Source organism: Manihot esculenta, chromosome 12 (assembly GCF_001659605.2).
Source record: "Manihot esculenta cultivar AM560-2 chromosome 12, M.esculenta_v8, whole genome shotgun sequence".
Taxonomy (NCBI): Eukaryota; Viridiplantae; Streptophyta; class Magnoliopsida; order Malpighiales; family Euphorbiaceae; genus Manihot; species Manihot esculenta.
This window is the reverse complement of record NC_035172.2, coordinates 823061-963002: the sequence shown is the minus strand read 5'-3', so window position 1 is coordinate 963002 and position 139942 is coordinate 823061. Positions and strand designations below refer to the sequence as shown.

Below are 139942 nucleotides of genomic sequence, written 5' to 3'. Positions count from 1 at the left end.
CGGGACTTTCTGTTTGTAGGCTTTGGACAGTTTGTTTGAGTCTTGTCTTCTTTTAGATCAAATGTTTTTAGGCTCTAAAGCCTTTCTCCATCACTAAACCTTTATCTCTTAAAAAGAAAATTTTTATTGATACTCAGTCATCTCAGGACAGAAACCGAAGGTCGCTTATTTGCTATCCATCTTTGTTTGCGTGCCTTTATTCTTCTATTCGTCCGCCTTAAACCTAAAGCCGCCTTGAACACCCATATTATCATCATTGAAACAGTTGAGTTCAAACTGATCCAAATAACTTTGAACTCACTTTTCACCTGATTCAAAATGGTTAACCCAAATTATTTAATAGTTTTGTGCTGGCTATTATATACAATTCAATTTCCTTTTAAATTTTTGGATGTGGGACGGATTTGCGGCGCAAATCCGCAAACAAGCAGCTAAAGCGGCTGATTATCATACTCGATCTGCTAAATTTTTGCGACGTCTCATCGCAACTGAATCCATTATAATTGCTAATTAGAATCGAACTCTCGGGTATTGTGATTCGCTAGTACCTCGGGCGGCTCCACCTCGTCTCTCACGTAACCCTTTCCTCGCAGGCCCACTAGCTCTGCACAATTTATCTGACCAAGCCTGACTCTGATACCAATTAAAACAGCCGAGTCCAAACTGGCCCAAATAACTTTTGAACCCACTTTCCACTCCGATGTGAGATGGATTTGCGGCGCAAATCCACAAGCAAGCAGCTGAAGCGGCCGACTATCACAATCATCCTTATTAACATTGTATTTCAAATTTTTAATAAAACACATGTTGTTTAAATTTGTTATAGTAACGGGTAAAAATAGATATGAATTAACAACGTAATTAAATGGTCGAAATTATGAAAGTTGATAATTATTGTCAAACAGAGCCTGCAACTGCTGAAGCAGTGCAGTAGTTGGACACATTACATACACACATTACAGAATTACTTTCGATGTTTCTAAGGTACAGAACTAAAAACATCAATGCAGATCCAAATTACAACTGATTGTTTCATCAAAATACCATACAAAACATAAAATTTTGCTGATTCTTATAGAAAGAAATGCATACCAATGTCTGATGAAGAGTACTAAGTAGTCTTCTAATTATCAGGGTAACCATCCTGGCATGTAATTATTCACACTTGGGCCAGCAGTCACTACTGTTATTGGATCAGGCTGGTATCTGCACCCATGTCAGCACAATTAGTAAATTATCGAAAAATGTCTATCATAAATAAAATAATTTTAAACTCACTTATTACTTTACCCAAAATTATTAATTAGTTTCATTCTAATTATTATATTCAATTCAAAATTACCGTATTTCACCCATATCCTAACACCAACTAAACTTAAAAAATAAATATACAACTTAATATATTTTACTGTACACTCATCAATTACAATATTAAAAAAATCTAAAAAATATATATATATATAAAAATTTAACATCATTGGACTGTAAAGTTTATATTTACGATAAAGTAGACATATAATACAATCTCTCAGAATGGTCAAACCTTAACCCCAATGCATTTCTTTGAAAATCTTGCTCTACACTCCCAACAAGATTTCTAATTTTTCTTAAATTTGGATGGCAGCATGGAAATATTAGCTCGGATCACAATAGAGTCCATAGAAAAATGTATTCAAAATTCACATAATTAACAAATTTTCTCATTTAATTCATGAAAATTAAAAAGGAGAGGCTAGCTAGACATACCCAATTTGTAAAGTGGGTTCACACTCCAGTGGATGAAAGAAGACATCACCATGATGTTGAGGTGCTTGGCGGCCAAAGGCTTCCACTTCTTCTGCACTTGGATTCAACTGCATAGTATTTATTTGATATCCTTCCACCAGCTGAGAAAGGCACCACCACATTAACTTGGATTAAGATGACTGCTCTTTATTTTTATTGTAAGAAGAAGAAAAGGAATTTATAGTTGGAAATTTAACCTACCCTTTGTTTCAGGGTCTTATTTGCTTCGTTCAGCATTTGTTCCTGCATGCAAGAATCCAACAATGGATAATTGAAGCAAAAAAACTAAGTAAGAAGAGCAAAAGCTTCAGAGCTTTTACGTACCTTGCGTTGTAGGTCAGTGAGCTGATCTAGCATGTATTGGGTCTGCAAAAGGTGAATGGTAGATGAACACTAATCTATAAAAACGACTTAATCTTCCACCCAAAGGACTAGCCAACTTACTCGCGTTGATCTGATCTGCTTCAATGACATATCAAGCTGCCTTTCAAGTGACTCAAGCTCCTTGCTGCTTAAAGGGCCAAGATCTTCTCCCAGAAGATTTCTAGTGCAACAGCAAGAACACAAGTTCAGTTTTCAAAACAAGGGAATTTTCAACAAAATATCACATGCTTAAGGCAAGGTAATGGTCACCTCTGGGATCGTTGCAAGGCTTCGTAGCGAGCTTTAAGCTTCAGATATTCTTGCTGACTACTTAGCTCCTACAAACACAGCAACAAAATTCCATTTGCACCAAGAATGATTCAGAATGATATATTTTTTTACTTTTATTTTTCCCTATGCGCATATTTTTTATATTAACCTCTCCAATGTTTTTTTTTTTTTTTTAAATCAGCAAAATAAGTTCCAAATTTGATTTGAAATATCACAGAAATTTGTGGCCTGAAACTGAAATAAGTTCCAAGTAGGAGGTTTCTAGCAAGCTCCAACCTTTAGAATGGGAAGAAGGAAGATTACTGATTTTATTTATATTGTTCTATGTTTTGGCTGTAAAATCTTTTCGTTAGTAGTATTTGAATATGATACGGTTTAAGAATATTCATTGGGTTTTTCAGAAAAACATTATTTAAAATGTTGAAAAAATGGTTTCGTTATTTTAAAGTTTTTATGATTGAATCAAAATTTAACTTTAAATTAATTTTTAATGAATGAGGCTAAGCAAAGCCTTGTGTCTAACTTTACAACCATTATGCAAAGGGATGGATTTATTTGAAAAACACAAAGAGAAACTATTATAAATACATTTATCTGCATGCATAATTAATGACGTGAAAATCAGTGCTTTTCTCAACCTCATCCATTTTTAATATCTTCGAAAATAATACATTAAATAAATAGTTTCAACAAAAACACGAAAGAGAAATTCAACCTGGAGTTAGCAAATAGTAAAAACATGGCCAAATTAAAGGTTGATGTAGATGGCATCAAGATTTTAAATCAAGTACAAGCCTAGACAATAACTATTTGCATTACAGTTTTAGCAATTGAAAGAGGGGAACAAAGGTTTTGTAGATGTCATTAAGGTTGCAAAAAGAACACACTTCAAATAATTTAAGCTCTATCTTATGTAAAAGGACAGGAGAGATAAGAAGATAAAAAACCAATGAAGTGTAAGTGATAAGAATGTGATAATGATGACTCATGCAGCACTGGTGGATTAACTTCAAACTCTTCTTGATAGTCGTTTGTTGTATTATCTGTACGTAACAAACTCTATCTGCTGTAAACTATAATAACCTTGTTGTGCTGAATACAATCAAGCAAGTTTCTCTCTAATATAAACCTTTTAGTAACAAAGATCCCAAGTGATCACAAATTACAGCTATTAGTTAAAAAGGGAAAAATTCCAATTTCAAACAACTACAATAGAACAACTATTTTTTTTAATAAATAATTCTGATTGGGTTCAAACTCAAATTCTCTTAATAACAAGTTATAATCTATTGGTACAATAAAAAATCTATAATAAAACCATTATATGTACAGAGGTTATATGGTAAACTTTCTTTGTATAACAAGGAGTGTTTAGCAAAAAGAGGGCAGTTGAAAGAATAAAAGAAAAGGAAAGACATTACCAGAGCCTCCCTGGCAGATACATTTGTTTCTGGAGCTCCATAGTTGCATTTCTGGTACCTCTCAAGTGTTTTGAGCATGCTAAATTCCAACAATAAACCAGTTAAAAAAATGTCTTAATTTCTACATGAATTGATGCAAAAATCAGAACAAATATACAGAAACTTGAGGCTATTATTACACCTTATCTGAGTTTTGAATAGATCAATAACGATATCCAAAGTAATATATCAAGAAACACATGCATCATAGGGAAACATGCCTATTGCCTAGTCAGAATCTTGAGCAAAAATGTTTATGAAAATCATGATGAAAAAAGCAAGCACTTAAAAGAAAAAAAAAATTTCAGGTTTACTCTGCACATACGCCATTACAAGGAAACAAAGAATGGAGAAATATAACATTCAAAAGACAATTAACTTTTCTAATTTATAAATTTAAGCACCAATATCTCACATGCAAAAACACAAATGGGGTCAACCATCATTTCTTAACTCTTGTTAGAAATCAAGAAATTTACAAAAATTTAATTCAGTTTATCTTTTTCTTTTTTGTTAATTTGAAAAAATAAAATTCATTTTAATTTTAAAGCAATTCATTTTTAAAACAAATAATTTATTACAAACAAGGGCAACAGATTCTTTTTCCTCTGATTTCCATGTAGCTGTAATGCTAGTCCAAGAGGATTGTTTTTACTGATCTAGTTCTAATTCAAAAAAAAAAAAAAAAAAGTCTTTCAAAGAATTTTCTAAAAAAAAAAATTATATGCAAATAGGAAGCAAGTTTGCATTCATCAGATAGTGGATAAATTTTAAGAGACAAAATCTGAACAATAATGTTGCGGATTGATGATAGGAAGAATGATAGCAATTACAAGAAGAGGAATTCAAAAAATTAGCAGGATTTTCTAATCTATATTTCCTTTTTTTGATAGCTTTTTCTATTTTTCTTGTCCTGAACTTTTAAAAACAAAAATCTAATATTAGATAGTTACAAATTTTCTTTTGTGTAATGTCAACTGAGAAGGGCAAACTCTAAAGATAAAGAGGGGTTTAAAGTTTGAAAATTCTTTTTCATGCAGTTTCTGTGAAACACATGCATTGGTTTATTATATGAACAGATAAAAAAGAGACCATCTCCATGGTCATAGCAATTGAAATTAATTATGCAATTTAAATGAATAAAAAGAAAAAAAAATCTGAAATTTGAACTTGAAACCCCCTTCTAATTTCATAAAAAAGAATATATTTATAAATAATATTAGGGGAATTCTATAAATGAGCACATAAAATATAAAATATTAAACATGGATGCAATGAGGTGCTTAATAAGAGGAATATGAGCATCCTGTGGACATTAGATTGATCACTATAAAACACTTGAACTAAATTACAGACTTCAACACATATCATAATCAACATAAATTCACATCTGAAAGAAAGAAAGAAGAAAGAAAGAGAAATCTTGCAGAAAATTTTGAGAGAGAACTGATCTGAAGAAAGGAAACCCTAAATTCATAGTAGCCTTGAGAAGCTCAACGCCCTAAATGTCTCCATCAGCTTTAGTGATTGAAAAACTTAAAACTGATTGAGAACATGGAGAGAGAGAAAGAGACGGTAGAAGTTTATGATCCAATGGAAAAATAGAAGCTCCAACAAGAAAGGACTAATCTGAAAGAGCAGGGAAAAAAATGACCAGCCAAAATGTCTCATTCTGCTTGCTTGATTGATCCAAAATCATCTGAAACAAGAAGTTCATGGGGAAGAGAGAAACAAAACTATTTGTCGTTGCATGGATTTTGCTTTACCCTTGTACATGATGCAGCTGACAAAAAACCCAACAAAAAATTCTTTAAATTTTAAAAAATATAAACAAAAGCAAAATTGCCATTAACATAGACTTTGAGGGTGAAACAAAACCCTAAAATCAGATTTTGCAGAAGAGAGAAAGAGAGAGATTCATTTGATTGTAAATTTTATTGAAACAAAAGTTAAATAACTAAACAAATCAAAGTAATTAAAGCTCTATAAAGGAAAATTTTTTAAGCCAAAAACCTCAAAACTGGCAGATTCAACTGTAAAAGGTTAAACCAAGAACAGACACAACATCCTTTGAATCCTGAAGAAACCTTGAAGAAAAGAAACAAAAAGAAAGTAAACAAATTCCATAAACAACTTGTTGCTTCTAAAGAATTAAGAAGCAAAAATTTCTGAGCTTTGTTTAATTAAGAGAAAACTCCAAATCAGCTATGATCAGGCTTTCAGGAGGGTTTGAATAGGAACAGATCGATCGAACAAACTTTATTCTTTTTCAAACACAGAGAAATTCAAGAAACAAAAATAGAAAATTCAGAGATTCAACAAAAGAGGAAAAAAAAGATGGAAACTGGAAAGGAAAGGCAGAGACTTGAAAAAAATAATTTAAATAGTCAATATAACAGTGATTTTCTCTCGTCCTCCTCCTTCTTCTTCACTCTCTTTCATTGGTTTTTCAAGTTGCAGATCTAACACCATAAGCTCAACCTACTATAAACGCCGAGACATTCACGGAAACGGAAAACTTCGACAGAGATAAAAAGAAAAACTTTTATTTCTCTGTGTGTCTTTGTTTTCTCTTTTCTTTTCTTTACTTCCAAAACAAAAGCTCAAAGAAACCAACACTGAAAACAGCAAAAATCACCACACAAAGCTCTCAAGATCTAAAGTCAGATTTCGAAACAAGAAAAAAGAATCAAAGAAATGAGAGAATCTAGGTAGCTGTGAGGTGGGTTAAGAGAGATATAAGGAAAAAAGAGAAGCTTTTTTTAGTGTATTGTTTGGGTACAAAGTTTGGTTGTTTTGGTGATATACCTTGAACTACTGCAAAACTCGTACAGCTTTCCTCTATTAGAGAAGATGATGAGAGCAACCTCGGCATCACAAAGAACAGAAAGCTCATAGGCTTTCTTCAAAAGCCCATTTCTTCTCTTTGCAAAGGTCACTTGCCTGTTAATCTTGTTCTCAATCCTCTTCAATTCAACCCTACCTCTCCCCATTTCTTCAAAAATTCTTCACCACCCAACAATTCTTCTCTGATCAGCTCAGCTCTCTCTTCCTTTTTCTCTCTGACCCCTTTATTTATATACTCTCTCGCTCACCACCACCCACTTAGAGTAAGACTGTAAGCTACCTAGCTAGCTATGCCCTTCACAAGAATCTAAAACCCAATAAAATATATATATAAAGCCTTTCTCTTTCTTCCTACAACCTCTGTTTAAGGCATATGATATGACCCTGTAAGCAAAGGCAACAAGGGAAAATCACAAAAACCTAGTCTTGTATTAAAATCAAAGGTGTTCGTGGACGTGTGCGATGGGAAATGGGAATGAATCGGACGGTGGACAAGTGGCGATCTCAAGGGGAAAGCAGAGAATGGTTATGAAAATGGGGAAATGGGTATTGGTGGCAATAAATGCAGAAGGGATCCAGGATGTTGCTACGTGTCAAAATATGAAGTGAAGTGTGAAGACGTCCGATAATCCACCTGATCATTTTCGGGTTCGGGCAATCATGTGACCTAACCTTAAACAAGCTCAAGTCCTTCGCATGTTCCCTCTCATCTATTTACGCTAACACCCCTACGCCCCTTCTTTATGCCCTTCTTCAGATTTATTATTGTCCCCAAACGTAGCCTTGCTTTCTTCCATTTTACCTTTATGCCCTTCTCTAATTCTACTCAGTTATCTTTTTGGATTAAGAAAAGTTGTTTTTATATTTAATAAAAATCATATACTTTAAGCTTAGACTTCACTTAAAATTTTTTCTTAATTAGAATAATTTTTACAAAAAGTAATCCCCTAATTGCTTATGTAGAAAGTAGAAAATACAAATGCTATATCAAATGCTTAACGTGAAAACTTTGAAACCCAGATGCATGCTAGGCAATAGCCAATAGGCATGCATATATCCTCTTAGAGTTATATTTCTTAAATTTGAGAAACAGTACCAAAGCTCCAACACCCAACTTACAAATAAGAGATTGAAATTATTTCCTTAAATTAAAAGGCAAAATACACTCTTATTAAATGTAACATGTTTTACTTATATTGCTGAGACATTAGTATTAGTATATATATATAGGTTAAATTTCTAATTACAATAATTGGGTATGTGTTATATTTAGTTAATTATTATGTCCAAGGCAAAATTTACTCTAATCTATGTATACTCCTACAGTTAAAAAGTAATTTACATTTATGCAGTGGCGGAGTCAGGAGCTTCCTTTTGGTAGGGCACCGACTGCGCCGCTGCGGCATTTTTATCCTCCTTCAAAGCATTTTCCGATCGCCGGTACGGCACGTGTCCTCTTGCCGTACCTTCCCTCCGCCCCTGCATCCATGCACCTTGATCGTTAGGTATATAAGTTATAATATAAAACACCATTAAAACATATGTAATTTTATTTCAAAAAATAATTAAAAATTGGTCGGAATTCTTTGATAATTAATGCCCAGATGACGATATCTCTACTTTTATACCAATGAATAGAATTATTGAAATAAAAAAGGAAAAAAAACTTTGAAAAAGATGACGAATTGAAGTCGTATGCGTGTTTCATAGAATTAACTAGTAAAAAAGACTCTTTTTTTTTCCAAAGTAAAAGTTTCACACGATTAATGTGTTAGGAAAACGAAATTTCCAATGAAATATTACCAAAACAAAATTTCCCTTGTCGTCAACAACTTTGCTTCGTAACTTCACATGCAGCTGGCATATTTTACTTAAATTGGATCTATCATAAATTCAAGATATAAATATATAAATTTATGTAATTTTTATTATAGAAAATCCACACATTTATATATTGAGTTTATTGTGAACCGAGTCTAGAAAATAATTATTTAGCATACTCAATTAATTTTAGCATGACTAGTTGACACTTTTAACCTATGAAAAGTGTGGACAAAATAAACAATGATGATCACACTAATAAATCAAAGACAAAATTAGCATTTTCTAATGATAACCACCGTCATCCAGACCGTAGTTGAGTTTTTATACGAGAACCAGATCCAAAATCCATCAGAGCCTGCTATGCAAGTTGATCTATTAGCGCGCAATCCAATCCATAATCGAGCAGGCCGAGCTGACTGAGACCCGACCTCATTAAAGAGGGACCCAACTCATCTGACATGACAAGAGAATAGGGGAACATGTCCAACTATGCCACGATCCTATCAACACGAGCACCTGAGGAGAATTATATGACCGTCTGACGATGGTGAGAAGGCATGTACGTCCGTACATATGGCTCTATATGATAGCAATAGGTGGTACTATAAAAGGGTGACGGTTATGCATTACTAAAGAATAAAGAAAAAAGAAATAAAAGAGAAAGGCGTGAACCATTTAGATTAAACTTACACACACTCAAAAACCCTATTTTCTCTGAATCTCAAAACATCATCTAGTTTTCTTTTTCTTGGGTGAAGGGAGACTTTTTATGGTTTCTTTATCAAACTAGTCGAGTTTTTTTTGCCGCCCATCAAAAGGGACAATAAAACCTTTAGTTTCTCTTGTTTGGCTATAGATTTTCCTTTCCCATCCTAAATAGGACTACGAATATTTATTTCTCTTTTTTCTTTTTATAGGCCTAAGTCTTGAAAGGATCAAGGATATACTTTCAATTAGAGATGTGGAATTGTGGAATTGTGGATTTATGATGTGCTGTGTGAGGAGATTTATTGGTTTTGCATGAAGAGAAGGGTGGTTCCAAGGTGTTTAACTAGCCTGTGAATATTTCACCTCCAAACAAATATAGTGTTAATTCGAAACATCATGCTTACCTTCGGCCTTGAAATTGGTCCACTAAGTGATTCATTAGTGTACTCCTCAAGGCTTTAATTTGCTTCCTCTAAAAGTTTTGGCTTTTGCATTTGGTTCCTCTACAACTAAGATGGGCTTAGGTATATATATAGGGGCGGAGGGAAAGTACGGCAAGGGGCACGTGCCGTATCGGCGATCGGAAAATGTTTTGAAGGGAATAAATGTGCCGCAGCGGCGCAGCCGGTGCCCTACCAAAGGGAACTTCTGACTCCGCCACTGTATATATATATATATATTTAATGATAAAAAAAAACTCAATTTAAATGAGCATTCAAAGAAAAAAAAATGATAATGTTATGTGAATGGTAATTAGATTTTAGTAAATATGGTATAAATCTGAGGTTAACAAAGAGGCTAATGCAATTGAGTAAAGTGAAGGGGAGAGATTGAAGTTTGAATGTTTTGTTGCCATTTCAAGCTATGTGTATTTATTATGAAATTTTATTTTATAATGATATATAAAATTACTTTATAAACCCAAATAATGCGTTTTCTTAAATATAAATTTATGATTTTAAAGCATCATAAAATCTGCTTTAAAAAGAAAAATAGTAACTTTTTTCTTTTTTAACCAATCACATTCAATTATTGTAGGCTTCTATTATATAATTTAATTATGGGGCACTGAATTATCGTTGTCTTCTCTTCTATGGAAAAAAGAATTTCTCTCACAATTATATTCCAATAAAAGTCAAAAACATTCTTCATATATAATAGTACTTGTTTCTTTGAGATAAAGATTATTATATATTGGGCAAGAAAATTGCAAATGCAAAATGCAATACTTTATTTAATTAACCTAGATGTATATAAAATTTGTAGTATAAAATTCATATCGATTGACTTTTTAATAAATTTTTTATTTATATATATATATATGGTAGCTAGTTGCCATGGTGGGGACCAATGATGTATAGTAGAGCACATCAAGTGCATTGTGACAAAATCAAGCCCACATGGGTTCAACAAGAAAGCTAAACTTCAAGCACTCAAATGTGGTCCAACAATTAATACACTAGTACTTTGGTTGGTGCACCTTTGATTGATGCCTATGTTGGCCCTTTGATTTTAATATATAAATCTTATTTTTCATTCAATACTTAATATTATAAATGCTTTTTACATATAAAATAAACGAGATTCACATGTTTTTTCAAATTATTCTTTCTTATAAATAAATATTAAATTTTAAATTTAAATTTATTAAATACACATAAATTTAATCTGATGATAAGTGTATCAGAATAAATTTAAGAGATTTCATATTGTATTCCCTTAATTCTGATTTTCATTTAAAAAAAAAATTATTAAACTAAGTAATATACTACTAAAATAAATTAAAACCATTAGACAGTGACTCCTAAGCCTTTGATTTCAACCTCTTCAATAATCAATCACAGTTTGGCCACTACACAAATCATCTTCACACTGCTAAATTACAATATGTGGATTAATAGGCTGCTGCCTTTTCCTTTTATACAACATAGAAGCATAGGCTACATGGGATTAATGCTAAAATTTCTCAAATTTTAAAGCTTGGTTTCTGAATTTTAATCAAAGTTGACGGTCAGCTTGCTGGTTTGCTCAAAACAAGGAATATATACACACAAACAAAATGGCTAAAAGATTAAATTTCCCCTCGCAATGTCAAAGCATCAATTTTTTTTTTTTTAAATTTATCATTAAACTAACAAATAAATCACCATTTATCTGAATTTTAAAATGTGAGTGACTTCTCTTCAATTTATTTAGATTTATTTAATATTTTAATAATAATTTAATTATAAATTAAAATATAAAATTTAATATTTTTTAGCATGCAGTATAATTTAGAAATAAATTTGACATTTTTGGCTGGACGAAACCGAAGTCAATTTCATGGGAATAGAAGGAAGTAACTGTGTCACTACTATCATGTGAAAGTTTTTCCAATTCCTATTAAGATGATGATCACACAGAGAGACATACTCTTTATTTGTTCCATTTGTGAAGATTTTGAGATAGAATCTGTCAAGCTAAGGCCAAACAAGCAAAAGGATACCCATTTGGACAGGTACCCATTTCTCTTTAACCTTCATAGACATGGTTAAATTTGGCTGAAAGACTGCCTTTAAGTCAGCCAAACAAAGCAGATTACACTTTTACAAGACTTGGCTGTTTCTTTTTGGTGAATGGTTGATGACCCTTTTCTTGAATTTCAAACAAAATTAAAATTGACAGATCATTACTGCCCAAATTAGAAACCATTTCACTTGTCTTTAATTAGTAGATTAGGAAAGCAAAGTCATGCTTTGAATGCAAGTTTTAGCTTGTATTATCAGAATTTTCATTTTTTTTTTTTTTTCGGTGAAGGAATTATTAGGTGGGCAAAGGTGGAGGGGACCATATCATAGGGTCTAGTGAAAATCCAATGGCTAGAAGGGCTCCATCAATTACTTTGGCAATGTCAGATTTGTTTCCATTTTGAGACAGACAATATCAACGTCAATCATAATGACACGTGGACCTTATACCGTAGTTGGATAATTTTCTTTAAGTCACGTCTTGTGGGGTTCTCTGTTAGCCCCAGTCTTATCCCTTGGAACTGGCCCCGTTCCGTGCCTAGCTGTCTTTCGTCTCTTGTCTTAGTGCGCAATTGTTTCAAATTTTTTAATATGTCTTATCAATTAATCTAAGAATTAATTGGCAGATTTAGATTCAAGGGAATTTCTATTTATGATAGTGATTTTTTTTTAAACAAAAATGGAAGATTTAAATATATTTATTATTAAATTAAGTCTGTAAGTGTTATTTATAATAATATTATATTGTGAAATAAATGATATTAATCAATTTTATTAGATAATCAGTTTAATTATATATTGTGTAATTTTTATTTAAATTAAATATGTACATTAATTTATAGTATAAATTTTAAGTGAAATTTGTAGCTCTCAGAAAAAGATATTTTCTTTTTTACTTCATGTACGAGAAAGAGAAGATCTCTAAAGCGAAAGATATTTTCTTTTTTTATTTAAATTATATGAAAGACAATGAATTAATAAAAATAAAAAATATTCAAAGTTGTATTCCGAACCTTAGACTGATGGAAAGTGCATCCTTGTAACTTTGTGAAATCAATAATTGACTAAGCAAACTTGAAATATATATTATAATAGTAGAGATATTTTTGGAGAATCGCACATGGGAAAAACAGTTCATAAACAGCGACATGCATATATACGTAACTCTATTATCGAGACAGTCACAATACTGTTAGCCTAGAAATCATATGTACTTAATTTCATCACAGAATACTTTTTTATTATTATTGAAAACAGTTCAAAAAGAAAAAAAAAAGGTTAAAAATTCTCAACCACAATCCTAAACAGAGACATAAAAGAGTCCACACAATAAGAATTGCCAAACCCACAAGTTATATTTATTAAAAGAAGTTGTCTGCTATTTAATTAGCATAGCATGGCCCAATCACAGACACAAACACAACTATGGTAAGAGCTAGGTACATTTGTTTTCTTCTTAGAAAACTTGTTTTATTTTTTGTAAAACTTGTTTAGCTTCAAAATTTTGGTTCATTATCCTGTTTAGCAAAAAAAAAAAAAAGCAAATTATATATAATAATTAATCCTTTAATGTAGTTAAAAATCATAAGGCCTGCCCCAGTTATGGACAGTTATTATTTTGGGATCATCTCTTTTAAGGTTCAACCAGTCGATTTTATTTTGATCATATGACTTGATAAACAATGTGAAATGTTTTATTCACCTGTCTGAATCTTGCATGTGAGTGTCTTGTACTAGCATGGAAGACAGTATCCTCTCTAAGGCCTTGCTACTTCATGACTAGTTTATTTTTTCAGAAAGTAATTTATGCTCTCATATGGACAAATAATTTATTTTTTTATTTAAAGTTCATAGAGCAATTTCCACACATTTATGAAAAATTATAATAAAATATGAATCAAATAAGTTGAAAAATATTAATTTTTTGAAAATTTTAAATTAATTTATTCCAATTAAATAAAGTTTAAGACTGTTTGGAGCTGAGATTGAAAGGTATATATATAATTTCAGAAACTCCAGTACAACTATGGATTAAAAGAGCCTGAAGAAGAAGCTACTGAGAACAAGGTCCAATATGGAAGCCTGCCTGGATTTCCAAAGCCCAATATACAGATATCGTTTTTTCACGTGAAACTCTTATAGTTTATTAGATAATATAAAAATTCTTTATTTGGCATTTTTGGACTGAAATTATCAAACTTTCAAACCCATGTATATATTGCTGTTATAGCTGCTAGTGAGAAAATAACTAAATTAGTTTCAAATTATACTTAATTTAAAATGATAAAGCAATTTTTTTTTGTCTAAAGTAAAATAATGCCTTTTCTCAAATTTCAAAAAAAAAAAAAAAAAAAAAGCCTTTTCCATCCACAATTCAAACAAAGCCTAGAACAAAAATCATTGTGCCTAAAATATGGCAAGATTAGGCCTAAATTGTAGCCATGCCCAGATTTGCCCTGCTATATATGGATTTAGACTCAACCAGAATTAAAATATGAAAAATTATTATTTCATCATTATATTATAAAAAATTTATTAATTGGTGTTTGAATTTTAAAAAATATAATAAAATATTTTTGATATTTTAAAAAATTTAATAATTAATTTTTTTATTAAATTTTTATATTTAAATTTTATAATTTAAAAAAAATTATTAATTAATCTATAAATATATAAAAAGTCTATTAATTAATATTTTTATAGATATTTTTTTATAATATTTAACTGTTAAAATTAATAAAATAATCAATTAGTAAATTTTTAAAGGTAGAAATATTTTAGAATTAATTAATGAATTTTTTAATATTATAAAAATTAAATAGTAATTTTTTAAAAGAATAAAATAAAATTAATTTTTTAACTAATTTAATCTAATTGAAAATGAGACAAGATTTTTCACTTAAAAAAGAAAATTAAAAATTTGATAAGTCCTTTGATTCAATTCAATTCTAACTTGTATAACCATCAAGCTTAAATATTTTTATTATACTATCCATTGAATGGTTTGGTTTGATAAGAGATATTTGGTCAAATATTTATTAGAAAAAAAAAAAAGGAAAAAAAGTAGAATCTCTCTAGGCCTATGTCTAGCCATGTGCCAACCCTACACAGAGTGCACTCTCACTGTCACAAGTGAAATTAAATGTCTCAAATAAAAGAAAGCTGCACCAACATTACCAAGCCCTCTTCTTTCACTTTATTCTATAGAGTTCTGATTTTTTTACAATAAAAATGATTAGCTAACCATTAGATGAGAATATGTTCTAAGGCCCCACTTTTAATAATTTTATTTTATTTTATTTTATAATATTCTTGGAGTAGCTTGGTTAGGCACTAGTTCACTCTATAATATTATAGATATTAGCCAAATTCAGCCAGACTGTTACATAATTAATTACATAAAGCAATCTAGCTGATCAGTATTTATTTCGCAGCAGTTGGTGCAAAATCATACTACATTAGTTTTTACTAGATTAAACTCAACATGATCCTCTATATATTATATAAATATGACAGAATCTGAATCCTTTTACCATGCCTCAGAATCAACTTTCTCGACCTTGAAACCCTCACGAACATAAGAAATGTAGCTTGCAGTCTTCACATCCACATTTTCATCACCACCATAATCATGGAAGCTTCTCTGCTGAGCAGTGGATCGCTTCTGGACTGTTTGGGTGCTGAGGAAATCCAAGGAACTATAGCATGGGGTGTATGGACTCGGACTAACCTTGCTACTATATTGCAGTGGCAGGGAACTCGGTTGACCACTAGACACCCTTCTGGTTGACGGAGGCGTTGCATGGCTTGGGCGACTGGGGAAATCCCCCGAATCACTTTGGCTACTATATTGACCTGGCAATGGCGTATAAGGCTTGGAATTCCCTCTAAGAAAAGTCTTGGCTTTGGCTAGCTTGCCTCTAAATAGCCCACCTCTTCCCTTTTGGCTTGACTCCATTTCTTGGATATTCACTACTGAAGAATGAAGATATGCAACTGATAAACTCAATCAAGTGCTTGCGTCCATTACAAGAGACATCAATGGTATTTATAGAAGTTGTTTCTCTCCTTTTAGGGTGAGGTGGTGGCTTTTGATTGGGGTGTGAATTGGCATGAAGATAGACATGAAACTTCTACTTGGCCCACCGCTCTTTCAATCCCCTATTAGGCTGTATGTTGTGTGGTTTTTTGGGATATATTCCAATTCATTTGCTGGGCTTATAATTTTTTTTTTTGAAAAAAAAAAAGAAAAAAAAGATTTGGATTATGAAGAACTTGAGGTTTGATACTTTGATGGCAACCCCAGATTAGATACGGCTTCTCTTTTTCTTTTACAAAACTAAAAAATATTTGTTGACAGCACAAAAGATTTCAAAGTCTTTTGTGAAACCAAATAAACAACACGTTCTTAAATGTATCAATGATACCTATATCTCACACCATAGATTAATTCATTAGTGTCAACTCTAGAATTAAAAAAATTTAGAGCTCGAAAAACCAACTTATTTTTCTATTAATTAATTTTAATTTGAAAAATAAAATATATTAATATATATATAGATAGATATTAATAATATATTCAAAGTAAAATAAATTATTTTTTTATTAACTAAATTTTCTGAATAGTCCAAACACTAAAAAAAATATAAAAAATATTTTTAATGAAACAAATATAGAATTTAGACTCTATTATAATCATCCAGGGATAGTGAATAAAATGTAATCCCTAACCGTATTGGAAAATCCAAAATGCACTTGAAAGGGAAGAAACGGTATCTAATTTGATGGGTATTTTTAGGGAGGTAAACAGGTAGGGTATCCGCGAAAATTAAACTATTCGAACTCGAACTCGATTTATATTAGTAATATCCGAATTTATTTCGAATCCGATTAAAAATTAATTTAAATTATCCGAATCCGTACCAAACCCGATTATTATTATCCGAATAAAATCCGAACCCGTTTAATCTTATATATTTTAATTAATAATTTATATAAAAGATATTTTTCATTAATAATTTTCATTTAAAAAATTTAATATTTCTAAAGAATATTTAAATTAAAATTTTTAAATATAAATATATAAAAAAAATTTATAAATATTATTGTAAAATATATTTTTTATATTAAATTAATTATTTATATAAACGGATTCGGGCAGTGGGTACCCATACATAAAACTCGAATCTGATCCGAACCCGCAATGGGTATTATTTTTAAAATCCGAATTCCTCCCAAACCCGATTATAACTACCCAAATCCGTTTTATTAAGGTTCGGTCGAATCGAATACCCGAAAATACCCGATCCGTTGCCATCCTAAGTATTTTTAAGAATTTAGGGAGAATTCTGATCCATAGTCATTTAACCTGGTGTAGCTTCCAAGATAAAATTAAGGTGAAGGACCCAAAGAAATTATGCATGGTAAGCTTATAAAGAATAGGCAACCATCAACCGTTGCTCAAACCAAAAGAGAAAGAGACAGCCTTTTTATGCAGACATAGAGAAGAGAACTAGCTACTTATTGTTTTGGCATCTTAAAATACTTTTATCACCATTGCATGTGTGATGTGAAAGAATATGCTTATCTGAGATCACCCTACCAGTTATGGATTTTGGCTTATTTGGGTGTCCCTGTCCTACAAAAATTGGGATGTAATGGAAATAATTCATGTAATTAAGTCAAATTGTTTCATGGGAAACCCAAATTTTTTTTTCTTTTTTTTTGAAAAGTTGACCTTGCTGAACTTTGAAAATAAAATAAATACATTTGTGTCTGTGTTTTAAAACTCAGTGGTGTCAAAATCGTCTCCAAGATTATCAGTTTGGAGCCAATATTAACAAAAAAAAAATAAATCAATATTTGGGATACCTCTTTCTAATAATTCCCTAGTAAGAGCATCTCCTTCGATGCATAAACTTATCTTAGTAAGCGTTGTCTTTGCTGTAAGATATATTCTTAATTCTTGTTTTGATTGATTGAAAACTTGTATTGATTTGGACATATAATATGGGCATCATCAGTCAACCTTTGGAATATGTCCTATACATATGAATAACCAAGCCTCTCAGTTCTATTCTCCACGTCTTTGCATGTGATATAATTTTCTCTTGCCTTTCATTTCATGGTGGAGTTGTTATCAGTTTCGAGTGGAAGAAAACAAGAGATATAATTGAGATTAAATGGTGTAACAACTTAAAATCTTAGCAGCTATTATATAATAAATCAAATTAATTTACAACTTCGTCTCCAATATTTGATTTATTCTCTTATAACCATTTAGCATATTTTTTACAGCAAATAAAATATGCATATTCTAATGGGAGTTTATTCATATACTTGGAAGCAAAACTGAAAGTTAAATTTTTCATGCATTTTATCCAAGAACTCTATGTTAGACAGATCATTCAAGTATAGATGCCATTGCTAACTATTCAAGTCTGAGTTTAGGGAAACAAGAAATGATTCCCAAGTAGAAATAGTTGCAGATTTTCTTTTTAATGAATAAATATTTTGAAGTGAAAAGTTTATATTGATCTTTGAAAATCATGAAATGTTCTATTTAATCTGCCTTTTGGTCGTTTTTTCTGTCCTTCCTTTGGGTTTGTTGTCACGTAGGGTGCTTGAAGTGTTTGTAACTACATGCACCGGAAGAATGAGGTTTGCTCACCCTCGCCACTTGTTAAGCTCCAGTATGTAGCACATCTATTTTGATTGTGGAAGGATCTCCTTTTAGCTCGAATATGTAGGACCTTGGGTTTCATTGTCGTCTCTTCTGTATGAGCGGTTGACCTTTGGCATGAGTATTGCCGGCAAGCTCTCCTTTTACATCTTCTTCCTCAGCTGAGGCGACATTTGGACTAAGATCTTTGTGGCTTCTACAGTCCTTAAGGAGTCTGGTTTGGGTTGGTTGCTGCTTGAGTGTCTAAAGGCCCGATGCTTCTTGTGTTTTCAGCTTTCCGGTGACTTCTCAACCTCACCTGAGGTGACCAAATGTGACTTTCTACCATCTTGCAAGCTAGGGTTTCTATATTTTGAGCTGGACTTGAGTTTTTTTATGTGTTTGGGCCTTTGTCTTATTTGGTTTTATATAACTTGCTTGTTTTATGTATACCGTAGGCTTCAAGCCTTTTTATCAATATATTACAGCATTCGACATATTAATTTGAAATTGGCTGATATATAGACTCTCCTCTTTTTTTTTTTTTTTTTTTTTTTTTTTCTAATCAGTTTTTAAGTGAGTTAAATCTGATTTATTTTCGATAGATATCTATAAATCAATCATTAGGTTTAACTATTTTCAAGGGATATCTATAGATATTACCCTAATGCTTAGCATTTTCTTAGAAAATTATTACAATAATACAATTAAGACTTGTTAAAAAGAAACAATGAAGTGATATGATGATGAAATGAAGAAGGACAACTAAAATTGTACGAATTTGGAGCAATTATTAGTATGACGAGCAGCTTACCAATGGGCAGGATGCAAGAAACAAACAACTGCAATTGCATGTGGAGGAATTAAATGAGAAAAAGACAATTGCTATTCAATGAAGCTGCAAGTGCCTATCATGCTTAATTGAAAGCAAAGCTCCACAGGCAACTCCTTGACCCACTGATGTTGAAACTAGACAACTCTCATTGTTGCCCCACAGGCCATAGCTTGTGTCAATAATCAAAGTTTCACATTCTCAAAGATGGAGGATGCAAATGAATGAGAACTTTGATCGTTATATTTCTCTTGTTAAAAGATGTTATGCTATTAACTCAATCCAGAAACTTAAGGATGGATATGGACAAGAGAATTCACAATTTAGCACATGAGTTAAAACAATGGAATATTTCAGAGGTTCTCAGCTTCATCCCTTTGACCACACCTCCATTGGCCTGTCCATTTGCAAAGAACTCTATTTTTGTTTTTCCTGTTCTTTAACTATTTGCTGGTATGGCTTGAATCTGTCATCTTTATTCAGGTCCTATAGCCTTAAACTTGCAAGTTTGCCCACCAAAAAAAATCCCATTATAAGTTTAGAAGAAACTATTAGCACTGGATGGCAATGATTCACTTATTTTCTTCAGAAGATGCATTCGTCTTACAACATTTGAAGTTCAATATTTGAAGAACAGCAAAAAGAACAGGGAAAATATAGGAGAAAACACATGCACAGAATACAGTTGTCTGAGTAGGATCTGCACATTCGGAATCATCATAGAAATCTCAAAACTCCAACGGTTTAGGACATCTAAGTCCTTTTATTTTTCTATTTTAAAGTATCTGATCACAAGAGTAGAGAATGGTGCCATCACTCCCAAGAGAAGGAAAGTGTCTGAAGAGATCCGCTTGTAGATGACTCATCCGGTCCAATTTGAAACATAGCCTGGCCATGGAGATTGGCATTGCTACTTCCATCAGATACCAAAACAGAATCAACAGACCCATTTTCCATTCCAGAAAAGCTAAAGTTCAGGCTTGGAATCAGGGACTGAGCTGGGGGTTTCAAGTCAGGCTGCACCATGTGGCTCAAGCCAATCTCCTGAGTCTCAGCTGATGGAGATGACAGAAGAGAGAGAGCACGGTTCGAGTCAACGACTCGATTAGATCCACCAGAGAACATTTTTTGGCTACTGTCTAATATGGAATCAGTGTCAATAATATTCTGACAGACAGATTCTCCAGGCAGTGTAGAACTAGTGCATTGTAAGAATGGGAACTGCTTTGCACTTCTGTAGCCCTGAGATAAGGAGCCAGGAAACAGGTTTCTTCCGCTGCTGTGGCTCACTGAGAATTGACTTGCGTAAAGCATTGGACCATTATCGGGTTTGGCTGCCTCAGTCCATGCAGAGCTTTCAGAACCAGCAGAAAACATTTGGAAGCCACCAAACTGCAAATATCTAGTACCTGTGATGTAGTTTTGCTTACTTCAGCAACGCTCAACACCTCTTTCTCTTATTTATAAAAATAATTAGAGGAAAAAAAAACCTTCTTCTCAATTAGATGGTTAAAGAGGAGAAATCACTGAACAGGAAAGAAAAGGATGACCAAACAACAGAAATTTCTTAAAGTCAGAAAATCGAACCTTGGTGATTGGAAAACAACGTTGCAGAATTTACAGACAGAGAATCAGGCGGAGGCTTCCTTCGACGCCGATTATGTCCATCAAGGCGTTTCCTGCAGCTTCGCTTTCCCTCATCAAACTCCCCCAAGGAATGGAACCTATTGTTATAGAGGCATTCAGAGCAATCGAAATTTTAGAACTGCTGAAGAAATATTTTGCAGGCAAAAGATCATCTTTGGGGGATGAGTAGTAATATGTCATGCCCCAGCCAAAGGCACATTAAGAGGGTCTGATTAAGAAACATTCAGATAAGGAAAATTAAGATTCTTCTTCCATTACTTGCTCCTGTGCATTTTAACCAAGCAGCATACAATCAATTATCTGAAATTTTGACGACAAAGTTTTGTTTTTGCGCTTTAGACCAACTATTATTATCATACTATTCACAGATTACAATTATATTTGTGCTATTAAACCTAGGTAAATGCCAAAAAAAAAAATGCATGAAAAGAGCAGGAATCAAACTGAAACTACTCGAGGAAATGCACCTCTTTGAAGACCATGATCGTGAGCTTCTGGTCTTCTCTTTAATGGCAAAGTATTCATTTGCAGCATCATTTTTCATAATCATATCAAAGTCAATCAGTTGCAGAGGCTCAGAAAAGTTGCACAAGTAGTGCTAAGAATGCCTGAACTACAATTAGAAGCTAATAGAGCTAATACAAGTTTGTTCACATAGTGTGAATCTAATGGAATATGTCAAGACTCAGCAATTTAAGATCTTAGAGAACTCTTATAATCTAAACAAGGGTAATGAAGCTAAAACTGCAGCTGAGAAACAATTAAAATCAAAGAATTCTGACTTCAAAGAGTTTAAGTTGAGTTTAAGTTCTTACCTGCTGCACTGCTGGCAAAATCGCTGCTCTTGACCTTTAATGAAAACCTTGGGGGTCTTGGAGTGGATCTCACAAACTTTATGCCGTCGATGATAGTCCCTGCATTTGCTAAGATCTGAAGTGCACCCATCAACCAAGCACAAAGGAACTTGGGTTCCATTGACAGGTGTCCGAACTCTTTTTGATGTTCCTGATGATGATGATTCCATTAAAGACTCCCCTGGACCTGCAAATTTCTCCATCAACTTGTCCTCTAAATCACCTGAATTCCCTAATTTCAAGTCCACTGAGCAATGCCCTGGAGCCTGATGCAGCCCTGAGCTACAGGTTGTCCCTAATTTCTGAGCAATGTGAGGAATGTTTTGGTTTTCCAATTCAGCTAATCTCCAAGTTGTCTTAAGATTGTAGCCCATAGAACATCCTTGTCTTGTAAGAATTTTTTTTTCTCTCTCTCTCCCTGCGAACCAAATTCTTCTCCAGGTGATCCACCTAGCAAACCATTACACTAACAAAACCAAGAAACAAGAGTAAATTTTCATAAGGGGAAGAAGAATATGCATGGGAAAAGAATTCATGTGCAAAATAAAATGGTTTCTTAGGAGATCAATTTGAAGAGATACTCTTCACTTTATCTTCTAAGTTACATGACAAAATATCCATCCTAATGGACTCGGTGTGTCAGAGAAGAAATTTCCAATAAACAATTTGAGGGAAACGCAGGAAAAATGGCCATATTTGACATTGCACTTAAACAATAAAGTGCAATTTTAATGCTATTCATAGAATGGATACTTGTCACATCATGCTAGTTAGCACACTCGTCCCAGTCAGAAGCAGCCTTGAATATTTTTCTTTTTGTTGAAGAAATAATTCACAAATCTTTTTTGCTTCCTAAAAATATTAGTTCATTTATGGACAAAATATACCATTACACCGTTAAACAAGCTGATTATAGGCCAAGCATGACTGGCTTACGGCATCTAAGAACTGAAAGTTATCTCAGACATGATTATTTTCTAATATGTGTAAAGGTTCTTTAATAATTCGAGGAGATTTTTCTTGACAAAAAGTTGGCAACACAACTTTATTCTAGTAGCAAGGACTAAGGAGAACCACATGTGTAGCTGATTGTTACTGTTTGAGATAGCTTTAATAGTGTGCTTTTCTTTTACAAAAACAGTTTTTTATTGCAAGATCAAGAAGCTTAAAATAACCCATAAAATTTACACAAATTTTTTGCAAGTCACGAGTTCTTTTTTTTTTTTTTTTGAAAGAAAAAAGCTGCAAAAAGAGCACAAATTTAATGATGGGTACCTGAGAGAAGCAAGAAATCAAGCACAGAAGAGGCAAAAGTCCAGTCTTTTGGTAACCTCCAGGCTTTCAAGTAGCTGGAAAAAGATAATAAAAAAGAAGCGGGAAGGAAACGGCCGCAGGTTGAAGTATAAACAAAGGCAAGAATTGGAAATCAAAACAGTTTACACAAAAATTGCTGAGGATAGAGAAGGACAAGAAACAGAAACAGAAACAGAAGCAGCAGCAGCAGAAGAAGAAGAAGGGGAAGCCATTAGATTCCTGACAACAATTTGATCAATAGTCTTGAAAGAGAAAGATAAAGAGTATAGCTTTTGTCTTCAAAGGCTTGAACAGGACAGAGAGCAAAAAACAAGTTGAAAAAAAAAGGGTAAGAAAAGCGTATAATGTGTTCGACTTTAGAACCAAGAGAAAGAAAGATATAGGCATAGATGACCATGAAGAGTAAAGAGTTGATCTTTCAAAGTCTCTTCCCCCCTTCCTTTTTTAGGCTTATCGACCTGTGGCTTGTGCTAAAGCTAAGAGAGAAAAGAAGAAAAAATAATTAAGAATGTAGAAAAGATTGAAAAGAAAACAAAACCCAAGAAAACGAGTGGCAGAGAAAGCGACAGGGTGTAGTAGCTTTCAAGAGAGAGGTGTGAGTTTCTTGTGTTCCACATTCCATGATGTGGCTTGTTTGGGAGATTGACTCATTTTCTCTTTTAAAGCATTGAGCTTTGTTATTATGGGAACTCTCCACCACAAGTCTTTGTTGGTGTCTTCTCTTACCCGTTGGATTTCGACTCTTTTTAACAGTTTTGGAGAGTTAGGGTTTCAAGTCAACTCAAACATATTTACTGTATTTTCTTTGTTTTGTTGTTTAATGTTTCTTGTTTTAGTTTTCTTGTAATCAAAGCTTTTTCTGCTTCGTTTTGCTTTCTTTGTTAAATGAATTTTTTGTTGATTTGAGGTGGGAATTGTAGACCGAATATGATATTTTTATCCACCAAAACATGTATAAATGATAATTATTTAATTAAAATTAAATAATTATGATTATTTAAAATAAAAACATTTATTTTATATAATTCATTTAAATTATATATAATTTATACCGCCTAACTTAATAACAAGAATAGTAAAAATTCATTTCTCCTTAACCTGTGCCAGCAATCACACTCCTTAATCAGAAGTTGTCCTTTTGGACAGACTCGTAATTTGATTTACAACTTTTTGCTATTTGTCGTCTTACAATGCTTTAATTTTAGCGAGCTTTTCTAAGTCCATTAACTCACTTTTCTTTATCGCCCTTGATATTACTAAAAAATAATAATAATAATTTTAAATTGAATATTTTCATTTTACATGTTTATTGCATAATTTAATTTTTTAATATATAAATTTGTAATGTAATATTTTAATATATAAATTCATTTATTAATTCTCTAATCATTAACTTTGATGCACTACAGTGTAAACATTAATAGTTTACCGTTCATAAAATTTGTGTGCTGCTGAAGACGAGGTCATCGTCTAGTTCTTTTAAATTATCAGAGTCTTGAAGTTATTCATACAATTGGTTTTGGTAATTTTTTTTTTCTATGAAGGTAATAATTTTTATTATTTATTGGGTTTTACTATAATGAGCTACCAACTTGTAGTGCTCATCACTGCAACAACTAAATTAATCCTTTAATTTTAAAAATTTAACTATTTAATTATTTGTTAATTTTAATTCCAATAAAAATACATGTTGCTTCAATTGGCTAACTGGGAGATCAAATTTTTGTCCATCAAATTACTTTTAATTTTAATTATATTAAGACTATCATCACTATCCACTTAGCCATTCTTTTATACTATAATGAAAGTTTATAAATTGATTTGTCACTTATAATTTTAACGGTACTTTATTGATCAAATGATCAAATCTAAAGAAATAAAAAGAGTGACCCTTCAAATCAGTAAATAATCGAGAATTAAAGCAAATGAGAGCTCTTTGAAGAATTTAAAGTGTAAAATTGCATATCTGACTCCTCAATATTTAATATTTATATGTGAAAATGGTTATTTCTATGAAACTTGAATTAGAAAGTCAATAATGACTAGAAATGCCATTGTCTGAATTTGTCAAATAATAATTCTATCCAACTATCATGGATCAATTATTACTATGTTGGCAGAACAAATGTTAAATCGCTTATTGGTGAAGGAGTCAATCCATAGAATAAAAATACACTTGTACAAAACCCCCCCATCTCAACTCAACTTTTTTGTTGCCATATTTCTCTTCTCGACGAATGCTTCTTCACATGACACTCCGCATTCGCCTCAATAGCGGTGTCTAAATTTATATGCATCTCCTCCTTTTGTAGCAATATTTGAAAGTGGAAGGGCTGCCTACTTGCAGTGAACAAGATGTGCAGGGATGTCACCATGTGAGATGCTCGATCCCACATAAAAAATGAAACTACTTATAACTTGAATTAACTATTTTTTATTAAACAAAAAATAAATCACTTACAAGATGAGCATAAAATGGAATATTAGCCATATTTGTACTCATATGAGAGTGATGTATATAAAAAATATTACAAAGTTATTGACAAACTGCACAAGAAATTTTGGATTATGTTCATTAGGTATGCCTGAGGAACCTCTAGCATGAAAAAGCTTTACTATTCATTGGGTATGCATTGGTGAAGTAGTTTTTCCAATACATGTTTAGAGATTATACTAGTTTTGACAATGATAACATTTTTAGAGCTTCTTAAGGAGATCGAATGTCTAAAGGTAATAGTTAAGCAACTATAGCTGGCAACAGGCGAAGTGGTGGACTTAATTGACATAATTTTCAATTGATACTTACTTATGTATATGTAAAAATTTAAAATTTTAAATCGATAGCAATTCAAATGAGCCGTTTCTATATTTTTTTAATTATGTTAGTTGAGAGTTCTACTTTTATAGATGATCAATTACTTGAGAGTACTTTACCGTTTATTGAATAAATTCAATATCTATCAATATATCAAAAGGAACTTCAAAATTTTCTACTGTTTTCTGTTCTTACAATTTTACCAATGGTTATTTGTTTAGTATCAATCAAATTTTACTAGGTGCTTCTGTTGTCATATAATATTAGATGTAATGATTACTTTTGGTCCAGCACAAATAAGATGAATGAGTTTTTTTATATGTATAATTATTAACTCTAATAAAAACAAAGGGTAATTTACTTAACAAAATTTTAATTTTCAATGGGCAAAAGAATTTATAATTTTGATGGAACTACAACTAATTAAAATGCTTAATAGTTTTAAACTTTTTCAATTAAAAAATTTATTTATTGTTATTTTAAAGTTTGATTTCAGATCCTACTCTTAATTTCTATTGAACGAAGACAAAAAAAAAAAAAAACTGAAGATTGAAAAATCTAATTGACTCGCTGCTAATGTTGGGACACGTTCACTCATGACTTGCCTTTTTTTTACATTTTTCTTTTGTCGTTTTTCACCTCTGTGTGTATTAAAAAAAAATTTCTTAGATTTTTTTTAAAAAGAAAAAGTTTGTACATTATAACACGAAGTAGGTGGCCACTCGGGAAGAAAAGTAAATAATTTCGTTTTCCTAATCAAGAAAGTAGAAGAAAAGGAATGATGAATTGATCGCTGTGCAGCAACCTACAAATACACGAACCTGGTTTCTGAGTAAAGTCTCCACGAAAGACTTCAGTGACAGTGAGAACCAATGCAAAGTTAAAAAATAAATCCAAAATTTCGAGACCGAACATATTAAAATTTATTTTTAAAAATAATTATCTGATTCGTCTATAATTTTATTTCAAAAAATAATTAACATATTAATCGATATAATCATTAAACTAAATTTGAAAAACTTAATATATATATATACTTGAAAGAAGCATGAATCCCAAAATTAAAATAAAGTCACTAACAAAAGTTGACGTCTCAGATTAGAAAGCTATTTAAATAATAGCGCCGCAGCCAGTTGTCCAGTTGTTCCACTTTACAACTCTATTCTATTTGTCAAGGAATATTCCATTTCATTCCTTTCATCATGCAAAAGGATCACCACCATATTCTAGACAGGATAAGCGCCCCCCACAGCGCCAAACTATATACAATTATATATATATGTCCTTTCATTATGATAGACTATTAATAAATTAAACTTTAAGTTCTTTAACTTTTTTAAAATTTAATTATTTTCGTCCTATCTGCTTTCAATATTTTAATCATTAATCAAAAGGCTGGGACAATTGTCCCAATCTACCCAAAAATAGAAATGCTCCAACATCCCGCTCTTCCAGTAGAACTAAAATCTCAGACTTCAAACCAGAATACTCATTTGTGTTAATGTTCTATCAAACAATAATTAACAAACATAAATGCATTGCATATTAATTAAACAATGAAGTAGATTCTTCTCCACCAAGTACATGTGCACATGAATGGGTACATAGCTTCACCATTTTCACCTGAACATCAGAATCTAAATGTAAATCAATAGAATTGGCAAGTTACCATCACTTTAAATTTTTAATCAACTATGAATTCAGAGGGAGCTATTAAGTGTAAAATATCCTAGAAAGTATTCATTTACATGAGGTTATTCAGTGCACACGCACCTTCACTAATATATGTGAGGTCCATCCCCCCCTTTTTTTAATGAAAAGTTCTCTTGTTATCAAGTAAACTAATGACCTGTTTAGAATCGTTATTGAGAAAAAAAAATTATAATAGTCAGGAAATATTAAAAATTATTTTTAACATAATTATAAATATTAAAATAACAAAACTGTTTTTACTAAGAGCATCTAAATGCTGGAAAGCGCTTTTCTGAGAGCTAACCTGAATGTCAAACAGACTCCAAGTGTGTTATTAAATTTCATTTGGAGTTGTGGTTCTAACCTAAAAGCAAATTGGATCATTCATCTTCTACAAGACACAAGAAACTCTTCCTTTCTTCCCCAGTCCACACATTATTTCCACAACAGTTAAATTCATCATCCACAAGACACAAGAAACTCTTTTTTTTTTTCCTTCCACAAAACTTTTAAATATGACGTAAACGTCAGCTCCAAGCATTTGGGACATCATATGTGGATTCACCAATATACAACAAACCACATATTAGCCCAACTAATCTAGCCAATTAATCCAGATAACCCCAGCAGAACAGCCAGCCATATTTTAGCCATACCACAATTTTTTTGGCTCAAACAATTCTGACTGCATGCCGAAGGTTGTCAAGTGGGCATATTCCTGCCAATTAACGAAATTTATTGGACAACTACAGGGCAACAACTAATGCGTTGTCGATATCAAACTGATAGGCTCTTCAGCATAAGGAGACAAGCTAACTGTGATTCCAATACGTCCACAAACAAGCTAATCAATCTCAGTGCAGTCGTCGAATGAGAAAAGCGGTTTTGTCACTCACACTAATGGACAAATTTCCATCTTTTACCTAATTGGGACGGCATAAGCCTAGGATTGCTTCTTGTGAGTGGAAAATCCGTATACGTAATATTAAATGGTTTAAATTGACTAATAGCTCAATTAATTGGGTATTGTGGGCCAGTTATATGACTGACAGAACTACATTACACGTGATACAACAGTTTTACGAAGAAGCCGTTGCGGGTAGCTTATGCTCCATAAAATGACAAACCTGAACAAGGGAGCAGCATGATCAGTCAACAGTAGATTCTCGTTGCTCCGACGAATGGCTCTGCATTGAATAAAACATATTAAGCATATTGTCTCCTCCTTTCAGATATTCGTAATGCGAGAAAGGCTTCTTAGGATTTCCTAGCTAGAAGCGCAATCCCTCTCGTACGATGATACTGAATCTCGTATCACGAGGATTGGAACTAAAATTCATTAAAGGTACAAGACAAAGCGCTAAACGTACAATGATACTAAATCTCGTATCACTAGAACATAAAGATTCAGGAATTTGATTTTGTAGATATTATGAAACACAATTGAAGTAATAAAATGAATTTCTAATTAGTTTTTCTTTAATCTAAACTAATCCACTACAATATTTAAAACATCACGTTTGTTGGTTGACAACGCAATAAGTGTAGTAAAGCAGGACCACGAATATCATCCTATTGGATGAGAATGATGGCACTATACGCAACTTTTGATTCATGACCATCCAAGAGAAGCTACTATAGCTAAATTCATAGGCCACATTATGCTTTAGGTCTATAACATATCACAATGATAATGATGATGACTTGCCTCCTCAACTACAGGGCTATACATCATCCTATTCATTCCAACATACACTCGGAGGATTCAATTAAATGTCTGGATTCTAGTTACAGAGGGAATGAAAATTTCCAACAAATACCAGAGGCAGACAGACTTTCTCACCAAAAGTAATCCTTCACGGAGATTAAGACTTCATATTAAGGTTAATCAAAGTTAAAACATCATAGCATGTACCTTGACTTTCAGGGTCTTTTGGCTGTCACTGAAGTATTGGTTAGGATGGTTAATCCCAGCATCACATGATAACCCATGAATAGCCTCAAATGTCAAAGTGCACGCCAACTGCATGTTACCAAACCAATAACATAATCCACATATTATAATGACCAAAACAACTCAACAAAGAAAGAAAAAAAAACAAGAAGATGCACAGTTGAAGGCAAAATCAGAGTCAACTGGAAACCTCACAACCTGATAATGTCTGTTTCGCACTTTGTCCATTACATCTTCCACTGCGCTACCATTCACTCCCATTCTACAGAGTGCAGCCCTCAAGTTTTCCTCACTGTCAAGCCAAAAACATGACGTGAACATTTAGTTCAATTAACAGTATATGTGTGGCCAATATATATAAATATATATAGATATAGGTAGATAGATAGATAAACATCAAAAAAGTAATATGCATTTTTTTTAATTTACCATAAGAGAATAATATCAATGTAACGGAATAACTAATATATTCCAGGAATCAAATCATAAATGCCAGCATCCATGGATGGATTGGATTCTAAAAAGCATCATAACAAGATGAACTTAAGCAGAGTGTCATCAGGCACTTTCTACTTGAAGTCAGATTATTCAACAGAATTCTCTTGCATTTACTCTCTGATTAAGAGGCCCAAGCGCCACGACTTTTTGTGTAAACCAGAAGTTGATTGTAACAACAAATTTAAGGAACAAGCTACTTGCAGATAAAGAAGTTGGAAGCAAGGAACAATACTTTTCTAAATATACTGTTTTGCAAAGGTCATTTCTTCAAAAAAGAAAATATAACCCTCATTAAGTTGCCACCAAACTCTGTGATGAAATACCAAATGGTTGGTTAGCCATAGTCTGGATGTTCCTCAGTCCATATGAAGGACGAGAACTGCAGGCAGAGGCAGATAGTAAACATCGGAAAATCAGCACGAGGAAAAAGCTGAGGATTGTTGATTATTAAAACGACTAGTTACAAACACTTGTCGAGTTGAGTTATTTCTGCTGTGCCTAATCACATGTCCCAAACGACCAAGTTGGTAAGGGAAATGACCTGAAATGCCGATAAGGACAGCCATGATGATCTCCAACACCAGGAGTTAAAGAGATTATCTTTTGACAAGAATAAGGTGTATAATCCTGCAACAACAGGAACGCACAAGAAATTTAATCAAAATCATGATATACAGTCACACATACAAATGGATATACCTGGATGCAGAGGGAATGCTTGTTAAGATTTAAGGAGCTTTACGAAAGCAAAAGAACTAAATTACCAAGGATATTTTAGTTGAGAGAAAAAAAAAATCTCAATCTACTAATGTTTCCAACAAATTAATTTCACAGCCATTGTTTTTGATATCATAATATCATTATTAGATCTAAATCATGTCATCGTCCAAAACATAGTCCACTGTGACAATGACAAAATATTCAATATCTCAACAAGAAACTAATGCAGACAGGTTAAAAATCTTACTGTTCTCTTTCCTTCTCTTCCATAATTATGGCGTATGCTGTAAGCATATTCTTTGTCAAACCTCTCTGCACCAACCTACAGCAAGTTAAAGAAAAAGCCATTAATAGTTGTTATGTGATTTTTCATTCCCAAAAATATAGTACCCCTAAATAACACGGCATGCACATGCTGATCGTGGAAAGAGGTATTCCGATGTAAAATATACTTTAACCATATTAATCACAGATGGGCAAAAATTATTACGGAACTTGGAGGTCAGAACATATTTATCTCAATATTTTGCAAGCTATAGCAACACGTAACAAATATGATTAAAATTAAAACATGATAATGCTGTTTCTGGAGACAATTTATAGCAATAAAGCAGTAAAATCCACGAGGAATTGGCATTTTGAAAGAAAAACAATATTACCATTAATTTGACAACAAATTTACCTTTTGTGAGAACTCTGCTTTCCAGAATGCAAGAGCATCATCCAACTTCAAACCAACGCCCTATAAAATGTAAATAAGGAAATACTTAACAAAATCAGCAAGTATTAATTCAAATAAAAAACTGGCTTGGGAACTTATATAAGTAACTGCCATATTGGAGCTCTTAGGCTGATGTATGTACAGATCAAGTCATTATAGAATTATAGAGAACAACTGTATAGACTCAAGTACACATGTGAAAGCACGTTAAGCATTAAACAGTAAAAAGTGTGTGATCAATGCAGATGACTAAAATTAAAGGGAGAGGAGAGATGTGAAGAATAATGGATGATTCTGAAGCATCAAATATACATATACTCATCAAGGCAGAGCAATAATTTAATACACAAAAGAGAACCTTGAGAAAAAGACCTAATTGCATCCTCCCTCCATGCTTTAAATGATGATCTTCTCTGAGCTGCAAAATGTGGCAAAGAACAATAAGTAAACTAGAAAAGAAAAAAAAATAGAAAAAGAATAAAGAAAAGCATGATCATTAACTTTAAAGAGCCAGAGGAGAAGAAAATTAGTAAGAAAATTTGAAATAACAGAACTTACTTTTTCAAACAGGTGACGCATGCACAAAGGGAATGAGCTCTTAGCTACCAAGTCAATGTCTTTAATTGATATCTCGGCAAATTCTTTAGGCTGTAAAAGCAGTCAACAAAATGTCTAAATTATCTTGAAACTGTGGCATATAATACTGAAAGTGAGCACATAGAGAGGAACCAAAGTACCTGAGAATAATCAGGACCCAAATAGCTTGAGCATAGGGCTTCCACAATCTAAAAAAGGTACCCAAACATTACACCAAATATGATATTTAAAATGTAACCAGACTAATTTATATCAAGTATTCATGATTTCATGCTCACAGGAGTTAAGCGATCCTTTTCCTGTTCTCTGATCGCTGATGTCCATTTCCTGCGAATGAAAATCCCTCAATTGCAAAACTTTGTGTAAAAGAGACCAAATAGCTAGACTTATGCAGCCATGTAAAGATTTAATTACATGCAGCAACACAACCTCAGGCCTAATATGGTTCTGCATATAAAACCTTCCCTTCATAATCATACGTCATTTTCTTACATATATTCATTGAATTTTAAAGACTGCTGCAGATATTTGCATTAAAAAAATTGCAAGCATGGAATATTTTGAACCATCAAAACAATAATAGTAACCTGTTTGTTAGAATGAGTGCCTTTGATAGAAGACTTCGAAATTGTGTAACAACAAGTGAAACAACCTAGAAGATAAAGACAAACATTTATCACATCCTTGATAGCCGCTACTTTTATGGTTTAAACACGAAAGTTAAATAGAAAAGTAGAATTTACCTGATTCATGGCAACATAAGCATGCCCTTTACAAATAAAAACCTTGCGACCAGCTACAAGTTCTGGAACTTCTTCAAATGGTACCTTCAATGGACCAGGTAAAATAAACAAGGATAAGTTTCATAAAGTATACCAATATGGGACTCCATCAAGGATTCAGAAATGGGGAAGTTCCTTCTCCTAAGACACACTGCCTCCTTGCTTTTGAAATACTATAGAACCATCAAAAATATTTTAAAATCATAAAACCAAAATTAGTATGGATTGAAGTAACACATCTTCCATCTATCCACAAAGCAACAAAGTGGTTGATATTTAATATGACTGATAATTTGGGAAACGAATTACATCAACCAGGATGATGGTAACATAAACACCTGACTATATTTGCATATAGCTACCGTAAAGATCTTTTATGCTCTTATCATATTCCATAAGCCCATGACATTCCCCTGTTCATAGATAACAATACTAATAATGGAAAAAAAATACAATACTTGTTAAGATGCAATGAAGTAATCAAGCAAAATTAAACAAACCTTGTAGAATATGGCATCAGCTGCAAAAAGGAAAAAGAACAAATAAGAATTCATATTATAGTTGGAATGTTCAAAAACATCATTTATTTGGCTTATAAAACAACCATACATATTTCAAATTTCATATACAACTAGTAGATTCAAATTTTAAGGCTGTTCCATGATCAAATAAAAATGGTTTAACAGTCGGACATAGAACCTTGAATACAGATAAATTAGGGTCTGTTAAAGAAAAACTAAAATTGGCTTGGGACTGTTCAGCTGCTGCATAAACAGAATCCACAGAGCATCAAGGGGATGGTTTAGCTGTAGCAAGGAAGAAAAGTAAACATGCATATTTTAACTCCCAAACAGGATATGAAGTTCTTGCTTTTTCCACTTCTCTAATAAAATTTGAAATATAAGGGAAGGAAGTAGCAAGAGTGCACACATAGAACTACTAATTCAGAAAGTTTGGACCTTTGTGAAAACTTTCGTAATTGGTTCCGAGAAATTAAAAGAAGAAATTTTGCCATCTTTAAATTCTCCCAATTGAATTCCATTAAAAAAAAAAAGAACTAACCCAAAAATTACTACAAGCCACAAAATTTTCAGCACTGTGGTAGCATAATCAAATGTTCATGTTGTCAATGATGATGTTTCAAAAAAAGCTATCATTTGACAACTTAATATACAATATTTGTTATACTAGATGAATTCAACATGCAAGGAATCAATAAAACGAGCTATAAACAGAATTAAAATTGAGAACAGAAAAGAAAGAAAATGTGATTATTCACACAATTGAAAATAAAAGGCCAACAAAGAGAACAAGTGATATGCTCTTACAAGATAGCATGGGCTGACCAATCGAGCGTGCAACTTGAACCAATTTTTCCTTTATGCCCTGCAGTAATATAGGAACCATGGACATAAAATCTAACTCTAATTCAAATACTTAAAGAGTAAACAGGCTATATATGTTTAGAAGGAAGCAGAAAATGTATATTCGCAATTTCATGAAATTACCAAAGCCAATAAACTGATGTGTGAGATGTGTTAGGAAACAAAGAACAAGTGGTTGCAGAATAATAACCTCAAATTCAGCCCTGGCAACCATCCGGTATGGTAGTCCAAACTCTGTCAATAGAGCCCTCTAGTGAAATCAAGATCAAAGTGAAATTAATCAGCTTGTACCTTCAATAGGAAAAAGAAAATGCAAAATAAATAATCAATGAAACTACCTACCTGAGCATCAGCAGCCAAAAGGCGAAATCTATAGCGAAAAAGGGCAGTCTCCATGGAAAGAAACCATTTCCTGAGGTCCTCTCTATAGAAAATGTAATAAACAAACATGACAATAAGTATAAAATTCTAAGGAGTTATAGCTATGGCATAATTAAAAATAGCAAGTCACCAAGCGTACGTTCTACAATACACTAGACGCAGAACAAAGTGAGATATAACATCCTTGTCTAGGACTTCTACTGCCTTTGGATGCTTCATGTTTACTTTCCAAAGGTCATTTACCTGTACAGAAAGACAAGCAATCAACTGACAAGATTTGGCCCAAAGGGGGGGATTTGACTTCAACATTCTTGGTTAAACAACGATTTACCAATTTTTCCATTTCTTCTGCTTTCTTCCCGCGAGACAATCCATCGGATATCCCTTTAAGAACTGCAATTTCAAGCAACAAATTGGAATCAAATAGATACAATGTGTGGGACTATCCATCAGACTCAACCCTAGAATAGTGAAAAGAAGCAGGAAGCATAAATGGTAGTGAAGGGAGGGAAAAGTGACCTCGAAGGCGATCCATGGCGTAGAGCTCGAAGTCTTCGAGTCTGACTTCAAGAGCAGGGGCAGAGCGATAGAGAGGGAGTGTTGAAACGACGTCATTGGATGGAGGCTTCCACTGAGGTCGAACGATCTCCATTTTTCGAGCTTTCTCTGAGATGTCACAGAGTAGCAGAAGCAGGGGAGAAAGCAGATGGGGAGGTTAAATAGACATCCGATTCTTCGTGAATCTGCGCGCCAATCGAGGTAGTAAATTGGCGGGAAATGATATAGTCAAGTTCTTGCTCAGCGCAACTGGGTTAACAAAATTTGATTGACGTTCTCAAGCAATTTTTTTAATAATTCAATTTATTTTTTATTATAACAAAATTCGGTTTATCCAAAATTTTAGCTTAGCCAAAATACTGTAGCTGGCTCATGAATCACTGGCTGAAACCGGAAGACATAGAAATAGAGAAATGGAGAAAACTGGAGTGATAAGGGATCCAATGAGGCGATGTTCATGCATAACATAAATAGAACTGTGAACGGACTGAACTGAGAGCTCGAATTAATTTTGTTGAGCTCCGTCCTAATTCTGATCAAATTGATTTTGAATTATTAAACTCAAATCTAATTTGAAACTAATATTAAATTTCGCATCGAAATTAATTGATTTATGTTATTTTTCGTTATATTTCAATTTTATTTATTCAATATAATTTATAGTGTTTTATTAAATATTTTATTCACAATATATTAATTTCAAACTTTAAACTAATTTTCTTATTATATAAAAAATATATGCAAAAAATAAATGGATTTAAAATTTCTTAAAAATATTGCTATATTCCAAATCATATCAGCTCTGGCTCATAAATTTTTTGGCGAAACAATTCAGAGTTTACAGTCCTAAACATAAATTTAAAACAAATAATTGAGATATATTTTATTTTAAAAAAATAATGTTATCTTTATTAAATCTTATTAGCTGCTAGCCAACAAAATTTCTTCATTATTTGTATCACATATAGCGTACTTTAATTAATTATATAACATACTAAAAGACTAAATAACAGAACTATTTCAATATTAATTAAAAATATACATTCCTAAAATTTTTACATGATAAATTACAAATACATCGTTTTATCACAAATACATCGTCAACACAATCCAATCATCGTTTTCATGAATTATAAAATCACAATCCAATCAATCAACTGGCTTAATCTACTTTCTAATATTAATTTTATCTAGTCTTCCAGCTATATTTTCTCAATCCTAATGACACTCAACTAAGCATAAAAGTATGATGATACCCTTGTCAACACCCAAAACACAACAATCGGACATCACGCTCGTGTTTTCAATTAACATCTATTGCTAATATAAATTACAAATTTAACGTACTATAATAACTTTTACTTTAATTCAAGTTCGACTCCCACAAATAACAAATAAATAAATAAATTTTAAATTATTTCTTTAAAATAAAGGAGGGGGCGAGAGAGAGAGAAAGAGAGAGAGGGGCAAATAAAGCAGAAGACATGAATACTCGACAGGCAGTGAGTTTCTTCTATTTGTGGAGATTATACTATTAGTCGACCCATTTTGGCATATGATAATAAAAATTAATATGCAACTGGTTTTCCTTTATCTTTCCCCCTTCCAAGACCCAAAAGGCACCAAATTTATACATGTACCAAGAATGATATCTACCAACCTCTCCATAAACACCTCTACAAAATTCAGTACCAGTCTGGTGTCTTATATTCATGGGAAGGTACTGAAAACCAGAAACAACTAGCCTGGAAGACCTCCCAATCTACAACTAATTACCGCATATAAATTTAAGTTATAAGATCTCATCAAGATTTCTGTCTGCCTGAGCTTGTTACTGCATTTGTTGCGCCCCATGCTCTCTGAAATAATATTGGTTTAAACCAACTAGAAGATCCATTATTTGTTTCTTCTAAATCACGTATACCATTTGAAATCCCAGGATTGCTTGAAACCTCGACTGCTGCTGAAATCCCATTACTCACCTGATACACAATTTAATCCATTGTGATGCCATATAAGAAAGCATGAAACAAGTACGTTTACTCGACAATAAAATTCAAGTTCAACCTGCTGGGGGGTGACTGAGGCAGCCCTGTGGAGGGTTCTTTGAACCTAAAAAAGATCAAGTCCAAGAAAGGAATAAGAGTTAAATATAATAGTTTTTTTAAAAAAAAAAAAACACTGTAGATAACAATTTCAGGTAAAAGAGCTATCTTCTAGTGTACAAATAATGTTCCAGCATGAAAGAAGCCCTTGTCATGAATTATATTGCTTGCATATGATCCCAAGTAAAAGATCCAGATTAAACTTTCAGGAAGTCAACAAACCTCCAGAGATCCACTGGAAACAGATGGAGAAGTTGGTTCACTTGATGGAAGGGGCAAAGAGCACGTCTGTGGAAGTACAAACACACACTAATGTGAGACTAATTGTGATTAGCAAACTCCATTAACAGAGCAAGCGCTGTAGTCGTGACATTTTAAGCCTAATAGTCAATGAAATGCTATAACCTTGTGTGTTTGGGTGGAAGAATTTGAAATATGATATTTGAATATGATAAAAATATATACTTGCTTAATTGATTAATGATTAGAGTAATGATCATATTCGCTTACAACCATGAGGAGCATCTTATTTGAAATTTTGAAAATAGATTTGAAATGATTTATAAGATACTGTTATTTCAAATCCAATCTAAATTGCTCTTAATTAGTAAAATATTGCAATTTTCCATAATTCATTAATAACTTATACTAAAGCTAAATCCAATTTCTCAATTTCAATGTCGCTATCCATACATATCATAACAGAATACATTAATTGGGCTAGCCACGCCAAGTGATAACTGCATTCAGTTTCACAATCTGAATTACCAGTTCTGAACAGATCTGGTGACCAAATAAAAGAGCAAAAGAATAATTTAAAAAATTAAAGTTTTACAAATATAGATATTTCATGCATCCACCTCAAACTAACTGCAGTTATTACATATTTTGGAAATAAAATATTACCTTTGACGAGAATGTAATTCGTGAACCGGATGATGAGGCCTACAGAATTTAGGAACACAATTAATGGAAGAATCTCATGGCTATAAGCAAAAAAGAGAATCTATTCATAGAAGTTGTAAGTTGTAACCACGGTTAACAAAGAGATGAGAATATATTTTCTAAATTTACTTTGCATCGCTCATACAAAGCAATGGAAGTGAAGATAAACTAAAAATTCAGTCTCACAACAGACATGAAAAACAAATCAAATCAGGTTCATCGCATATGTTAAAGAACGAAAAGCTGGGTACATGCCTGTGTATTCTCTTCAAGTAAGTTATTTTCCAAATTGTAGGCATAGTCAACCAACTTCTTTACTCCAATGTTTGTCATTTCCTAAAAAGATAATAGACAGCGACCATCAGATAAACAACTTATCCTGGATAAGACAGCACATGACATTGATAATTAGTTAATAACAATTACCTGCTTCCCTTCTATTCTACTGATTTTTAGTTCCTACAAGTTAGGAAAAGAAAAAAAATCAAATGAGTCCTTTATTCTTGTACACAAAAGAATTCATGAAATTAAATGAAGAAAATCTCATCTTCAAGATAGTTTACCAGTGTTTCAACAGCATCACGAACAAATCGAACATCATGACCAATCCTTCCAGAATCTTCTAACAGTTCAGTAACCTAAATAGGTTGACATACCTTGCTAAGTCTGAAGTATGAACAATCCAATATATCAAAATAGTTTTGTAGACTATCTAAACTGGACCCACCTTTTCTTGTGTATTAGCAGTGAGTGCAGCAACCTCATTCAAATTAGAATCCACGCGATCAATATTTGAAGATAATAGCCTCCTGGTACTCTATATATAAAAGATTTTTTTTTTCAAAAAAAAAAAATATATAGCTAATAAACCTCTTTATTTTTAAATGTCAGAAGCAACCAATCATATATTTAAAAAGTCAACATTTGTAAAATCCCAGATAGCAAGCAAAATTGAAAATACAAGTGAAAGGAATAGAAGCTCAAATATAGTGGGTAGGTATCTTCCAACAAAAGAAAGATAAAAGAAAGAATTGAAAAAAGAGATGAAGGTGATGTAGGTCACAGCTGTGCGTTGCTAGAAGCATGATTCAGGTTTAAGCTCTTCCTTAAATAAATTGAAGAAAAAATACTCAAAACTCAAAACACATATATATATATAAAAAAAAAAAAAGCTCACCCTGATTGATGCATAAACATTTTCAAGCTGTTGGGCTATAGAAGTGCAAGCATCAGATAAACTCCGTCTTGTAGCAAACATCATGTCGGGAAGTTTCCAACCCTGAAAATATAAAAGAATTCAAAACATCAAACAACATTATGCATCTGAAACACACCACTAAAGAATACATGCATGTTTCACACCCAATACACATTCACATAAAATATGAGGGTTTCACAGTCAATATGCACTCAATCGCTGAATTTGTTCATACAACAGTACAAACCTCCCACAAACATTTTCATGATATTGACGATATTGTCACTGCAACTCTTATCAGGTAAGGATTATTTGACATGGAGAGTTCAAATTAGGAGCAACATCTATGGAACTTTTGGAAAATAGGCAAGTCTAACCATAAATACATACACAAGCAGTCATGCTTCGGATGCTCATAACAAACCATCAAAAAGGTTGGGGATTAATGACCAAGAAAAAAACTCTAAGACATTTAAGTTTATTGTACTTCGTTCCAGAAAAATAGAGTTGTCAAACAATAAAACAAGCCACCTTGCCACAACCTTCAAGAGAGAAAACAAATCAAAAAACGACCGTTATGGTTTATTAAATGATGCATGCTATGGCCAGAGCAACATAAATCTATAGGTTGCACAACATCAAACAGGTAAAAAAATTTCTTGCAAATTGCCAAAGATAAGACGGTATGAAAGAGGGTAGGGGGAAGTTTTGTAGCCAGTTCCCAAATTAGCAACCAAACTATCAAAAGACTAAGGATTAATGGAGTTCAGTAAGATGCCTTGTGTTGCATGAAATAAAAACATCACCTTCCACCAAACATAGCCATATCCAACTACACCGATGACAACAATTACACTGTATTTACTTGCACCTGCACATTATGAACACATCCAATAACACGTCCAAGAAAGTGCAAAGTCAAAGGTCAATATATCATAAGAACTTCAAGAAAGGTAAACAGAAATATGTTCTGTAGTTAATAGAATTTAAGAACAGTAATACAAAGACATGGTCTAGGTCCTCTAGGACTTCTCAAGAAATGGAATGTCAGGGAATTTTGCTTTTTCTTTTTTTCAGATCTTTCTTCAAAGTATTAAAAACTCAAACCTGTCCCACTTGCAGTTACAATTGTAACTGATCTGTTTGATGCTAACATTTGCAGCTCCTGCCGAAGACTGTTAACCTATAAAGTCAAAAACAGGATCCATATTCATATTTTCTAGCAGAAATTTCCAAGCAAATGATAATTTTATTTCATAAACATGAGCATATTTGACAAGAAAATAAGCAATATTGATTCTTAACAACCACACTTAATGAAATTCTGCTCCCATTCAATGCTAAGTGCATGTGCATGAGCACATGTGCAAACATAAATGAACACTTAAAATTTCACATAAAAAAGATTAAACTTGGTAAACATGATGGCAACAGACAATAATCCGCTTTGAAGGAAGTGCATATTTCTCTGTGCGCTCAAACAGCTGCCAACTTTTTTCTACATTCATTACGATTAAACCTTAATCTGAATTTAGATTAAAATGGAAATGCAAGAGAAAAGGTTAACATGCAAACCTGAGCCATCAAAGCATCATTGTGTGGCTTGCCAATTGATGAGGTAGAATCATCTCGTTTAATTTGTTTAAAGGCAATCTGCAATAAAACACAAATTGATTAGTATTCAACATTCTAAATCTATGTGAAAAACCACTCGGGAGAATAAAATTTTCGACAAACAAAATATTATGTTCTCTAGTTGTAACACAAAATCAACCACAAGAACTTAGTGGTTCTTCCATATGAATTTGTAGAAGTCAAATAATGACTTAATTCATGCTTCCACTAGGAAAAAACTTTTTCCACCATCAACTTTCCTATAGAACACAAACACCAAAAAATGCTCTCCAGGAAAATATTTTACACAGACCAAACAAAGCCTATAAGTGAATGAAATCATAATGTTTAAGAAGATAAAGATGATAATGGAATAATCATCAAACAGAACTTATAGGCTACATATTTTATGCAATATGTCCATCAAATATCAGTTTTTATCTATCCTACGTAAACCACAAACTATGAAACCTAAATGCACAAAGGGTTGAAAGGATCATGTCATCATGGAAAAGGATATAAGATTATAACATACAGAAAAACTAAATGAATGCTATAGAATCCTAGATTATAAAGAATATGAAACCAACTACACATTCTCTCTCCACAACTGAACTCAGGAAATGTCTCAAGCCAATATCAGAACCAGCATGGATTATAGAATGCTCTATCACCAAATAAGAGGGAAAAAATGATTATTATGACAAACAACTAATTTCCAAACTTCCTCATCCTAAAAGCACATGTATCTTCCTAGCTAAAAGATAATTAAGAGACAAAATGCAGAAAGTTTTTCTATGACAGATGTATATGCAACTCCATGACCCATAAATAGTTAAGAAACCTGCAAACAAGTCCAATATTACTCTGCATAAAGACTAATAGGAAATTTGACTTTATGCAATTCAAAGAGCTCAAAATAACTTTATTCCTACAATTACCTTGAATGCACCTGAAACCAAATCAGTCACATTTGACAATCGCCCTTCTTTTGCAAGAACTGAGCCAAGAATACCTGAAAGGCATAAGATGAATAATTCAGTGAGCCATAAAACTATTCCATTTGACAAGAAAATAATTTCAATAGTAATTTAAAAAAAAATTAAAAATAACAAACAAAGATGAAGTAGAAAATAAATGGGATTGGAAAGGAAAAAAGAAGAAACACATAGGCCATAATGTCACATTGCCCACAAAGCTCAACCACTTCCTATCTCCTATGAAAATAATATTATTTCAACTTCCCAACATGGCCCTCTATGTCTAAAAACAACTCCGGTTAAACAGAAAAAAAGAGTGCATTAAAGCTTCATGTAAATATGGAAAATAGTATGCAGCAACAAAAATACAAGAACAAAGACCATAAAACCGTTAAAACGCCTAAAAGTGCATATCTCAAATAATACGTGAAAGAAGTACTATATCGTACTTTTCAATGAGCTAAATTCCACTTAGAGATTTTTGTTTGTTCCAAGTCTACATAAATTTATACTTCCATACAATTTTAAACAAGTGTAGGCATTCAATAGCGATCCTCACAAATGGAACAGTTACCAAGAAGTGCAAAAACAGAGACATAGCTAGCAAAATTAGCTGGTAATTAGTCTTGAACCCAGAGATCACATTAAAGCAAAATCCTAACCTTCACGAATCCAACCACATTAATAAATGTACCAAATCAAACCTAGGCTTTATCGAAAGCCCTAATGCTCTCCGCTCTATAACAAAACCCCCAAAAAAATTTAAAAAAAAAATCGTTCGGGACCAATTATGATCGTATGAAAAGAGAAGAAACAAAATAGAAGCATGCAAAAATAGAGATGGGATGACTTGTATCGGACCTGCACCAACAAGGATGGTTAACTTGCCGAGAGGGAGAGCCATGGCCAGCGATTCTTCAGGTTAAATAATCTGCCGATACAATAAAAATTATATCTACAGCCCATAAAAATCACTGCACATCACAGCTATTGAGCATCAGCCAAGCCTCTAACAGGGACAATTGGTGAAGACGAAAGGATTCTGTGTGTATTGAGAGGGGGCTTTGTATCGAGGTTTTTGTCTGACACCAGTGAGGAACTGGTAATTCAGTAGAGCCAGGTTGCTACTTGCTGCGAACGCAACAACCCTATTAGCGAGTTGGATTGCTAATAAACCTCGGTTTTGGGTTTAAATTACGGATATACCCTTGCTCCGCCGAATATGCCTTTTTTCCTGCTGCTTTGCATTCACGAAAATACCCCTTGAATTATTTTCCAAAATTTATGTTTTTTCATGCATTATTTTTATGCAAAATTTAATTTAATATGATTTCCTAAATTTACTTTAAATTTTTATTTCATATTATTCTATATTATGATTTATGGATTTTTATTGCAAACATTTAAACTTCGAAGTAATCTATTATCAACTTATTAATTGCTCAAATTAAAATTTCTAATTAACGAGTTTTAGTTTAATAATTTTAAAATTTTTTAATATAATGGAGCTTAAATTTCATTTGGAATTTAATAAATAAACATAAAGTTGACAAATTAATGACCACATCTAAAAGAACTATATTAGATGAACTACTTTCCAAGTACATGATCAATTTGATTCTCATCCTTAAGGAGGGAGAATTGGAAAACTATAAAGACTTTTTGGAGTGTTTGGTAAAAGTATTTTTTTAGATGTTATTAAGAAAAAAAACAGTGAGAGAAAATCTATTTTATTATTTTAATATTTTTTATAATTAAATTATATTAAAATAATTTTTAATATTTTATGTATAGTAATTTAAAAAAAAGTTTTTTTTTCTCGACAATAATTTTAACAGTGATACAAAACAGGTCCTTTGCGGGCGAATAAAAGCTGCAGTAATGAATTGAGTCTTTAATTGCTTTAGGCAAAACAATCAAGGAAAAATCCAAATCTTGCTTGGCAGCTTGATGTTTCAAAATGTATATAAAATGTTTTAATTATAAAATAAAATAAATAATTTTTCTAATTACAGTTTCCCCTCTCTATAGGATTGATGGCGATCTACAGTAGACAACTTGTCGTCCCCTGCGGACGGGGCGGCTATGGATTCAGGTTTAGAGGGAGAGAAGATGACACGTTGAGTAATGAAGCATGGAGATCGTTGTCGTTCTGTGGCCACAAGCTTCAATTGCTGGTTTGACCACTGAATAAATTTGTAGATACAAGGCTGCTGATCTATTTTGGTCCTGTTGACATGCATTTGGGCAATTATTCATTGGGCTAAAATTTTTGCTATGCTGTTTAGGCCTAATAGACCAATGATACTCATAAATTTAAGGCCGGTAAAATTAATAGGCTATATACAATGGAAGGTAACTTTCTCTCTTATTTCAAACAAACGCAGGGATTTAAATTTGAAATTTCACTCATTTTTTTATATTTTAAAAGTGCAGAAAGACCAATCAAGTTATGTCTTAATTGATAGGTAAATTTACATAAATTATTCAATAAATTTTTCTTTATCATTTTCATTTTATAATTTTGCATAACTTATAAAAATATATAAATAGTTATTGATTTTGATTCCTAAAATCATGGATTTTTTTTATAAGCAATGCAATTTTATTAATATTAATACATATAAATCAAGACCAACAAAAGCAACATGAGATTCCTAAAATCATGTATTCTAAATTAGATTGTAATGAAGTCTGGAAGACAACCATAATCTCAATTACAAATTTAAAAATAAATTCATTTATCAACATTCAATACCATCTTTGAAGTATATAAATAACTTGAATAATGCTTTGCTTTGTAAATAAAAACATTAAAGGGATTTAAACAAAACTATTCTAAGTCATTAATATCTTAAAATGTACATATAATTAAATAGATTTCTTCTCCAAGGGAATACTAAAGAAACATGTAGTTAGTTAGAAATTTCAAAAGTAAATAATGTAAACAAAATATTTTTACATGGCATTTGAAGGAATAGAAACTCAAACTTTAAATGAAATGACTTTAGCCTGTTGAATTAAACCATTTTAGACTACAAGAAATTATTATTGTGCGGAGGATGATGATGGACTAATAATTAAAAGGAATTGTAGATTTGCATTTGGGTCAAGATGTGCTCAAAGTTATCCATAGACTTTTCAATTGGATGAGAATGCATTCCTTCATAGGTTGTGACAACAATTTCTTCATCTCTTGTCAATCTTTGAACTTGCTTTTTGACATTGCAACCTTTGTGAGTACACCGGTAATAGCTTCTACAAGCATTAAACAACAAACGTGTTAATTAATTCACACTGATGGTAATTAAGGTCAATTAATCAAGCTTCATCATTATATACCCTACATCACGTATTTGAAAACTCCAAAACAAGTTAATGTAGAAAAACTTTTTTTCATCGGTAGGTGGAGAGATTGGAGTCGAACTTGAACAATCAAGCGATCGTATATATTTTTTCGTCAATTCATTTAAGAAATGATAAACTCTAAAATTGAGAGTGATACTAAAAAATAAATAATTACATGTTTATAAAATTAAAGGTTAATAATATTTGGTAAATGGGAAAACATTAAGGTGGAGAAAGGTAATTTAAAATATGTAATTCCTATGATTTATGATATAACACACAGTAATTATACAGAAATATATAATTATTAATTGCAGGCTTATAGAATAATTATGTAATTGGATATGATTAATATGCTTTAAATATTTAAGAGTGAAAGTTTAAGAGATAGGGATTTTCTTAATGAAATTAAAACCTTCATGATAGTCATCAACACCTATGTGGTTGTGAGGAACTCATCTGCGCACAAATGCTATTTGATTTAATGCCAATCAGGAATAACATGATTAGCTTTTTCTTCAACTTCTAAGAGGGTAAGAAGTAAATAAGATATCGAGTTTAAATAATATAATTTTTTTTTTGTTTTCAGTATAATAAATTATACATGATCATTATGTTAGCTATACATGTAGATGGTAATTAAGAGGTAGAAAACTTTTGTACTGACCTTGGAAACTTATTGTTCTTGACAGCCTTTTGGCCATACTTTCTCCATCTATACCCATCATCAAGAATATCAACTCTGCTCCTTGTTTGAAAGGCATATCTATGTTTTCTCATCTTCTTCTCTGATGATGATCCCTTCTTCTTCTTCTTCCCCAATAATTCATCTTCATTTTCAGACCCACTAACGCTTTTATTCTGAGAAGATCTGTTGCTATTTTCACCATTTAAACCACCAACCACAGGACGATGATCTTCCATCTCCTGGATCAAGCCTAAGAACGCATTTTCATTGGTAGCTTGAAAGTAGTCTGTAAAACCTTGAGAACTGCCCATGTTCAATGACATGGGTGTTGCCACTGAAGATGAAAGCGGCAAAAATGGTGTGAAATTCTCCATTGGAAGTTGAGATTAGAGGAGAAAGACTAGGAGAGGAAAAGACTGTTCAAAGAATAATATGTGAGAGTCAAGTGGATGCGGCCTGCCGAGCTATTAAAAGCAAGAAAAATATGCAGAGAGGCTGCTGTGCCTGTGGATATGGCTATAGCCTTCCAGTTCTCAGCTTCTTTTGTCCTTTGTTTGGTGTCCTAATCGTAGACGGCACGTAAATTAGTGATTAGCCTTAGTAAACATGGATTCATTCGGGTGAAATTTCTAACATGTACCAATAAAAAATCAAGACTTTGATTTTATTGGATAATTTTAGCTTAAAGTTCAATAATTTTTCATAATCCTCTCTAAATATCTAAATTTTTCAGTCCATAAATGTGAACATAAATAATGATTTCGAATCATTGATGAATTTTAAGTATGAGATGCTTTATAATATTTTGAATTTCAATTCTAATTAAAGTTCATTTAATAAAAAAATTACTTATATCAGAACAAAACTTAGCTTTTTTTATCCCACTCAACGCAAATTAATTAAAAAAAAAACAACTAAAACTTGAAACAAATTGAAATAAATAATGTCTCCATCAAAGCCAACGTGCTTCAAACTTCATATGTGGAGTTCGGAAGCTTGCTTAGTTTAGTTGATTTTTTTTTAGTAGTAGTTGAATAATATTAAATTATATTTGACTAATAAATTTTAGTTTTTGAATATCATATTAAGTAAGGGGCACATATGAATTGAAAAAATAAATTATTATTATATTAAAAAAGTATATAATTTGAAATAAAAAATTTAAGTGGATGGTATTAATATATTTTTTAATAAATATTGAATAATATAAAATTATTTTTATGAAATAATTATTTATTTATCATTGCGGATGAGTGTTTGAATATGAAGCGATAGGCGCACGTGGTTTGAAATATGGTCGGACAAGGAATCGGCGCAGCCTCAAATCATATCCAAGAAAAGCAATTGGCCTCCTATTTTAGACCAAGCGCTTTTTTTGTTTTCTTGAATAATGTAAATTCGACCGCCGCTCCACATCGCCTCCATTTCTCACGGCAAGGCGATGAATTGGAGTCTTCTCCTGGAGTCATCATGCATGTTAACAGCAAAACAATGCACAGCAGCAGAAACAGAACTACAAACAAAGCATCATAAGCTCCAAAAGCCTCCCCTTTACACGAAAGTTAACTAGTAAAAAACTGAATAAATTTTCAATGTAAACGAAGGAGATGAAGTTTTATCAATCTCGTCTTTATATTTTCATAGAATTTTGGCTTCATAAGTGAGCTCAGCAACCTTGCTTTTGAAAGCGGCCTAGCTTTGTCCCCTTTGCTTTGAGCACAATGGAGAACATTATATATTCAACATGTCATTTTCTATTTTTCTAGTAGACGTTGAACAGTAAAAAGAGCTCTTTTTTTAAAAAAATATTTATAATTTTCCAACGAGTATTGTATATTTACATTTTGTACCCTAATATCTTTACAATTTTACACATGTTAAAAATGTTTTTTAAGAAAATTTGTTACTTACAAATATTTTAACATGAGATTTAAGATAAATACTTTGAAATCTAGAAAATAAGATTTACAGTATGAATGTAAACTTAAATGGAGAGGAAGACGTTCCTCCCTTTTTATCATTTTTTCTCTTTATCCTTTTTTTTTATCTATCAGTGACGTCTAACGGCCCCCTACAATGCCCCTATAATACCACATATTTTTATCACTCAGATCCGTACGTACAGACCTATCAGGTCACCTCTTTACGTTAGGCGACCATTTAATTCTCTCGACGCAAGTGCGGACAGGACTGCGAAGTGACTGGCCCTCTATTTTCTTTCACATCACATCACTATTTTCTTTCACATCACATCACTGGACTGAGTCATTTTCTATTGACTTTGACCTTACGACCGACCCGACCTGCTCCACACATTTAAGCTGAGGCTTAAGACGTTGAACCGGTTAACTGAAAGAATACTTTATAAACTTTGGACTAGCGTCATTCTCTTTAGTTTGATCTTGTCAAAATAGATGAGATACGACGATCATCAGATACGAATTTTAAGACTGATGTGAATTTGAAGACCGGGGCTATGGCCATGGTTATTTATTAACCTCGGAAATTAAGAATGAGGTGACGAGGATGAAGTTGGAGATACCTGCCGCAGCAGCCAACCTCTGCATGGCTGCGCCTTGCATGCATGGTCCATGTATAGAATTTTTAAGAATTAATGAGGTGAATTTTAATCCATGTATAGAATTTTCTTTTATTCAAACAACTAATTGATGGATGGAATCTTCAAACTCAAAATTTCATTAATTTCTATATGTATATATTTTTCAAAAATTAATTTTCTCTCTCTTATTCTTTGGTCCCACCATCTCCTTCCCCTCTATTCTCTAAACTTGTCTCTTTCCATCCTTTCGATCCATAGTTTTCAGGCGCATTCTAAAAAAATTATTTTATATAATCGTTATATATAATAAACTATTAATGATAATCATAATTAATAGCTATGAATATAAATATAGCATTTATAAATTTAATTTAATAATAAATATATTTAAGTAAATTTAAGAAATTTCAAATTGTACTTCTTTAATTATCATTAAAAAAAAAAATTGACTACATATACCGAATTTTCTTATATTTTACTTTTCATCCTATTTTCTAACATCAATTTTATGAGATCGATTACATAATAAATAAAAAGGATATAACTGAGAGAAATAAAAAAAAGACAGACATTATTAAAATTTAAAGTACAAATATTTTTTTACTATTAAAAAGCAATAATTTAGAATTCTTTTTTTTTTTTTCTTTTAGTAAATGAAAGATATGGGCCTCTCTCCCTCTCAGGCTGGGTAAGATTAAGATCCAACGCCCAATCTAAGTCTTCTTATGACCGTATTACTCGGCTCAAGTTTCGATCCTTTTTCTTTTTAATTTTTTTTCTTATATGTTCCCAGCCATTAATATCTGGAATTAAAGTCTTCCATTTTCTTAAACAAATATATAATTTTCAATCTTAAAATTAAATTCAATTATTATTAAATTAAAATATTTATATTGGATTTATATATTAATTACTATATATGATTAAACTTAAATTATATACAATAATTATAAATAAAAATATAATACTAATATCTACAATAAAGTTTAAAGTTATTTTGTCATAAAACTAATAATTGCTACTTAATAAGACAAAACTTGATCTTATTGCATCTTTGCTTAATGTTGACAAAAAAGCAAAAAGCCCGGATCTCATTCACACCACCACTAAAAAATTTGAAGGAATAAAAAAAAAAGCTTTAAAAATTCAACGACTATATAAAAAAATAATAATAATAAAAAACATTGCAACTAATCATAACCATCTGCCCCTTCCACGGCCACCATGATAAAAATAAAATCAAATGTTTTTTTTTTTTAAAATTGATATTTGTGTTTTTTTAATCTAAACATTTTAAATTTTAAATAATTACTGAGTTGTGTTCCCTAATTAACCTAATAATGACAATAATAGTAGTCATAAAAATAATTCATTAATTTTAACAAATAATTAAGTGACATATTTTATTATTTTTTAATAAAACAAAAATATTTTAAAAAGTAAATAAATTTATTATTTTAACTTTATTAACAATCTTTTCCTTAATTATGTAAAAATTAAAGTAAATTGTTTTTATGAGTCAAAGGATTACATACTCGACAAAGTAATTATAATTTTTAACTCTAAGTCTACATAAATTTAAAACTAGACTAAATAATTTTAAATAAAAAATTTAATTGCAAGTTTTATAAGTTTTTAAATTGTAATTTATGCTAATAAAAATAATAATGATTAAAAAGAAAACCGGTCCGAGATGCTGAATAGGCGGAGGCCGGTCGGCGGGCAGGCCCGCCAAACAAATGGAACGTTTCTTGCACGCGATCCAAACTTAACCCAAAATCTAAAACTAAACAAAACCCCCCACGCAACTCTCTCTCTCTCTCTCTCTCTCTCTCTCTATGTAGTTTGCTTCCTGTTGGTCTTATCGCTTTGAGCTTCTTCGAATCCACAGTAATGGACATGGATATGGCTTCTCTCTACTCATTATTCAATGAGTTTAGAGCTTCTGCTAATTCCTTCTTATCGGAATACGAACCTCTTGTTCTGCTTATTGTTCCTCTCTTTACTCTCATTCTTGCACGGATTCTCCGCTCGTTTCTTCGCGTCCTTTATGAAAATGGTCTCAGAGCCACCATTATTGGGTTTCTCATGACCTGCATCAAGTAAGTAATCACGAATATGCTTTTTTTTTTCTTTTCCAATTTGTTTAACTAAATTTTGTTTTGTTCTTAAAATGAAGGATGGTGCCTTGGGTGAAGAGTTACATCGATGCGGAGAAGCAGAAGGTTAGGCAAAGTGTTCTCTTTGAGTTCAACGATGGTGATTGTGTGATTTATAGATTTTATTTAATCAGGCTAAAGGGAAAAAGCGTAAACATTAGTTGCATTAAATGCCCAATTTCGGTTATGGCGTTTAAAGTTGTTTGTGTGTAAGAATTACTTTTAGCCATTCTAGGCTGCTCCTATGGTTTGTTTTTCTAGGTTGATGAACCAAACCATATTCGTGGTCAATTATCCTTTGAAGTGGCATAGCTTGCAGATTGTAGTAAGAAGGCAATTTTGGGCAGTTACTGTTAAGATTTATTAGATAAGCTCAGGTAGCTTCTATTGTTGAATTATGAATAGGCTGATATTAGCGTGATAATGTGAGGTCTTTTTCCTAGAAGAAATGTCTGACCTGATACTTGCAATTGAAACTAATCACTAGTATAGATTGTCATGAGTTTCTACCACTATATGTTTTGGGTTGTTGACTTTGCTTGTTTGTGAGTGTGTCAAAAAAATTATCCAGGTTTATTGTGAAACTAATAACATGTGCTTTTAATCTTGTAATAAGATAAAGGAATGACCGGATAATTTCCGTATATTTCTATATTGAAGTGTGTATATATACAGATTATAAGGCCTTGTTAAGACAACTCCTAAAAATCCTCTATTGATCAATTAGTTTATAATTATGTAATCTCCTATGATTATATACAGATTATGTTCACGCACTAACACTCCCCTCAAGTTTGATTATAGATGTTTATCATGCCCAACTTGTTAGAAAAATATTCTATTCGAGACATATTTAAAATTTTGGTGAGTAGATCACTCAGTTGCTCTCCTATCTTCATTTAACCGGTGAAAATTAAATTTTCTTGAATTTTCTCACGGATGAAATGACAATCAACTTCAATATGCTTAGTCTGTTCGTGGTATATTGGATTGGAAGTAACGTAAAAAGCAGCCTGATTATCACACTAAAGTTTTGCGGGTGACACAACATCCATACCAACTTCCTTCAGCAGATGATTTATCCACAAAATCTCACAAGTGGATTGAGCCATGACCCTGTATTCTGACTCGGCACTGGATCTAGATACCACATTTTGCTTTTTACTTTTTGCTTTTTACTTTTCTAAGATATTAGATTTCCTCCAACATATACACAGTAGTCTATATTCGACCTTCTATCCCTTTTGGATCCCGCCAAGACAACATTAGAAAAACAGTCAAGTGCAGTATGCTCATGATCACTGTAGAGTATACCGAGTTCAGGAGTCCCTTTTAGATAATATAGAATTTATCCTAGAGCGGTCCAATATTTCGCTGTAGGTGCAGACATGAACTGGTTTACAACGCTTACTGCAAAAACAATATCTACCCGAGTCATCACCATAAGGTAGTTCGGCTTTCCAACCAACCTCCTGTACCTCTCTGGATCATCATAAGGTTCTCCGTCATCTTTTGTAAGACATATATTAGGAATCATTGGTGTGCTATATGGTTTAGTTCCCATCTTCCTAGTTGACTCAAGTCTTCGACTCCTAAGAAATACTTAAGCTGACTCAAGTCTTTGGTATGAAAACTCGCATGCAAGTAGTTTTTGAGAGAAGAGATCCCTGTATTATCATTCCCTGTAATGACAATATCATCAACATATACAAGAAGGAGAATAATACCAATATCTAAATTTCTATAAAAGACTGAATGGTCACACTTGCTTTTTTTCAACCTAAATTTTTGAACAACTTCACTAAACTTGCCAAACCATGCACGGAGACTCTGCTTTAAACCGTATAAAGATTTCTTCAAATGACAGACTTTTCCATACTCCCCCTAGCAACAAACCTTCGTGGTTGCTCCATATACACATCCTCTTGGAGGCCACTATGTAAAAATGCATTTTTGATATCTAACTGGTGTAAAGGCCAATGCTGAGAAGCAGCTAGGGAGATGAACAAGCAAACTGAGGTCATTTTTGCAGGTCATTTTTGCTACAGGAGAAAAAGTGTCAGAATAGTCAATGTCATAGGTTTGGGCATAATCTTTGGCGACAAGATAGGCCTTAAGCCTCGTTATGGAACCATCTAGATTGACTTTGACGGCAAAAACTCATTTATAGCCCACGACCTTGTTGCTAGAGGGTAAATCAACTAGTTTTCCAAGTATGATTTTCATCTAGAGTCTTGATCTCTTCAAACAATGCATCACGCCATTTAGAATGAGCCAGTGTCTCTTTAATTGTTTTAGGCAAAGAAATGAAATCTAGGGTGACAATTAAGGAGGTAGAAGAAGGAGATAGGTGATCATAAAACAGAAAGTTAGCAACAGAATAGATAGATTTATACTGTCATTTACCTTTTCGAAGACTAATGGGAAGGTCAAGGTCACTTGGTGGTGGATCAGATGGCGAAGAAGATTCTGGTGCAGGACATGTATCATCAGGTAAGGTCTCCGAGAGTAAACTTGAACAACTGACGGTTTAACAGGAGGCTGAGTATTAGAAGGAATGTTACCATCAGATTGTACAGCAGAAGGCATACTCGAAGAGGTCCCACAATCAGATATGATTCTATAGATGAGCCACTCGTTGTCCTTCTCTTAATCAGAAGAGGTTTGTGCAACAGGATAAAAAAGAATTTACTCGGAAAAGACTACATCTGTTGAGACCAGATATTTGTTGAGGTCTGGAGAGTAACACCGATACCCTTTCTGAAGGCGAGAATATCCCAAAAAAACACACTTCAAAACTTTAGGATCAAATTTAGTCACATGAGGCCTAACATTCCGAACATAGCAAGTGCTGTCAAACAGTTGTGGTTCGGGAGGAAATAATAGCTTCTTAGGAAAGAGGATATTATAAGGAGTATTACCGTTTAGTACTGTGGAGGGCATGCGATTAATGAGAAAGTACACAGTAGAGATAGTATCGGCCCAAAATTGCTTAGAAACTTGCATTTGAAACAATAGAGCTCGAGCAGTCTCAAAGAGATGTCGATTCTTCCTTTTAGCTATCCCATTTTGAGTGGGTGTATCAACACATGACGATTGGTGAAAAATACCATGTTGAGTCATATAAGTCTGGAATGATTCTAACATATATTCTTTAGCATTCTTGCTCCGCAAAATTTACACAGAAATATTAAATTGAGTTTTGATTTCAGCACAAAAGGCAAAAAAATGAGAAAATACTTTTGAATGATGCTTCATAAAATAAATTCAAGTCATTCTAGAGTAATCATTTACAAAGGTGATAAAATATCTGAATCCGGTCTTAGATCCAACTGGACATGGTCCCAAACATCTGAATAAACTAATTCAAAAGCAGACTCAGCTCGTTTATTGACTCTAGGACTTAAAGAGTTTCGATGATGTTTTGCAAAATGACATGACTTACATTCCAGTAAAGATACCTCATGAAATTGAAGGCATAACTTTTTCAAAACTGGTAAAGAAGGGTGTCTTAACTGACAGTGTGCTTCAAACGGAGACATTACACTAGAGCAGTCAACAGATCGAGGCACTCATGCATCCAAAATGTAGAGACCCCTAGGTACATGTCCTTTACCAATAATCTGTTTCGTCACAAGATCCTGAATGAGACAATGATCAGGAAAAAAAAGAACACAACAATTTAGGTCTTTGATAAGTTTACTCACAGAGATTAAATTAAAGGTAAGATTAGGTTTAACAGTCCCAGAACCCTTAACATTATAAGTTGACCCATCAGCTATAATAACAGGAGAAAGTGCTTTATGAGATCGAAAGCTAATAAAAATATGAGGATTACCTGTCATGTGATCCGTGGCACTAGAATTAATGACCCATTTATATAAAGAGGAAATAAGACACGTTTTACCTATCTCAGCCACTATTGAAGACGTTGGGATAATTTTAATAATATGGGTCTTATTGTCAGAAACTATTTCAACCAAAACTTTATACTCCTATACCTTCAAACGAATTAAAAGAAGATAACAAAATCTAACCCAGCAAATAGTAACTCAGTGAACAGTACCTGGCTTGAACGGTATCGGAAACGCCTCAACCCAATATCCAAAGGGCAAACGAACCACAGGTCTGATAAGGAGGCTGCAAGCCTTGGGTGGGCAGTGAGAGATAAATATTACCCTAGATGGGTAACCTAAAAAAAACAGGAGCCCTAAATTTCCAAAAAAATTTAAAACTCGACGGGAGAGAAAAAAAAATTACGGGAATAGCTCTGATACTATGTAATAAGATAAGAAATAATTGGATAATTTCTGTATATTTTTCCATTGAAGTAAGTGTGTGTATATATAGATTATAAAGTCTTGTTAAGGCAACTCCTAAAAATCCTCTATCAATCAATTAGCCTATAATTATGTAATCTCCTATAATTATGTACGGATTATGTTCACACTCTAACAAATCTTTTGGATTTGCTGGCCTTTGAATATGTAGGTTGTTGATAAGATGCAGTCTGGTGGTAAATCTAAACGAGAAAGCTGGAGGTCTGAGTTGCCAAGAGAAGGCTTAGGAGCTGGGGTCTTAGAAAAAATGAAGGAAGAGAAAAGGAATGACATTGCTTGGCGAGGAAAATGCTCTGGTACAGTGTATGTTTGCAATTATTACCAAGTGCTCCATTTATGGTTTTCTCATGCATTAATGGTGAGGAAACTCGCTGTTGTGCTTGACTTCTTTTGGTGTTTCAATTCTTTTTGTTCTATATCTTGCAGCTACATTGGAGGAACTGAATCTGAAGGACATTTTTCTTTGATAAATGAGGCATGTTCAATGTCAGTAAGATTTGGCACATCCTTTGCCTTTATTTATTTATGTAGTCATGCTGCAAGTTTTTTCTTCAAATATTTTTGTCCTTAATAAAATTCAATCTTTAATTAAGAACTCATCCAGTGCTTTTATTTAATACAACGTCCGTGATAAGCCTAAACAACTATCGGCAAACATGATGATTGTGTTCTCCATTTGTTATTGTCAACTTTTCCTTTGGTTATCCCCTAGTAAAACTTGGATGGAATTCATTTTCAGGTTTTCACATACCAATCCATTGCATTTCGATATATTCCAGAGTGTTGCACGATTTGAAGCAGAAGTTGTTGCGATGACTGCTTCACTACTTGGCAGTAAAGAAAAAGCTTCTGGAGGAGAAGTATGTGGAAACATGACATCAGGAGGAACTGAAAGTATATTATTGGCTGTCAAATCATCTCGTGACTATATGAAGGGAAAGAAGGGAATTACAAGACCTGAAATGTATGCTTATTAATATTTTCAAATATGATTTTCATTTGTTTGCTGATTTATCCCTGATTTAAGAATTTTAATAAGACTGATTTCATTCCTAAGAATAGGATCATACCTGAATCTGCACACTCAGCATATGACAAGGCAGCACAATACTTCAACATAAAGTTGTGGCGTGTTCCAGTGAATGAGGAATTTCAAGCAAATGTCAAAGCAATAAGACGACATATTAACAAAAATACCATTTTGGTATACATTCTGCACTTGAGAACTTTTTACTGAATTTGTCTCTCAATCCCCATTCCCCACCCCAATTCCAATCCAAACACAAAAGTTAAGAGAGAACTTCTGAAGAATGATGTTGCCATGCTAAGGTTGCTTTATCTAACATAAAATCAATTGACAAGCTGGCCTGATGTTAATATCATGGTGCATTGGTTCTGCAGATTGTTGGATCTGCACCGGGGTTTCCTCATGGCATCATTGATCCTGTTGAGGTATGTGATTTCCACATCCTGACTCCCAGTTAGTAGTAAATCTTTAATATCTGGATTCCTTAAGGCTTACCGAAGCTTCGTAGAGAATAGAGATCAATAGCTCTCTATGGAAAGGAAGCTATACTCACTACTACCAAAGATAGATAGGTTTGTAAAAGGTCAGATTCATGCTATAAAATGGAAGTCTTAACTTGGAGTCCTTTAGAAAAAGGAACTTGGCATGTATGTGTTTGAAAGGTGGGTAAGAAGTAGAAATAGCAAACCCTATGGCTGGACCAAAGGCCTGTCATGGACCAATATTTGATCCAGCTCCATTTACTTGACAGTAATTTTTCTATTTTTTCAGGAGCTTGGAGAATTGGCTTTACAGTATGGAATATGTCTCCATGTTGACCTCTGTCTTGGTGGTTTTGTGTTACCTTTCGCTCGTCAACTTGGGTATGTCTGATTCTGTTAGGAATCAATTATCTTTCATTTGTCGGTTGCCAATTTGTGTGGCTTTTTTACTAACCATGAAATTCTTGTATTAAAGGATTTGATTCGGAGTTTCCTGGCTGTTTTTGTTTCAATATGCATGTTTTATTTCTGAAATCAGGTCTGAGGAATGTAAATACTTATCTGTTGAAGCATGCACGCTATAAGGTTATATTCAAAATAATCAGAAGTATAATAACTGATTAGGCACTAAAGCTTAGTTCGAATACTTGAGCCATCTGTCTTGGATTGAATTGAAAGTTATCAATAGTTCATAGCTGTTGCATTACTATATAGGCAGTGTCTTTGTGTGTAGTTTTGGCTTTGGCTCTCAGTAGATGGTTAATATATCATATTTGTCCTCTATGTTTTTGGATGCCATCACATCAATAAGTAGATCCTACTAATCTGTTTCAAAAATTCTTTACCAATTACCACTATTGATGAGTTTGTTATCCATGCAGCTTATCACCAATTTTAACCCTGCTGGTTAATTAGGCTGGCAGTTATTTTATTTAAGTGCCTTGAGATGTTAATTAGAATCTCTCTCAATCTCCCATCACGTGCTCTTTTCTGTCTCTGATTCAGATATCCAATATCACCTTTTGATTTTTCCGTTAAGGGAGTAACCTCAATATCAGTGGATGTGCATAAATATGGGCTGGCTCCTAAAGGAACAAGTGTAATTCTATACAGAAATCATGATATTAGGAAGGTAAAGTATACTTTGATGTTCCTCATCTTAGAAGATAATGCTTTCACTTATCAAGTGCAGTCACACAAATGAAATACTGTCTCTCTCTGGTTCTAATATAATTCCAGTATCGTACTGATTTTTTTATGGGATGTATTGTACTGGTGCTTGCTATCATGCAACATGGCTTCAGGAAACTACATTTGATTTTGGGAAACTGATACTGCTCAGCCTGAGAATCATTGTTTTCTTTGTTTTTTTCCCCAAAATTGAATTGCATATCTCATGCATTTCCCACATAAAAAATGAATTGTTCTGTTTTTGCTTCTCATTGTTCTTTTGCCCCTTTACCAATTAAGTAGGGTAAACAGTAATCAGGACAACAAAATCTTGGTAATTAGAATTTTTAAATAAAAGGTTTGATAGAGATGCACATTATTTTTTTTTTTTTTATCTTATATGTTGCTCTTTTATTTGTTAATGTATCTTCTTATTTCTTTCTAATATGTGTTTCTCGTCACTGCATTGACTTTTTCTTGCGCTTGGGTCCTTGCCTCATTGTTTTCCAACAGCATCAATTTGTTGCTGGTAAGTTTAATTCTCTTTGCCAAATAAATTTTAACACAATAGTCTTGTTTTGCTTTTACTTGAAGAAATCCTTTTTTAAGTGGTAGCTTATTGTTTTTTTCTTGGGAATATCTTATTCTAGTGTTAGCTTAACCGGCAAGGGCTTCTTTGATTCTTTTTATATGACTTTAATTCACAAAGATCATGTGTGTTATAAAAGGAGATTATTGGAGAAGTATGTGTTTCTTGGGGTGAAAATAGGGGTTAATGTTTGGGCGTTGGCAGATTTTGTGATAAATTGATGGGACCAGTTTGGAAGACAAATTGATCCTTACTGTTTTGCTGGTCTCAGTTATGTTGTGGTGTTCTAAATCTGTTTTTTTTTTTTTCCTTCCTGCAGTCACCGAGTGGTCAGGTGGGCTATATGTGTCTCCTACCATTGCTGGTAGCAGGCCTGGGGGTTTAATAGCTGGTGCTTGGGCTGCAATGATGTCACTAGGACAAGAAGGTGTTAGCATTTGGTTTCCTTTATTGCTTATCCTGATATTCATTAATTTATATTTTTTGACTGATCATTGTTTCCTTATATCATTAAGGGTTCTTGGAGAACACTAAGGCAATAATGAAAGCATCCAAAAAAATTCAGAAAGGGTTTGTACTTGTACTACCCATCTGGCTCCCTCTTTAGACTGTCTGATAACTTTACTGAATTATGATTTTTCTTTTTTGGGTAGCATAAAGGAGATACCTGAGTTATTTATCATTGGGAAGCCAGATATGACAATCGTGGCATTTGGATCAAATGTTCTAGACATATTTGAAGTCAATGATATAATGTCATCAAAAGGCTGGCACTTAAATGCGTTGCAGAGACCCAACAGGTAACTGGAAACATGTGCATAGATAATGCCATAGCTACCTCTGGTGGCAAGTTAATCTACTACTCATTGATGATGCATGTGAAAATATGAAGTCCCCATTTTTAATTTATTGATCCTAAATGGTTAGCCACTGGTTCGATAGTTTGTACCCCTTGTATTCAGTCTCGTTAGTTGATTTTGAACATCAATTTTGATTGGCACATTTTTAAAGTACTTATTCTTGCTTTCTGTTTATATGGCTAAAACAGCCTGCACATATGTGTTACTCTTCAACATGTATCGGTTTGTGAGGACTTTCTTCAGGATTTGAGAGAATCTGTGCAAACTGTAAGTTCTCAACTCTCATGAAAGTACTTATGAAATTAGCCTACCATTCAATAAAACCATTTATTAAGAAGCAAGTGCTTTAAATTTTATATTTTTCATTTGGGTTGATAACGTTAGTGGGGATGCATTCAATGTTTCACTTGATTCTTCTCTTCTTGAACCTTCGTAGGTGAAAGAAAATCCAGGTCCTATAAGTGGAGGCCTAGCTCCAATTTATGGTGCAGCAGGGAGGATTCCAGATAGAGTAATGGTCAAGGAGTTGTTGGTAAATTACATGGACAGTACATGCTAGAGGAATTCCCTCTCCTATGGCTTCAATTGTTACCTATATTGCTTTCCGTTCTTTTGATTTGTTGTATCAGGCATTCAAAACATTTTGACTATGAATGAAATAAACCTAGACTTGTTTATATTTTCAATTGTTGTATATCATATTTGCCTTAAATTGTATTACGGTTTTGTTGTGTTGATCTGAGCTGATCCATTACAGATCCTTTTAACAGCGACCCAGGTTCCCTGTGGTTCCAGTTATGCTTGATAATAAAACCATGGAACCGAGTTTTTTGGGGCTGGATTTATCCGTTCCATCCTAAGCGTCGAACGGCAGCTAAAGTTCAAGGAGGTTGGAATTAAACCATTTTGTCTCTACTAAGCTAAGTGACTCGATCCAGGTCAAACCAGTTCGGTTCTAATATCAAACTGGCTCTTGGCCGCGTCTTTCTCAAGTAAATACTTGAATTTTACCCCTTGAGTGTGTTGAACCAAACTTTATTGATGATTTACTTTTCAATTAAAAATTAATTCTAAAGTTAGACCTCTATAAGGCGAGGGGGTAGGCTTACTATTTATCGTTTGCCCAAGTCTCCTGCGGATGGGCAGGAAGGTCATTCAAAAAGAGTAGAAAGCAATATGCGGCGCAGACAGTTTGCAGGAACGCCTTGTGAACCTGACTCAACAATTCAGGGGGCTGCCTGAGCAAAATGACTGCGGAGGCAATAGCTGTCCGGCTCTTCAGTACAGCATGCGATTAAACAACACACTTCAAAAACAGCAGACTTTCTAGTCGCGTATACGCTGATAAACTAACACCTTAATTCTACCTAAACTGGAGAGATGTCTTTGATTTTTTAATGGGAAACAAAATTAGAAAATTTAATGAATTCCGGTAGCACGGCAGGCTAATCGTCCCAGTGAGGGACTTATCTCGAACCATCTGTCGCCAAGCGTGAAGTGAACGACGATTTGGTGTTTTGGACAGAAAATAGATGGGCTGTCTAATCATTCACGCATGGAAAAGTTTTATAAGCTTGAGGCGCTTCCGTTTGTACTCTTCTCGGTTCTAATGACTCTCCGTGATTTCCAGTTCATTTCTGGTCGCTGTCAAGGATTATTTTAACCAGCCAATAATGAGCTGAACTGGGTGCTTACAGCTTCTTCTTCTTGTATGAATTGACCAAAAAATTGATGCTAAAATCTTCAAAAAATTCTAAAAAAAAATAATGGTGATTGTTATTGCCTTGTGGTGAGTTTTTCAATAGAAAGGAAAGGGGTTGGGGGATAACCTATTTACTTCCTTTCCCTCTTAACTAATTTTTTCGATTAGTTCTGGGGGAATGTGGCGAACTAGTCTTTCATGACAGGAAAAATTTACTGTTGCTTTAATGGATTACTTTGCTTGATGCTTTTGTTGTTATAGATTATAGATTCCTTGTTTTACCTGCCCATGTACTGTTAATCAGAAATAGACAAGTTCCCTTTTCTCATCCTCCATTATTTGATTGATCATGCTAAGGAGATTAAAGTAATACCATTTTCAAGGATTTGTGGAAGATACGGGCACATATATTTATCCACAAAGGTGCATATATCTTCTTAATGAATTTAGATAATAAAGGTCAAATTATGGGGGGAAACGATTGAATATTATTGCTTAATTGCATAATTAATGAATTAATTTTGCATTGAAACTTGTTGAAATTCTGCATATCGGATACGCATGTAGTTCTTGTTTATAAAGAGCATCATCTCAGCATAGCACTTTTAGACTTGATTCATGATACAATTTATAAATGCAGCATAGTTTCCCTTATGATTAATGCAAAAACAGTATGTGTTACGTTACATATTAATGTTTAAAAAGGCAGCTTTTGGGAACGACTGCCTTTCTATTTATTTGTTCCACTCAAGTTCTATGAACACAACTAATCACGTATTACTAGCACCAATCACCCATACAATCACACTATTACAGTACCGAATCAAAGACAACAATTTTAGAACCACGCTTTATTGCTGCATCTGCCTTTTACAGCTCCAACACAAGGTCTACAATGTAAACATAGAACTGAATTAGCATAGTTGCTTAAAGTTATTATGAAGCAAAGGGTATTATAAATATATAATAACAGGTGCAGTCCATCTTTCAAATCCTTTAAAGATACGAAAATCTGTTGAGTGAACATTAACAAGAAGCTAAAATAAGATATCCAATCGGTGCTTGGTATTTTAGTGTATTTAGGAATGTGAAATATAATGTTTACTTACAGTCTGCATCTGTTTTTATCCAGTATTCCCTGCTTCCATTTGAGTCACTGCTGCTAAGAGTGAACTGGGGTGGGTTAGATTGACTCTTGTAGCGCCTTATGCTGCGCTTTGAAAGGGCTCGCTGAGGAAGTACTGTGATGTCTTCATCTAGGAGCATTTGACTTCCATTGTTGTGTCCCCCATTGTTGGTGCTCTTCTTATTCTCGTTCTTTTGGGGTTTATCTGCCTTCCTTGCTGATGTTGAGCTTTCAGGATGAACTTTCCTGTGGAACATTTGTAGGATCTGCACACCACACATTGATCAGAATTTTATACTGAGGATAGTATACATACCCTGTGAAACCTGAAATCTGTAAATTACTTGTCCGTTGTGCAAAATTTCAGTTACACTTTAAATTCATATATATGATCGTTGGGCTGGCTGCAAGATTGAGACCAATGGAATTTTTTCTTTTACTTGCATAACATTTAGATACTATAGCAACACTGAAGCAAGAAGGAATTTGACGGAGATGGCATATCTATACCTTGTGCAGTTTCGTTTCTGCTAAAGCAGGATCAACAGTTCCACCAGCAGCGGCAGCAGAGCTCCTAGAAGAAGCATGGGACATTTTTTTCTTCAGCATCTTTTTCATGAGATGCACAGTAGATTTATCAGCTTCCTTCTCGATGCGCTTCTCATCCCTTTCACATTTACCCCCAGAATTCTCTTCTGCTATTTTAGTCCTCTGAAAGAGCTCGCCAAGGGATGTTCTATTTTCCTTCTTTGCCACAGTTGTTGTTTCTGATAGTTCAATTGCTGAACCAAAAAGGTACCCCTGGAGTGGACAGACTGTAGATTCATTCACATTTGTCTCCTGGCCTTCTATTGGCTTTCCACTAAGGGTAATAGTGCTACCCTGACTGCTCCTCCCTGCACTGACATAACTGTTTCTTCCTGATGAGTCATTATCTTCTTCCGCCACCAGAACCTTCTCCAACTCATCATTGATGAGCTTCAATTCGTTCTCAGTTACTTCAGTCTCTTTTTCAGTTATGTTCTCAACAGAGATGGCAAATGTTGGTGTCGAGGGATTGGTATTGACTGGATCTGAACCAAGGGTACCAATTGCAAGAAAACCATGGAATAACTCAGATATGGCAGCTGATGATTCTTCTTCATAGTCTTCCTCTTCTTCTTCTTCAATTCTAGCTGCTTCCATGCCAGCAAAAGATTTTCGAAGGTGATCTTTCTGGGCTTGCTTGAATGATCGGGTTCCATAGTTTGGTTTTGCGTAGTATTGTTGGTCATCAAGTGATGGCTGTCCTATAAGACAATTGCAAGCATGACCTGACACAGAGTGTGTTAAATGAACTTGACTGAAAAGGTTCAACCACTACCATAACATAATCGACAAATCCAAGAAGTAATTTAGGACAAAATGCAATATGAGAATGCAATTGATTCTCTTGGTTTCTTTCTTAATTAGTGCCATTATATAACAGGCTTTTGATGGTGAACATGTGTCCTGGGAGATCAACATGAGCCTGCTTGCCAAGAATTTAGTGTCTTTTGCAGGTGTAAAATATGAACTATGCATGACTATCTTCTAACACAAAGATGAGGCCATGGTATGCCTGTTTGAATAGTAGAGCTTATCAGGAGCATCTATATGGCAGAAAGAAACTTACCAATGGCAAAATCCTTCAGCGGCTCACTGCTATTCTGACGGAACTTACGGTGCATCCAACCTAGTAACTGCAATAAGAAGTGATTTTGGTGGTTAGCTCATGATGCATTGGGGAGTATAATTTTCTTCACCAAGAATAAATTGTACTGTTATCTATTGGGTACATAAGGAGCAAAGACATAACCTTCATTTCTTTCTTTCTCTCAGAAAACCCAAGCTTTGTTCACTTTGATTGTGATGAGAAGATGGGAGATGAGCTACTTTTCATAATCAGAAGTAGAACTGTTTATGATGAAGGTGGCTGGAGAGAAACACAGAGATAGTTACAAGCTTTGGGTTGGAGTTGGCTATTCATTGTCAAGATCAAATCATGTGGGCAGATTGATGGTGGGTCCTGACCCATCCAGCAGATGCTTATGTGTAAGCCACGTAGTTGTTTTGTTGCAAAATTGATCAATTTTTTCTGCTATGTTCATCTTTGATTGCTCTACGTAAGAATCCTGCATTAAGCACTTGATGTAACTTGATGTAGCCATTCCTTTTAATACTCTAGTGGCATGCACCTTAATCTAATGAATCTATATTTGCAGATGCATTTAAGCATGTTGAATTGACCAATAGCCTGTGTGATATGTTTAAAAATGGACCTTTCCAAATTGATATGTTTACACACATGCACTTCCTGTTATCTTTACAATAATAGCTATTGTTCTGTACGTTCTTTTCAAAAGTGGGGACACAAGACAATATCATGTCGGAGTTTAATGAGTTCAAGGACATTTCCACAAATATAAAGATCTATTTCTTATTCGGGACTAGGGTACAACAAGCTGAAATGCTCATTGCTTTTATTGCTGGTATTCCCCACTAATGGGATACCTTGTCTGAAAATTTCCTTCTACGATAATATACTTAATTTTGTGTATTTATTAAATATGTTCTTAGGATTTGCATGTTCACAGTGATCAGTCGATCGAGAGGTTGCAGTTGAACTCTTTGCAGCTAAAATTTTGGAAGAAAACCTGTACACCTTCATAGGTGCATGTTGTCTGCCATTGTATGCAATGCAAATCTTAATGACCTGTTTTTCTTACGCTAATTGATCATCATCATTATTATTATTTTAAACTTCAAATACTGAAAACTCTCCCATCCCACTTGTTATAACAGATACAAGAATGTAAGGCACACACGTATATATCTCATAAACACAGTATACCTTTCTAATATTATATTTATGAAATTATGTGTGCTTTACTTTCGGGTGCTTTTTGCTGTTGTCACGTGAGATTAGTAGTTTTCCTTCTGTACTATCTTGTGTTTTCTCTAAGTTTATATTATCTGGAGCAGGACTATTAGCCCCCACTTACTAGTCTGTCCCACAAACAACTTTATGAATAGGACTTATTGAAAGATGAGAAGAGGGCTTTCGTTTTTTTTTTCCCTTCCAAGAAGCAGAGGGCATTTAGGCTAACATAGAAAGATAACATAGCAGACTCTTGATTAGACCAAATATCTTTCTAAGATAGCTTTTACACTGTTAATGATTAAATATGTCCACAACATATTTTAAAATTTATAAATAATTGAAGGAATTCATAAAGGACTGAAGCATACCTTAATAATTGTACTATGATTGATTGATATGTTTACTTTGATTTATTTCATGACTTGTATTTTTCACTTTTCTGGTTAATAAAAGCAGTTGCAGTCTGCAGATCAAATGTAACTGGGCCATGTACTTTGATCTATAATATACATTTGGTTGCCCCTTGGATATCTCATTCTCCCAAATTGTGCCTTGAGAGCTAAATATAACTCTATTCCAAGTCCCAAGATTGAGGAAGCAGTGCTGGTGGGAAGGACAGAAGTGGGACTAGTGATCATCTGTTGAATCCTTTTCAATGGCTTGGTTAATGAGTGGAAGAAAAATGGTGCTGTTTCCTCCCTCCATGTCTAAGACCATGTTCAGGATTAAAGTTGAGAAGTCGAAAATACGCTTTAAAAAAGAGCAGTTTGATAAAAAAAAAAAAAAAAAAAAACTGTTGTATTATTCTGGAAATCCTGAGGGATATTTTTCTCAAAATCAGACCCAGCAGAGGTGGCCGACTACTGGGACGGAAGTCATACCATGTGTAGTGTACAAGTCTTCCATTTGCATGATATGAATTTTAATCATATATAAAAAGAGTAGGGTCAGATGATTTGTTCTTGTGCCAATCCTGTTTGTGGTAGCCACCATGAAACTAGAATACAGCTTTTGGACATTTCCCAGCTCCAGACATACTCTGTAGCAGACAATAAGAAGATATCTTCATCTCCACTTTACCTTTTTCCAATCATACAGACTGGATCCACAGATTTCCACAGTGATATGAGACCTTGTTGGACTCATCAAGTTGGTTGAACAGCTGAGAATATCAAGCAAATAGAAAGGGTCGAGCAGGTGGTGGGTTGGATATATGGGGATGAAGATGATGTTGGTTCCACTGGACAACTGAATCTCAAATAAAATTGAAGGGTTATATCATCGTGAGCTTCAGTTGTGGTTAGAGATGGACCTTGATTTGATGCCTAACACGTGTATGGTCATTGAATGGCCAAAATACTAATATGTTATAGACAGATCAATGATCATGGCTTGACATTGACAGGCTCTCGTCAACCTCTATTTGGCAAACAACCTGAGACAACCCATGCTAATGCTATATCAACAAAGTGTTACTTTTCTGTTTGGACTTCAATGCTCAAGCAGGGCCTACTCAGATTATCCTGGATTGTGGCCTCATCGCATTTTGACATTCATATACTTTCGTGCATGATGTGATGCAGGCCTTGAGTTGATGTTCCTTGTGGATTGATCCTTTGAAATTCTATATCAGTGGTAGAGTATGCATAAATAAGATTCTTATAGGATCGAAGACCTTGTTAAAATTGTTATGATTTTTTATAACATAAAATTATTTAAATTAAAATATAGATCTACCTAAAAAATATGCTCACATCTTTCAAAAAAAAGGAGCACAAGGTAAGGGAGAGGGGTCTTTTCTTCTCCGGCTCTCATTCCCTCTCCCTGGGACTAAAAACTTCATTTTTATCTCTTCTATTTTTTCTATGTTATTTCATTAAAGATCTTATATATAAAATTTCTTGCATTTAATTCGAGGGTCAAAAATATTTATTTAACATATTTAAAAAAAAAAAACATCATGGAAAATTTAGTCGGGAGTGTCCTTGTCTATTCTCCATGGCAGCAAGTGATGCCACTGATAAGTGTCAATTGTTTATTAAATTTGCTAAAAAACAAGTTAAAAATGAGAAGTATTCTTTTGTTTATTATATTTTGGAGATTACCAGAGTTCACTATTATTAGGACATAAAGCTTTCGGTTCAGGAAAATTTAATCACCCCAATAAGATTGTTGATGCTTTTATGTGACTTGCTTTGTCAATTTCCAAACCTAACTTTTTGACCCATATGTCTTCTTTTCCAAACCTACTCTTTTGTCATTTGAATCAGATTCATAGGTTTTCAGATATGATTTCTGACTGCCTTTTAACTAGTTCAAGAACTAAAATAACACTTTAAACCTTCAATCTCCAATAGAGTTGATTGTTTCAAAAATCCAAGTGTAGATTATACTCTATTATCAAGACTATATTAAAGTTTTTATTTTTTGAAAAATAAAAGATATTATTAAATTTTCAATTATTAATACTGATGTAAACTTATTCTTCAGGTATCTACTGCTAGTATATATCAAATGAAAGAGAACAATATTTGGAAAACAACTAATCCCAAGAGGGCTTACTTAATTGATTTAATAGCTATTGGGTGCTATTTCATTTTTAAGTATTTTCTTTTTTACAGAGTATATAACTGAATTTAAAATGAGCTCAAATTGAAAATACTATTTTTGATTTTATATATTATATTTTATTAATTATTAATAATTTACCATTATTAATTAAAGTATGTAAAACTAAACAAAATAAAGATAATAATTGAATTTCACAATAAATTAAAAATTATTAATACTGTGTTTTTGTAATTTGAGTATTAATTAAAAAAAATTATATATTATCTAAAATATAATTTTTTATAATTATGTATAGATTCTATAACAATTATAATTTCCTTTGAAACCATTATTGTCATATTCCAGTAGGAACCTTTAATGTAGATCCTCGAATTAATTTTCTTATTATTGGCATAAAAATATATTTATTTTAAGAGTAGGTTTGAATCTTATTTTAACATTTCAAGTTTTAAAAATTAATGTCTGTATTATTGGCAGTAACTTAAATTATTAATTAATATTATTATTGTTTTTAGCTTTATATGCATCAATTTAAGATTAAAATTAACCATGTCTAATGCAACAAACATAAATGTTCATTAATTAATTTTTATAAAAAATATTAAATACCCGAAAAATCTATGGAATAAATATTCAAAAATTAAAGACCAGACATCATAATAAATTTGATGTCCCATATAAAACAAACTCCTGTGTTCCATATGGTCCCAATCCAATTGCTGCAACTCCAATTAAGTGCCCATTTCCTACAGGATTATCCCTACGTAGATAGTTTCCATTCAAATTTCATAAATACAAGGCTATCCCCAACTAGATGGTAGGGGCATTTTGGGGATTCCATTTCAATTACAAAACAAACTAGGGTTTCCATGTGTCTCAAACAAGGGTACCCAGCCCCCCATTCAGTGGCTTTTATTAAACTAATGCAGACATCATTGCATGCTATTACAGGGATTGCACAGGCAAAAAGTTGCCAAATTAAAAATACTACAGATAATAATATCCCAGTTTTTTTTTCTTCTTGTTATTATAATATAATCTTCACCACTAACTAGCTAAACTACAGATTTGCTTAGACCAGCTTCAAGAAACTATCTCCAGTGTTCTCCACCTAATCTCGTCAACTTAGTTTCTAAGCAATGAAATTAAGAGAGATATAAAAAAAAAAACCATCAAAATTACAAAATGGGTTACGGAGATTTTCCAGGAAAACTTGCCAATCATCTTACCCTGCTAGAAAATGACCTTCTACAGGTAGGTACCATAATAATAATAATCATGATAATCAGAATAATAATAATAATAATAATAATAATAAAGAGGGATGCAAACATATTTAAAAAGAAAGAAAGCTTCCACTGAGATTTTTGAGAGGTACTAACGTAACTTTCCACCAAAAATTTACTCTTCCTTTTTTTTGTTTTTCATTTTTCTAAATTTTTCTGAAGAAAGCCAACAAAAAAAATAATTTCTTTAATTATTTTTTGGCATTCTACACATTCGGACCCCAGAGACTCCATAAACGAGAATTTAATAATCCTAAAACGTCCGGCAATACCTTCCTTGCCAAACCCTTATGGCTGCTTACTGCCTGCGGTGACCTTACCACCGCCATCTCTTCCGTCTCCACCGCCGGCACCAACTCACTCTTCTCTTCAGTTCTCTTAGCTCCCTTTTCCTCTTCCCCTTCTCCTTCAGCCGCTCTCTCAGGCGTACCAACGAGTGGGACGTCATCATCAGGAGAAACAATGGAGGATTCATCGGCGTTCAGTGGAGGAGTCTCCAGCATTTCGGGTCGGTCAGTAACATCAAGAACCGGCTTCTCACCAACCCGACGACCCACTCTGTCCCGTCTTTTACCTTTGGAGCTTTTCCTGGATTGTTCACCGTTTGTCAAGTGTTCTTCAAAAGCTTCAATGACTTGATGGATGAGCTCGCGATTAGAAGAAGAATCCCACCTGAACCAATAGCTTGTATAACAGTCAAAACAATCACAATCAAATATAGGAGGCTTGTGGTTACTACTAACAAAGTTGGTAGTGGGGGCATTTGGTGGTTTTTTGGAGGATTTTCTCTTGGAATCTTGAGAAAGAGAAGAAGGGTCGTTTGGGTTATGGTTGGTGGTGGTTTTCAGTGACCTGGTGATCATATAAGCAAGAACTTCACGGTCTTCAAGGGAGAGAACGGAAGCTAAAGCGAGAATGGCGGCAGGAAGAAGCTTGAGTACAGAGAGCACATCTCTGTCACCGCCTTTAATGGCGGCAACAGAAGAAGATGAAGATGCTGGAGATGGGTATACTTTGCCTTTGTTCTTTATCTTCATTGTTTCCTTAGATGGTGTGGTGGTGGTGGATATGAGAGAGGAGAAGGAGGGTATTCTTTTTGTGTGGTGGCGTTTAGAGAGTGAGAGAGGGAGGAGAGAGGTTAGGGTTTTTTTAATCTACTTAATTATCAACAATGCATAAATTGTACGTCAGGAACAGACCGGTCACCGTTCCTTAATTTTCAGGTTACTTATGCTCCTCCTCTTTTTGCACACGCTCCGGTGTGTCGCGCGTTCTCAATACTCCTGTCGAGTCTCTTTAATATAACAAGTAATTCTAATGGCCACTTATATAATTGATAAACTCTAAAAACAGTCACTTTTTATGATGATTAATACTTTTTCTTTATTTATTGAAAAATATTTATTATATTTTTTAATAAATAAATTAAAGATTTACAAATGATCAAGTAAAAATTATTTGTGCATACTATTTCTCTTATATAATTATCCAATATTATTTTATATTATTCTATTAAAATAATAATTTATTTAATAATTACTACATCATCAGTTAAATCACACCATAACATTCATATTTATTTTTAATAAATTAAATATATCTTTATTAATTATATAAAATTATTAAATGAAGTTATAAAAGTGACCGGCAACCTCTAATGGCAGAGCGTCGGGTTGAAAAGCACGCGCTCAGAGCGGAGGTGGGGATGATGCTACAACTTTAGCTTGAAGGACATATTTGTCTTTTCATGGATTCATCGGTAAGAACAGCCGACCAAAAAGCACGGAGGATAGATAGGTAGATTTTTGTTTTCTCGGTTAAGAGTGCACAGAAATCCGGTGAACTTTTGGAGGCATGTCAGCGTTGTATTGTTCAAATAAGCAATTTTTAACTTTTGCTTTCCAAGTTTTCATTTTTGACCAATTTCTCAGGCTAATGTAAGAGCCTCATTCCTACTTACCTAGCTAGCTAGCTAGCCCTCCTATATTAAAATGCTGATTAAAAATAAATACTATTATAAATATAATTTAATATTTTTAATTACAAAAGCTTTAAAATGGTAAAAAAAATAAATAAATGATTTTTAACAACGCATTTTGAATTATTTTAAAAAAATAAATCTCTAAACGCAATACATTGTTTTACAACCATAATACTCTTAAAAATGTCAAAATTATTTACTATTAATTAATATGTTAAAAAAATAACAGTAATTCTAATAAAGCCTTGAATAATTCATTTTTCATTATTTTTTAATATAAAATTTTAATTTAATTTTTAATTTTAGTTAAGTATATTACCTTAAGTATTCTCTATCCGACTTCCTCCTTGTTTTATCCCTTCAAGGCACTGAAATGATAATATTTAAAAGTCTACTTGTCCAATAAACTCTAATTCCTTTTCAATAAGTTGAAATAAATTAGGTGAATAAAAAAATAATAGTAAATTAAAATTTCCGTAAACATAAAAAGTTTGCAGAAATTAATTAATTAATTTTAGAAGTGGGTGATAAAGCAGGGAAGAATGATTCTTTTTAATTTTGCTTTTATCAAAGCAGGAAGCTCTTTTCTCATGAAATTATGATAATTATTAGGGTCCCCATCAATAATAGAGCACACCCATTTTCTCAAATCTCAAAATATAAATAATTTTTTAGCCATAAAGATTGAAGGGATCAGTAAGCATTGAGTCAATAGTAAGCAAGGAATGTTGCTGTAAGCTAAACACTAGACTTGCTATTGGAGTTAATGTGTTAGCCCATGGACCAGTTCCCTGTTTGGAGGATCAATCTTTAGATATGCTTTCCCAACAAGTTTGAAGGTATGTTAATTATTATTGACCAAGATTCCAATTTCCACTAATGTCTCTTAACCTGTCAACAATCAAAGTTTTTTTTTTTTCTTTTAAAGAAAAAGAGGAGAATATTGTTGAGAATCAAACTGCAAATTAAGATTTTGAAGCAAAGTTATCGAGGCATCCACCTAAAACTAAACATAGAAATTCAGTCAGGAATATGCCTACAAGAGGAGAAACAGTATACTTTGATCTCTTGAAGTCTCCAACCATGATTCCCACATGTTTCAGGTGTAAACCATTGGGCTTTTTGCCTAGTGGAGGCATATATATAGGAGATTTGAGACGATACCATATTTATAATCTAATCAATTAAAATATAAAAAATAAAAAGAGGCGGAATAATTTTACCCAACATAGATAAAACCGAATACAACATATATACTTGCTATTGAAAAAGCTATAAGAGGAGCACTACTTAGATTCTTTGAAATACAAACTTGGTTCTTTGCTTATAGAAACTCATTTTAAGTCAAGGACCTACTGCAATAAACTAGCATCAAAGAATGCTAATCAGCTTTCTTATCTGTTGATTGTGGTTTGTTTCCAGCAGCAGATCGCTTGTCCTCTGCCATCTTCATATGAGTTTCATCCCTCTCCTCCAAATACTTCTCGAATGCGCGAGGAAGGAATCCAGGAATCAAAAATCCAAAAAGATTGGTAGAGAAATATACAAGGTTCACAGCTGCTAGAATCCTCCCAAACCAATGCCAGCCAATATCCTGCAGATGAACCAACATGGGAATTAGTTGATGAGCCAATGCACATTCATAAAAAAAAATGTTAATAATCAAACCCAACTCAATTCAATAATCCTTAATTGCAAGCTAATAATTATGATATAGAACTTAATGACTACCTTGACTTGTGCATTAGCTGATAGAGTTTTGTTAAGCCACACATCCTGTATCCAATCAATAATAACAAAGATCCTCCTCACTGTGTAAAGCAATGGGACTAATGCTCTCACCGGAGGCGAAAAAAGCGACAACCCACTGATGATATTCTCAGTCAGTATTTGAAATGAGAGCAAGAACAAGTGAGGTGTAGCTGATCGGACGGCATGATCATCGCCTCTTGCGAAGCCGCCTAACACGTATGCCAGAGGCAAGAACAGCCCCACTGTGGTTCCTACAATGACATACAACCTAAAGAACTTGGTTCCTTGAAATATCTCTTGAGGGCCTGAACTGAAACGGCCATTTGAAGGGAAAGCAAAACGAGCCAACACTAAAATATAAACAGAAGCAAAGGCCGGGAATAGTAAATCAAGAAGTGGGACAAGACCACTTGCTGAGAAAACCATTATGAAAGCAACTAATTGGAGTTCAATCACCCGCAGTGATCCCATTACGCTCCCAATCATAGTTTGTTCTTGCTTGTCAAGGGGCTTCGTGGGTTTTGTGGCGGCCTCTTTAGGGTCATTTCTAGTAGCTGTGGCGAGAGAGACACCTGACATTTTCCCTTCAACTTGGTAGCCTTCTTCTTCTTCTTCTTCCTCTTCTTCTTCTTCTTCTTCTTCGTCTATATGTTTGTATTATAAGATTAACCTACAGAAATTCAAATGGAGATTGCTCAGAATTGTGGAAAAACCAGAGATTAAAGAAAAAAAAACACAAAATTGCGTTGATGGTCATAAACATGCAAGAGATATAGCTCTGCAAGCTAATAAATAATAATACATATCAAGCATTTGCAAGTCTTGCAGCCAAAACTGGGTTGAAGACAGAAGCCCAACTAACAGGAAGAATTGAAGAGAGAGCTTATGTTCTTACAAATACATATGAAATCTTTCATGGGATTTAGATTGTATTGAAAAAACACGGAAAAAATATTACCATTATCGTTATAGTCTATGGAGAATACACAACTATTCAACTCAACAAGGAAGAAGAAGAGATCTTACTGAGATAAGCTTAATGATTCATCCAAAACCATAGCCTCCGAATAGGAAGGATCATGATTGCGGATTTTGAGTTATAAATGAAGGTGGCGAGTAAATGTGTCAAGTGAATACTCTGCGACGTGGCTTGCATGCACGTGGAAGACTAGTGGCTTTGATACGTGTCATTCTGTAATATTTACCATGGTCTGAGATATTTAGCCATGTAGAAGCCCAGTTGAGGTAGATTTGCAGGCTTCTGTTGAGGGCTGAACACTTGAAGACCCTAAATTTCAAGCCCATAAGAAAGTTCAATGGATATCTTCTATTTCTCTTTGATTTTGTCATTTCTTTTTAATTTTATTTTTCTCATGCAATTAGAGCTGAATCTGATAGCGGAAAATAAATTTAAAGTCTTAAAAACCTATGGGATGGTTAGTTGATTTTCCCATTAATTCTTAAAATTATTGAAAATGACATAAAATATTTTTCATCCATTCATTTTTAAATATATTATATCGATGACAATATTAAATAGAAAACTTAATTTTGTTCCATTATTTATTTTACCACTGTATATCTTTCATTTGGATATATATATCTTTTAATTATTTATTTTCATAACAATTTTAAGTGTTAATTTAAATTTAATATTATAATGCTAAAACATTTTAGTATTATTAAATTAAAAAGCATGGCATTAAATCACTTTAGAAAAGATTTAAAGTTTAATTTTACCATATGCAAATCAAATTTAAATTATATAATTTTAAATAAAAAACTAATTTTACCATAACATTATAAAAATTATTAAAAAAAGGTATTATTTAATGAATATAGTATATTTAAAAAAAATAGAGATATTATAATATATTTTTAAAAATTGATTAATTGATGAGCTAAATAATAATTTTTTTAAACTTATATATACCGAGAGGAAGAATTCGCCGTGTTCTTTTTCCCGGAAACTGAAAAGTGATATAGCCGTTGAGATTCGACGTGGATCGGTTCACTGCTGTAATTACACGAATAGATAAATGCCACATCGTTCATCGACCGTTGCCTTGAAATCTGAATGCGCTTTGCTAGTAACGCTGCACCCATGCGCACGTGCCCATATTGACCGATTTTTATTGGACAATATAAAACTTGGACCCACTTTTTATTGACGTGTTCGAATCAGATTGGCTTTTTATACATCATCCCGCTTACCTACTTCATTCATCCAATGCATTTTTGGTGGAGAATATATAATAATTAATAAAAATGAATATTGCATATCTGTCTCAAGTTTGTCCATACTGCCACGTGCCATAAAATTCTCTCCCGCCTCGCAAATCTATCCGTTAACCCTAATCTCTCTCTCTCTAGTTGGGGTCTCTGCAACTCTCTCTCTCTCTCCTTCTCTCTTCCATTGAAGGAGAGAAAGATCAAGAAAATAACGCCAATTTTTTTTATTTTTTTAAAAATATTCTTGACACATAAGAACACAGGTCAAATGGGGAAACTTCTATGCGATTCAACAGCTGTTGCTGAGACGACATTTCAGCCTTCGTCGCCGGCCCTCCATTGGAGAGACACCAATGGGGCTTCTCTCGAAGCAGTTGATCTCCTGGACCAGAGTGTAACAACGACTACCACAACAACGTGGGAGGACGTGATTGGCTTGGAGGACCAGCAGAGACGCCATTTACAGAAACTACAAGCCAAAGGTGTGCTTTGGAAGCATCCAGGGGATGATAATAAAGCATCTGCGCATTCTTCGCCGCCGAGATCGGTGGTTTTCAGGCTGTCTCACGGGGGAGAGGTGTCGCCAGACGGGAATTGCCTATTCACAGCGTCACAGAGGGCAATGATGGCGCGTGATATTGACGCGCGGGAGCTGAGGAGGCGGACGGTGCGGCGGTTCTCGGAGGACTTCGAGTCTGGGAGTGATGAAGAAAAAGAAGTGATAAATGACGCTATTAGGCACATGTACTCCCCGGATCTGAAGAGCGGATGGGGGATTCATGTGGTTCAAGAGGTCAAGCTCTTGGCCAAGAAGGAGGATCGCGTGAATTTGGATTCCGTGATCGAAGAGCTCGTTCAGCTGGGGATGCAAAGGTAAACTTTTCAGATCTGTGCTTTTTGTTAAAGTTGGGGCCTTTAGCTACTCCCAATATAAGCATAACTTACATCATACTGTTGGTGAAGCTGGAAAGCTGTTATAGAATATAACCCTTTTATTGCAGAATTTTGCCGGTTTTAGTTCTACTTGTTTTTTTTATTGTTTGCTTTTGTTATTTGAAGAGAAATGGCGGGCGAGTCTATATACAAAGAGAGATGTATTCCAGTGAATGATGGCCCCAGTTGGGCAAAATACATGTCGATCTCTGGTTCAACTGATGATGAGTATGATATCATCACTTTGCAATATACTGAGGAGGGTTTATTATCTATAGATGAGAATAGAGAAGGTCATGCAGCGGCATTTGGAGATGATATAGCAATTGAATGTCTTGCAACTGAGTTCAAGCGAGAGATTTATGTGGTAAGGATGAAATTTGTGGATATTTGATATTCTCGATTTATGTTACAGGAAAATGAGCATTTAGTATTGTGTTCTAGTTATTGGCAATGTGTTACTTAACTTTCACATGTTCCAAATGGGTGAATATAGTATTGTTATAATATAGGTTCCTTCACTAGGTGCTGTAATTGTTACTTCAAACTTATATATGCACCATTGTTTTAACAGATCCCTGGCATTAGTCTATTGGTGGGCATGAGCACTGTTATGCATTATCAGTTAAAGTTTAGTGTCTACTGGTGGTTAAATAGTGGATGGTTACTTTTCATTTCCATTGATACATGAGAAGATGATTTGGGATGCTTATGCATTGGAATATTTTTTAGCTATTATATATCCATTTGAGAAGCCGGTCAGCTGCTCTGGGAGTTGTAGTTCTCTGTTCTAGTGCCATCTTCTATGTGGTTTTGCTATACATGGTTCTGTTCCTTGTAATGCTTAACACAATTTGTTGTTGAGATCTGGTCATATAAATGATTACATTTACTCACTGAAATTGGCATGTAGGATATTTCTGTGTTTAAGTTTTTTGTCAGCGTGAGAGAATTTAGATTTTAGCTAGTTTTAATGGTTAGGTCACTGCCCTTGTCAAGCTTTTTCATGTCTAACTTCTGTCTTGTGCGCTTAAACATTAACAGGTGCAAGCACATGGATCTGATGCAATGGTTGATGAAGAGAATTGTGTTTTCTTCCTTCCACATCGTCCAAGAGGTGAAATTTGTGAACTTCCTTTCTTCCTATTTATGAAAGGAACAGGTAATGGACAAATTATGTATCAACTATGAATGATTGTCTTTGAATTGTAGCAGCTTCCTGTAATGGCTACAAGTTAAATTTCTACTTGTTATGTGCAGGGTGGTGTGGTGCTGGAGCTGACCACTATGAGCCATTGATTGCCAATCCTTCTTCTTTAGTCTCCACAGAGAAGGTTGCTGTAGTACTTTGAGGTAGTCCTGCAGTTTTGCGGCTTCATAGTTGAATAGAAGTTATTTTATTTTTTCCCCTCATTATTTGATATCTAATGTTGTTAGCCTGAATCTTTTGAGAATCAGGAGAGGGATAAATTTTTTTGTTGAGGTGAGGTAGAATTAATATTTTGACAATAGCTTGTAGGTTTGCTGCCTGCAAATTGAGCAATCTTGTAGTATTGGTGTAGTGGTTTTTTGCCGGCTTCTGTTTAATGGTGTTGAGGTTTCTTGAGTCGTTCAAGGATACACTATTGTGTCCAAGCTGGAATAGTACCATTCTGTTGTATCTTGACCTTTGATTAATCTATTCAATGATAGATTGTAGAAGGGATTTCACCCCCTATTTCTTTGTCCGTCTTTAGTATCAATAATCCAAATGTTCAGTAACAAACTTTATCCATTTTCTTACAGTCTCAAATTATCATAACTTTAATACAATGAAATATGAAAAGGCATTCAATCCCATTCTAAAGTTAAAATGAGGAATAATAATGTTTATATCATTTTGGATTTTTTATTTCAAATATTTAAATTTTGGATGAATTAATCTAAATTGTAATTTTGGTTTATTTTCTAAAAACTAAAATATGAGAGTTCAAATATTTCATTATTTTTTAATATAGACTACTTTAACATGTAAAAATGATATTAACTCACTTAATTATAATTAATTGATATATTTAATTTTATTAAATATGTCGTTGATATTAATAGATGGATTTTATTTTATAATAATAATTATGAAAATTTTATAATAAATATATTATTTTTAATTATTTTATGTATATTATTATTTTAAATTAAATATTTATAATTATTACTTAAAATAAAATCTATTGCTTTTGAAAGTATAAATCACTTATTTTTAATTTTAAAAATTAATTAAAATTATAGCTAAATATAAATATTAAACTAATTTATTTAAAATCTAAACGTTTTAATTAAAATATAATGATGTAAACTTTGGCTTTTTTCTAGCCAATTCACCTAATATTTAAGGGAAAAAGCACTTTGAAAATAAAGTCTGGATGTTTAATTGATTAATATAATCATACGGCAAAATTTAAGCTCATCTAGTTCGCCAAGCAACGCATGCAAAGGAGCCATGGCATCAGGCAATCAACGAGAAGTTGAAAATTCTTTGCTTACATCCTCTTCCTGTTCCTGCCACGGTATTGTCTTTGACTTTGACTTTGATATATAGCCATGGATTTTATGGGTTGAAAAAGTGAAATTGTGAAAGCCAATTTTACTTTTGCGAGATCTTCTGTCTTCTTTGGATCTAACCAAGTTAAGAGAGCCGACACTCACATAGTCCACTGTTGACTCTAAGTCCTTCAAGTGTAAAAGGGCGCAAAAGAAGAAAGAAAACCTTCATTTTCTCTCTGTTTCTGAAATTTTTTTGGCCATCACCGGCACTGCTGAGGCTTCCAAAATGGGGAATTGCTGGTGGTGTAGTCCAGCTCCTAAGCCAACCCCAGATCACCCAACTAACATCCATGATGTCGGTGCAGGTACATCACAATCCTCTATACTCTATAATCTCTCCTTTTGTGATTTATTGCTTTACTTGCTGCTTCTTCTCCTTCTGCTTCTTTTCATTTTTTCTATTAAAAATTAGACAGTGGATTCTCTCTCTCTCTCTCTCTCTCTCTCCTCTCTTCCAACTTTGCAGCTAAACTTATTACTGAAATTATATAACAAAGACATCCTTCTATATCTGTGAATCAACGTTCTGCCAGTGTTCCTAATTTTCTAATACATCTACATCTGCTAGTACACTGGATTCACAGTTAGATATCCATGCTAAAATCTTTAACCCCATGTTTGGAATCAAGAAATTTGCAAGAGCTGAATTCAATTGATTTTTTTGCTTGTCAATGCTCATGTTTGGTACTATGTTATTAATTGATAATTCCTATCCTAAAAGCTAAAACTATCAGGAAATGGGTAGTTAATAATGTTAATCTACCAGCACTTTTGTTTGATCACAACATGTTTGATAGTTTCAATAAATCCAGAATCTCGATTGTTATTTGCACTTTTCCTGAGTATATCTATCTATCTATCTCAGCCATTAATATATATATTCTGACTGAAATGTCTGTTTGTATCATTTTTGGTCATCTATAGATGAAAATGTCTATGACAGTAATGGATACTCTGCAACAAGCACCAACCTGACAACATGGGTATCTCAATCAAGCAGCAGCTTCACAACCATTTGGGGCAACAATGCTACTGAGCAAATTGAGGCTTTCACAAATGGACCAAGCATTGCTTACTCAAACTTGAGAGCTTTTACTTATGCACAACTGAAGGCTGCAACACATAATTTTAGACGTGATATGGTGGTGGGAAAAGGAGGTTTTGGCAGTGTTTATAAGGGTTGGCTTAAGGAAAAGATGATGCCAAGGGGAATAAAGAAGACAGCTATTGCTATCAAGATACTGAGTCCTGCGAGCGCTCAAGGAGCTAAAGAATGGAAGGTATGCATTTTTTGAATTTTCTTATGGATGAGGCTAGGGTAGAGGGTCAAGCACAGTGGAGGTAAACCTGCTGAACTTGTTTTGGGAGTTTATTTTAGGGTGTGAAAGGAAGTTACTGAACTTCAAATGTTCACAATTATTACCTACAAATTTGGGCTACAGGGCGTAGTATCGTGGTGGAGAATTTTTAAATAACTTCACAGACATTCTTTCCATAAAGAAAGTAAACAATTGAAGGGAAACATGAGGGAAAACAAAGACAGCATCTACTAATGAAGGAGATGACTTAAATATAGAAGCTGGATATTATGGCATCTTGTGACATGCAGTACTTTGTATTTTTTTTCCACTGTAGCTCTGTTTCTTTTCTGTTCATCTCTTGGACCATGAATGGAATTTCACAGAAGGATCTCAGTGTTCTGGACATGGTGTTGCAAAAGAAGTTAACCTCCACTGCTAAACTGCTGAACCACATGGTGATAAGCAAACAATGGAATTATGAATAGATATTAATCTACAAAAAAGCAGGGAGTCAGAAATTTTGGGAATATTTTTTCCAAAGCTATGTTGTTGGCCATAAATGTTGCCCTAAATTAATTCATTAGTCTAGCATTCAGGGAGATGATCAAAGATGGCTCTTATGAATCATTATTGTTTTTCTTTTTTTTTTTTTCTCTTGAGATGATATGTGATACTTAAGAGCAGTAGCAAAGCATTAGTAGATAAAATAACACCATTCTATTATCTCATTTTGCTTGCACATGCACACAGACACCCCTCCATACTTAAAACTTTTGGGGGGGAGGGGGGTGGTGTTGGGGTTAGTTCTTTGTTCTTAACGATATAAGTTGCTTATTAAGTTGTTCATATGTTGGCTTAGGCAGAGGTCAGCTTGTTGGGAAGCTTATCGCACCCGAATCTCGTAAAACTGTTGGGATACTGCCAGGAAGATGGGAACTTTGTCCTTGTCTATGAGTTCATGAAAAGGGGAAGCCTAAATCGCCATCTATTTGGAAGTGAGTGCCAGTTTACAACATTAAATTCTAGCTTGTGCTGAGTTGTGCAATAATTGCCAGCATAAAATATGTTTTCTCTTCCTTCTCAGCCGATAACTTTAATATGTACTTTACGTTTTCTATTTGTGCAGAGCGCTCAGTTCAGCCACTTCCATGGAACACGAGGCTGAAGCTTGCCATAGGAGCAGCTCGGGGGCTCGATTACTTGCACTCATTGGAGAATCCAATAATTTACAGAGATTTCAAGTCTTCCAACATACTGCTTGATGAGGTCTGTTCCATGGAATGAGATTTGTAGTATGCCTTCAATGATGAGGGCAGAAGTCATTGAAAAGCGTAGCAAAAAACATCTTTGATTGAGAAAGAGTGATCTAAGGTAGTTAATTAATTCCTTCCAGTTCTTGGTTTAATTTCAGTTCTATGAAGCAAAGATAGCAGACTTTGGATTAGCATTTTTTGGTCCTTTAACTGAAAATTCACATGTCACTACTCGCATCATGGGCACATTTGGTTATGCTGATCCAGAATACATTGCAACAGGTACTCCTTTGTTCTCCATGGACTAGAATGTCTCGAGCAAAATAATCCCCCTTTTTTGGTAGCATATTTTGCCAGTTTGATTATGACAGCCAACTTTAATGCTCAGGTAATTTGTTTGTAAAGAGTGATGTATACAGTTTTGGCGTCGTTTTGGTTGAGATGCTGACAGGCTTACGGGCATTTGATAGAAAGCGTCTGCCTGGGCAACAGGAACTAGTTACTTGGGTTAAACCACAGCTGACAAGCAAAAAAGCCTTGAAAAGAATAATGGACTCTCGGTTGGAAGGAAAATATCCTACCAAAGAGGCCTTACAAATAGCTCATCTTGCTGTTAAATGTCTAAGACGCGAACCCCATCTTCGACCATCAATGAAAGAAGTTGCAGAGACTCTTGAACAGATTGAAGCTGTCAGTCTTAGAACAGGATCCCATAATACGCATTCAACTGAGCAACATGACTAGTAAAGTTATAGTACTTTTTGCAGAATTAAGAGCTTATACAATCCTATGGTTTCACAATGCTGTGGTGTAAAATCAGCTTCTGAATTGGTGTTTTCTTCTATCTCTTGCCTCGGTTTCTAATTTGAAGATCCTTTGTAAATTTTCATCTGCAATAGAAATGATCATCTTTCGTACTGTAATGCAGCCATGCTTTTGGCAGACACCATAGTTGAAAGATGAAAGCATTAGCTTTTAGCTGTCACATTTTCCTTTATCAATCTTCAAATACAGATTCTCTGGTAAAAATAATGGATTCTTTTACAAGGGAATCTAAGAAATTTCCTTCTTACAAAAGTAAACTTGTACAAATTCTTTGAACCTTAATTAAAACTTTAAGTTGTTGAAAAGTATTGTGTCCCTACCCATCACTTTGATTTTTTTCTACTACCGTTAAGGAACATGGAGTGAAAGTGATGATGTAAACATTAAACACACATCACTTGCAAAATCAAACAATTGGATCAATTGTTTGAATTATTTTTTTATGTTCAATTATGTTTAATGTTTTGTATCGATATAATAACATTGTATTAGTCATGTATAACAATTTTTAAAAAAAAAAAAACTAAATGAAATTAATCAAATTATGAAAAAAACTAATCTCCATGTAATTATTCAACAACTAAGTTTTATTTTTCACCTTTATAATGTAGGAAACAAGTGAATTTTTAAATTCGAATCTCCCTAATGATTTTAGTTAAATCCAAAACTGTGAGGGTGCTTCACATATTTTTCTATGCTAATATTACTCAGCAAGTGATCAAACTCCACATGGAAAATTCAAAACCATCAACAAGAAATAGTTGGAAGCAAATACAAGGAGGCTAAAAAGCAACCTGGGCTCTTTTTTTTTTGTTTACAAAAAAGTAATATCCTATAAAGAGTATTTTTTTTTGAATCCCACCAAAATATCCTTCCATCCACCTCCTTTTTCCCCACTATATATAACACATTGTTTTCAGTCTCCTAATTTCAGAGAGATGTGAATCCAATCTCACTCAAATCCTTTGTAGTTAAGTTCTCTTCCTTGTCTGTAACTTTCCTAAAACTCCCTCCAAAACCCACCAAGTAAAAATTCCTTCAACTTCAAGAAATGGATACACTATGCAAGGCTAAAAAGCTTCAAGCCATTAACACTCACAAGACTCAGTTTCTTCATAATATCATCTCTCATTTACTCATTCCATTGATTTGTAGTTTAATTTGTTTCTCCCCTTACTGGTTTCCTGCTCTTTGTTCATCCTTCAAGCAATTTCTGTTTGTATCCTTCTCCTCCTCCTCCTTTTTCAGCCCCAAGTGGTTGTTTGTAGTTGTTAATGTCATTATAGTGTTTCTTGTTGGAGAATCACTGCTTGTTGGTTCTCACTCTTCTTCAGCAGCTGAAATTTATGATGAGTATGTTGAGTGGAGCAGAAGCCTTAGGGGAGTTTCATTTCCATCATCAACTCTTCAAGAAAAAGCAGAGCAGAGCAAAATGGAGATGAACTTGATCAGTCATGAAGAGAAGAGGGTTACTAGTGTTGAGGAAGAACAAGATAAAGAGGAAATCAAACAAGTGATTGAATCATTTATCAGAGGATCAGAAGAAGATAAAGAAGTTGAAGATGAAAAAGAAGGAGATGAGGAAGAGAAGGAAGATGGAGAAGAAGAGAGTGGATTACCTAGCGAGGAATTAAATAAAAGGGTTGAAGAGTTCATTGCAAGAGTGAATAAACAAAGGTGGGTTGAAGAAGCCAGGTTATTAGTCTCTTCATAGATTCAAATTGTATTATTTCTTATCATTTTTTACATCTTAGGTGTTATGCATTGAAAAGGGACATTGGACTTAGGGTTGTAATTATTGGTATTTCTTAAGGCAGTGGATATGAAATTTGAAGGGAATATATTTAGCTTTCTTTTTCTTTTTTTCTCCATAGATTCTGGGCCACTCAGCAGCATTCGCCATCGACCGTGACTTTGACCCCTTCCTTATATTAATAAGGCTGCATATTCCTTCCTTACCACCTAAGAATTTCTTTTTTCCAGCTAGATTTCATTTTAATGCATTTATCACCTATCCAAATTTGTAATTAATATATAAATTAATTATTATAAATTTATTTTATTTTTAAAATAATTTCATTAAAAGTATTTTTTTAACATTTAATAAAATTTAATACTTTTAAAACAGATAATAATTTAATTAAATAATTAAGGTAGTAGTAAACGCTTATTTAACCTATTTAAAATCATCCTGATTACCATCGTCAACCTAATTGAAAAGGAATCAAATGTTTATTCCATTTGTCTTCTTCGCAAAGACTGAACCTTTATTTTATTTTTATTTTTTTCCATCTCCTCTCCCCCAAAGAGTGAACAGAGAAAAAAAAACTGCTGTTGGCAACCTTTCGGGGATCTCAAGGGCCTGACCCCTCGATATTTCCGAAGCTGTTTTAGCAATAGTCTCGGCTGCTACCTTCCTCAGAAGCTAATTTCTCCTCCTCCATCTCCAATAAATTTCTTCTCACACAAGGAGGAGGATAAGAGATTCAGTCACGGAAATGGCGGCTCTTTCTTCAATTAACTGTCGTTCTTATTCATATTCGTCTTTTCTTTCTTCTTCTTCTTCATCGTTGATTAATGGTCAGCAATTTCAACGACTAAACTTATCTTCTTCTGGGATTTCTAAGAGGTTTTTGCCTGATAAGCTGTTCTCACAATCTCGAAAGTATTTATACCCAGGTGTTGTTCTCGTGCAAGATGGTTAGTTCTGTTCTTGTTTTAATTATTCACCATCTCTCTTTAATTCTTAAGCTGATTTGGGTTTGTTTTATTTGCTGCTTTTTTTTTTGAACAACAAAAAGGAAATTATCCATATTTTGGATCGATTGTCAACTTGATTTTATGCGCCGTGTGATAATTGAAAGAGGTCCATGAATCTATTTACCCTAATATAATTATGTATTTGTGCAGCTGAATGAAAATGAAACACTATATGAATCAGAAAGTTGTCAACTTCTGTCCTATATTTGCTAGATGGTGCATTTACCTTGAAACGCCTATCTTGTTTTTGTTCTTTCTTAAAATGGCATTTTGAATGTAGGTGCAGTGGCCGTTCCAGTAAACCCGGTAGAACAAGAAACGTCTTTCAAGAATGTGAAAGATGGGTTATTGTCTTCAATAACATCTGCTGAAGAATTAAAACAAACAGCTGGTTTTGATACAAATAAAGACCAATCAACTGTTAGTATCACTGTGGTTGGAGCCTCTGGGGACCTTGCCAAGAAAAAGATATTTCCTGCACTTTTTGCACTTTACTATGAGGATTGTCTTCCCAAGGTTTAATTGTGATTCTGTTCTTTTGTGTATGACTTGAAAGTTTATTTCAATAATTTTGGTTAGTTTTAAACTGATGTTATGTTTGTGTTAAAATTTGTATGCTAAGTTGTGGAATCATTTGGTTGTAGCACTTCAGTGTGTTTGGTTATGCTCGGAGTAAGATGACTGATGCTGAACTTAGAAACATGGTTAGCAAGACTTTGACTTGCAGAATTGATAAGAGGTGATTGGCTTCTTGCTTTCTTTCTTTCAAAGCTTACATGTAGCAGTGTACATTAAATGGGAATGGGTCTCATTACTCATACTGATTTTTAGTTTTGAAATGTTTAAACTTTAAAGTTGTTATTAAGCATGATATCTATTGCTGCTTCTGGATTTCCAGGGAGAATTGTGGTGAAAAGATGGACGAATTTCTTAAGAGATGTTTCTACCATTCTGGTCAGTATGATTCTGAGGAAAATTTTACAGAACTAGACAAGAAGCTGAAAGAACATGAGGTAATTTAGGGATTTAGTCCAGGAATTTTGGCATAACAAATTATTTCTTTAAAGCAGTAGCTGATTAAGTTAACTGATGCTTATCGTGTTGGGCTAACTTTGCAAGAAAATTATTGCTTTTGATATGATGTATCATGGAAGTGACTTATGCTTTATTACTCTCATTATTTTCTAATAAAGTGCATTGGATGCTATGCCTTTTATCATGCAAAATTCCCTCTTGCAAAGGGAGGGCTTCAGTTTATAGTAGACAAAGATATAGACCTGGTGTATCATACTATTATCTATTCATGTATATGGGCGACATAACATTACACCCTGTTGCCCGTTCTTGGCAACTCGTATTGGAGTTATCATTTCTGGACTGATTGCAAAGAAATGCAATGTAATTTTAAGTGATGAGGGTTCATGTTCATAGTTTATTTGTTTGTGCAATGCAAATTGACTTATTCATATATTAAATGTTAAGAGATATAGAAGGGCAGAGTTTGTCTTGCAAATTGGTGGCTACATGTTAACATGTGGGAGTTCAACTGTATTTTTTTTTTTATCACTGTTCATAATTGCATTATTCTTATCATTGTTTATCATTATTATGTTGGGTTCAGAGCTTTTGCGAGCTTGTTAACCACATATCTACTGGGTGCAATAAGTATTTCTTTGTTGGCTAGGATATTATAGCATGTTGGATCCTCTTGTCCAGTATTAAGGTAGGATAGAGGGGTGTTTTGATGGCTTGAGAATGACAATGAAATTTGCATATGCAGGGTGGGAGACTTTCCAATCGTCTTTTTTATCTATCCATTCCTCCAAATATTTTTATTGATGCGGTAAGATGTGCAAGCATGTCAGCTTCATCTGCTAATGGCTGGACCAGGGTCATTGTTGAGAAACCCTTTGGTCGAGATTCAGAATCCTCGGCTGCATTAACAAAAGCTCTTAAGCAATACTTGGAAGAAGATCAAATATTTAGGTGGAGTTCTTTGAATTTCAATTGGCTTTTATTATTCTAAAAATATAAATCTTATTCTGATCTGATGGACATTTGTTTTCAGGATAGACCATTATCTGGGAAAAGAGCTGGTTGAAAACCTCTCTGTTCTCCGCTTCTCCAATCTTATTTTTGAGCCCTTGTGGTCAAGGCAGTATATAAGAAATGTACAGTTAATATTCTCTGAAGATTTTGGCACCGAAGGACGTGGAGGGTATCTTGCTCTCTCAAACTGTCATGTAGATTACAGGCTATTTCGGGAGCTTATGATTGATTTTCTTCTCTCTTGGTTAAAACTAGGTACTTTGACAATTATGGGATAATAAGAGACATAATGCAGAATCATCTGCTTCAAATACTTGCCCTTTTTGCCATGGAAACTCCGGTCAGTTTGGATGCAGAAGATATCAGAAATGAAAAGGTTTTGTTAATAGCCTGAAATCCAACTTTTTTAGTTGCCATTCTTTGGAATTTGTAGCTGAATATCATATTGCTTGCTGAGTTGCAGGTCAAAGTTTTACGATCAATGAGGCCTATACGACTTGAGGATGTAGTCATTGGGCAGTACAAAAGTCATACCAAAGGAGGAATTACTTACCCAGCCTACACCGATGACAAGACTGTGCCAAAAGACAGCTTAACTCCAACATTTGCAGCAGCTGCCCTTTTTATTGACAATGCAAGATGGGATGGAGTGCCTTTCCTTATGAAAGCAGGCAAAGCATTACATAATAAGAGGTGTAGCATTAGATACTATTCCGATGGCTAGGTGGTTTAGGTCATTAACACTTAACACATGCAATTTTCTTGTTCTCCTCAGGGCTGAGATTCGTGTACAGTTCAGGCATGTGCCTGGTAACTTGTACAATCGGAACTTTGGAACAGATCTTGATCGAGCAACAAATGAACTGGTAATCCGAGTGCAACCAGATGAAGCTATCTATTTGAAGATTAATAATAAGGTCCCTGGGTTGGGAATGAGATTGGACCGAAGCAATCTACATCTTCACTATGCTGCAAGGTATTGAAATTGCATGAAACAAAGAAAGAAACTGTGTTAACTTATGCATGTGAAAAATAGTTGGCTTCTCATAAGCAACCTTTTGAAACTCCTCTGGACAAAAACTCCACTAATATTTTGTCATATTATATATCATAAATCGGTGAAATTATATTTGTTTCTGTTTTTATACGTTGAGGCATCATGTATTTTTTTACAATCACAACTGAACCAGTTTCTGTCAACAATTTCAAGCTTGGTTGAAACTTGAAAACTGAGTAAGTGGTAAAAACAATTATAAAAACATGATTTTGACACATCTAGTGTTATGTTAAATTTATATGCTAATTGCCTGATTCTCGAGTGCTCGCATTTCAGCTTATTATTATTATTATTGTTGTTGTTGTTGTTATTGTTATTGTTCTTTTATTTCTTCCATCCAATTTCTGAATGATTTGTACTGCTCCACTTAATGGTATTTGTGATCTTGGCTGGTATGTCTTGTAGATATTCCAAGGAGATTCCAGATGCATATGAGAGGCTCTTGCTAGATGCCATTGAAGGGGAAAGAAGGTTATTTATCAGAAGTGATGAACTGGACGCTGCTTGGTCACTATTTACTCCTGTTCTGAAGGAGCTTGAAGAGAAAAAGATTATTCCCGAGTACTATCCATATGGTAGTCGGGGTCCTGTTGGGGCTCACTATCTTGCAGCAAAATACAATGTCAGATGGGGGGACCTTGGCTTGGAACAGTAATTCTGTGAATGTTGTTTTACATCGGTAATGCGGTAGGATAGGACCTTCGTATTTCATAAACGTTTTATCTGAGTGGTTAGATAGCAAACTCCTGTCTACAACGCCATGGGAGGTCAGCAGCAGCAAGCTGTGATGTAACAAGTGGAACGTGTGGACTGTCAAGGAACATTAGGATTATCCTTTTTCAGGTTTGAGTCGCAGAACGCTCTCTTTGGTACTTGGTAGATGTTAAATTACAAAAAATGCACTCAAATTTTGGTTTGGGTACAGCTTCTCTTTCTTTTGAAAATATATAGTTCACAATCTTGAAATTCATAGCACTAAAAGTTACCAAAATAAGTTAATATCCGTAGTACTGGAGTCATCTCTATGCTGTAATCGTAATGAGTTTACGGAAGATCTGAGATGGACAGTTGTTGTAATATTATTACACTTTTATATGAAAAGCTGATTTGCTCAAGAAGATTCATCAATTTATTTGAATCTATAGATGAAGTTTCATCTCATATGGTTAGCTCTGAGGTAAGCAATCAAGGGGCTGCAAGTTGTTAGCATTTGAAACCAATTGTATGGCATACCTTCCCTTCTGTTACAATTTGTTTGTCTTCTTTGCTTCCATGAATGTGAATGTGAGCTAGCTAACAACTTGTAATACCTAAACCCACTTGCTGCTAAAGATTTTGAGCCTTCATATGTGTGTGCTGTATTCTTATGTCATATACATCTTTATTTTTTTAAAAAAAATTCTTAGGTTTTCAATCCCTGACCTCTTTCATTATTGATAAACATTCCATCACTGAACTGTTAATTTTTTTTTCATCTCTAAAGCTATAAAATTATATACACACGCACACAGATTCCACAGTACACAGTTTCTACTTAATGAATTTGTCATTGTATTTGCAGGAAGAAAACAAATTGCTTTTGCTGAATTCAAGGTTTCTGTTACTAGAGAAAAGACAACCAACATGACTACTTCTAACCAGAAGCTTTCTTCACAATAAATGAATTGAAATAAGAATTAACAAAAGAACAATTAAATTTTTGTAGATTTCTGAATTTTAATTAAGGGCATATGATATTTTTTTTCCTCTTGATTCTTTTAATGATAAATTATAAATTAGAGAAAGCTTTGAAATTTGACTGAAAATTTTCATTGTTGGATACTCCTGTCTAGGTATATGTGAATTCATCCTAAAACATATTTGAGCCTGAAAATCAGAGCACAAAAGAAATTTAAACACTATCAAGGACCAACTGTGAAATCAATTCATTCTATTTCTTATTAAAGAGAATAATTATACAAGAAAATAAAATTTATAATTAAATATATTTTTAGCATAATGAATTTCAATTTTGATGTCAAACTCTTTAAGGAAGGAAATCTGGTGATATGTGAATGGGAAAATTTAAAGAAAGCCTAATTTGTCCCAAATGAGCAGCACATGTAAAAATAAATAAAAAAATAAATCATACCTACCCATTATATTCACCAAAATCAATTGGGTTCTCTTCTTCTTTCTTCTTGTCCTTAAGAAAGTCTAAGTTACAGCTAAGTTGAAATTCACATGTTGCTTTCACACTTCAAAAACCAATAATTGAGGAAGAAAAAAAGGTCTCTCTTTTAGACTTTTGCCAATTCATTTTTATGATTATGGTTATTTTATTTAGAGAATAAAAATTTATTACTATGAACAATTTGTATTTAATCAATCTTAATATAAATAATTAAATACAATAAGAAAAGAGTAGAGTAGATTAGTCAATTTCTCAAGTTGTTCTTCCAATAACATCAATAGTGGAGTGCAAACTAAGGTAGATTAATCAAATGTTTACACACTCATAACTCATAATTAATTGGAAATGGACATTCTTCTCATCTTACACAACACACAAAATAAATCATTACATGCCTGTCTTTCACAACTTTATGCTAAGAAAATGATTCCCTCTCCCTTTCTCTTATACAAAAACTATGCTTTTCCTTTGCATGTCCATTCACATTTGCTTATCTAGAACATCCAACTATCTACATACCCCATGTTTCATGATTGCCTTTAAACAATATTTAAAAATAATAATAAAAAAAAACCTTAATTAAAATTAATCCAAAATAAGAGTTTAACTTTATACTTATTTGTACTAAATACACCAAATTAATATAAGAGAGCTTTCTCATTAGTTCAAATAATAATATTAAATTTGTCTATATATAGCCCTATGGACCCATTCCACAATCTTCAATGCTTCTTCTACTAGCAAACCATGTGAATGACTCGAGGCATAATAGACGGGTGATTGCCATAATTTTCAATGATAACATTGTAAGATAAAACAACAAATTTCTAGGACATCACTTATACCATTGTCGGAGACTAGGACATGGTGAAAATTGCCAATTTTCAACTCTATATCTGTCTTCATCCTCTCAAATTTTCTCTTTTGTACATTGCCTACTTCTTGCTCCAACCTTTACTTGTCTCTTCCTCATCACAAGATTGATATATTTAGTAATCAACCTCAAGTAAAAACAAGTCAATAATTAATTTATAATTCTATTATAAAATGCAATCGTTTTCAAATTATAACCATTTGAATCATCTGTGCAATTTATAATTTTTGAATATAATTAATTTTAATTACAGTAGAAAAAAAATTCCTCCACTCTAAAAATCATGGATTATAAATATTTAAAATGTAAGACGAGTGAAAGAATAGATTAGTAGATGATTCATGATTGAAGATAAAAACTCAATACCAATTGGTCAAAAAAAAGACAAATGCAGTTATCTAAAATCATTTAAGTAGTAACTTTAAGTTGAAACATTGTGATTCTAATGTTTGAAGAAGAAGCCAAATGGATTGACAAATCAATTGAGAGGACAAGGAAGTATATGCCTTTTGAGGTCACATTCTTCAATCAAGGAGGCCCCTATTTTCCTATGTTCCCATGGAATCGAAGGGCTCAAATCACCATCAAAAATTGTTGCCCACCTTCTTGAATCCTCCCCCAAATCCAACCATGGCAGAGAACAACATCAACAACAAGAACCCAGCAGAGATCAAGGATTTTCAAATTATGATCGCAAATAAAGATGATAACAAGAAACAATTAGCACCTAAGAGAAGCTCCAACAAAGATAGGCACAAGAAAGTGGATGGTAGAGGAAGAAGGATAAGGATGCCAGCTCTATGTGCTGCAAGGATTTTTCAGCTCACAAGAGAATTGGGTCACAAATCTGATGGTGAAACAATTCAGTGGTTGTTACAGCAAGCTGAACCATCTATTATTGCTGCAACTGGTAGTGGAACAATTCCTGCTTCAGCTCTTGCAGCTGCAGGGGCCTCTGTTTCTCAACAGGGGACCTCTGTTTCTACGGGATTGCATACAAAGATAGAAGGGCTGGGACCGAGTATTGGGTCCAGAGAGAGGGCCAATTGGACAATGATGACTAGTAATTTGGGAAGACCTAATATAGCAGGTGGGATGTGGCCCTCTGCTGGTGGAATTGGAGCAGGATTTCTTTCAAACACCAGCCAGGCAGCTACCAATTTTGGAAATGAAAACCCCAACAATTTGCCAAAATTTGGATTCCATGGGGTTGAATTCCCAAATATTAATATGGGTTTCATGAGTCTTTACTCCATGTTTAGTGGTGCTAATCAGCAAATTCCAGGTTTAGAGCTTGGGCTTTCTCAGGATGGGCATACTGGGTTGTTGAATCCTCAAGCTTTGAGCCAATTCTACCAGCAGATGGGACAGAATCGCAGCAGCCTAAATTCCTTCAACCAGCAACAGCAGCAGGAGCAAAATCCTGATGAGGATGACTCTCAAGGCTCAAGACGTTAGAAAATTGAGATAGAGGAGTTTCTGATGGAAAACTTTATTAGGAATGAGTAGCATTGTAGAAAGACTCAATTATATCTCACATGATTTCTCTTGGCTTTAATGACAAGAAATCAGATGAGTGAAATGAATTGGGGGTCTGAATAGTTTTCTGATACTGAGATTGGCAGCCAGCTGCAGATCAGCAGTTTCATCAAAGTCTGCAAAAAAACAGGTACTTCTTCAGTTTCTTCAAAGTCAAAACATCTGATTTTTATGGGTTATTAGTAACACTACTAAATAATTATTATTCCTTTTGATTTGTGAGATGCAGGATGAAATTGTGAAGAAAACATGGTTTGAAGATTGCATTTGAGTTTGTTTCAGGTTATTATTATTATTTTTGCAGGATGTGTTATATATTACAAAAATATTTGCAATGTTAGGTATGTGTTCTCTATTTTTTCTTGCTTTATCTGGATCAAGAAATGATCTTTTTCTTTAATATCTAATAAATGTTGAAAAAGTTTCCACTTTCTCCACTGTTTCTTTCAATTTCAGTAAGAGATTGCCATAAAATCTTTAGCTTAGGCATTTCATGCACACTGCAATTGGTTTTGATTACTTGCAATGTGAATCATGCGAGTCTTCAAATTAGTGTCAGTTCGTCAGCTATTTTTAGCCAATCCAATAACCAATAGTAGGTGCTGAGGAGCATTAACACCCAGAAAAATGGTTAACAGCCAACATCCAAGAATTCTGTCAGTAGAATGGAAGTAATTCTAATCTTCCCACCTCAGAGGGCAATCAGTTTATTTCCTGGATTTTATATATATGTATATATATTTTCATGTTTCGAATTTAATTGATGGAAAGTTTATTTTTCATCAAATAGATATGATATGATTGCTTATCAGCATCACTCGCCTTGTACATACAGATTTAAATCTCTATATTCCACACTCATGGTTTCATATTTTTTCCAAATCTCATAATAAATTTTAAAAATACCCATAATGTAGGTGAACTATTCATGGGCCTTTTTTTGAAAAAAAAAGAAAAAGAAATGATGATTCATTATCTCGAGCGGTCATCAAACAGAGCACAGAAAGGGAGAAAACATTGCCATGTGGCCAAGACCTGGCAGGTTCAATTCCTCCTGGAGGTCAACCATCCTGGCTGCACCAGCCCAGCATTAAATCTAGAAGAAGCACCCTCCACAAATCACAATGGTGGAGCTAGGGGCAGATATAAATTTTACTATTATTCTCCCTACTAGTTTATTAAACCCTCATCTATTACAGCTTAATACTGATATTTATTTTTGTTAGACTTAATAGTTAATCTAGCTCATTATTTATTTATATATATAACCTATTTTATCTATATATCTATGCTCATTAGTTGAATTAAAGGAATCTGCAGAGAGAAAAACCTTTCTTTCTTAGAAAAATAGAAAAAAGAGAAATTCTCCCAACCTCATCACATTCGTGGGCCAAGTACATTATGATAGGTTAGAAAAACTTGAAATGCACATTCAATTTCACCTAGAAGTTGGGCAGTTGAATTTGTAAGCTTCCAAAAAAACAAAACAAAAGAAAGAGAAGTAAGACAATTGGGACAAGTGGGTTAGTCCACAACGACACAAGAGTTTATGGTCCAATGGATTGGGTCTTTGGACCACTTATATGCTTTAGGATAAAATTCTGGTTTCAGTCCATTAAGGATTTATCTTCCAACTATTTTATGTTTGTTTTTATTCTCTAGGTTTCCTATATATGCCAACTGCTCAAGGATTCCATATTCTAAAAACATCATCTGCTGATTATGATGTTTATACTCTTTTCTTTTCATGCCTCTTCAATTCCACATCATCATTATTTTTGAATGATAAATCCAAAAAAATGTATTTAATTAGAAAAAAAAGAAGACTTTTTCTATTTATAATTTTAAAATTATTTGGCTAATTGATATTTATTTAAGAAATTTTTAGTGGATTCGGTATATCGTAGATCTACAGGTGGATTTCATTTATTTTTTCATGAAAAAATCCACTTATTTGTATTTTGTCTTAATCTATAATGAATTGAAAATAAATATTTTTCTATTCTTTTATCAATAAATTTTATTAATTTAAATTTATTAAAACTAATAGCCACAAAATTAAAATTGATTAAGAAGAAGAGATGAAAATTCAAGTCAACTTTCCCTGATTCAGAAAAGTGAGCAACATAACAGGGTTAGAAGCAGAAAGGTGGGGTTCACTAGTGCAGGTTGGCTGCCAGTGGGAGACTGCATCAGGACTCAGCAATGAGCAAAAAAGATAAATAAGAAAATAGGGAAAAAAATGGCAATGTAACACAAGGCAACCAATCCCATTTTTTGCATATGAAAATGGCCAATCCAAAAGTACAAAAAATCATGAGCAAGAAAAGCCCAATCACATGGCTCACTTGCCAAAGCTGGTGGCCTTTTTTTGTATCCTCTTGATTCCCTTCAATACCCAGATCCTAAGGCATTGTTTGAGGCTTCTTTTTCTTTTAAAAATTTATTTTAAAAGTCAGAGATTCACCATTTGAGAAATATACCCAAAAGATTAAATTAAATTATTTTATAATTAAAAGTTAAAAGGTAATATACAATAGCTTTATGTTGTATAAGTGAAATTATTTATCATTGGGAAATAAATAAAAATAAAATTTAGCATGGAGAATGTGTAAGAGGAAAATAAGATCATTCATGTTGCATGTGATAGTGGCCAAAATGTGTAGACAACCTACCCACACCAACAAACCCTATCACTGAAAACTCATCCATGTGAGAATCACGTGCAGAACAAAATCAGATATGGCATTAATTGTTACCCTTCATTATGGTATGTGTGTGCTTGCAGTGTTGATGGACAAACCTCTTCTTTCCATTTTGCTCCTTTTATATACGGAAACTAATTTTTATATATTATCATTCTTTATATTCCAAGGAGTGGGGATGATGAGGGATACACAATTACCCATAACTAAAATACTAATAAAAAAATGAAGATTTTCCCTTTGATGGAAAAATTAATCAAAATAAAGAAAAAGGACAAGTGGTCAATTATTCTACAAGTTGCCAAACAAATGAAATCAGAGGATTGGAAATATTTTTAAATTATGAAAATACACAGATTTAGGCAATTAGGCATAACCTACAGCATAGCAGAATCCTACCAGATATGGAAACCTAACAGCTAGTGAGTAGTGAGAGAGAGAGAGAGTTAAGGGCTTCCCTTAAATTTAAGGGCAAGAGAGTGTCCTAAAACCCCCAGCAAAATCTAACTAGATATCTAAATCATAAAATGGTTAGGCCAAATGGGACGTATACATAAACATGAAACACAAGAAAATCTTGATTAGATTTTGCTGTGATGCTTAGAAAAGGACTAAAAGTTAAGGGTAGGGGTGCCTTTAATTAAAAGACCTTTTCTCTATAGTACCCTACAATCTTCTCTGTGAACCAATTACCATAAAAGCAAAGACAACAAAGATTAGGAGACAGACCCTTGAATAACGAAAACAGAGAGATTTTGGTAAAGTACCCTACAGAAACAGGGCTATAAAACAACACTTGGCTAATGCCATTAACATTTTAGCAAAGCAAAAACAACTAGCAGAGCCGGAGCCACAGCCGCCTTATGAGACAAGCCAGGAGGACTGGAGGAGGAGGTGGATGGGGCCCACTTCACCAGCGACAAGCCAGGATGGCAGGGTCCTACTGTCCCATGCTCTGTTTTTTTTTTTTTTAATTGAATTGAATTGTGGTTTGTTTATTATTATTATTATTATTATTATTTGTTTGATACTGTGTCTTTTTTAGTTAAGTTTAGGTCCCTCCAAAACTCTTCGTCCAACTCAAGAGCCACCAGTACCATTCTCCACCACCCCAACAAACACATAGCCACAAACTGAAACTCAGAGTCCAAAGGTACAAAGTGTAAAAAGAAACAGAGCTAATCCATCTCTCTACGTCTTTTAAGAGACTCCCCCTTCTTGATTCTTACGAAAATTTCTCACCTTTTATCCTTCAAATGGATTGTTGGTCTCCTTCTCTCGCAATGGATGATGAGTTTGAGAAGCTCGTGATTCGAATGAACCCTCCGAGGTATTATTATCTTTCTCCTTCTTTTTGTTAATTGAGAATTCAAGTGGGTTCTCGTGTTTTTCTTGAAATTTTCATTTCGCCGGCTGACATGGTGGATTTTCAAGGTTTATAGCCACATGGGTATGTGATGCTGTTTCTTTTTCGATCCTTTGAATTGCAGGGTTACTGTCGATAATGCGTCGAGCAGGAAAGCCACTTTGATTAAGGTCTTTGATAAAATCATTTTGATTTGTTTGTTATCATTTTTATCGGAGATTCGTTAGATTACTTAAAATTGTGATTTTTTTTTATGTGATAATTTTCAGGTCGATAGTGCAAATAAGCGAGGTAGCTTGTTGGAGGTGGTTCAGGTTTTGACTGATTTGGATCTTATAATTAGACGAGCTTACATTTCTTCTGATGGGGAATGGTTCATGGATGGTTAGCTTTTGTCCCCTTGCTTTCCATTTAATTTTGTGGGTTTCTAACTCATTGCTGTATGGTTAATTTTCTTGTTTTCACTGGTTATTTGCAGTGTTTCATGTCACAGATCAACATGGGAATAAGCTCTCGGAGGATGATGTGGCTGAACGAATCCAACAGGTAGATCTGCAAAACCAGTCTCCATCTTTTTGAACTTTAATTATTGTAAATTAAGAATATATGGTGAAAAACTAAGCTTCTTATGCGATTCGAATGGAGTTTAGATTGATTTCGTATTCTAAGATAACCGTAACTTGAAATCTTGACTGTATTACAAAAATGAATCATGGCCCTTGCCAGTCAGTTTTGTTCTTCTATGTTCTTAGGTTTCCTGGCCTTTCCTTCAATTTTGAAATAATGGTAGAGTAATTCTTGATTTTATATATATTTTGAGTCTCATTTTTTCCTATTCAATGCTGAGGATCAATGTGTTTAAAAAGGAAAAAGTAGTTGAAGAGCAGTTCATAAGAGCAATATGTCCGTCTATAAAAGTGATGAAAGAAACAGAACCAGTCTTTTCGATAAGTTATTTTGAATAATTGAGATGTAGAATACAATTATTTTTGCTACTTCAAAGCCCTGATTGATGTTTGGTCTGTACCATGGAAGTTCAGCATCATTATTTGTGGAGCCAACTAGTTCAATGTCATGTTGATGAGTTAGTTTTAATGTCACAGTCGCTGGGACCAAGAGCACGCAGCTTCCGGTCCTTGAGACGGTCTGTAGGTGTCCAAGCTGCTGCAGAAAACACAACCATAGAATTGACAGGAAGAGACCGCCCAGGCTTGCTTTCAGAAGTTTTCGCTGTTCTCACTGACCTCAAATGTAACGTGGTGGCTGCAGAAGTCTGGACCCACAATTCACGAATGGCATCAGTTGTTTACATAACAAATGAAGCTACCGGATTACCTATTGATGATCCTGATAGACTCGCTAAGATCAAACATCTCCTCCTATATGTTCTGAAGGGAGATAGAGATAAACGGAGTGCAAATACGGCTGTATCTGTGGGTTCCACTCACAAGGAAAGGAGGTTGCACCAAATGATGTACGCTGATCGTGATTACGATATGGATAATGCCGATTGTGGATCACCAAGTGAACGAAGCAAACCTCTTGTAACAGTAGAAAATTGTGCAGATAAGGGATACACAGTTGTGAACTTGAGGTGCCCTGACCGCCCTAAGCTGCTCTTTGATACTGTGTGCACATTAACAGATATGCAGTATGTTGTATATCATGCGACTATCATAGCTGAAGGGCCAGAGGCTTATCAGGTTGTTCTTAATTCTCTCAACACGCACTTTTAAATATTCCGTTATGATAATTGAAAACTTTACTTTTCAAAAAAAAGATCATTCTCAATGATGCTCATTCCCTTGCAACCTATGTGTTTGTCGTGATTGAGCTGAAAATTTTTCCTAGGGTCTCAATTTTGTTTCTTGATGTACAGGAATATTATATCAGGCATGTGGATGGGTCCCCTATTAGTTCTGAAGCAGAGAGGCAAAGAGTGATCAACTGCCTGGAGGCAGCTATTAGAAGGAGAACTCCTGAGGTACAAATGTTTGCAACTTCAATGCTGATCTCCAATTTCTCCTTGTGTGGTTCGTAATTCATGTTCTCGACTCCTTGTAATGCAGGGTATGAGACTAGAACTTTGTAGTGACGACAGGGTTGGCCTTTTGTCTGAAGTGACCCGCATATTTAGGGAAAATGGTCTCTCGGTCACTCGAGCAGAGGTAACGACCAGGGGTTCACAGGCTGTGAATGTTTTCTATGTGATTGATGCATCAGGACATCCAGTGAAGAGCGAAACGATTGAAGTAGTTAGAAAAGAGATTGGACTGACTATACTCCGAGTGAAGGACGATGCTCAATCAACTCCTCCCCAAGAAAATGGGAGATTCTCTTTGGGTAATCTGTTTCGATCTAGATCAGAGAAGTTCCTTTACAACTTAGGTTTAATAAAATCCTATTCTTGAGCAGCTTATTAGCTGAAAGTAGGTTGTTTCAGGTTGTGTACATTGTTAGTATAGTTTGGCATAGCAGCAAAGATTATAGGTTTAGGTCAATCAGGTGTTGATCTTTGGATGATTCCTGGACTTGCAGCAAATTTCAAGTTGTAAATCTTCATGTGAATATCTTTTCATATAACTGTTGTATTTCTGTGTGGGGAATCTATGAGCCATGGGCATAAACAAGAAATTTCAATGTCATATCAGGGAGCAGCCAGGACAAGGCTCTTTGTCTCATTTAAGTATAGCAAGTACAGGATGCATAGCATTTCAGAGAATAACAAGTGATTGAAATTGCCAATCCAAATCCAAATTTACTCCTCAGTTTCTGAAGTCAATTTCTTTGATGGAATTGGCTGAAGTTTCGAGATTCTTCTCAGTACAGAAGTGGATTGAGAAGGTGGAGATTCTTGCTAAGTGTAAGGATTACTTTTTACCCACCAAGAAATAAATAAATAAATAAATTGGTGATGTGGAATTTATGGTGGATCACTTCTCTATCTGCCTCTAATATTATATAGTAAAAAGCATTTGGAGATGACATTGTGAAGCATTTTTTAACTAAGTGGTGGGTGGTCATGACTCATGCTTGGATGACGCTTTGTGTTCATCAGCACCAATATTTGTAGGGGTGTAAATGAACCAAACCGTTCGTGAGCTATTCGAGGTTCGATTCGATAAAAGCTCGATCGAGCTCGACTCGATTTCTAAACGAGCCAAGCTCGAGCTTAATTTTTAGGCTCGTTTAGTAAACAAGCCAAGCTTGAGTTCCATAGTATTCGGCTCATTAAGACTCGTGAGTTCGGCTCGTTTCTGAGTTCATGAGCAGGCTCGCGAATAGGCTCGTGAACAGTCTCGTTAAGCAAACTGAAATTACTATCATAAGAGAAATAAGCTCAAACCCTGCATATACTTTAATGAGCCAAATCTAAATTTTTTAAAATTCAGCTCTATATAGTTTAGTTACACTCTTAAACTTGCATATATTTGGATCATTGAGATTTAAAAACTCATCTTTATAAGTTTACATACTAATTTGTAGATATACTTATTTAACTAAAATTATTTTAGTTTTAAACTTATTAGTTTTAAACTAAAACTTATTATACATGTAAATAAATTAAATTACTCGTGAACTATTCGAGATTCAGCTCGATTAAAACTCGACTCAGCTCGATAAAAGCTCGACTCGTCTAAGCTCGTTTGCTAAACGAGCCAAACTTGAGCTTCTTAATACTCGGCTCAAGTTCGATATGAGTAAAGCTCGAATTCGGCTCGAGCTCGAAAAAATTTTAACGAACCAAGCTTGAGCTCTTCAAAACTCGACTCGGCTCGATTCGTTTACACCCCTAAATATTTGTACGGCTAATATGTTTTGCTCAAATAAATATTTAATTTCATCAATATATAAAAATTTAAAACACAATAAATAAAACTTATATAATTTTTTGATAATATAATTAATTTATATTTAATTATTATAAATTTTGATATCTAGTAGATTATAATTTTGGTTAGATATTTAATAATATAGTATCAATTAATATAAGCCAACATCTTTTTATTTACTTTTTAATGACTTTATTGAAAAGTTTACTACAAAAACACTAATCACATACCAATTTTCTATTCCTTATGGCTTTCCGTATGTTACACGTGTTTTATGGAAAAAGCTTCTATTTAAGGAAAAAACAATATTGCTAAATAGCAGTGATTATTATCCCAAATTTGATTTAAATATTTTAAATTTTTGTAAAGAATCAATAATTTTTAATGTAATAATATTATAAATCATTCAAACATTTATTGAATTTTGGATTTAAATCACATTCAAAACCATTAGAAAGGACATAGTACTAAAAAAAACAACTTGAAGATATTAATTAAAATATTATTGTAAAAGCAAAATTAAGCTGAATTTACTATGATTTGATCAAAATTAAAAATTTACACCAAATGAAAAAAAGGGTTAAAGACAAAATGAAATAATAATGATATGATTAATAAAGAAAAGCAATTAGGAACAAATTATAAACTTAGGAGTGATGGCTAATGATTTTGTAATTACACTTTTTTTTTAATGAGCAGAACAGAACAGAAGACAGAAAAGTCACCGACAGAATCTCAACGGGGAAGGGAGAGACAGGTCCATCACGCAACTCCACGCCCACATGATGTGTCGTTTTCGCTTTCATGTTGTCTGAGTACACGTGTCAAGATTAGGATCACAGGTCACTAGCAGCCGCCAGTACAGGAGGGGCCCGTCGTTTTGAACAGTGGCCAACTTGCATCTTTCCAGGTGGGGTCCACTGGAAGGTATCACGTGGCTGAGGATTCTATAGGATCCTCCTCGTAGCACGTGACTGAGGAGCCCAAATCCAACCCAAACAATGTCTAATGTCGTCATCATTTTTGCACTTTCCATACAACCTACTCATTACTCAATTAGTTTTTTTTTTTTTTTTTAATTGCAGATTAGGACTCATAAAATGATTGCTGATGTCTATATTATAAATTTATTTTTTTAAATAAAACAAGTTTAATAATTATTAAATTTAGCTATTTTTATTTCATTTTAAATTACTTTGAAATTTTCAACCTAAGTTTACTTTAATTCAAAATGAAAATCACAAGATCAGTAAAAACTTAAAAATAATCCTAATCACGGGTCAGTTTTGGGCGAAACCGTCAATTAAATGGACTTTACGGTTTAAATCAATTTCGATTTGAAATGTTTTTAATTTGAAGCAGTTTTAATTCAATTTTGTTTTAAGATTTTAAAAACATTGATGATGTTAATCTAATACATTGCTTAATTAGTTTATATATTTAACATATTATAATTTTTGAAATAATTTACTAAATAGAGAGTGAGATATTGATACAGTGAGCAAAACGAGCATTAAACTATTAATAATTAACAAAGTATTACAAATAAAAACTGAAAAACAGAGAGAATATTGAATATAAAATTGTTTTAAATTGAAATCAAACTTAGAGTTGATTTTCCCTCGATAATATGTTCACATCATAAAATTGGAAGGATTTGAACTTCGAACTTCATAGTATACGTTATTCTTTCAAAACAAGTGTCATTAAATTGGAGACAAAGCATTATCACAGATGTAACGACTCGGAAACGGACCGCTATCGGCGCTAGGATTCAGATCGATTTAAGGTCGCTAGGACCCGTAGCAAATCTGCTATACTCTCTGAATACCTATAAAATCTCATACATGATCATACATTTTTTGTAAAAACATAAAATTTTGCTCTGTACCAAGGCTCAACCTGTGCATGCACTATCTCTGTACTATAGAACTCCTTACTAGAGCTCTCATCATTGCTCTAGACGGGTTAAAACTCTTGATATGTTAAGCCTGGTTTTCATACTCATAAAAATACATTTACATAAACAGACCATGTATACAAAAAGGGATTTACAAAACATATGGGTCAAGCACACTACTATACTCTATACAATACTAAAACATCTCTTTACAATATTACATGTCCACACTATGCTATTACACAACTCTTTACTCTTCATGTACTCTGCTGAACTCCCCCTGTACTCTGATCCTGCAAGACTGGGGTTAAGGGAGAGGGGTGAGCTATATTAGCCCAGTGAGTAGAACAATAAAAACATGTTAATAAACATGCTCACATGAAATGCATCACAGCACAAGTAATCACATACCGGATGGACTGAATCAAAAATCCCTCAGTGCCCGGCCCGCGAAGGAGCTCCTCAGGACTTTATTATACAATCAATAGTACAAAAGTACTCTGTGCCAGGTCCTCTCGGGGCTCCTCAGGACTTTACTGTGCCCGGCCCTCAATGGGGCTCCTCAGGACTTTACTGGGAGGGCTAATGAAACAAACTCTATGTCCGTCCGCAAATACAAGAAATAATGCAATGCACATAATAGTGACTTCTAATGCAATTAATCTATTGCATAAGCATGATGCATGAAACATGCTAAAAGCATTTGATTTCTCAATTAAAAGGATTACGTTTAGTTCCACTCACCTCTGACTAACTCTGTACTGCTTTTGAAACAGTGCTCACTGCTGATCTCTTCGGTTCCTCTGGTCCGTTCTTACACAGGTGGACTCAAATAAGGGACCAAACTAACTCAAGAACATCTCTATAAAACTCCCCAAAAACCCCCCCTAAAACAAGCAAGGAAAATATGCAAAAGAAGGTTGGACAGGGCACTTTCGGCGGCAGGTTCGGCGGCCGAAAGTCCCTCCAGAGCCGAAACTCAGGTATTTTCGGCGGCACCTTCGACTGCCGAAAGTCCTTTCCAGAGACGAAAGTCCCAAACCTTCGGCGGCACATTCGGCGGCCGAAACTCCTTCCAGAGCCGAAAGTCCAAACTTTCGGGGGCGAGCTTAGGCAGCCGAAACCACCTCCTTAGCATGTTCGGCGGCCGAACCTTCCTTCGGCTGCCGAACCTTCCTTCGGCGGCCGAAACTGGGTTCTCTAGTAAGGCAGAACCCTGCTCTGCCTCATGCAAAACTTCTCCAAACTTCCTCATACATGCAACCAACAACTCAACAACTCAACAACAAACATATACTCAAGTACATGCACAAAGGGGTCCAAAACTACCTTAAAACCCCAACAAACATCACAACTCAACACATAAACATGCTTTCACCAACAATCAACCAAAAACCCTACTTAACTTAATCATGCATTTCTACCCATACAACTCCATAAAACATGAAAAGAAGATAAGAATCTACACTTACCTCTTGAAGATCGAGAGGATAGGTGATCCTAACGTGGAGATATGGAGCAACTCTCTCTCAAAGTCTCCCTTTTATTTTTAGCTCAAAAGCTTCAAACAACATGAAAACTTATCAAAACTTTGAAAGATTTGAAGAAAACAGGAAGATCACCCAAGGAAGATCATGGTCTCACCTCTGTCCGTGGAAATGGAAAGAAAAATCTTATCCATTCACCGACCTATGGCCTTTTATAGGTGGCTGGCCAGACCACCTTCGGCGGCCAAACGTGATTCCAAAGTCATGCATGTTCGGCGGTCGAACATCACTTTCGGCGGCCGAACCTGGCTTTTCTTCCTTGGTTCTTTTCTTTCAAAAACTCATTTTCTTTTACACTTAAAACATTAAAACTTACTAAACCACATTCAAAAACATATCTATTACCCTTCTAGAGGATTCCGACATCCTGGATTCCACCAAACAGTAGAATTCCGATGCCAGACTCTAGCTGGGTATTACATTCTCCCCTCCTTAAGAACATTCATCCCCGAATGTTCCTCAAACAACTAAACACATAAAAAGGAGGACAAACGAACCTTAAAACAGATACGGATATTGCTGGAGCATAGACTCCCGTGTCTCCCAGGTGCATTCTTCAATATTGTGGTGGTTCCAAAGGACTTTCACCATCGGAATTTCCTTATTCCTCAGCTTTCTGATCTGCGTGTCTAGGATCCGCACTGGCTGCTCTATATAGGTGAGATCTCCAAGGATCGCTACATCAGGCTCACTAAGAACCTTACTCGGATTTGACACAAACTTTCGCAACATGAAAACATGGAATACCGGATGGATCCTCTCCATAGAAGCAGGTAAATCCAGCTTATACGACACATTTTTGATCTTCTGCATGATCTCAAAGGGTCCAATGTATCGTGGAGCTAGCTTACCCTTCTTCCCAAAACGAACCACTCCCTTCATTGGAGACACCTTCAGCAATACCAAATCACCCTCCTGAAACTCTATCTGCTTCCTGCGGACATTTGCATAACTTTTTTGTCTGCTCACAGCAGTTCTGATTCTCTCTGTGATAATGGGCACTACCCTGCTAGTGATTTCCACTAACTCCGGCCCTGCAAGAGCCTTCTCTCCCACTTCTTCCCAGCAAACAGGTGATCTGCACTTCCTCCCATAAAGAACTTCATATGGAGCCATCCCTATGCTAGCATGATAGCTGTTATTGTAGGCAAACTCCACTAAAGGTAGATGTTGCCTCCAAGAACCGCCAAAATCTAGCACACACATTCTGAGCATATCCTCTATGGTCTGGATGGTCCTCTCTGACTGTCCGTCAGTCTGAGGATGGAAAGCAATGCTAAAATCCAACATTGTGCCTATAGCACTCTACAGACTCCGCCAAAATCTGGAGGTGAACTGGGGTCCTCTATCTGACACTATAGACACTGGAACCCCATGCAACCTTACTATCTCTTCCATATAAACCTGTGCCAACTTATCCACAGAGTAATTACTCCTAACAGGGATGAAGTGAGCAGATTTAGTCAGTTTGTCTACAATCACCCATATGGAGTCTAGTCTGTTGGACACTGCCGGTAACCCCACCACAAAATCCATAGCTATGTTCTCCCATTTCCACTCTGGAATCGGTAGTGGGTTAAGCATTCCAGCCGGCTTCTGATATTCCAGTTTCACCCTCTGGCAAACCTCACAGGCGGATACAAATTGTGCCACTTCTTTCTTCATAGCTGGCCACCAATACACTCTTTTCAAATCCTGATACATCTTGGTGGCTCCAGGGTGAACACTGTACCTGGCATTATGAGCTTCCCTCATAATGTCTCCTTTCAGACTTATGTCATCTGGTACACATAGTTGATTCCCATAGCGGAGGATCCCTTTGCTATCAAATCTGAACTCTGCACTGTTGTCCGACTGAACAGTCCTGGCAATTTTCACTAATTCAGGGTCCTCATGCTGTTTTTGAGCTACCTGCTCCAGAAACACGGGTGTCACTCTCATCTGTGCTATCAACGCACCCGTACCAGACAACTCTAGCTGTAGCCCTTCGTCGATGAGCTTATAAAACTCCATCACCACTGGTCTTCTCTCTGCTGCTATATGGGATAAACTGTGAAGTGATTTCCGGCTTAGGGCGTCTGCCACAACATTCGCCTTACCCGGATGATACTGAATCTTGCAATCATAGTCACTGAGCAGTTCTACCCATATTCTCTGCCTCAAATTCAGCTCTTTCTGACTCAAGATATATTGTAAACTCTTATGATCTGTGAAGATCTCGCATTTAACCCCATAAAGGTAATGCCTCCACATCTTGAGTGCAAAGATAATTGCCGCCATCTCTAGGTCATGTGTGGGGTAATTCAACTCATGCTTCTTCAGCTGTCTAGAAGCATAAGCAATCACCCTATCGTTCTACATCAAAACACAACCCAGTCCCACTCGGGACGCATCACAGAACACTGTGAAGTCCTCATTACTGACGGGCAGAGCTAACACCGGTGCTGATGTTAATCTTTTCTTTAGCTCTTCAAAGCTTTCTTCACACTGGTCCGACCACACGAACCTCTGGTTCTTCTTGGTCAGTTTGGTCATAGGAGCGGCAATCTTTGAGAAGTCCTGAACGAACCTCCTGTAGTAACCTGCCAGACCCAAAAAACTTTTAATCTCTATCACTGTGGTGGGTTTGGGCCAGTTAGCTACAGCCTCTATCTTCTTGGGGTCTACCTCAATACCTTCTGCTGATACTACATGCCCCAAGAATGCGATGCTCCTCAACCAAAACTCACACTTAGAGAACTTGGCATACAAGCCATGCTCTCTCAAGGTCTACAGAACTGTTCTCAGATGATGGGCATGCTCCTCTGCATCTCTGGAATACACTAAGATATCATCGATAAAGACAATAACAAAGTGATCCAGATACTGGCTAAAAACTCTATTCATGAGGTCCATGAATGCTGCAGGGGCATTAGTCAACCCGAACGGTATTACTAAGAACTCATAATGCCCATATCTGGTTCTGAATGTTGTCTTTAGCACATCTGCCTCTCTGACTCTCAGCTGATGATACCCGAATCTCAGATCTATTTTAGAGAAACAATCTGCTCCAACTAACTGGTCAAATAGATCGTCGATCCTAGGTAAGGGATACTTGTTCTTGGTAGTGACCTTGTTCAACTGTCTATAGTCGATACAAAATCTGAGGGATCCATCCTTCTTTCTGACAAACAACATTGGAGCACCCCAAGGTGAGATACTAGGGCGGATGAAACCTTTATCTACCAACTCCTGCAACTGCTCTTTCAGCTCTTTTAACTCTGCTTTGGTGTCATCCTGTAGGGAGGGATAGAGATCGGTCTGGTACCAGGCAGCAATTCTATTTCAAAACATTAAAACTTACTAAACCACATTCAAAAACATATTTATTACCCTTCTAGAGGATTCCGACATCCTGGATTCCACCGAACAGTAGAATTCCGATGCCAGATTCTAGCCGGGTATTACAACAGAGGTCGCTTAGACTAGTAGAACCAATCATTCATGCATGGATAATAGCCCTTGCGGTCGGGCTATGGTTCATTCATAACGCTCAAGTCCATCCATCCTATTTGACCATCCAATTGTCGGCTCCCTTCCTGAACTCAAAGTAAAGGTCCAAGTAAGCCATGTCCAAGCTCACTTCTCTGTCCATCGGGATAACATTTTCAATCAAATCAAATCAAGAGGCTTGCATCATACACATATCATAAACATTGCAACATAATTTCAATCATATATCAAATGATATACATCTCATTAACCGGGGCATAAAATTAAAAAAAAAAAAAAAAAATCCCGAGGCCTAAACTCAATATTTTCCACTGGTTACAATGTCATCGAGGATCCTTTTAGGTCGTTCCAATTAAGTTCTTCCACAGGAGTCCTTTGAAGGGGGTAGGGTAGACAAATTTGAACTTTGAGAATGAAGAAAATGGGCCGCTTGAATGTCATGCTTCAGACATTGGAAGCTCACCGCAGTCACTGATCACCACCCTCTTTCTGGGACGGTCTCCTCTGTCCGTCTCTTGTGACTCTATCAACTTCACAATGTCCATGCCTTCTAAAACTTGTCCGAAAACTACATGCCGCTGATCCAGCCAAGGGGTCTGCCATTTGCCAAATACAGATAAACATATCAGCTCCTCACGTCAGACAGCTGTAATTGCAAAATCTTCAAAACCATGACTACCTAATAAGCCTTTTGCATGCTACAAATCATCAAAAGAAATGAACAGTAGCCCTAATAGAATATATATGTCCAATCAGTTGCTCAAAATGGAAAATTGGGTCCATAACAAGCCATCACATTAAATTTTCAAGCACTTCATATCTTTAAATAGGCACAATCACCTGGAGGAGAACCAGGTTAAACAAAAACCTCAAACACTTTCTTCTAATATTCTGACCAACTAGGATGGGTGCAAACAAATTTAAGCTCATTAAACTAAATCATTTTTCCTCTCTCAAAAGCAGAGAGCATCAGAGGAAGCTTCTTTCTTTTTTTCTTTTTTCTTTTTTGGAGGAGGGGGGCGGGGGGGATGGAGTGCAGCCTAAAGTCAGAAGGAGAGGGTGGTTGAGCGCAGCCTAATGTTAGAAGGATATGTATCACCAAACCAGAAAGCTTTAGATAGTTTGAACTTTTTAACTCAGCAGAAGGATCAATGTGAAATTTAGTCCAAAAAAGTAACTTGCTTCTTTATTCCCTTGAACACAAGATTCTGAATCTACATAGTAGGAATATATATATGAACACACACTATGATTACATGCATGTAAATATGTATGTATGGATGAATCTAAAAATTGATCTACCTTGACAGTGCAGATAAAGAACTGACTCCCATTGGTGTTGGGGCCTGCATTTGCCATACTAACTACTCCTGGCCCAACGTGTGCCACTGCAAAACATCCCATATTTCAGAACGTGTATATGGTGACGATAAAAAAATGGCAATTGATAGCAGAGGGAAGGAAAAATGACTTCCACATGGAATTTGGAAGAACGAGATAAATATACTTATTTACACATAAAACCATGCAGAAATGTTTCTGTTTTAGACTGTTTGTCTTAAACAAAATAGTAGAAATAGAAAGGGCACCATCTGTCTTAATTTCCATCAATCCTCAACCAAAGAAAACATGCAGGTGGCATTTACTGAGGATGGATTTTGAACCTTTCAACAGAGTAACAACGTAGAATTAAACTTACACTTGAAGTTTTCATCTTTAAATGTGCGGCCATATATGCTTTTACCTCCAGTTCCCTGCAATAATTTCAAACTCCTGAGCCTTAGTAGTTTCCAAATAAATGCATCAAGAACAGAGCTAGTTGAAAGTTCTACTAATGCATATGCAGCATACAGAAGAACCTTCCTTCCTGGAAAATTCAAATCCTAAAGCATCTTTGATTATTAGATTAAGTGATATAACCTCAATGTAATGATGTTTTCTCTTCTTTCATGAATCAGAAGAATATCTCTCAGAGTAGAAGACATTTCTATGTCAATAATATTGTTCAACTGGGAACCCTGAGGAGTAATGAGGTCAAGATTTAGAAAATATTTGAGTTTTCATAATATACCAACTGATTTTCTTGGGTTTTTGTTCGATTTTCTCTGTTAACAATTTCTAATGAGCTAAGAAACATGTCTTCTGATAATGCTGATATGCCACAAGTACAAGCAAACAATTGATACCTTTGATTGTACCCCAGAAAAAATGGGGAGTCAAACTTTCAGTCATATTCAATAACATATATTACACATCAAATCATAATATTAGTTACAGAAAGAGAGATTCCGAAGTGTAAAGTCACCTACATTTCCTTTATCAAAGTCCCCTCCTTGGATCATGAAATCTTTGATAACACGATGAAATGCAGAACCTTTGTAGCCAAACCCCTTCTCACCTAATTAAGATGCCAAATAAAAAATAATTATAAGAAAAGGAGAAGTAAAAAAGAGGCAAAAAATGCAATAAGAAAGAGCAAACAATTGATATAAAAGCACAAGCTCATCCAATAAAACAACACAACCTGTACATAAAGCACGAAAATTCTCTGCTGTTTGGGGCACATCATCACCATATAATCCGATTACAATTCTTCCAGCAAGCTTCCCTTCAGGATTCCCTATGCTTATATCGAAATAAACTTTGTTGGTCACCTTCGATTGTAAATCTGCTGCCTAAAATTAAACAAAAAGCTCAAATTCTGGGGAATTTAGTTCATACAAGAACTAAATTGCATAACATTTTGCATTAAGACCTCAAATAGAATCTTTTAAGCACCAATTGGTCACAGTAGCCATATAAAATTTATAACAGGAACTCAAGGAAACCATACCCACAAATACAGTCAATTGAGCACAAATATAACAGCCAAAGAAACAGAATATCTAATTGAATTATAAACCCTAACCTCAGCACTAGCTCGAATTGGGCTTAGGATGTGGGTTTTCCTCTGAGAAGAAGAAGCTAGAGTAAGAGGAAAGAGAAGCAGCGAGCCCGAGAAGAACAAGCTGGATGAAGATGGAGAAACATTAACTCTTGCAGGAAGCTTCATTGCACTGCAAACAGGGCTTAGTGCTTTAACCTGCGATGCGTTTCGAGGACCTGGCAAGTAACTGACATTGTGCTGCAAGAAAAAGAAGAGGAAAATGGGCGTTCAGTGCGATAAAGGGATGATTGGTTGCTGAGAAAAAAAAAAAGAAGGAAAGATACCATAGTAGTAAAAGAAGCCGCCATTGATGGAAGTGTGTGTTCGTAGAGCAGTAGTGATAATTTGAGATTGCAGAGAAACGGTAAATTGGAGACTCGAAATGGTTGAAATTAGCGTGTAGTTTTTTCACAAAATGACGAACTTCTCCCTAGGGAATCCACCATCTCGAATATCCGCCAAGAAATATATAAATTCTAAATATGACATTCGAAAAATTTCTATCGTTACTTGGCTTAAAGCAAGTTACTTTACTTCATTATAAAAAATAAATTAAATTTCAATTTCAATATATATTTTATATTGTAAATTTAAAGTGATTCTTACTTTTATAAAATAATTGTTTTGTAAAAAGAATATATTAAATAAACGAAAATGATACTAAATTTAGTTTCAAAAAAGAATCATGTTACATTATTAAACTAATAATATTATTATTAATTAAAAATAACATTTTATACTATTATTTATAAGAAGGTATTATTACTTTTTATATTTTAAAACGTCAATATTTATTATATCTTTGAAAATGTCATTAGTTTTTATTATTATTTTATTTTGAATAAAGTAATAGTAGAAGTGACCTTATTATTGGTATTATTTACTAAATATAGTTATTTGTTATAATTTTGTAAAAAAAAAAAAAACGTAAATAAATAAACGTATTTAATGAATTTTAGTAAGTGTAATATTAGATTCGTTATAAAAAGGTCATTTTCATGTGGATGTCATATATTGAGAATACATATATTTATCTTATAGTCACTGAGCTAATAAAGGAACTCACAAATGGTAACTGTTGAGCTCTTGTTAGGTTCAACAAGTATGTCCTTTTGATTTCTTGCACAATGTAATATGATAATAAGATCAATGATCTGGCATTTAACTATTGTCTTTCTTCTCTTCATCATCCCCAAGATTCACTTGTTTATTCAACGTAGCCCTCATGGGATAGCTGATGATTGTTTTCCTTCCATCCGATTATGTTGACGATTTTTTCAAGTCACTGTAAATGGCTCACTGCAAGCTTTTCATTCGGCAGGATCCTGAAGAAGCATTCATCAAAGTTTCGTTGGTTGATGCCTTGCAAATCCAACAGAAATATGCAGTGTAGAATAGCAGTTTCACGAGTTGCAGAGTCCAAAAGGACTCCACCTGATTGGGCTAATACTACATGAAAATGACGGCCCAATTGGACCCATAGATTTCAATTTGTTGAATGATTTAGAATGAGAACTAAGAACAGAAAGTGCTTTTGTTAAATTAGAGGTGGGAGAAGAATTATTCATGAATTTAGGATTGAAGAAAAATTATTTGTCGATTTGGAGTTGGATTGTCAAGATGATAGTCGAAAAGAGAATGACGCCTATTTGACAGACGCTAAAGTCTGGCGCCATTCTAAATGGCGCCAGCTATTATTTATTTTTTTTTTTTAAGAATGGCCTGGAGTCACTAAGTGACGCAAAATTATTATTTATTTATTTATTTTAATAAAATATAATAAAATTTTAATAATTTATAAAATTATAAAATAATATTATTATATAATTAAAAAATTACTGATATTATTAAATAAATATATAAAATATTATTAAGCGGTGTCGGCCATTATTTATTTTTTCTATTATTTATTTTTTTATTTTATTATTTATTTATAAGAGGTCAAATCATAATTTAATTTTTTAATTATTAAAATATTATAATTATATTAATTAATTAATATATTATTTTTATATAATGTTAATTTAATAATTTTATTTATATTATATTTTTTATTATAATAAATTTTTATATTATTTTTTAATAAATTAATATAATAATATTGTAATTAAATAGTACCATTAATCTTTTATATATTTAATCATGATATTCTGAAATTCAGAATAACGAGTTTATATTAGTCGTGTAAGTTTAGATGGAATGGAAAGTATTTTCTTCATTTATTTTTTTTTCTTTATTTCCTAGTAACGTCTAGTATCATGATCCATTTAATTCCTCTAACACGCGTGCGATCCGATCACCTGGACTCCTCGTGCTAGATCCGGCTTCGCGAGTGATCCAATATGTCCTCATGTCTGTCTGGATCAGGACCGAAGATGTTGGACCGGCTAAATGAAGTGGGTGTCTAAAACCTGAGACCTATTTCACTTATTCGAGTTTAGCCTACCCTAGAGTGAGAGAAGTCCGGCGGTTATCAAATCATATAATAATATATTTTATAACTCTCCAAAATATTAGAATATTAATATTATTCTATGATTATGTACGACTGCATAATAACAGTTCAATAAAAATAAATTTAATTTTTATAATTTTAAATATTCATACACTCATATATTAATTAATTAATATAATTATAATATTTTAATAAATAAAAAAATAATAATTTAGCGTCACTCTCAGGCCATTCGTAAAAAAAATAATAAATAATCAAACCATTCTTAAAAAAATAATAAATAATGACGCCATTTAAAATGGCACGTAGAATGACAACGGCGCCTGGCACCTACATTTTGTTTTTTTGCCTGCCCCCTAATAATGCAATATCAAATCTACAAATAATTTTTCTCTTATCCCAAATTCGCAAATAATTCTTCCCCCACCCTTCATTTGGTAAAAAGCCCCGGGAAGTGGCTCCCGCAAGCAATCAAAGCCTTGTATAAAGCAAATTCACAAATTCTGCCAATCAATTGATCCTCAGACGTTAAAGGCAAAATAGCGTATAAAACCAACCAAACGACACCACATTGTTGACAAAAATATGAATCTGTTAAATTGATTATCTTCTAATGTGCGACTGTTAATCTATACAAGATCCTGTTACCGTACTCGCCGCCATCGCAGGATTTACAGGCATTTTTACTCGCCCTTTGTTATCAGACATTTTACCATTACAATGGGATAAAATGACCCGAGAAAAAGAGGGGAAATGGTCAATAAATGGTTTTCCATGCGTATACTGTGAACCTATACAGTTTGTAAAATGAGAAATATACAAAAGAAATTACAAAAATCAAAAGGTTAATCCTCGATCCGTTGAATTTCACCCATCATGATCCGATTGCTTGTTACTTTAAAACCAAGGAGAGCAGGATCAATTTGCCTCCCTTTTTTACCTTTCTTTTTGCCACTTCGGCCACCTTGTGTCCCATCTGATGATTCTGACCCCGCTGCCGTCATTTGTACCTCTGAAGCAGTGGTCTTCTTGGCATTACTTTTAAGCATGTCTATAAATGATGGCTCTGACACGTCAGCATCCCCACAAGATGAGGTTCTTCGGAAACGCACATCTTTCTTGCCAAAAGTTGTGCTGTCAGCACCTTGGTTCACCAGATTTCCACCTGGAGAATTTACATTCATAATTATTACTCGTCAAAGAGTGTGATCACAACAAAAGAACACAATAATTTAGGAAAGATCCTCTTCAATTGTCACAATGACGGTTTAAAAGATCAGAATATGAGAAGAGACATGGGGTTCATTTAGCAACATTCATTTGTAAAAATGAATTCTTATACTATCATGCACTATCTCTATTTCTTTAAAAATGAAATATTTTAAAGCTATAGGAATCAAATTTTTTTTCATTTTAAACATGAGAAATTATAACAGAAATCAATTGAATTGAATTTGTTTCCAAAATTTTTTATTCCACATGGGGGAATAAGGTAACTGATTAGAAGATGAAATCATACCCTCAACACCACTGGAACTTTTTCCCCTCACAACCGTATCAGCAGCCAGCTCAGATAACCCTTCTTGAGATGATGAAGCACGAGACACAGGTGGCCGCCTCAACAATATATTCTCTTGCCCCTTGGATGGTACAGCCACCCTGTCAACCAGAACAACAAATCAAATTCCAGAAACTTTGAATTCTTTAACAAACAAGGGGAAATTATATGTTCAAGATAGAATCATTCACTATACATAAAACATTTTATTTGCATGTGACTGAATTCAGAAAAACAGAACAAATACATAAAAGATTAAGTGCATTTTGAACAAAGAATCATTCTACAAGACAATTTCAATACTATGAGGGGTATTTTGCATGATAAAATGAATTCTACTACCTTCATAATCTAGAGCTGGAGATCTTATTTTGTAACCAGAATTTAACCCTTTTGAAAAGAAGCAACTCAGCAGGAGAAACACAGCTCCAATTCAAAATATTTAAGGACGTATGAATTAATAATCCATATATTTTATTTAAACAAAAAAGAGCAAAATCCAAAATGTGTGTGTGTGTGTGATTGTGTGATTTGCATCAATTTCAGGCAGGGGGTCCAATGGTTTGAGATTTGACAAAAACTGCTACCTGTGGTTGTGTCCTTTAGCAAAGAAGGTACAAACACCGTATCGCTGTTAATGGCTGCTTATATGGCCCTACTTTTTCTGTGCACCACATCAGCCATCATTAACAGCGTTAGGGTGTTTGAACCTTTTTTGCTAACTGACTTAACCACAGCATATTGATTTGTCAAAACTCAAAACATAGGACCCTGCTTCAAAGTTGCCCAAAGTTTCCTGCCACAAAATAACACCCTCCTTAACCTTAGTCATCTTTTCTTGCAACATAACACTGTCACCATAGAAAACTTAAAGTAGAAATTAATAGAGTTTGAATCATACAGAACTTGACACATATATTTGAGGCCAAGGGAATAAGGAAACAAAGACTTCAAAAGATAAATAAATATATAAAACAATGCTGCAATCACTCCTAAAACCATGTTCAGGCCTATGGTTTTCAATGGCAATCTACACAGCAAAGAGAATAAACCATATAAACTTACCGATTTATGTTAATATCTTCCGTGAAATTTTGTTGTCCAATCTTGTCATCATAACATCCTACATTCCCATCAGGAAAAAAAAGAAATAGATACACACTTTAGAATTTTACAGAACTCTTGAATGCATAAATTTTTTTTTACCAAAGAAAAAGAAAGAAAGAATAAAAAAGAGAAACTTACCAGAAACCCCAAGAGAAGAATGCCTGCTGAGAGAATTAACTGGAACCTCTCCACGATCAGCATTAGACAGCTGTGCTTGATCAGCTACGCCATTGTGGATCTCAGTAACTGAATTCTTTGCCATAACCTGCGCTTTGGACCCATGCTTCCTCCCTTCTACCTCTAGATACTCTCTATTGATAGATGACTTATCAACAAACTTAGGATCTGTGAGAACTGCCTGTGCACTATGACTAATGCCTAACAATGATAAATTTCCCTCACATGCTGCTCCAGATTCAGATCTAAACAGTAATTTTTCTGTGCTGGCCTTTTCACCAGCTGAAGAAACCTCTGCTGATTCACAAGCATTAGAACCATAAGCTCCTATTGCAAATGAGTTGTTTTGACTAGCTTCCCATTCAGAAACAACAGCAAAAGGGTGATCTGAAGAGCTTGATCCAGAGTAAATGCCTGATGGTGACTTCTTCTCAAAGGGCATTCCTTCACTCATCTGAAGTGTCTCAGAAGATTGATGACCCGATTTCTGATTTAGTAATTCCATTAACAATCGCCTAGACTTTTCATCATTCAATCCATCTGACATCCATAAACTTGAATCTTCAGCAGTCAGTTTAATGTCAGACCCCCTTTTATGCCGTTCAGAATTGATGTGCAATTGTTGAATTCGAGATTCCATCCAGTCATTTGTTAGTGGCCCATTGCTTTCAGGCCAGTGGCCTTCAATCGCATCTAGATGTGAAACATGGAATTGGTTAGGAACCATATGGTGATGAGGATTATGTGGATGCGTTCCAGAAGACAATGTTCCCACTTGGCCAGAAGATTGCATTTGTGAACTCAAATCCTGCATATCTAAACCATGAGCATGAACCATAGCGTTTACAATGTCCATGTTCATCCCCGAAGCACCAGCAGGCAAAGACAGGGACCTCTCAAACAGCATTGAGCCAGGCTCATAAAGCCCTAGTAGCAGTCGGTCTTGAAATGACAGGTTTCTTTCAAGGTGGCTCAACTGGTCCTCATGTGGTGGCCTCTGCTGTTGCTGATAAAAATCTAATGGGCTAAGTCCTGAAGAATGAGCTCTTTGATTAAGACTCCTGAAGAACTGATCATTTTCATTAACCGGTGGCCACATAGAATCAATATGCCTCTCTTCTTCCAAATTCATCCGCTGTCTCAATCCCATGGGCAACTGCCTTGCCTGCAGCTGTTCTTGGAGAATCTGATGCTCTAAGGATTGTATTTGACCATGTTGTGCACGGGATAATAGCTCAATCAAATCTCTATGGTGATCTTGCTGTGATGCCTGACCAAATTTTGCTTGAGCAAGCTGCTCTACAGATGGAACAAAGTTCCTTTGAGGATGATGAGACCGTTGTTGCAACTCATGCAGAAGCTGTTGCTCCAACAAAACTTGATCAAGAACATTGTTAGCTCTAAGAGGGTCAACGCGTGATTGTACAGGGCCAGGATCAGCCATCTGACCATGCAACAACTGTTCAAGAAGCACCTGCCGAGCGTGTGATTGTTGTCGTTCCTGCAAAAGCTTTTGCTGTTGATGTAATTGCTGCTGTTGCTGTTGGAGCTGAAGTTGCCGCTGTTGCTGTTGCTGTTGCTGTTGCTGTTGCTGTTGCTGCAACTGAAGTGCCAGAAGATGTTCCAGATCCGGAACAGGATGGTTGGCCAACTGCTGATGGTGAATAAGATTCTGACCTGGCACATGTTCTAGAAGTGATTCATTCAAGTGTGAATGAGATGATAGCATATTTCGTTGTTGGATCTGCTGCTGCTGCTGCTGAAATTGTCGTGACATATGCTGTTCTGCTAGGCCAAAATGATTAGGCTCTTGTTCAATACGTGACAAATGGCGAGCAGCAGTGGCATCTTGAAATGAGTTAGGAACAGAAAGCATTTCTTGTCTATAAACATCAGACCATTTCTCTACACCTCGATCGGTCATAGCACCAAATGGAGAAGGCCTTCCCACATTGGAAGGTATATTAGGCGAGTCAAGTTGTCTAGTTTGAGAGCCTTCAAGCTCAGACCATAACAAACCAAAAGGGTGCAATTTGTTATCGCTCTGATATGGTAAACCAGGTTCTGTCAATTCATGTAGAAGAGATGGTTGACCATTGGATTTTACTAAAGGATCACCAGCATTCCCAGATGGTTGCATGATAGGATAGCTGCTACTACCAGGCCTTCCTGGAAAAACAATTTCTAGAAAATCAAAGAGCATCATTAGAATGGGATACAGAAAGAGACATCATTGGTAAAATTGCTCAACAATCCAAAAGATATTAAGAAGCAAGGAAAAACCTTCATCATGTGCAACAAAATCATGAAAACTTTGACCCTCAGAGTGTGGCAACTGAAGTGGATTTTCAGGTTCAGATATTCTTGACTGAACATGGTGAGCTGAAAGGCTACTCAAGTCAGACAATGGCTGGCGCAACTCATTTACTGCAGATGAATCAGTATTGTCTGGAGCAGCAGGAGGTAAACCAGGCTCCAATTTTCCTCCTAAAGCACTAGACTGTTCCTGTTCAGAACTGGGATACACTCCCCTCAGTTTTAGGTGTGGCATGACATCTCCCAAACTTTGGAAAGATGTACCTTCAGGAGCATCTGCTAAGCGAACTGGCAAATCTGTCCCAAAATAGCCCTCTTCAAACCACAAAATTATGTCAGCTCCAAGAAATGGTCCTTGAGTATTCCCATGAGGATCAATGTAATAGAAGTACAAGTCCTCATGCGGTGTACTCATTTCCAGATCTTTTGCCTCGCTTTTACTTACCAGATGCAACAAAGAGCTGCTATTGTCTTGGTCAGGGGAGGGGAGAGTAAATAGTGAGTTTGAGTCATCAGGAAGCTTAGATTTAACATCAAAAGAAGAGGCTAAATCAATATCATCAGAATGAAAATGTCTAGTCAAAGCAGAGTTCACTATCTGTCCATTTTCACTGATATTAAGCTGAGAAGCACCATCAGAAGAGGTGAAAATCTCTTTTATAGTCCCAGCAACATCACATTCCAAACCTATGGCAGTGTCAGTAGTAACCTTGTTTGCATCATGATTATGATGTTTTTCTGCAACAGTGTACAATTCCATTTCATTCAATATGAAATTATGCTATACTGAAAATTTTATGTACAATAATATATATATTGCTCACCATCTAGCGCATTTAAACGTGAATCATGATTCCACAAGGAATGATCACCATCAGTTTGATATGCACCATCGTTTGCAGCACCTTGAAAAGTATCAGCAGTCACTTCAGATTGAACTGAGGAGAGGATACCCAATTTTCCCTCGACATATTCATCATCTCCAGCACCTGTACATAAACAAGGAACATACAGAAAGATTCAGATGATGATGAGAATAATAATAATAATAATAATAATAATAAAATAATAATAAACGTAGAACATGAAAGAAATGTTCAACTGATTGGGCCTTTGTACCTGAAACATTTTCTGTTGACCTCCCTTTTCTGAATGAATTATATACTACACCACTACTCGTGAGTTTCCCCTTCCATATGTCAGTAAGAGTGACCTGTCAGCACCACAAGCCCAATACATGTCGAGTGAGAATTAACGCGAAAAGAAGTTCTTCTACTCAAATGAACAAAGAGCTTTATAGAATATATGGACTGTAGCAACGAGCTTTAGCTTAATGGTAGTAGAGTTGTCTCTAGAGCTACAAGGTCTCAAATTTGAACCTCAATCAGAGCCAATTATACCAAAAAAAATTATAGGAGTGGATAGATTAATTGCAATTACTAAATCACTCACCTCCTCTTCAGCATCAGGAGCAACAAAGGCCAATGGTTCAACAATGTCAGCTTGCGTTATTGGTAAAGATTCCTCCATCTCATCAGGCATTGCAGAAAAAGATGAATCAAGCTTCTGTCTCCGATAAATATCGAGCAGCTTACCCCTAGGATAGCAGAATGTCTCAATTGAGAGGTTTGGCTTTCCAATAACATTTCCACTTCTGTGTGTATGAGGAGCAGTAATGATGCCTGCAGATGAAGATCGACCAATAGCATTTGATCTTCCTCGTCCAAGAGCAAACCCCAAATTTGAACCTTCACCCCGACCTCTCTCAAGTCCAAATCCAGGTGCAGCACGATAGGAAGTGGAACCTGTGGAGTGACCCTCCATTCTATGCCTTGGTCTCCACTTATCACGAGAATCTGAGTCAGCTGAACGGTTGCTAACTATTGCTGATTGATTGTCATAGTGAGCATCGTCCTTTTCTTTGTCCGCATCTATCCTCTTCTCAATTCGGGATTCCTTCTCTTTGTCTTCAGGACCCCATCTAGATGACCATTTACTATCTCGGCGTGCTTCATGCCCAGAGTTACGGTTACTACCCTCATGCCACCGATCAGGAGATGGCAAAACTCTATTGTCTGCTGTTTCTCGGATAGAAACATTGTCACCACGACGATCTGTTTTCCTACGATCTCTTCTAGAACCAAGTAGGCCAGTTTCCCTTTCCTCTTCACGCCATCGGCGGCTACTTTCGTTCTCAGTAGCTATCCTTCTCCAATCTTTTTTGTCCTCAGATCCATCTAAGCGCCAACCATCCTTCTGGCTTGGATCATTGGAATTCCCAATGGATGCTGAAGTTAGAGTACGCATGTCCTGTAATACACCCATGGAATCCACCATGAAATAATAGCAATGGAAGAAAGAAAAATAATAGAAAAATAAATAACAAGCAGTAACAACACATCCTCAAGGCCAAGACCTAACAGCATCTCATAGACTCCTAGTAGGATGTTATGGATTGATGTTTCAAAACGTGTCAGAAGCAAGAAAATCACCACAAGTCCCTGGGCTATTATGGGTTTTACATCTTAATTAACTCTAGAATTCTATGCAGACAACTAAACAAGACAATTAATACTTCTTCCCAAAGTTTCACCTTGAAGAATAACTCCAACCCTCAAAAGATCTCTTAAGCTTTAAAAGAAGTGCTAAGGCTAGGCACATGCGGAAGCACTACATAAAATTAAGGTACCCCCCTTCTTTCTACTTCATAAAAATTTATTATCAAGCCATAAAGATATCAATAGATGTAAACTCGAGGTTTTCAATTTTCACTAAGCCACAAAGTAGAAGAAAAAATAATTACAAGCCAAAGTCAGACAACAAATTGCTTCTACATGATGATAAAATTGAAATTTCAATATACAAAGTGCAGAATCTCACAAGCAAAAATTCCTTTCACATGTCAATAATTGCAAATTCATAAGTTCACATGAAGAAAATGTTACAATACAAGCAAACTCATATTTATTATAAAAGTTATAATTAAAATGAAAAAAAAAAATAAGTAGTTTGGATGAACTGGAGTATACCATCTTGGTTTCACTTGGTTTGCTGTAAAGCCACTGAGGAGACAAAGGTATGCTGCTTTCTGATGCAAGTTGATCTGTGACAAATGATCAATCAAAAGGATTACTCCCATACTAGGAGGAAAAGGGAAAACCAAGAACGACAATTGGTTCATCAAATAAAATATCAAATTTCCAGGAAAAAAAAAAAGAAAAGAAAAGAAAACTGTGCTACCTTTGGTCTCATCATGTAAACCTGCAGAAACTTTTTCTGCATCAATTCCCAAAGCTTCGACTGGCACAATATGAAGTCAAACAGAAACAATAACAAAATCATTACATGTTTGAAGCTCATTCAGAAAGAACAACTGTAGTTAGCTATGACTAACCCACAAATCTGCAACAAGCTTATTGATCAGGTTAATTGCCCAGACATATAAATTGAAATTTAATTGGATATCTTAAATATAAGATGTTTTGAAGACCGCTATTTCCAATTTATTCATAGTAAGGAACTAACATTTCAGTCGTAGACAGCAAAAAAAAAAAATACTAAAACGACTTGATGCTAGCCCCTCAGTACTTCTTCAGATTTATTATATAAAAAAAATCTATATAAATGGAAATTAACTGAAAATTTGGAATATAAAGTGAAACTAATTAATTTCAAAACAACTATTAACAGATCATAAATTGAACAGATACAAAAACTAAATCGATCAATAATTAAACAAAAACAATAATGATACCCGAAGTAAAGGTAATCTAAGAAAAAAAAGATTAAAAAAATCCTGATCTTCATTATCACCAAACAAACTAATAAACGAGCTTGATGCTCCATACCAAAAAAATAAATTAATTAAAAAAAAAAAAAGCAACAGCAGCAGCATAGAGGATTGGCTTGATATAGCCGAGTTCAGATCAATAAAATCAAAAACCTAACATTAGCTCGAAATCGCTTAGATGCGATAAATGGGAGCAAAAATAAAAACAAGTCACTGAGAGAGTACCTTTAGGGGTCCAGGAGTGATCGGACGGTTTAGATGATAGGAGATCATCAGGCAGATCGAACTTTCCTTCGGCCATCGGAGGTGGAGAAATGGAGGAATCAGAAAAACTGAATAAGATTAAGAGAAAATGAGAAAGAGAGCGAAGAAGTGAAGATCGAAATTGGAAACAAGGCAGAATCAGAGAGGATGAGAAGAAGCACAGGCGTAATTACAAATTGGAGAAGAGAGAAGAAGAAGAGGAAGAACAAAGAGGAGAGGTGCTTCCTTTGTGAGTATTAGGGTTTTCAAGCTCTGATGGAAAATTACTTTTGCAGAGAGAGAAAGAGAGAGATAGGAGGAAGGGCTGGGCTCGTTGGGTGGTCAGAACAGCTAAATCAGCTTAATCGCAAACTGAAAATATATACAAATGCATATCATTTCGTTTCATTTCAATCTTTATTTTATTTATTTATATTATTTCATTTTTCGGTTTTCATCGTAATTCGAATATGAAATTTTACAGATAATTATATAATACTAATACATACAATTAATATAATTCAATTTTTTTAATAATAATAAATTTAAATATAATTACTTTAAAAATTAATAGTTGTTAAAGTTATTTTATGTAAGATTAAATTTATAAGGGTAAATTGCAATTTAGTCCCTCTGATTTAGTGAAATGTAACATTTCGTCTTTCTATTTTAAAAAATTTTCAATTTAGTCATTGTGATTTTTAAAAACTATGCCATTGGTCCCTCCCATTAAATTTTCAATTAAATCACCGTTAATTTTAATTAAAAGACTAAAATACTCGTAACAGCTTCTTCACTACTGCCCTCACCTGCTTTCTCCCAAATGGCCACTTCGGCATTCAGGTCCACCACCAAGCGAACCCCATTGTGAAATCCTCTTCTTCCAATCGATTGTTTTCTGCTTGTGTTTTTAATTCTTCACATATCAATATCCGGTGTACTTTGAGGTATTGCAGAAGAGTTATGTCGTGGAGGAGAGCGACGAGGAAATTGAGGATAAGGAAGGTCCACAAACAGAGCCTGAAGAGGAAGAAGAGGAGATGGTGATAGTTTTCTTAGCTTGGGATTGGTGTGTGCTTGCTTGTTTTGATTGTTTAGTTTTGGGTGTACATGATATTTTACGGCTACTGTTTACATCAAAATGAAGAAACCCAATGCTGCCATCCAGGATGCCAATACTGCTCTTGAGGTTGTTGCTTTCATTAGCTTATTTGCACAGCTGCTTGCATGAAATCAAATACAGAAGGAGAAGAAGAAGGAGAAGGAGGAGGAGGTTGGGAAGAAGAAGATCGGGAAGAAGAAGATCAGGAAGAAGAAGATCGAGAAGAAGAAGAAAAAGGAGGAGATCGGAAAGGAGAAGAAGAAGAAGAAGAAGAGGAGGAAGGAGAGAGAATGGATATTTTAGTCTTTTTAATTAAAACTAACGGTGATTTAACTGAAAATATAATAGGAGGGACTAATGACATAATTTTTAAAAATCACAGTGACTAAATTCAAGGTTTTTTAAAACAGAGAGACGAAAGGTTACATTTCACTAAATCAGAGGGACTAAATTACAGTTTATCCAATTTATATAACTGTTAATTTATTGGTGATTATTTATCTTTATTAAGAAGTGAAAATATATATTTTTTGGAAAAAAAAATGGGATGGATGATGGATTTAATTACTAATAATCATCGAAATTTCTATCAATAATTTAATTGGTTATATAGAGATTTTATCCAATAAAAATTTAAACTTTAGTATTTTAAAATCTTTAATTAATTGAGAGTTGATGATATTTGATGTTGGATTTTTTATTTTTATAAACTTAATTATTAAAGGACCCGTTTTCATCAAATTAAAGGGTTCAAATTTACTTTCAAAAAATAGAGTTATGATGCATTTAAATAACCCATCAAAAAATTATTTAATTAAATATTAAAGAAAGCCTCATATTTCTTACAAATAATTAGGGCTGTATTGTAAATAATTCAGCCTCGTGTTCTACTATAATACCTAACATATATATCCATTATCAACTGTTAAACAAAATCCATTTAACTTTTAGGTAAACTTTTAAAACAATTAACAACTAATAAATATTAAGATAGTTAGTATATAAGCTTTGTCCAATAACAGCTTAAAGATAGTGTTTAGCATTTTCATCAAATTAAAACAGTTAGCGATTACTAAATCGTGTGTATATATATATATATATAAACAAAAGAAAAATAAAAGTAGTATATGGTGGTAAATGAATTTCTGTTCCATTTTGTGAGATATTGGTGAGGTCTGTCTGTCTGATAAGCGATGCAAACAGATAGCTAAACCAATACGAGCAGGAAAAATAACAGAGATAAAAGAAAAAGGATTCTTCCTTCTCATATGTCAACTTCTCTGGTTAAGAAAAGGTGTAAATAAAAAAATTCAGATAAAGAATTAAAATAATAATAATAATAATAATCTGAACTGAAGAGGACTTAAATCAACTCAAATAAGTGATGACCAAAACTGGCCTGGTATGGACCAGCCCACTAGGGCCTCCTTGCAGACCCTCTTTTAATTGTGCTGGATTTGGCAAGTGGGTCTCTGATTGAGCATGACAGACACAGCCCAACTCAATAGCTTATTATTTTCACATATTTTTTTATTATTTTAATTTTCTTTACAATTAAATTTAATTTAATTATTCTAATTAATATATTTCAAAAATTAGAATTGTGCAATTCGATATCAAATTCTTAATTTTAAATATTAGATTCAACGAATTTCAATTTAAAATTGAATTGATTTTGACATAAATAATTGTTTAAAGTGTGGATAAATATTGTAGTAGTGGTTGGCATATGAGTTATCCAGAAGTGGCTTTTTGTTATAAAAGATGGTTGCCTTGCTGGTCAATAATTCTCAGTGTAGCTCAACCTCAAGCGATGTTGGTTTTGCAATCTTCCCTTTGTTTATTTTCCCTATTTTGGGATGAGTCGTTGTATGTGATTCTCTCAGCTATTGGACTGCTATGTCTTATATTTCTCTACAATTAATAAATTACGTTAAAAATAAATTTTAATTAAATCCACCAATTAAGTCTTTATTTTAAGTTTGGAAAAGGATTGAATGAATATTTTAGTAAATTTTTTAAAAAATTAATTAATAATTAAAAGATAGCAAATATAAAACTTATCACGTGCATTTCATATTAGCTTTGTAATTAGAATTGATTTCCTATTAGCTAACTTGTTTAACTTTATTTGTTAATTTAGACTATACTACTTTTTTAAATTTATTAATTATTTTTTAAAAATTTAATTTTTACATCAATAAATTATTTAAACTTACAAGATATAAAATTAAAATATTACGATAATAATTAAATTAGTTATACTACTCATTATTATAGAATAAAAAATTATATATATACAAAAAATAGTTATATTATAAAAATTATATTTTTAATTATTATATATATTTTATAATACATTAATAAATTTTTTATTAATTTAAGTGATATATCTGTATTAGTTTCATTACATAAGAATATATAATTATACATAATTTATTAAAAATTATATGAAAAAAAATTAATAGAAAAATAATCGTTGAAATATTAAAAAAAATGAATTGGGCATTGCATAATCATGAGGCAGAATATATAAAATTAAAAGGTTGATGTCATCTAATTAAATGAAAAATTAAAGAAAATGAATAATATAGGAATGGTAAGTGCATATTTGTCCAGCTAAATTAAAATGTCAACTCCCACTTAAGATTATCCAATCCTAAGGTCAGCTTTGATAAGCTGAACATTACCATACGTGTGTTTGTATACATTGGCTATGAACTGGTCAACTTTTATTTTTCTTTCACATAAATTTCATATTAAATATGTAAAATTTTTTACTCGATTTCCTTTTCATTTAATTAAAAATCTCAAATTCGAACCTTAATATAAAAACACCTTTATTTTATTATAGACTATTGTACACTGTCAACCAGCTGATAATTTATTTTATCTTACAGATTTAAATACGGTATCTAGACCCACAAAGGAAATAAGAGCAGCAACGTACTACAGTTAAAATTATGTAGTAGTATCATAAATAGGTTTTTTTATTATATAAATTTTTTTAATTTAAATCAACTTTTTTTTTTTATCTCAAATAATAGTTGTAAACAGGGATATAAAGCATAGAAGAACATGACCTTTTATGCTTTTCAAAAATGGAATTAAAGCCTCCACTCCACCGTTTCAGCAGTTGGAATTCATCTTCTGCTATATGTAATATAAAAATTAAAATTAATTAAATAATTTTATTGAAAGAAAAAATAAATTAGAAATTGACATGACATTTTGAGTGGTAAACATTATAATCAAGTGCAACTGATCTGTCCTTTCTATTAGTAAACATTTTCAATTTTCCCTTCTTTAATTAACTCCAAATTGCAATTTTCTATTTTTATTTTATCTAATTTTGTTTATAATTCAAAAAAGATTATGCAGAATATAAATTTTAAACTCTCTTAAATTATTAAATTATATCCTATGGGGCTACTTTTCTCTACTTGCCATCAATCCACATCAGCAGCCATCTACCGACTACCTTTTCTTTTGTATTTGATTGAGCCATGACTAAGCCAATCCTTGTCCTCTTTTAACACCTAAATTAACCCATTATACCTTGACATGATCAATAATTTCTACAATTTTAACTTTTTCTTTTTTAAAACCAATAAAGATGTATTATTATTACTATACAAAAAACACCATATTTATCTATAAAACTTAATTATTTACAGAGAAGACTCATTAATTAAATAAATAAACAATTTCTAATCAAGTAAAAGAAAAAGGAAAAAGTATTGTGGGAAACAACATCATACACAAAACAAAGTTCATAGAATAGTAGAGATCTTACATGACTTGGATTTTATTGCTTTTGCTTATCCTTCTACTATACATGATTTCACCATACATGATCAAACAAGTTTAATAAAATACAAATTAAAATCCATTTTTCTTCATAATTAAGGACAAGTAAAGGTTTAATTGATTAACTATGGACAATATATAATATGGTGAGCTTTTAGAATTGATTCATGGTGATCGTCCGAGAAGGGCTGAGAAGCCGATAAGAGGAGGCATGATTCATGGAGAAGCCACATCCCCAACGATTTGTTTCATCGTTGTTATCATCCATAGCCACAAGCACCTTGTAAAAGAGATCAACGTTGCATGGCAGAGCAAGAGGGCCTTCTGGATTGTAACCATATTCTGATTCTGCTTCTTCAAGTAAAATCTTGAAAAGTGGGTGATTTGCATACTCAGTTTTGATCACAAATCTTTGTTTTTGAGGCCCAACGTATACAGAGAAGCATCCTTCAGGAGCTACCTGCTTCTTTTTTTTTGAGATTTTCTCACCATGATCGTCGTCTTCTATTGAAGGATGGTGATGGAGCCGTGGCCATGATTTGCTCTTAGATGTTAAAGAACGGAGGAGTTTTGATGTTTTCTTGCTGTTACGGCCTAAGGATTTGCATCTCTCCCATGTTTGGATGATCAAATTTCTGTTCCTTCCTTTTCCCTTAATCACTTCCATTCACTAAATATCTATATGCAAGAAATAGATGTTGAGATCAAAAACCATAGACAACACCTTCCTCTAAGAAAGAAAAATATTTAATAATAATTAACAAGGACAATTATCCTCTATCATAAACCAAGTGAAACATGCCCTTTGTCCTTGGCCTCATTGTGTTACTCATATCAATCTAAATCAACAGAAAAATTTGAGATCATACAAATTAAAGAGAAAATAAACCATAAATTAATACAAATGATAATTAAGTATAAAGCAAGAAAAGTGGAGGGTTCAAGAGAAAGTAGCCATAAGAGAAGTAAATCTTCAAGAATTGCACAAGGGAATTAGAAGAGAAGAGAAGAGATGAGAGAGCCTCTTTGAGTGTTGCTGCTGCTGCTTCTTCAAGAGGACAAATCTGAGCAAAAAGAGATGCAATTTAGCCTCTATATATAAAAAGCCTAAATGGACAAAGAAGTATTCTTTTAAAAAATAACCCACTTGTCAACTCCACCTCTTACTCTATTAAGAGAATATTACTATTTAATCCCTGTATTATAAAAAAATTCATTAATTCATCTTTTAATTTTAAAAAATATATTATCTATTTCTAACATTTTAAAAATTTATTAGACAATCACTTAATTTTATAAAAAAATTATTAATAACGAAAAAATTAATTAATAAATTTTTTATTTAATATATTTTTTTTGTTAATATCAATAAATCAATTAAGATGCTTTCATTTTAATTTAATTTTTTAAATTTAATTAGAAGATTATGAAAGGGAGGTTGGGTTAATTAATTGATTTTCTATGAATATATAAAATTGATGAAAATATTAATTTCCTAATCATGGAAGTGGAGAGGCAGGTTTTACTTTTGTTGTGATATTATACTAATATTATTTGTTTGCATAAAAGACAAAATTAAGAGTTTAAATTAGAAAAATAAACAGATTTAGACTTTGCTTATAAAAATTGTCTACTCTACTATTTGGCACAATCATGGCCGCCACTAGTAGAATACTGCTGCTTATTGCATATGATTATTTTAGAATTACCACCTAACACATTAATTTGCAAATTTTCCTTTACATTTTTCTATCCACATGTATATAATCATCACAATAAGGAAGGTTCATAGAATCTTGCTACTCTCACTGGTAGCCTTATACAAAATCCATCTTTTTCTCAATTGAGGACCTGCCATCAATTTCTTTCTTTCTTTTTTTTTAAAAAAAAGGAGCTATCAATTTTAATTACCGAGTAAGTCATTTAATCTATTGGCTTTTACTTTCAATGGATTTTTATGACTAATTCAAGATGAAGATTTTTTAAAAATCAATTATTGAATCAAAATTTATTATTATATATTAAGTTTTTTTTTTTAAAAAAGGGTAAATTTAGAAATATAAAATTGAGCAGGATATCTACATGAAGAACTTTCTTTTTCTTTTTTTTTTCAAAAGAAATTGATATTATAATTATATATTAACTTTTAAATGTGAAGGAGATGTTTAAGTGGTTTCTCTTGGTGGCTGAATGAAATGATGGTGGACCAAATTAAATCCCCATATAAATTAGTGGATTTCATTTCATGGCTATTATTATTGTTAGAAAAAGTGAAAAAGGAAAAGAATGTCACTATTGTTGAAGGAGAAAAAAAAGATGAAAAGAAAGCACCTTTAATTAGTTTATTAATTAATAAAAATAGCAAATAATTAAGTTTTGTTAATATTAATTAAAATTAATTTATACTTATGATTTTTTTTTTTTTTTGAAATAGAGGTTGGGGGAATCGAGCCTTAGACCTTTTAAGGCTACATGATACACTTTCCATTAGGCTAAGCCTTGGAGTGCTACTTATGGATTTTTTTAAAAGTACAACTTTTAATCTTATCTTAATCAACTTGTATTTTCTTAAAAGACAAATATTAGAGATATGATATACCTAGACTTTAGCCAATTATATTATCCTTTTCTTTAAATAATCAAGCACAAAATATTTTTAAGAAAAATAATTCTCATATTTCTTTTTATTACCGGACTTTTTAACATTAAAGTTTTTAAAAGCTTATTAAATAAAGAAGAGAAGGTGGTGCCCTACATCATTAAATTGTAAAATCGAGCACTATGCCTTTTGACCCGTCTAAATGAGGCGGCCTAGATTATTTGATCATAAGAATTCATTGGAAGTTATCATTAAATAGCACAATCTAACATATTGTCATTATATTTATAATTACGATAATTTATTGGAAGTTATCATTAAATAGCACAATCTAACATATTTTCATTATATTTATAATTATGAGATTTTACATTCACTAGTCAGTACTAGTTAAATTTTAAAAAATATGTAATAACCCATTCTATTTTCTGACGGTATAAAAGCAGATGAATACATAGATTAATGTATGTAATTGTTACACAACTATTATTAAGTTCAAAGTATTACACTATATATGCCCTTTTCTTTAATTTATTGATTTAAGCGTTATAGTGGTTATCGTAGAAGCTAATCATCTCATATTTATTTTTCTTGATTGGAGCAACGGCTCTGGTTGTATGTAATTGTTACATGATAGAGCATATTTTAGTCCTTTTTATCTTAATATTATTGATGAATATTTATATGATTTCTGCTTAATTTAGTACTCTTGACATTGTTTTGCAGAAAATGGTGAAAAAGGACATTTTGGAGAAAATCCCCCTAAAACTGCCTTATTTGGAGCAAAAGTGAGCAAGCCTGCCAAGTTGAAATCAAGTCAAGCTAAATATGGAAAGTTCTAAATAAGGAAAGTGGTAAATATGAAAAGAACATTCAGCCAAGGCAATTTGAAATTCAAATTTCAAATCTCCAAGTAACATTTTCCTTATTCAAGAAGCCATATCTCAAGCTGCCATATATGGAGAGCCAAATGAGGAAAGTATTTTGAAATTCAAATCTCCAAGATTCATATTCAGATTTTGGATTTCAAGATCCAGCTTATTAAGGAAGCCAAATCCAAAGATCACATGTTTCCCACTTCATGTCTTGCACATTCAAAATTCAAATTGCAAAAGGAGGCTCCACCTTCCTTAATTGTGAATGGGCGGCAAAGGAATGTGAAGAGGCACCTTGGGCAGCAACTTGAACACCTTGGGCAGCATCTTGAAGACCTTGGGCAGCAATTAAAAGACCAAAGAGCCCATCCCTTGCAATTTGATACATGCTCCACGTTTTTCCCTTCACACATGCACAAAGAAGGCACATATTGGACCAAGGGCACTTTGGGCAGCCTCTAAAAGATGCATGGACAGCCAAGAAACCCTAGGCAGCCTCTCAAGACATATTTAAAGGCTTCAAAAAGACCAAGATTGGGACAACACTTCATCTTCTCCACCATTCGGCCAAGCAAGGGAGGCGCACCTCCTCCATCTCCACCTTCGGTTCTTCATCTTTTGCTTTCTTCTTTTATTTTCTGTTTTGTTTCAGCCATGAGTGGCTGAAACCTTTAATTCTAGTTGAAGATTGGTTGAAACTAAGGTTGTTTTATGGATTGTGAGATCTGAACATAAACTATTTGTCTTTGATTAGTTCAATATTCATACAATTGTGTGCTTGAATCTAAGATTGCTTTGTTGTTTTGATCAAATTGGCCACTTGATTCTTGATTGCAAAGTTAATTGATTATTAGTTGGGATATTTTTTATTCCGTAATTGCTGAAAATATTCTGACCTAAGAACACTTGGTGTAAAAACTAAGGAATTGTATGATCTAGCATCATCTTCATGCGTTTGGAGTAGTTAGGATTGGATCTCTCTCTTTCTTCATGCAATTGACAATTGTTTTAATGCCTAAGGCCCAAGGACGTTCCTTGGCAATTTGTTAATTAGTAATTGATTAGAGGACGTTCCCTAATTGATTTAATCATGAGGAGAGACATGGTGGTGAGAAGCGTTTTTCATCCCCATAACTAATCTATTGAATCAATCAAAAGAACATGAGTTTCAATTATCAATCCAAGCAACCAAAGTGGATCCATATCTTCAATTAGACCTTTCTCATATTGATTTCCTCTTTTATTTTAATTACTTGCTGATTTAATTGCTTTCAATAGTTGTCAGTCAAATCAATCTCAAAACCCCCCTTTTTACTTTATTGCACTTTATTTTTATTCTGCTTTCAGTTACTTGCTTTCAATTGTGCTTTCAGTTGATTCTCTTGATCTTGTTGGGAAAAATAGATAAGTATTCAATTCTCTGTGGATTTGATCCTTTACCACTATCTGCAGTTGTAAAATTGTTGATAACCGAAAAGGTTATTTTTGACCGGTTTCGACAACCGCGAGTCAAAAATTGGCGCCATTGCCGGGGAATTGATTTAACTTGTTTATTTTTCTTTCATGACCAGATCTGAACGTAGGGACACTCTGCCTTATGATCCTGAAATTGAATGCACAATCAGGAGACTCAAAAAGCAAGCCACTGCGCCTGAACCTTCTGCCACACATTCGGCCGCCGAACCCCATCAACCTTCAGCCGCTGAACCTTCCCTTCTCCAGCCGTCGAACATCTCACCAAATGGCACAGTCACCATCGCAGATCTGAATCATGGATGAGGTAAGTAGATCTGATTTTTCTTTACTGACATCTTTTATGAAAGATTTTGCCATAGGACTAGTTCAACAGGTTCAAGCATCCCAGCCACCAAGGCCATGTGGGATCTGTTCATATGTGGGACACCTAACTTCCCAATGTCCTACACTTTATGAGGATTACCAACCAGTTCATGCATTTGGAGGATTCTATGAACAGCCAAGACATGATTCATACTATAACACATACAATCCAGGTTGGGGAGACTATCCAGACTTCAGTTATGAAGAGGCTAACAACTATCAGGATTATCAAGGATATCAAGCCCAACCAGCACCTCCAAATTCCACCCAGCACCTTGAAAAGATGATGGAGTCCATGGCAAGTGCTATACAAAGCCTCAATCAGCGCTGAGACCTACTGGCCACATCAAGGAGCAGATCTGAATCCCAAGGCACCTCAATGAATGCAAACACGTTGAGAAGAGAGGAAGAGCTTCAAGATGATGAAAGTTCGCAAGTTCAAAAACAAACTGCTGAAGAAACACAATCAGAAAATTGTTTGTCCAAACAAACTGGTCAAACAGAACATGTTTGTAATACCCGGCTAGACTCCGGTATCGGGATTCCTATCGTCCGGTGGAATCTCGGATGTCGGAGACCTCTAGAAGGGTAGAATCATGTTTTTATGAAATGTTTTCATGTTTTTAATGGTTTTAAGTATTAAATAAAATGAGTTTTTGCATGAAAATAGCATTGGAGGAAAACCCAGGTTCGGCCGCCGAAAGTCAAGTTCGGCCGCCGAACATACATGTGTTTTGGAGGCACGTTAGGCCCCCGAAAGCATGAGTGAGGGGAAGTCAAGGTTCGGCCGCCGAAAGTCAAGTTCGGCCGCCGAACATTTGCATGGATGCGGAGGCACATTCGGCCCCCGAACGTGGCCTGGCCAGCCACCTATAAAAGGGTCCCTTAGCCGAAAATGGGCGAGCTTTTTCTCCCTATTTCGGCCAAGGTGAGCATTCCGCCATCTTTCCCCAATCTTGAGTTTTTCCTTCCTTTTTCCATGATCTTTACAAGTTTATAACTTTGGTTTTGAAGATCTTTGAGCTTAGAACGAGTTTTGGAGCTTGGAGACCAAAAGTTGGGACTTCTCCCATCTCCAAGTTTAGATCTCCTCAACCCTCGATCTTCAAGAGGTAAGAGTCGATCTTAAGCTCAATGTATGATTTAAACAAGTTTTATGAAGTTTTGAAGGGTAGAAATGCATGCTAGGGTATATGTTGAGTTATGGATATATATTGATGTTTTGAACAATGTGTGTTGTTTGAGTATGTTTGAAGTGTTGTAGATGGGGTATATGCATGTTTGAGGCCCCTAGGAACTTGTATGCATGCTTTGGTTGAAAAATATGCATGTTTGGAAGGTTTGGAGACGAAATGTGCAAAGGGAGCCAAGTTTCTGCCCTTTGGCAGAAACCAGGTTCGGCAGCCGAAGGTACTTTCGGCCGCCGAACATGGCTGGGGAGGCAGGCCTTTCGGCTGCCGAAGTTGCCCCCGAAGAGAGACTTTCGTCTCTGTCTGGCACTTTCGGCCGCCGAAGGTGCCGCCGAACCTAGCTGAGTTTCGTCTCTGTCCAGGACTTTCGGCCGCCGAAAGTGCCCTGTTCAGCCATTTCATGCATATTTTCTGTGATGTTTTCATGATGTTTTAGGGGGTTTTTGGGGGATATATTAGAGTCAAGTTTATATATGTTTGGTCCCTCATTGGAGTCCACCTGTGTAGGTTCGGACCCGAGGAACCAAGGACCCCAGCTGTGAGCCAGCTGCTACAGAGTTGTCAGAGTCAGCCAGAGGTGAGTGGAACTAAACTTAACCTTTTAAATTAAGAAATGAAATGCTTTTATCATGCTTCATGCATCATGATTATATTATAGGTTGGTTGCATTAGAATCACGAATTATGTTGCATCGCATTATTATTTGATGTTGATGGGGGATGGACATTGCACGACTCACTAGCCCTTTGTACGAAGTCCTGTGGTGCCCATAATAGGGCCGGGCAATAACTCCGATCTACGAAGTCCTGTGGTGCCCATAATAGGGCCGGGCAATACGAAGTCCTGTGGTGCCCATAATAGGGCCGGGCATGGAGCTGAGGGATTTTTTTGGGTCAGTCCGTCCATGATGTGAAATATTTGTGCAGTGATCCATTTCATGATGGCATGTTTTAAATATTCTTTTTATAGTTCTACTCACTGGGCATCTAGCTCACCCCTCTCCCCTAACCCCCAGGTTTGCAGGCACGGGATAGATAGAGAAGGCAAGAAGAGAAAAAGGAAGTCATATGCATGTAATAGTTAGATTGTGGACATGACAATTGTATTATGATGAAATGTAAAATTATTCAGTATGTTATGTAATGAGGTTATTGAGGATAGAGTTGTGCTTGACCATAGTACATTGTTAATCCCTTTTTGTATGTACATGATCTTATGTTATGATGTTTATGTAAACCAGCTCAACACAGGTTGTTTTGCCTTTAAGGCTTGATGAGGTCCCACAGAGGGACTATGTTATGTATATGATCAGAGTATGCACAGGTTGAGTTTGGTGGATGTTTATGAAAAGAAAAGTTTTAATTTTTATGTATGTTGTTGATCATGTATGGGATTATACAGGTTTTCAGGTCTTATGTCAGGCTTGCTACGGGTCCCGGCGGCCTTAAGTCGACCCGGATCCTAGCGCCGGTAGCGGTCCGATTTTCGGGGCGTTACAGAATGGTATCAGAGCCCTAGGTTCATATGGTCGGACCTAGAGTGTCGGGCTCATAGATGTTATAGAAGGTCAAGCACAATAGGAAAAGATCATGTCCACTAGGATAGGATGTGGAGTCCTGTCTTGCATGATGATGTGAAATGCCATGCATGTGCATTAATGATATGCTATGATATGTGATGTATGTGATGCGGGTTCATGTGTGCCCACATGAACCATATGATGCTAATGTTGCTTGTGATGTGCTGTTTTCAGAAAAAACAGGATGAGGGGAACTCGTTGATCAGCAAGATTGACTGGAGTACCACCTGAGGATGAGGGCATGAGCGCCCGTCCTCCAGCATTGCCTAGGGCAATGTCTAGCAGGTCCAACAGGGACAGAGTGGCAAGAGACCCTAGAAGGTCTTTGGATCTGGGTAGAAGCAGATCAGTAAGGGGAACAGTGCAGGGAGGAATGTCTGAGGATATGGAAGTAGATCAGAGGGGGGATGGCAGTCTCGGCGTGAGCATGCCGGAAGAGGGCATGGGAGAATCAGAAGGAGGCGCTCAGGCCTCGAGTTATGTCCAGCCACATCACTACCCACCCTATTCTCACCATCCAGGGTATTCGATGGGAGGTACATCGGATTACCCCAGTTTTAGCCCTTATCCTCCACACATGCCATACCCACCATACTACCCACCATACTCTCAGTACCCAATGTATCCACCTCCACCCTACTATCCAAATCCAGAAAACCCTACCTCAGAAAATGTTGCACCACCTCCACCACCTGCAGAACCAGCAGCCCCAGTTGCTCAACCTCCTAGATCTAGCTCAGCCAGTGGGAGCAAGGTCAAGATGACAGACTATATGAAGCTGGGTGCTCCCCAGTTTGAGACAGGTGATGATCCGTTCGTGTACTTGGAGCGGGTCAAGGCGATTACAGATGAGGTTGGGGCTGATGACAGTAGAGCCATTCAAATGGCCGGGTTCACACTCAAGTGCAAGAAGGCACGAGAGTGGTTCAAGAATTATGTGAACCCGAGAGTGGACAGCATGACTTGGGAGGAGTTTGCTAATGAATTTGCAGGGTGGGCTTTCCCTGATAGTTCAAGGGAATTGAAGATGATAGAATTCGAGCAGTTGAGGCAAACTGACGACATGAGTGTGGACGAATATACTGACAGGTTTATGGAATTGCTGCCATTTGCTGGGCAGGACCTTAGCACAGACCAGAAGAAGTCAAGGAGGTATATCATGAAGCTCCATCCCAGGTATTCCTCCTTGGTGCAGTCAGCAGATAGAGAGAGTTTTCATGCCATAGTAGACATGGCTAGGAGAATGGAGGCTAGTGCCATCGTTCAGGGGACAGTCAAACAGACAGTGGCACAAGCTTCTGGTTCTAAAACTCCGGGTGGGGGAAGGTTAGATCCCTCTACCCTAAGTGCAGCAGCTTCAGGCAGTAAAAGATGGAATAAACCCAAGGGCAAGAAGAACAAGTTCTGGAACAAGGTCAAGTCTAGTCTGGGATTTGGGAGTGGCTCAAGCTCTGGTGCGGATAATGCAGTTTGTGCGAGGTGTGGTAAGCCACACAGGGGAGCATGTCGGTTTGGGACGAACGCCTGTTTCAGATGTGGTCAGGAGGGGCATATGGCTCGAGATTGTCCAAGAGCAGTCCCGATGGCTCAGTCCCAGCAGACAGCTTCAGGCAGTGTAGCGCAGCCAGCAGCTCCAGCCATGACTCAGGCCAGTGGCAGAGGCAGAGGGAGAGGAGCAGCCTCTTCTCCAACGGGTTTCAGAGGTGAAGGTCCGTCAGCCCCAGCACGGATCTTCACAATGACACAGCAGGAGGCAGACGCATCCAACACCGTGGTGGCAGGTAATCTCATCATAGGTTGTTCGGATGTTTATGCATTGATGGACCCTGGTGCATCTCATTCATTTATTGCTCCGAGAGCCGTCCAGAGGTTGGGATTGATGATCTCTGAGTTAGAGTGTCCTCTCTGGGTCAGTGGACCCAAGTGTGATCCATCAGTGGCAGAGTCAGTCTGTCAGTGTAGTCCAGTTTTTGTTGAGGGGAGATGTATGTCCGCCGACCTTGTGGTTCTAGATTTGACAGATTTTGACGTCATTCTAGGGATGGACTGGTTATCTACCCATGGTGCTACCTTGGACTGCAGGGACAAGGTAGTCAGGTTCAGAGGTCAGGATGGATCAGAGGTTGTCTTCAGAGGAGACAGGAGGGGTACACCTAGAGGTATGATCTCAGCTCTTCAGGCTCGTAGGTTGCTTAGGAAGGGATGTCAGGGGTATTTGGCTCATGTGAGAGAGCTTAGTGGTCAGGTTAGAGATCCCGCCTCAGTGCCAGTGGTGAGAGAGTTCGCAGATGTGTTTCCAGACGAACTGCCAGGTTTACCACCTGCTAGGGAGATAGAGTTCGAGATAGAACTAATGCCTGGAACCCGACCGATCTCTATCCCTCCCTACAGGATGGCGCCAGCAGAATTAAAGGAGTTGAAGGAGCAGTTACAGGAGCTGGTAGACAAGGGCTTCATCCGACCGAGTACCTCACCCTGGGGTGCTCCAGTTTTGTTTGTGAGAAAGAAGGATGGATCCCTTAGACTTTGTATCGACTACAGGCAGTTGAACAAAGTCACTACTAAGAACAAGTACCCATTGCCAAGGATCGACGATCTATTCGACCAGCTAGCAGGAGCGGGTTGCTTCTCCAAAATAGATCTGAGATCGGGGTACCATCAGTTGAGGATCAGGGAAGAGGACGTACCGAAGACAGCTTTCAGGACCAGATATGGGCATTTTGAGTTCCTCGTGATGCCGTTCGGGTTAACTAACGCCCCTGCAGCATTCATAGATCTCATGAACAGAGTGTTTAGCCAGTACCTTGATCACTTTGTTATTGTCTTCATAGATGATATCTTAGTGTATTCCAGGGATGCAGAGGAGCATGCCCATCATCTGAGGTTGGTTCTACAGACCTTGAGGGAACATGGCTTGTATGCCAAGTTCTCCAAGTGTGAGTTCTGGCTAAGGAGCATTTCGTTCTTGGGGCATGTAGTGTCAGAGAATGGGATTGAGGTAGACCCCAAGAAGACAGAAACTGTGGCTAACTGGCCTAGACCCACTTCAGTGACGGAGATCAGGAGTTTCTTGGGTTTGGCAGGTTACTACAGGAGGTTCGTTCAGGACTTCTCGAAAATTGCAGCTCCTCTGACCAGACTGACTAGGAAGAATCAGAAGTTTCTGTGGACCGACCAGTGTGAGGAAAGTTTTGAAGAGCTTAAGAAGAGATTGACGTCAGCACCAGTTCTAGCTCTGCCATCTAGTGGAGAGGACTTTATAGTCTTTTGTGATGCGTCCCGTGTGGGACTGGGTTGCGTGCTTATGCAGAATGAGAGGGTGATTGCTTATGCTTCTAGGCAGCTAAAGAAGCATGAGTTGAATTACCCCACACATGACCTTGAGATGGCAGCAGTAATCTTTGCACTCAAGATGTGGAGGCACTACCTCTATGGGGTAAAATGTGAGATCTTCACAGATCATAAAAGCCTACAGTACATCCTGAGCCAAAGAGACTTGAATTTGAGACAGAGGAGATGGGTAGAGTTGCTAAGTGACTATGATTGCAAGATCCAGTATCATCCGGGTAAGGCGAATGTCGTGGCAGACGCCCTAAGCCGGAAGTCACTAGGCAGTCTATCCCACATCACGGCAGAGAGGAGACCAGTGGTGAAGGAGCTTTACAAGCTCATTGAGGAAGGTCTACAGTTGGAGTTGTCTGGTACAGGTGCCTTGGTCGCTCAGATGAAAGTGACACCCGTGTTTCTGGAGCAAGTGGCTCAGAAACAGCATGAGGACCCAGAGTTAGTAAAGATTGCCAGGACTGTTCAGTCAGGCAAGGATAGCGAGTTCAGATTCGACAATAAGGGGATCCTCCGCTATGGGAGTCGATTATGTGTACCAGATGACATTGGGCTAAAAGGAGACATTATGAGAGAGGCTCATAATGCAAGATACAGCGTTCACCCCGGAGCCACCAAGATGTATCAGGATCTGAAGAAGGTTTATTGGTGGCCAGCTATGAAGAGAGAAGTGGCACAGTTTGTGTCAGCCTGCGAGATATGTCAGAGGGTGAAGCTGGAACATCAGAAGCCGGCTGGAATGCTTAACCCGCTACCTATTCCAGAGTGGAAATGGGAGAATATAGCTATGGACTTCGTAGTGGGGTTACCGGCGACGTCCAACAGATTGGACTCCATATGGGTGATTGTGGACAGACTCACCAAATCTGCTCACTTCATCCCTGTCAGGAGTGGCTATTCTGTGGACAAGTTGGCGCAGGTGTACGTTGATGAGATTGTCAGACTGCATGGGGTTCCTGTTTCTATCGTGTCAGATAGAGGGCCCCAGTTCACCTCCAGGTTTTGGCGGAGTCTGCAGGATGCCATGGGTACTAGATTGGATTTTAGCACTGCCTTCCACCCCCAGACTGATGGACAGTCAGAAAGGACCATCCAGACTATCGAGGATATGCTTAGAATGTGTGTGCTGGACTTTGGCGGTTCTTGGAGGCAGCATCTACCTTTAGTGGAGTTTGCCTACAATAACAGTCATCATGCTAGCATCGGGATGGCTCCATATGAAGCTTTATATGGAAGGAAGTGCAGATCACCTGTTTGCTGGGAAGAGGTAGGAGAGAGGTCCTTAGCAGGACCCGAGCTAGTAGAGATCACCAGCAGGGTGGTGCCCATGATCAGAGAGAGAATCAAGACAGCTGCAAGCAGACAGAAGAGTTATGCAGACATCCGCAGAAGACTAGTAGAGTTTCAGGAGGGGGATCTGGTATTGCTTAAGGTGTCTCCAATAAAAGGAGTGGTTCGGTTCGGGAAGAAGGGTAAGCTGGCTCCGCGGTACATCGGACCCTTTGAAGTCTTGCAAAAGATTGGGAATGTATCGTACAAGCTGGATTTACCTGCTTCAATGGAGAGAATCCATCCGGTTTTCCATGTTTCTATGTTGAGAAAATTCGTGTCAGATCCGGGCAAGGTTCTTAGTGAACCTGATGTGGAGATCCAAGAGGATCTCACCTACGTTGAGCAACCGGTACGGATCCTAGACACTCAGATCAGAAAGCTGAGGAACAAGGAAATCCCGATGGTGAAAGTCCTTTGGAACCACCACAATATTGAAGAATGCACCTGGGAGACACGGGAGTCCATGCTCCAGCAATACCCCCATTTGTTTTGAGGTGAGTGTTAGTTATTCTATGTGTTGCATGTATGATATATTGTATGCTATGTTGTATGTTATGATTGATGCCATGCTTTGTATGTTAGTTGAGGAACATTCGGGGACGAATGTTCTTAAGGGGGGGAGAATGTATGTAATACCCGGCTAGAGTCCGGCGTTGGCATTCCTGTTTACCAGTGGCATCCAGGATGTCGAAGTGTGTT

General features: G+C 34.8%; 18 protein-coding genes across 24 annotated transcripts; 7 read left to right on the top strand and 11 right to left on the bottom strand.

The window, feature by feature from the left end:
* Positions 1-874: 874 nt before the first annotated feature.
* LOC110628791 (agamous-like MADS-box protein MADS4) lies at positions 875-7071 on the bottom strand. The gene is made up of 8 exons (XM_021775594.2): positions 6708-7071; positions 3861-3939; positions 2419-2486; positions 2230-2329; positions 2110-2151; positions 1987-2028; positions 1747-1886; positions 875-1206 (listed from the first exon to the last, which is right to left on the bottom strand). The coding sequence occupies exons 1-8, from the start codon at positions 6890-6892 to the stop codon at positions 1131-1133; spliced, it is 732 nt and encodes a 243-aa protein (XP_021631286.1). The 5' UTR covers positions 6893-7071; the 3' UTR covers positions 875-1130.
* A 12765-nt stretch (positions 7072-19836) lies between these two features.
* LOC110628587 (squamosa promoter-binding-like protein 16) lies at positions 19837-23698 on the bottom strand. Its single transcript, XM_021775333.2, has 4 exons — positions 23055-23698; positions 21741-22245; positions 20866-21002; positions 19837-20687 (listed from the first exon to the last, which is right to left on the bottom strand). Exons 2-4 carry the CDS (start codon positions 22151-22153, stop codon positions 20092-20094), a joined length of 1146 nt encoding a protein of 381 aa, XP_021631025.1. The 5' UTR covers positions 22154-22245; positions 23055-23698; the 3' UTR covers positions 19837-20091.
* Positions 23699-27271: 3573 nt separating this feature from the next.
* LOC110627418 (probable DNA primase large subunit) lies at positions 27272-35609 on the bottom strand. Of its 4 annotated transcripts, XR_002489884.2 has the most exons (21): positions 35158-35601; positions 34970-35031; positions 34778-34881; positions 34600-34681; positions 34448-34507; positions 34201-34258; positions 33373-33392; positions 32834-32917; positions 32678-32742; positions 32369-32417; positions 32231-32278; positions 32052-32141; positions 31852-31911; positions 31455-31514; positions 31020-31094; positions 30594-30679; positions 29753-29846; positions 29516-29623; positions 28728-28787; positions 27682-27757; positions 27272-27531 (listed from the first exon to the last, which is right to left on the bottom strand). XR_002489884.2 is itself a non-coding variant. In XM_021773718.2 (20 exons), the coding sequence occupies exons 1-19, from the start codon at positions 35288-35290 to the stop codon at positions 28749-28751; spliced, it is 1377 nt and encodes a 458-aa protein (XP_021629410.1). In that variant the 5' UTR covers positions 35291-35601; the 3' UTR covers positions 27272-27531; positions 28728-28748. The 4 variants fall into 4 exon arrangements, 3 of the variants coding, with proteins under 3 accessions (XP_021629410.1, XP_021629408.1, XP_043804641.1); XM_021773718.2 differs by lacking the exon at positions 27682-27757; XM_021773716.2 differs by lacking the exons at positions 27272-27531; positions 27682-27757 and having other exon boundaries at positions 28564-28787; positions 35158-35600.
* A 1072-nt stretch (positions 35610-36681) lies between these two features.
* LOC110628581 lies at positions 36682-43175 on the bottom strand. Its single transcript, XM_021775326.2, has 14 exons — positions 42900-43175; positions 42000-42073; positions 41020-41097; positions 40552-40627; positions 40251-40315; positions 39424-39525; positions 38974-39063; positions 38810-38884; positions 38673-38705; positions 38502-38582; positions 38208-38246; positions 37524-37589; positions 37264-37308; positions 36682-37178 (listed from the first exon to the last, which is right to left on the bottom strand). Exons 1-14 carry the CDS (start codon positions 42940-42942, stop codon positions 37002-37004), a joined length of 1044 nt encoding a protein of 347 aa, XP_021631018.1. The 5' UTR covers positions 42943-43175; the 3' UTR covers positions 36682-37001.
* A 1727-nt stretch (positions 43176-44902) lies between these two features.
* LOC110627956 (probable WRKY transcription factor 75) lies at positions 44903-46567 on the bottom strand. Its single transcript, XM_021774375.2, has 2 exons — positions 46054-46567; positions 44903-45296 (listed from the first exon to the last, which is right to left on the bottom strand). Exons 1-2 carry the CDS (start codon positions 46446-46448, stop codon positions 45119-45121), a joined length of 573 nt encoding a protein of 190 aa, XP_021630067.1. The 5' UTR covers positions 46449-46567; the 3' UTR covers positions 44903-45118.
* A 3876-nt stretch (positions 46568-50443) lies between these two features.
* LOC110628453 (sphingosine-1-phosphate lyase) lies at positions 50444-59947 on the top strand. Its single transcript, XM_021775107.2, has 15 exons — positions 50444-50736; positions 50814-50859; positions 55285-55436; positions 55560-55619; positions 55873-56097; positions 56196-56337; positions 56535-56585; positions 56932-57023; positions 57648-57774; positions 58326-58341; positions 58721-58828; positions 58917-58971; positions 59055-59201; positions 59450-59528; positions 59698-59947. The coding sequence occupies exons 1-15, from the start codon at positions 50528-50530 to the stop codon at positions 59818-59820; spliced, it is 1632 nt and encodes a 543-aa protein (XP_021630799.1). The 5' UTR covers positions 50444-50527; the 3' UTR covers positions 59821-59947.
* A 1635-nt stretch (positions 59948-61582) lies between these two features.
* Positions 61583-64241, bottom strand: LOC110627992 (protein LAZY 1). 2 transcript variants are annotated; one of them, XM_021774421.2, is made up of 5 exons: positions 63927-64241; positions 63744-63810; positions 62600-63378; positions 62073-62355; positions 61583-61853 (listed from the first exon to the last, which is right to left on the bottom strand). In XM_021774421.2, the coding sequence occupies exons 1-5, from the start codon at positions 63930-63932 to the stop codon at positions 61834-61836; spliced, it is 1155 nt and encodes a 384-aa protein (XP_021630113.1). In that variant the 5' UTR covers positions 63933-64241; the 3' UTR covers positions 61583-61833. The 2 variants fall into 2 exon arrangements, with proteins under 2 accessions (XP_021630113.1, XP_021630112.1); XM_021774420.2 differs by having other exon boundaries at positions 62600-63402; positions 63927-64237.
* Positions 64242-68895: 4654 nt separating this feature from the next.
* Positions 68896-70083, bottom strand: LOC110627765. The gene has a single exon (XM_021774127.2). The coding sequence runs from the start codon at positions 69883-69885 to the stop codon at positions 69055-69057; it is 831 nt and encodes a 276-aa protein (XP_021629819.1). The 5' UTR covers positions 69886-70083; the 3' UTR covers positions 68896-69054.
* Positions 70084-72092: 2009 nt separating this feature from the next.
* On the bottom strand, positions 72093-73237 carry LOC110628909. The gene is made up of 2 exons (XM_021775738.2): positions 72561-73237; positions 72093-72423 (listed from the first exon to the last, which is right to left on the bottom strand). The coding sequence occupies exons 1-2, from the start codon at positions 73158-73160 to the stop codon at positions 72211-72213; spliced, it is 813 nt and encodes a 270-aa protein (XP_021631430.1). The 5' UTR covers positions 73161-73237; the 3' UTR covers positions 72093-72210.
* A 1642-nt stretch (positions 73238-74879) lies between these two features.
* On the top strand, positions 74880-77473 carry LOC110627686. Its single transcript, XM_021774030.1, has 5 exons — positions 74880-75686; positions 75873-76113; positions 76791-76908; positions 77007-77099; positions 77259-77473. The coding sequence occupies exons 1-4, from the start codon at positions 75082-75084 to the stop codon at positions 77096-77098; spliced, it is 1056 nt and encodes a 351-aa protein (XP_021629722.1). The 5' UTR covers positions 74880-75081; the 3' UTR covers position 77099; positions 77259-77473.
* Positions 77474-78191: 718 nt separating this feature from the next.
* On the top strand, positions 78192-81880 carry LOC110628892 (probable serine/threonine-protein kinase PIX13). Its single transcript, XM_021775715.2, has 6 exons — positions 78192-78634; positions 79254-79609; positions 80490-80625; positions 80757-80896; positions 81042-81165; positions 81272-81880. Exons 1-6 carry the CDS (start codon positions 78556-78558, stop codon positions 81625-81627), a joined length of 1191 nt encoding a protein of 396 aa, XP_021631407.1. The 5' UTR covers positions 78192-78555; the 3' UTR covers positions 81628-81880.
* A 447-nt stretch (positions 81881-82327) lies between these two features.
* Positions 82328-83579, top strand: LOC110628641. Its single transcript, XM_021775420.2, has one exon. The coding sequence runs from the start codon at positions 82760-82762 to the stop codon at positions 83420-83422; it is 663 nt and encodes a 220-aa protein (XP_021631112.1). The 5' UTR covers positions 82328-82759; the 3' UTR covers positions 83423-83579.
* Positions 83580-83939: 360 nt separating this feature from the next.
* On the top strand, positions 83940-88702 carry LOC110628269 (glucose-6-phosphate 1-dehydrogenase 2, chloroplastic). Its single transcript, XM_021774845.2, has 10 exons — positions 83940-84408; positions 84749-84984; positions 85113-85207; positions 85367-85481; positions 86249-86454; positions 86537-86686; positions 86773-86893; positions 86981-87210; positions 87293-87493; positions 87980-88702. The coding sequence occupies exons 1-10, from the start codon at positions 84207-84209 to the stop codon at positions 88227-88229; spliced, it is 1806 nt and encodes a 601-aa protein (XP_021630537.1). The 5' UTR covers positions 83940-84206; the 3' UTR covers positions 88230-88702.
* A 2273-nt stretch (positions 88703-90975) lies between these two features.
* Positions 90976-92593, top strand: LOC110627392 (transcription factor TCP20). Its single transcript, XM_021773683.2, has 2 exons — positions 90976-92290; positions 92390-92593. The coding sequence occupies exon 1, from the start codon at positions 91180-91182 to the stop codon at positions 92077-92079; it is 900 nt and encodes a 299-aa protein (XP_021629375.1). The 5' UTR covers positions 90976-91179; the 3' UTR covers positions 92080-92290; positions 92390-92593.
* Positions 92594-95911: 3318 nt separating this feature from the next.
* LOC110628888 (ACT domain-containing protein ACR4) lies at positions 95912-98912 on the top strand. 2 transcript variants are annotated; one of them, XM_021775710.2, is made up of 7 exons: positions 95912-96195; positions 96356-96401; positions 96501-96615; positions 96710-96777; positions 97335-97934; positions 98111-98215; positions 98301-98912. In XM_021775710.2, the coding sequence occupies exons 1-7, from the start codon at positions 96122-96124 to the stop codon at positions 98640-98642; spliced, it is 1350 nt and encodes a 449-aa protein (XP_021631402.1). In that variant the 5' UTR covers positions 95912-96121; the 3' UTR covers positions 98643-98912. The 2 variants fall into 2 exon arrangements, with proteins under 2 accessions (XP_021631402.1, XP_043818151.1); XM_043962216.1 differs by having other exon boundaries at positions 95914-96195; positions 96300-96401.
* Positions 98913-107181: 8269 nt separating this feature from the next.
* On the bottom strand, positions 107182-110393 carry LOC110627381 (photosynthetic NDH subunit of lumenal location 5, chloroplastic). Its single transcript, XM_021773668.2, has 7 exons — positions 110214-110393; positions 109912-110127; positions 109528-109678; positions 109313-109401; positions 108703-108757; positions 108306-108391; positions 107182-107599 (listed from the first exon to the last, which is right to left on the bottom strand). The coding sequence occupies exons 1-7, from the start codon at positions 110235-110237 to the stop codon at positions 107441-107443; spliced, it is 780 nt and encodes a 259-aa protein (XP_021629360.1). The 5' UTR covers positions 110238-110393; the 3' UTR covers positions 107182-107440.
* A 2562-nt stretch (positions 110394-112955) lies between these two features.
* Positions 112956-121937, bottom strand: LOC110628555 (protein ESSENTIAL FOR POTEXVIRUS ACCUMULATION 1). 2 transcript variants are annotated; one of them, XM_021775282.2, is made up of 11 exons: positions 121558-121937; positions 120783-120842; positions 120572-120645; positions 118995-119852; positions 118662-118755; positions 118367-118531; positions 117510-118280; positions 115188-117410; positions 115008-115065; positions 113904-114043; positions 112956-113549 (listed from the first exon to the last, which is right to left on the bottom strand). In XM_021775282.2, exons 1-11 carry the CDS (start codon positions 121631-121633, stop codon positions 113230-113232), a joined length of 4839 nt encoding a protein of 1612 aa, XP_021630974.1. In that variant the 5' UTR covers positions 121634-121937; the 3' UTR covers positions 112956-113229. The 2 variants fall into 2 exon arrangements, with proteins under 2 accessions (XP_021630974.1, XP_021630975.1); XM_021775283.2 differs by having other exon boundaries at positions 115188-117395.
* Positions 121938-126435: 4498 nt separating this feature from the next.
* On the bottom strand, positions 126436-127568 carry LOC110627755 (protein SMALL AUXIN UP-REGULATED RNA 10). The gene has a single exon (XM_021774116.2). It carries the CDS (start codon positions 127152-127154, stop codon positions 126642-126644), a length of 513 nt encoding a protein of 170 aa, XP_021629808.1. The 5' UTR covers positions 127155-127568; the 3' UTR covers positions 126436-126641.
* Between the last annotated feature and the right edge of the window lie 12374 nt (positions 127569-139942).

What these genes read in the sequence shown, in the direction of transcription:
- LOC110628587 (XM_021775333.2), bottom strand. Translation starts at nt 22,153, where the DNA reads ATGGGCTACAATCTTAAGACAACTTGGAGATTAGCTGAATTGGAAAAC. An exon ending in TTTTGCCAGCAGTGCAGCAG is followed by an intron (nt 21,003 to 21,740) that starts GTAAGAACTTAA and finishes CTATAACAATAG; the next exon opens with GTTCCATTCCTTGGGGGAGT. An exon ending in GTTGTTTTCCAATCACCAAG is followed by an intron (nt 20,688 to 20,865) that starts GTTCGATTTTCT and finishes ACTACATCACAG; the next exon opens with GTACTAGATATTTGCAGTTT.
- LOC110628909 (XM_021775738.2), bottom strand. Translation starts at nt 73,160, where the DNA reads ATGTCAGGTGTCTCTCTCGCCACAGCTACTAGAAATGACCCTAAAGAG. An exon ending in CAGCTAATGCACAAGTCAAG is followed by an intron (nt 72,424 to 72,560) that starts GTAGTCATTAAG and finishes GTTCATCTGCAG; the next exon opens with GATATTGGCTGGCATTGGTT.
- LOC110627765 (XM_021774127.2), bottom strand. Translation starts at nt 69,885, where the DNA reads ATGAAGATAAAGAACAAAGGCAAAGTATACCCATCTCCAGCATCTTCA.
- LOC110628581 (XM_021775326.2), bottom strand. Translation starts at nt 42,942, where the DNA reads ATGGCTCTCCCTCTCGGCAAGTTAACCATCCTTGTTGGTGCAG. An exon ending in GTGATGCTGTTGAAACACTG is followed by an intron (nt 38,706 to 38,809) that starts GTAAACTATCTT and finishes CCTAACTTGTAG; the next exon opens with GAACTAAAAATCAGTAGAAT. An exon ending in GAATTACATTCTCGTCAAAG is followed by an intron (nt 37,590 to 38,207) that starts GTAATATTTTAT and finishes GTACTTCCACAG; the next exon opens with ACGTGCTCTTTGCCCCTTCC.
- LOC110627381 (XM_021773668.2), bottom strand. Translation starts at nt 110,237, where the DNA reads ATGGCGGCTTCTTTTACTACTATG. An exon ending in GGGACTTTGATAAAGGAAAT is followed by an intron (nt 108,758 to 109,312) that starts GTAGGTGACTTT and finishes AAATTATTGCAG; the next exon opens with GGAACTGGAGGTAAAAGCAT. An exon ending in TAAAGATGAAAACTTCAAGT is followed by an intron (nt 108,392 to 108,702) that starts GTAAGTTTAATT and finishes GATGTTTTGCAG; the next exon opens with TGGCACACGTTGGGCCAGGA.
- LOC110628888 (XM_021775710.2), top strand. Translation starts at nt 96,122, where the DNA reads ATGGATTGTTGGTCTCCTTCTCTCGCAATGGATGATGAGTTTGAGAAG. An exon ending in GGAAAGCCACTTTGATTAAG is followed by an intron (nt 96,402 to 96,500) that starts GTCTTTGATAAA and finishes GATAATTTTCAG; the next exon opens with GTCGATAGTGCAAATAAGCG. An exon ending in AAGGGCCAGAGGCTTATCAG is followed by an intron (nt 97,935 to 98,110) that starts GTTGTTCTTAAT and finishes CTTGATGTACAG; the next exon opens with GAATATTATATCAGGCATGT.
- LOC110627418 (XM_021773718.2), bottom strand. Translation starts at nt 35,290, where the DNA reads ATGGAGATCGTTCGACCTCAGTGGAAGCCTCCATCCAATGACGTCGTT. An exon ending in TTGCCAGGGCTGAATTTGAG is followed by an intron (nt 34,259 to 34,447) that starts GTTATTATTCTG and finishes ATATTACTGCAG; the next exon opens with GGCATAAAGGAAAAATTGGT. An exon ending in TGCGTCACCTGTTTGAAAAA is followed by an intron (nt 31,912 to 32,051) that starts GTAAGTTCTGTT and finishes CACATTTTGCAG; the next exon opens with CTCAGAGAAGATCATCATTT.
- LOC110628641 (XM_021775420.2), top strand. Translation starts at nt 82,760, where the DNA reads ATGGATACACTATGCAAGGCTAAAAAGCTTCAAGCCATTAACACTCAC.
- LOC110628269 (XM_021774845.2), top strand. Translation starts at nt 84,207, where the DNA reads ATGGCGGCTCTTTCTTCAATTAACTGTCGTTCTTATTCATATTCGTCT. An exon ending in ACTTGCAGAATTGATAAGAG is followed by an intron (nt 85,208 to 85,366) that starts GTGATTGGCTTC and finishes CTGGATTTCCAG; the next exon opens with GGAGAATTGTGGTGAAAAGA. An exon ending in CATCTTCACTATGCTGCAAG is followed by an intron (nt 87,494 to 87,979) that starts GTATTGAAATTG and finishes TATGTCTTGTAG; the next exon opens with ATATTCCAAGGAGATTCCAG.
- LOC110628453 (XM_021775107.2), top strand. Translation starts at nt 50,528, where the DNA reads ATGGACATGGATATGGCTTCTCTCTACTCATTATTCAATGAGTTTAGA. An exon ending in GGAATTACAAGACCTGAAAT is followed by an intron (nt 56,098 to 56,195) that starts GTATGCTTATTA and finishes TCCTAAGAATAG; the next exon opens with GATCATACCTGAATCTGCAC. An exon ending in GCATCATTGATCCTGTTGAG is followed by an intron (nt 56,586 to 56,931) that starts GTATGTGATTTC and finishes CTATTTTTTCAG; the next exon opens with GAGCTTGGAGAATTGGCTTT.
- LOC110627686 (XM_021774030.1), top strand. Translation starts at nt 75,082, where the DNA reads ATGGGGAAACTTCTATGCGATTCAACAGCTGTTGCTGAGACGACATTT. An exon ending in TCAAGCGAGAGATTTATGTG is followed by an intron (nt 76,114 to 76,790) that starts GTAAGGATGAAA and finishes AAACATTAACAG; the next exon opens with GTGCAAGCACATGGATCTGA. An exon ending in CCTATTTATGAAAGGAACAG is followed by an intron (nt 76,909 to 77,006) that starts GTAATGGACAAA and finishes TGTTATGTGCAG; the next exon opens with GGTGGTGTGGTGCTGGAGCT.
- LOC110627956 (XM_021774375.2), bottom strand. Translation starts at nt 46,448, where the DNA reads ATGGAGAATTTCACACCATTTTTGCCGCTTTCATCTTCAGTGGCAACA. An exon ending in AAGAACAATAAGTTTCCAAG is followed by an intron (nt 45,297 to 46,053) that starts GTCAGTACAAAA and finishes TAATGCTTGTAG; the next exon opens with AAGCTATTACCGGTGTACTC.
- LOC110628555 (XM_021775282.2), bottom strand. Translation starts at nt 121,633, where the DNA reads ATGGCCGAAGGAAAGTTCGATCTGCCTGATGATCTCCTATCATCTAAA. An exon ending in TTTACATGATGAGACCAAAG is followed by an intron (nt 120,646 to 120,782) that starts GTAGCACAGTTT and finishes CATTTGTCACAG; the next exon opens with ATCAACTTGCATCAGAAAGC. An exon ending in GAAGATATTAACATAAATCG is followed by an intron (nt 114,044 to 115,007) that starts GTAAGTTTATAT and finishes TCTGGTTGACAG; the next exon opens with GGTGGCTGTACCATCCAAGG.
- LOC110628791 (XM_021775594.2), bottom strand. Translation starts at nt 6,892, where the DNA reads ATGGGGAGAGGTAGGGTTGAATTGAAGAGGATTGAGAACAAGATTAAC. An exon ending in GAGTTTTGCAGTAGTTCAAG is followed by an intron (nt 3,940 to 6,707) that starts GTATATCACCAA and finishes GTTGGAATTTAG; the next exon opens with CATGCTCAAAACACTTGAGA. An exon ending in GCCTTGCAACGATCCCAGAG is followed by an intron (nt 2,330 to 2,418) that starts GTGACCATTACC and finishes CTGTTGCACTAG; the next exon opens with AAATCTTCTGGGAGAAGATC.
- LOC110627392 (XM_021773683.2), top strand. Translation starts at nt 91,180, where the DNA reads ATGGAATCGAAGGGCTCAAATCACCATCAAAAATTGTTGCCCACCTTC.
- LOC110627755 (XM_021774116.2), bottom strand. Translation starts at nt 127,154, where the DNA reads ATGGAAGTGATTAAGGGAAAAGGAAGGAACAGAAATTTGATCATCCAA.
- LOC110627992 (XM_021774420.2), bottom strand. An exon ending in GCTGAAGGATTTTGCCATTG is followed by an intron (nt 63,403 to 63,743) that starts GTAAGTTTCTTT and finishes ACTCTGTGTCAG; the next exon opens with GTCATGCTTGCAATTGTCTT. An exon ending in CAGAAACGAAACTGCACAAG is followed by an intron (nt 62,356 to 62,599) that starts GTATAGATATGC and finishes TGTGGTGTGCAG; the next exon opens with ATCCTACAAATGTTCCACAG.
- LOC110628892 (XM_021775715.2), top strand. Translation starts at nt 78,556, where the DNA reads ATGGGGAATTGCTGGTGGTGTAGTCCAGCTCCTAAGCCAACCCCAGAT. An exon ending in AAATCGCCATCTATTTGGAA is followed by an intron (nt 80,626 to 80,756) that starts GTGAGTGCCAGT and finishes CTATTTGTGCAG; the next exon opens with AGCGCTCAGTTCAGCCACTT. An exon ending in CCAACATACTGCTTGATGAG is followed by an intron (nt 80,897 to 81,041) that starts GTCTGTTCCATG and finishes GTTTAATTTCAG; the next exon opens with TTCTATGAAGCAAAGATAGC.